Genomic DNA, 144,179 nt, shown 5'->3' on the forward strand with positions numbered 1-144,179 from the left:
AGCAAGGTATTAACTCACCGATACGAACAAATAATTAACTATATACGATCCAATAAAAGTCTGCAGATGAAATAGAAGTTTCTACAGGAGCTGAAAGAGCAAGAAGGATTATCGGCTCCAAACATTAAATCATATTACAATGCTAGCTGCTCACCATGGATTTCAGAATGAATCACCTCTTCTTATGGCTTGGTTACACCTACAGGAGATTTTCTTAATGCTCTGCAGAGGTATCTCTGCACTGACAAAGACAGTGTAAACAATGTATTGTGGGTAGTATTATTCTTTTATTTCTTTGAATTACTTTTTAATGTATTTAATTAAGAGCTAGTTTGGTGTATTGGTTAAAGGCACTAGGTTAGAAACAAAGAAATTATGAATTCCTTAGACACACTGACAATCTTAGGAAGCATGCAAGAGCAAACCACTTCTGAAATCTTGCTAAGAAAATTGCAAGAAGTTAAGAGCCACGTTTAGGCAGCTGAAAGGTGACTTGAAGCCATCCTCCTCAAAAACAAACCTCCTCTAAAAAAAACCAAACCCAACAATCACCTGTAAGTGTTAAATAATAATAATAAAAAACAAAGCATCAGTATCAAAATAGGGAATCCATCACTGGACCCACCACTTTTCTTCTACCCCTGGTCCCTGAAGACCTAGTATTGCTTCTTCCCAACATTGGAAAGTCCAAAATGGTAGAAAAGGGGAAAATATGGCTAGGGATACGGTAGGAAGACCCACGGATCTTAAGCTCTTCTGGTTTCCCAACATGGTTCTAAACTCTTGTACAATTTAGAGTAAACTTTGAAATAAAAGTGATTTAAAGTTAAAATGGACAATACACACTTTGGATTTCTTTCTGCTACTATTTCTGGTTTACTTTATTTAATAATTATTTATTTATTTATTTATTTATTTATTTATTTATTTATTTATTTATTTATTTATTTATTTGATTTATATACCACCCTTCTCCCGAAGGACTCAGGGCGGTGTACAGGGCAATAAATATCAAAAATACAAGATACAAAAGTTAAAAAAAAAAAATATGCCCGATGCAATAAATTAATTAAAATAAATATTAAAACCCCAAACCCATCAGACCAGGCTGGCTTGTTTGAATAAATAAGTTTTTATATCACGGCGGAAGGAGCGAAGGTCGAGAGCCATCCGGAGCTCAACCGGTAAGCGGTTCCAAAGGTCTGGCGTGCCCACAGAGAACGCCCTCCCCCTGGGGGTCACCAGTCGAAATTCTCTGACAAGTGGCACCCTGAGGAGGCCATAATGATGATGATGATGATGATGATGATGATGATGATGATGATGATGATGATAATAATAATAATAATAATAATAATAATAATAATAATAATAATGATGATGATGATGATGATGATGATGATGATGATGATGTTGGAAGGGACCTTGGAGGTCTTCTAGTCCAACCCACTCCTCAGGCAGGAAACCCTATACCATTTCAGACAAATGGCTGTCCAATCTCTTCTTAAAAACTTCCAGTGTTGGAGCATTCACCACTTCTGGAGGCAGGTTGTTCCACTGGTTAGTTGTTCTAACTCTCAGGAAGTTTCTCCTTAGTTCTAGGTTGCTTCTCTCCTTGACTAGTTTCCATCCGTTGCTTCTTGTGCTGCTTTCAGGTGCTTTGGAGAATAGCTTGACTCCCTCTTCTTTGTGGCAGCCCCTGAGATATTGGAACACTGCTATCATGTCACCCCTCACCCTTCTCTTCATTAAACTACACATACCCAATTCCAGCAACTGTTCCCTATATGTTTTAGCCTCCAGTCCCCTAATCATCTTTGTTGCTCTTCTCTGTACTCTTTCTAGAATCTCAACATCTTTTTTACATTGTGGTGAACAAATTTTATTAGTAAATAAAATTTATTTTCTCATAACAGCTAAATAATGAATGGGTAGCCATATACACTGACTATCTAAATAAAGGAATAAAGGTGTCTTGTTCTCTGAATTTTTAGAGATGATTGCAAAACACGAGCAATGTGGTACGTTGACTTTTTTCTTCTTTTTTAAATAAGAGAAGGAAGGAAGGAAGGAAGGAAGGAAGGAAGGAAGGAAGGAAGGAAGGAAGGAAGGAAGGAAGGCCAACAGAAACCAACACTATGGTAAATGGTAAGGAATTGGAATTATTCTTGCTGCCACATTTGTTTACATTTTAAAAATTGCAAGTGAATGAATCTAGGTGTGTAGACTGAAAAATCATAGCTACAAAATTGCCCAATATAGAAAGGATATTATGCACATACCGAGAGATATGTGCACATGTACAATTTTTTCATAGATGCCTTTAATACAGCAGGAGAAGAATTAAGGAGGGTTACATTTTAAAAAATAAGATTTAGGTTTCATCTGTGGAATAATATTGTTATCCTCTGTTATTTATTTTTGTTACCTTTCTGATTTCAGGAATAATTATCATTGTTTTAATTGGCCAATGATGATTAAGGAAAGGGTGCTGCAGAAAATTTTCAGCAAACATAACTGACTGTAAACAAGAAAGAATGTCAGAGCATTACAAAAATAAACACTCTTACACTTCAGCAAATTCACATTGCCATCTATTAAATATTCAAGATTGATTCATTGATTTTCCATCAACAGCTGAGCAAGCTTTGGCAGAATCCTCTGTGAAATGGATGCTGCAAGCAAAAATATATTTTTATTCATTTTACTCTTTGCTCCTGGGACCAAACTAGAAAGAGATTCACATTTTTTTCCTATATCATCTGTTTTTCTCGAGAGACCCTCCTTGAAATCTGAACAAAGTAATGCAGGTTGACTGCCACATTAGGGATTAGCGAGGGAGCAGGATCAACATATCCAGCAGTTCTAATGATTTATATCAGATTCTCCCAAACCCATCCCTGTTACTATTTTTTTTTTCAGTGAAAAATATTCACTTCAGTTTGCTTCTTCAGTATTTGTTTCAGATCACAAAATCCTCACAACAAAATTCTGTTTGGGCAGAACAAAGAGGCCCAAAGACCTGGTTAAGGAGACCTGGCACAGGAAAATTTTTGACATTGACTATTGGATCCAGAAAGGAGGACAAAAATATTCAGACAGTGGGGACACACAAAGTTATTACAGATAGTACTCAACTTACAACAGTTCATTTAGTGACCATTCAAAGTTATAGTGCCACTGGAAAAAGTGACTTAAGACTATTTTTCACACTTAGACCATTGCAACATCCCTATGATCATGTGATCAAAATTCAGACAATTGGCAACTGATTCATATTTATGACAGTTGCAGTGTCCCTGAGTCCTGTGTTCCTCTTTTGCGATCTTCTGACAAGCAAAATCAATAGGGAAGCCAGATTTTACAACCATGTGGCTAACTTAAGAGCTGTAAAATGGGGCAAAATTCACTTAACCAATATTTCACTTAGCAACAGAAACTTTGGGCTCAGTTGTGGTCGTACATTGAGGACTACCTGTATTGACATGTAGAGCTTAATTAAGGTCACCAGAGCTTTTTATTCTTTTCAGCTCAATGGAATGTTGGAAAGGCATTATAAAAAATGGGCTTGGGACTTTGAATGAAACTGTCGAGCCCCTTGGGCTCGACATTCTCACCGGGTGAGGGTTCCAGTCGCCGCCCACGGTCCGCAGCCACAGCCGCAGCCGCGCCTAACAGCTGATCCGCGGCTGAAGGAAGCCCCGGGTGCCCACACTGGAGCCGCAACGTCTCGCTCAGCTGCTCGGCGGCTGACAAGGGTTTCGGGCGTCAACGCCGAGGGCGCGCCTGCTTGCACAGCAGATCGGCGGCCGGCTCAACCAGCTGTTCAGCGGCCGTTGGGAATCCCGGGCGCCCGCGCTAGGCCTGTATCGCAGCCGCGCCTAACAGCTGATCCGCGGCCGACGGAGGCCCCGGGCACCTACGCTGGAGCCGCAACATCTTACTCAGCTGCTCGGCGGCTGATGAAGGTTCCGGGCGCCAACTCCGAGGCCGCGTCTGCTCGCACAGCTGATCGGCGGCCGGCAGCGCAGGGCAAAGGACCTGCCCCTGCTCGGACGGTTGTTGAGTGGCCGACAGCGGGTCTCGTCACACATGGGGGGGTTACGCCAGCCTTAACAACGGGTGTGACACGAAACACAGGGTTGGTGGACAGGAGAAAGAAACAGATTGGTATCAAATTTGGTTTAACAAAAGGAATATAAGGTTTGAAAATTGTGCCGGGGGGGGGGCGGAATCCCAAAAAATGTCCTCTCAGTCAGTGGTGGGATTCAAATATGTGAACAATCAGTTCTCTGTGTGGATGCTGGTTCCGAAAGTCTGTTCTGGGCCTGGGCAACAAAAAATTAGTTACCGGTTCTGCTGAAGTGGTGCGAACTGGCTGAATCCCACCACTGCTCTCAATGCATCTTTGTGTTAGATAGTTTTGGGCAAATGTTTGAAATGTTGTGGCCGCCTTCATTGTACGCCATCCCTTCTTTCTCCTGTTCACATGATCAGAGCAAAGCTAATATTAAGAGGTTGAAAAGAAGTCCAGAAGCCTTGATTTGCAGACTTCCTTCCTCTGCCTCATTTGGGAGTAAATATAATATCATAAATTTTGGAACATATGAACAAAATCACATTTACTTTCTCCAATGTGGTAATCTATGTTATCCTTTGCTGTAGGAATGCATGCAATTTCCCACCCTTTCTTTGCTTTTAATTTCCTTGTTGTAGCTTTGTCTCTTGAACTTCCTTCCTCTGTGACTTAGTACAACATATATCCCCTATCTTCTGAGGTTTTGCTGGAGGCAGTGAAAATGGATGCAATCTCATCTCAGTTTCAGCTGGCTGATCAAAGGAATAAATTCAGGGGGGTGGGTGTCATCTAACTGGAACTACAGAGTCTGCTGTGCTGTGATTGTGCTTTACAACCTCTATAGCTGCAAGGCTTTGAACCAAGAAAGTGCTCAGAACAATATACTGAATGGGAAAGCAGAAGAGGCTCCATTTGGCTTCTCTAGCTTTAGGTAACAAGGTGTTATTTGTCTGCTGCTTGAAATGGACATCCATTCAAAGGCTAGCAGTGGATATTTTACTTGGCTAGTTGTGCCTTCCAAAATAATTTCTTATAGCTGATATAAATATATATGTAAAATCTTTACTGTTAAATGAAGCTGATGCACCACTTTTTAAAACACCTATGATGGTCTTAACTAAGATGTGATGTGTGAAGAAAATATACGTGATTTATTTAAAACTAGATCGGGATTTGCTTGAAGTCCATCTGTAATATATATTCAGTGGGTGATGGGTTTATTCTCTATAATTAGATCACTAACTTGATAAAGTTCTCTGTCTCTGTCTTATATATAATACCTGCAGTGAGAGTATTACGTGCTCAAAAGTAGAAAGCTTTGACCTTACCCACAAGGCATGGCTGATGAAGATGATGGAACTTGCAAAGATGACTAAAGTAACTCTGTGGTTAGAAAAATAAACCCATATCTATATTTATGACTGATTGTAGACCTTTTATAGACTTTTTGCACGAAAGAAACTTATCATTTGTAGTTTTGATGATTTAAAAAAAGCTAGATAATAGAAAAAAGAGGTTATTTTTGTAATCATAGAGTTAATATTTGAACTTGATATATATTTGCTGCAGAAAAAAAAATCAGGAGCTTCTTTTTTTTCTTTTCGATTCTCTTTCTGCGATTTTTCTTCTTTCTTTCAGTCTTTATTGGTCTGTGTTGTTTTTTTAATATTCTTTGTAAAAGAACAACCAAAAAAAGATTCCCTCTTACACTCTTATGAAAGCGAAAGTTGGATCTTGGAGAAGCAGGAACATTAACATTTATTTTTAACTTCAGTATTGAAGAAACCTCTTGAGAAGACCATGAAAAACCAAGGAAACAAACAAATGAATCATCCCAAAACAGAAAAAAAAATGAAACCTGAGTTCTCACTTGAAAAGTTACCAGGGTTAACTTATTCTACTCTGAACACATAACGCAAATACCTGGTTCTCTGGGAAAAAAAATCTAATTCTGGCAAAGGTGGAAGGAAAGGAAAGAGGACAACCAGTAGTAAGCTGGATGTACTGTTACAGCTGTAATTAAGAGAGCTGCAGAAACAGGTTAGCAACAAATCATCATAGAGAAAATCTATGTAGTTGCTAAGAATTGATACCAACTTGAAGGCACAATATCAGTCCATAAATTCAGTTTAGAGTCCCAAATATGTTCCCATATGTCTCACAACAGTTTTTAAGAGTACCAGGATTATCCATTTAGGCATAGAATATTCATATAGCCCATATAAGGCATACAGAAAAAGTCGGGATAGTAGGTGTGACATGATTGAAATTCTATGTCTTTTTTATATGCAGAAAATAAGTTTCAATGGGAAGGACATTGGAAGTGTCACCCCCAAAGGTGGTTTTTCAAAAGGCAACTGGACTTCCTTTGTTTTTCCTTGAAGACATTTCTCTTCTCATCCAAGAAGCTTCTTCAGTTCTGAAGAACTGATCTGAAAAAGCTGCTTAGAACTGAAGAAGCTTCTTGGATGAGAAGAGAAATGTTTTCAAGGAAAAACAAAGAAAATCCAGTTGCCTTTTGAAAAAACACCTTCATAACAACCCTGACCTGGATGATTGAAAATTTCCAAAGACAGTGTCACTTACCATAAAGTCTTATTCCTTCCTTTGTTCTGGTAGGGGCTTATACGAGGACAATTTGGAAATAAACCTCCATTTGGTTATCAATGACAGACACTCGCAGACACAGAACTTTTATTATACACATCAGAAAACTACAACATTACATTACTTTTCGACATAATCACCATTCAAATTGAGGCACTTGTGATAACATCTTACAAGGTTGAAATTCCTTAGTAGTAGTTGCTTGATGCCAAATCTGGGCTATGGGTGTGTGTGTGTGATCAAAAACATCCCAATGGAACTGCTTCAAAAGTTCTTGGTTGCATCTAGCAGTGTACGGGCGAGCATTATTGTGAACCAACACCACACTGGAAGTGGTGCCATAGAAAATCCTGCCAAATTTGAAGATGCCAAAGGAGTACTGCTAGTGAAGTTCATGGAGTGTGGTTCAACCATCAATTCTGAAGTCGTCTGTGAAATGTTATGAAAACTCAGATGAGCCATCCATAACAAGCATTGGGGCCTGCTGACTTCTGGTGTGGTGTTGGTTCACGATAATGTTTGCCCACACACCACTAGACCACATCCAAGAATTTTTGAAGCAGTTTCATTGGGATGTTTTTGATCACCCCTGCCCCATAGCCCGGTGCCGAGCGACTACTACTAAGCAATTTCAAACCTTATAAGTGCCTCAATTTGAATGGTGATTATGTCAAAAAGTAATGTAATGTTGTAGTTTTCTAATGAGTATAATAAAAGTTCTGTATCCACAAGTGTTTGTCATTGATAACCAAATGGAGGTTTATTTCCAAATTTCCACACAATGGCATGGCTCTTATCAAAGAAGAGTCAAATGCCAGCTTAGCTGATATCCATTGTGTATTTTTGACTTTATAATTGTATTCAAGTCTAATTTGAAAGCCAACAGAATAATAATTCAGGCCTCGGATTCTTAAACGTTTAACAAATGTTCAACATTTTTGTTTGTTTGTATGTATTAGACCAAGTACTATCTCTCTCTCTCTCTCTCTCAATATATATATATGCTTGTTGATGGTCGGCAGTTTGGTGGGTTGAATCCCGAGTGCCGCATAACAGTGAGCGCTTGTTACTTGTCCCAGCTTCTGCCAACCTAGCAGTTTGAAAGCACGTAAAAAATGCAAGTAGAAAAATAGGGACCACTACTGTGGGAAGGTAACAGTGTTCCATGTGCCTTTGGCGTCTAGTCATGCCGGCCACATGACCATGGAGACGTCCTCGGAAAAGAGCTGGCTCTTCGGCTTTGAAACAGAGATGAGCACCGGCCACTAGAGTTGGAAACTACTAGCACGCATGTGTGGGGGAACCTTTACCTTTACACACACACACACACACACACACACACACACACACACAAACACACACAAACACACACACACACATATATATACACACACACCCTATCATTCCTTGCATTCTATTATACCAATTAGTGGACAATGATATGGGGAATGTCAGATGAACTTGGTGACTATAAGTGAAACTCTTTATAGCACTGAATTTCTTTTTAATCTGTTTTAGCTAATCATGAAGAAATGAAAATATAGATAATGTTTGGTGGCATTATTACCCATTGAAATTACATTCCATTAATTGCATTTGTGAAAATTATACAGACTTTTAAATGAATCCAGCAATGGAATATTTTCTATATCTTCTTCAAAATAATAATAATAATAATAATAATAATAATAATAATAATAATAATAATAATAATAATAATAATAATAATAATAATAATAATAATAATAATTCAATTTCTGTTGTTAGCAGCCAGTCTTACTATTGTAGAACACTGGGAAACAAAACCACTATTTTCATTGGATGAGTGATATTTTAAACTTTGTGAAATATCATTAGCAAAAAAGAAAAAAACCCCTCAGTAATACACACATTATTTTAAAATCCCATAATGAAGACAGTCAAATTTGGACATCTTTTATTAATTATATTAATGTGAGTTTTTTTTCCTGATTAATAGTCCCCATCAGCACAAATGTCATTTTGGATAAATATCTTAACTGTTGTTAATTAATCTTCTGTATTCTTCTTAATTATGTATGGATTAAGAATGGAGTAATCTCAACACAAAAGCATTAATTACCGGTACCTATTTTCTTTTCTATTTTTTTTAGTTTATTTTTATAATTTGGAGTTTTAATTTGTTTCTGGATAGATATGCATATATGCATGTTTATTTACATTTGTGGGTGTGATGAAAAAACCCCCCAGAATTCCTTAATCTTGGTGTCATGGTTCCGATAGATGAGACCAGTAAAAGCAGAACTCCAAGGCAATTGGCTTCCTTAAAGAACATATTTATTGTCTACAAAGTTTTGGCACTTTGTGAAACCAAGTCTGGAGTTCCCTCCCGAGCATTACAATGTTACAAAGTTGAACTTCCCACCCCAGCACTTTGTCATTATCCATGTTCCCCAATAGAATACTTTGGTGGACTTTCTAACAGAAGGCTCAGCCTGCCAAAAGTCAGGCAGCAATGACCTTGGTTCCCATGGGCCAATTTATTGTTTAGTCTAACCTTAAAACCACTCATTCCTCCCCTCCCAGTACTGTGGCAACCAAAAACAAAGCAAAAATGGCTTCAGCCAGGTCGTTGCATTGTTGACACTTGGCATATCTGGCTTAGTCCTGCTTATTAAAACACTAAGAAATATGCTGTACTCTACAGTATATTTTCTGTAGTTTCCTCATTTTATTACTAATCTTATATTTGTGTTGCAAAGTTTAATGCCAAATGATCATAGCTCATGATCATAGCAAGGATCATAGAATTTGAAATTTGTTTGAATTTTTATAGCCCATATGTGATAGTATTCACCTGGTTCCTGTGTTGCAGGAACTGCAGTTTATGGGATTATTTCTCCTAAAGAAGTAAAAACACTCTTTTTCCACACAAGTTCCCTCTAGCTATTCTCAAAAGTCATATAGCATATGATTGTGTATATGTGTGTGTGGGTTTCAAGGATGGGCATCAAATGTCATGCTGCTTCATAAGTACTTTAATTATTTGTTGTATTTATTAAATCTATTCCCCCCCCAAAAAATAAAAAAATAAAAAAAAAACCAAAAACCCTACCTGGAATGTTTGGCTGGGAAAGAGTGTTTGGCCCAAAATCACTCAATGAGCTACCATTATAGGCAGCAGCTTAGGTTTCCTTGTTTCTCCAAACACCTTAATAATAATATTACATTCTTTTTTCCTCGTGCAATCTAGACCAGTGTTTCTTTGTTGTTGTTGTTAGTTGCGAAGTCGTGTCCGACCCATCGCGACCCTATGGACAACGTTCCTCCAGGCCTTCCTGTCCTCTACCATCTTCTGGAGTCCATTTAGGTTCACGCCTACTGCTTCAGTGACTCCATCCAGCCACCTCATTCTCTGTTGTCCCCTTCTTCTCTTGCCCTCAATCTTTCCCAGCATTAGTCTCTTCTCCAGTGAGTCCTTCCTTCTCATTAGGTGGCCAAAGTATTGGAGTTTTAGCTTCAGGATCTGGCCTTCTAAAGAGCAGTCAGGGTTGATCTCCTCTAGGACTGACCGGTTTGATCGCCTTGCAGTCCAAGGGACTCACAGGAATCTTCTCCAGCACCATAGTTCAAAGGCTTCAATTCTTTGGCGCTCAGCCTTTCTTATGGTCCAACTTTCACTGTCATACATTGCAACTGGGAAGACCATAGCCTTGACTATACGCACTTTTGTTGACAGGGTGATGTCTCTGCTTTTTAGTGTGCTGTCTAGATTTGCCATGGCTTTCCTCCCAAGGAGCAAGCGTCTTTTAATCTCTTGGCTACAGTCCCCATCTGCAGTGATCTTGGAGCCCAGGAAAATAAAATCTGTCACTACCTCCATTTCTTCCCCATCTATTTTCCAGGAATTGAGAGGGCCAGATGCCATGATCTTGGTTTTCTTAATGTTTAGTCTCAACCCAAGTTTTGCACTCTCCTTCTTCACTCGCAACAAGAGGCTCTTTAGTTCCTCTTCACTTTCTGCCATTAGAGTGGTATCATCTGCATATCTTAGGTTGTTGATGTTTCTTCCGGCAATCTTAATTCCAACTTTTGATTCATCTAGCCCTCCCTTTCTCATGATGTGCTCTGCATATAAGTTAAATAGGCAAGGCGACAGTATACAGCCTTGCCGGACTCCTTTCCCAATTTTGAACCAATCAGTGTTTCTTAGCCTTGGCAAGTTGAAGATGTATGGATTTCAATTCCCAGAATTCCTTATCCAGTCAACTTGGCTGGGGAATTCGGGGAGTTGAAGTCTGTACAACTTAAAATGGCCAAGGTTGAGACACACTGAACTAGACAGTATATTTAGTCTTTCCTTCTTCATTTTTTCCACACAATAATAACCCTGCGTATTAGAGTGTACTAAGTCACCTTCTGAATTTCCATAACTGAAAGTAAATTTAAACCTGGATCCCTTCAAACCTAAGACCAGCACTTTAAATTACTTTTTCCACACTGAGTTTCTTAAAGTTTGAATTTTAAAGGTTAGATTTATGGATACAAAATTTTGTTAGCCTCTTTTGGAGGCTGCCTCATCCCACCTTCCTCTTAAAGAGCATCAGAAAGCTTCATAGAGCCACCTGTTTAGTCTGTAAAAAAATAAAATGGACATTGTTTTAACATACTTTATCTCCATGCAAATAAGTCTTTCCTTGAATTTTTCAGTCCTTGCTTTCCCACAAATTGTTATTTTGGAGGAAACAATCACATACACACACATAGACATGCATCTCAATGTAAGTAAATAATTTTCCATTGTGTGCTGAAGTGCATCATTATTGCATACAGAAGAAACTGTGCAGGCTGCATCTGCTTTCTCCAATAGAGCATTCCTGAAATCTCTGATTAGATAAGAATCAGCTGCACTCCATTGTCTCAGCAAATGGAAAATAAAGTCATGCTAATGCCTCTTATTTAGTGTCTGTTTATTTATTCTTGAATAACGGAGTTGGGTGACAAACAGTTATGTGCAAAATATACAATCTCTTGAAACTAACATTGCTTAAATTAACTGTTACTGGACACCTGCTGCCTCTTATAGCTGTTTGCATAATAACTTGTCAAATATGTGCAGGCATGCTGTGGGTTTAAGACTGTTCCCACTGTGCAAGGGCAAATATAATCCAAATCCACTTGTGAGAGATTAATCAGAAATGCCCTCCCTGACATTATTTTTAAATGATTTTCTTCCACTTATGGAAAATTTGTCAGGTCCATTTTGAATTTCCAAATAGGAAGATACATTGGAAATTTCTGACTAGGATCCACTGTGTTAGAATACACAATTTATTTCACTTGGTACCTCAGTTTTTATACCATATTCTGAATCCCTTGGTCCAGCTAAGTCAGTCTTCTTGCTAATCCCTTCCTGGGGAGATTCCTATTGCTATGTTGCCCCACCATGTAGATCAGATGAGGAATAAATTCCACAGGAAGTCTAAGACTAATTTTATTGAGAACAGTCATAACAACAAAGTCTTACAAGTCTGAATGTGCTGTGCTTTCTTATGCCCGTGTGAATTAGGGAGGTGTCTGAATCACTACTTTCTGCTTCTTTTAGACTTAAAATATGTTTTTTTGGAGTTGTGGATGCTCCAACACTGGAAGTTTTTAAAAAGATGCTGGACAACCATTTGTCTGAGATGGTAGGTGTTGGAATATATGTTGGAATGTATTTTGTGTTGCAACAACTCCAGAAGTATTCACCAGTAAGGGCAGTGTTCGTAGGTTTGCTAGGTATAATCTGTGAGATACACTCTATGATCTTTTTGTTCTGAGGAGAGTTTCCTGTGATAGTTAAAACACTTGACTGTACACTTTATTTCATCTGTAGGGCTACAGGGCTATATACAAACATAATTTTTAATGGTAGGGTTTCCTGCCTGAGCAGGGGTTTGGACTAGAAGACCTCCAGTTATTCTGTTATTTTGTTTTTCCCTTCATTGTTTGGCATCAAATCAGACCCATCCCCATCGAGGGTATCTTTCTTACTCTGCAGATATGAAGATGCCTTGTGTGCTCCCAAATTCTGCTTGATCCAGAGGAGCCATGGGAGATATTGACTATTTCACAATAACTTTCATTCTCCTTCTACACATGTATGGCATTCTGAAATAGGATTTTCTCAACTCCTGAATATGAACAGCTATTTAAAATAATATAATGCTTCTTATGCAGTACTTACGTGAAAAAGTATATAAAAAGAATGTGGGAGCACACTTACAATCACATTCTAACAATACCGTTTTTCCCCACCCCGATATCCATTTGTTTCCATAATATTTCATTTATATTCCACCTTTATTATTTTTATTAATAACTCTAGATAGCAAACATACCTAATACTCTTTTCTCATCCTATTTTCTCCACAGCAACAACCCTGTGAGGTGAGTTGACTGAAAGAGAGTGATTGGCTCAAAGTCATTCAGCTGGTTTTCATGCCTAAGGTGGGACTAGAACTCATAGTCTTCTGGTTTCTAGACTGGTGACTTAACCATTAGACCAAACTGGCCCTCCTAATACTGGATAAGTATTAGTCTGGCAGGGGAGGAAATTGACTTATAGGCCCTGAAATAGCTTCCCCAATTGATGTAACTGGCTCACAAAACTTCTGTTTGCTTTCTAGATCTTTCCATTAATTTTACCCAATTTTCCACCAATATTTTAAAGAAAAGAAGCTGAAGAAAATGTGACTTAGTATGCTTAATGTCTGTTCTGAGTAAGTTGTAGAAAGCATTATTAAAAATAAAATTATCAGAACACAGGTCTTGCTACAGAAGAATCAGTTGAATTTATGCCAATGTTTTTAAGGTTCTTTGAACATGTCAACAACAATATGAATTAAAGTAGTGTAGGAGACATTATTCATTTAGATTTGTGGCAGATTTTTGACATTGCCTCTCACCAAACGTAGATCAACCTTAGCATTTATGTAGAACTGACATTCTGGGTTGCAAAAATTCAGACAGGAAGAAAAATCTGGAACAGTGACTATAAGATCCTAGATGGGGAATTGTGATAGTTGAAGTCTATATACCTTAAAGTTGCCGAAGTTGAGACACATTGTTTCATAGTGTAGGAAGACAGCACTCCCCTCAGAGAAAGAAATATTTTGGGGAATATTAAAAAAGCAGAATATATTTCCCAAAGGAATAATAGAAAATCTTAGGAAGAAACCAACCCCCCCCCCAAAAAAAAAATATCTCTGCCCCAGCCAGAAACTCAGCAGACCAGGTCTGTAGAAATTCAGTTTTGATAATTCTTTCAGAAAGACTGGAGCCATGAAGCTTGGAGCTGATGGGATTAAAAAGATAAAGATCCCTAGAACCAGCAACCCCTCACACATCCAACATAGGTCATAGCCATCAGCCACAGCCCCAGGGAAGCAGGAGATGACCTTTAGGATTAACCCACCACCATCAGAATACTAAAAGGTCACACTGAACCTCAGGTCAAAGTTCATGCCACAGGAACAACTCCAAACACAAAAGCCCAAGAAGGTATAAAAAACCACCACTCCCAGTACCATTTGGTCAGCCATCCCAGAAACATGCTGCTGTCATTGAAGTTTCTAGCAACTCAATAAACAAGAACCTTCTTTCTAAAGCGCTCTCCATTTTGTTTATTCCTGGCTTGGACTGGACCCTGATGAAGATTTTTCTTTCAACAAGAGGAAGCAAAGGTAATTCTTTTCTACTGATGTCTCATAGTTGTCTGGCAGCCATATATAGTAGCTTTCATATATGGGCTAAAAAGAGAGGTCCTCTTATGGATTAGCAGCCTGATTAAAGGACAGAAAACACAGAAGGATCACATTGTCAACACAGAAGGAATAGAAACTTTAGGATTCTCAATGATTTGTGAAGGGTAGGCACTTTTAAACTTGTTCACAAATTATTTGGAATTAAGGGTGCACAGTCAGGTGTCAAGTTTGCTAAGAACATTTGAGACTGCAAAGAATTTTTAAAAAATGTCTCTCAAAATGAGACGAGTAGCATATGCAGTTCAGTGTACACAGTGGTGTTTTTTTTTTTGAAAAAAAAAGGTGCCGGAACTCACACACTTCATACAACCCGCCTTGTCTACCCTACAAGGTTCCCTCCAAAAAAGGTGCTGGAACTCCGTTCTGGGCATTCTATGGCAAAAAAAATCCCTGAGTGTACATATATGGAAACAGGTACTCATTCAAACAACTACCATAAAAAAACTGCATATTGGTAGAGTCTGAATATAATCTCTATATGTTGCTACTCTGAAAGAACCAAATCCCAGGCTGAGGATCAATAAGAAAGGAATCAGCATTCCCTATTGCAACCATAGTACTTTTATGCAAAATTATGTTGTGGCCATTGTTAGAATACTACATAGTTCTACAGATTTGGTCATTTCATTTGCTTTGCAGAGTAGGGAACATGAATAAAAGGATTTCCAAAATGATAAAATAGCTGGAGCAACCATCTTGGAGAACATTAGAACCTCTGGCTTTGTTTCATTTTGTTTTTAATTATAGAAAACAATTAAATGCATGTGTGCAGATAAAGTTGTGCAAAGGTAAGCGGGGTGTGGAGAAAATACTAGAATAAGGATCATTCAGTAAATGTTAATGGTAGACACTTCAGGGCAGACAAAAGTCAATGCTTCCTCATGCATTGCCTTGCTAGACCTGTAGAATTCAAAGTACAGGATGTAACCATTAACTTAGATGTCTTTAAAGAATTGGATAGTGGGAATATAGCTTTTGTCAGCTGTGCATCAGAAATTATTGTCTGCAAACAAGGCAGTATGCTGGCCAACATAAAGAGGACATAACTGTGTTCTCACCTTCTTTGGTTTTCTTGGGACTGAGAGGGATTTCCGATCCAATCCGTCATGGCTCTTAGTACTTTGGCTATTTTTATTGCTAATACTCTTGACATTAAAATAGCTGAATCTGGTTCTCTATTCGGTGGTGTTTCAAAATTAGTCTGAGATTTAATCTGCGTTTGTGTCTATCTAATTTTTGAACAACGTTGCCTTTGAACAATGGCTGCTAGCCATTCTTTCAGCAGATTGTGAATAAGTGCTTTGAAATCTCTTCAAGCTGAACACCTGAGTACAGCCTTGCCTGTTTAAAAGAATAAGAACCTTGTACTGAAGATGGTGAACAAAGTGTTGTCTTGGCTTCATCTATTTCCCAACCTGAATAGGTTTGTTAGCCGTGTTCCTTGCTTCAACTGCAGTAAGCTTGCAGAGTAGGACAAGAACTTGTTCCAAAAAGAGAGGCCTTGTTGCTAATCTGTGTGAAGACAGCAATACTGGAGGTTATGTTTATTCAGGCAGCAACCCTGCCAATTACAGATGTGCATATCTGCTAAACTTGAAGCAAACAAGCTTGTTTTTCTAAACACTTTCCCATCAAGTTCCCGTCAGGTTCCCTATGCAATTCATAATCAGATATGTTTACTGACAAGCTGTATTATATTTGCAGGTTATTTTGATGCTTAAGATATGCCCTTGATTTTAGTTCCTGGGTCAGGTGTAGACTAGTGAATTATGACACTGTTCATTAAAATATCAAGGCATGTCTGCAATTCTACAGCCCCTTGAGGCTGGAGAGATGTCCTTGCACCAGTGTCTCTTTTGCCTCCTCCTCCTCTTCCTTCTACTCCTCCTCCTCCTCCTCCTCCTCCTACTACTACTACTACTACTGCTGCTGCTGCTGCTGCTGCTGCTGCTGCTGCTGCTGCTGCTGCTGTTGCTGTTGCTGCTGCTACTAGAAGAGTTGGAAGGGACCTTGGAGGTCTTCTAGTCCAACCCCCTGCTCAGGCAGGAAACCCTACACAATTTCAGACAAATGGTTGTCCAGTCTCTTCTTAAAAACTTCCAGTGTTGGAGTATTCATAATTTCTGGAGTCAGGTTGTTCCATTGATTAATTGTTCTAATTGTCAGGAAATTTCTCCTTATTTCTAGGTTGTTTCTCTCCTTGATGAGTTTCCATCCATTGCTTCTTGTTCTGCCTTCAGGTGCTTTGGAGAATATCTTGACTCCCTCTTCTTTGAAGCAATCACAAAGCTTGTAACTCATTTTCTCACATTTCTCCTTTCAAATATGTCTGAGAGCTATCATATTTGGGCTGCAAAATTTGAAAACCCTTGGATGGCAGTGAAGACAAGCTGTTTGACTCTAATTATTTGCTAATTAGACTGATTAGATTTTTTTGTGTGGTCCAAATGCTAGACTTGCTCCTATTTCTTTTTCTTTTATTAGGTATTCTAGTAATGTTGAAAAAAAATCCCAGACAATACTGCAATAGCAAGGAATGGTGGCATGCTTTTACAAGCCAGTTTTTACTTATTATGGAGTTCACACTCAGTACTATATATAACAAAAGCCATTATGATTCTTTCTTTCCTCAATACTAGTTTTAAACATTGCTGTCTTTATTAATCATCATTACTTTATGGAAACTCTACTTGGGTACTTAAATTCCGAAGGCATGGACAGTTTATGCAAATAGGTTGGTATGACTTGTCTCTGCCTGGTATCTTATAGCTATGATTAGCAAAGACTAAGATCTTTTGTACAACTGCTTTTCTCCTGTACATCATCAGTTGGAAATGAAGCTCTGGGAAATCCTTTCCCAGATTCCAATTATTTTGTGCCCTTTGGCCACAATCATAGCCAGATGTTCTGCACAGAGACCCTTGATTAATAGATTTCCCTGTTTCTGTTTCCCTTCCACCTAAGCCAGGGAAGCCAACACCATTGGCCTTTCCCCTTTGTGAGTGTGTCTGGTTGAAGTGGGTGGAAGATAAAGGGCAACATTTGATAGTTCATCCAATCTCTTAGGCTAGAAGGCAAAACCTAGCAAAGTTTTTGTCATTTGCTCAGTTAAAAGGGGAGGGGGGAAGGGGGGAGCAGACATTCCCTGCTGAACTTGTAAAGCAGTGTTTTGCAATCTTGGGAACTTTAAGATGTGGACTTCAGCTCCCAGAATTCCCCAACCAGTCAATTATGGGAGTTGAAGTCCAAATATCTTAAAGTTCCTAAGTTTGGGAAACAGTGCTGTAAAAGAAAGAAAGGACCAGCATTAACATGGTATCTGAAAAACATGCCCCCCCTCCAAAGATGCAGCCTTTCAGGAAAGCCAACTGAGCAGCCATTTAAGAAATGACTGTCAAAGGTCATGGGAACATGAAGTGGGGAGGATAAGCCTGCCAGAACAGACCCTAGCCAATAGGAAGGGAGACAATTGTGCAAGATGGAATGAATCACAGCAAGCAAATAAGCTGATGCTAATAAAGGGAATAAAACACAATGGGTAGCCAGAAAAAAACAACCAGATGTGGGTTATTATTATTGTTATCACATTTTTATCCTACCTTTATATTTTGGTCATTGAATATTCCTGCTTCCTAGTTTTCCCCGTAACTACAACCTCGTCTTCTGAGTTGGAAATAAAATCATTTACCCCTGTCTCTCCCAAAACTCTAACTGCTGATGTAGTCAAAATGTGAAAATTACATGCACAGGTCTGTCCAGGTTCTTTCTTTCTTTCTTTCTTTCTTTCTTTCTTTCTTTCTTTCTTTCTTTCTTTCTTTCTTTCTTTCTTTCTTTCTTTCTTTCTTTCTTTCTTTCTTTCCCACCCATCTCTGCAAGTTATTCTGTTGACACTTGTACCTATTTATTAGAGGTTTTTTTTCCTGGATTTAAAAGGAAGTCAGCTTACAGACTCAGATGCATTAGAAAAAGTATGAATATAACATGAGGTCATGCAACATACTATTCACATGATAACCATAGTTAGGGATTGAGATTGGAAAATTTGAGAGTTTTTCAACTCTCTTTCCAACTTTTTTTAGGAACTCCCCAACTTTAAAATACAGCCATGGTATAAAGCCAACTCCATGAATCTTTCAAATTTATGGAGATCCAAAATGGGAGATTAAAATCTTCAGAGTTGTCCCAAAGTCTATTTGAAGAAACCTAATTTATATAGTGCTGACTGTTTGTAATTACTGGGAGAAAATAGGGAGGTTCCTGTAAAATCCTAACATACCGAATGAATATAAAAGGCATTAGGACCTTGAATGGGATGGCAGGTCAATTATTTAGCCCAGGAAAAGTACAAAAGGAATAGTGCTAAACAGAAAAACTATCTTGACAGGGGGAAATAAAAACACCAGGAAAGGTGATTACTCCCCCCAGCCTCATCAATAGAAAAGCCCCAAGGCTAAAGTAAAATAAAAGGATGCCAACAATGTGCTCAGATCTTTCCTGAAGTGCAGATAAATTTGATTTTATGCTGTTGCATACCATCTACCTCCAGTTTCCATGGAGTTTTTATGGTGATGAGTCACGATTGCAGCTATTGGCCTTTGTATTACATTCTTATCAGTCTGGCCCTTTAATGAGCTTATTGGTTGTGGTGGGAATTAAAATTCTTAGCCATCACTACTAAAAATGTACACCTTGCATCTTGGTTGGTATCTACATTTGCAAGGGGCATGTAGACAAAAACATGGGTTCAGACAGTAATTTTACAGTTGAGAAAGTCATTTTCCCACTTGCCAATGGGGAAGCACTCTGAAATCATCTTTATCTAGCTTACTACAAAAGCCGTATTTTCATGGTAATCTCATTCATGACCTGGGAATGAGATGAAGGCAAGACTGATACTGTCAGAGGTTAATTCTGCCCTGACTAAGTTCAAGTGGGGACAAGGTCAACTCACATTACAAGTCGGCAAGAAAAAGCAGATAGCTTATAGTGCTGCTGAAAACAGGGACCTTTTGTTGTTGTTGTCAGAAATATATTTTCCAAGCCCAGGTAGTAAGAGGAGCAGAAATGAAGCAGCTTCCTTAAATGAGAGTTTTGAATGCATTCTCAGCCTTTTGTCCTCCCTTGGCCCACGGGCTTTGTATTTATAATTGACAACTTTGCTTTTTTTGTTTTGTTTTGTTTATTCAGCTGGATGATAAACTGAAAATGTTTCCTTTTTCCCTGAACCATAGGCAATGAAAAGCCCTTGCAAACAATTGCTTGAGTGAACCGGATTGTTATTCTCTGTTGATAGGATGTGTTAGAGCCTGAAAAGAGGCCACAAGAAGTGCCAACATCATGTAGCTTTTGTGATTATCTCTGAGCATTTGGGGAGTTTCTATAGCTATATTAGAGAGGCAGGCAACATTCCTTTACATTCTCAAAGCAAGCAAGCAAGCAAGCATTCACCCCCAGATGCCATTTTCATGAACACTGCTGAATAAATAGTTTGGGGAAAGAAGTGATGCTGTATGGGGAAACTGCACAATGATCTGTTGGAATAAGGTGTACAGCTTGAAATGTATTTTTTTTATAAAGCAAGGATTTGGGTCCTTGTGACTTATAAAAAGAATTACCAAAAGTAAGCCTCCCAGTTCATAGAAAAGGTTTGGGAAATATATAACAGCACGAAGGTTCTTTTCAAACATTTCTTTGGGGGTATTTCACATTTGACTATGGGTTTTATTGTGACATTTGTTATAGTTGATTAATTCCATTGCATTCTATTGGCATATTATGCATTGGTTAAGAGCCTGGAGTTCTGCTGAACAATAAATCAATGAATCAGCTCCAACAACATAGAAGGAAGCAAAGTTGGTGTACAGAATTTCTGTTGCTAAACAATAACCTACCCTACACGGTATGTTTCTAAGAGGCATTCAGGATGAGGGCTATGTTTGCAGGCAGAACTTATGTTAAGAAGATTGCACAAGTAATTTAATGTCTTCTATAGTTGTTGAAAAGAAGCTAGACAAAGAACACATAAAATACAAGCAACCAGGAGAATCCAAGTACATTTGTGTACATATGGCTGTTGTATGATATTTGCATGTTTGCTTTTATGCCTTCCAGTCAGTCTTGACCCATAGTGATTGCCTGGATGAGACCTTGCAGTCTTCTTGGCAAGATTGTCAGAAGTGGTTTGCTGTTGCCTTCTTCCAATGGCAAAAGAGTGTGAGACAGTGGCCCAAGGTCATTCAGCTGGCTTCATGCCTAAGGTGGGTCTAGAACTTACAGTCTCCTGGTTTCTAGCCTCGTGCAATAGTAATTGTCTGCTGCAAGGTTATCATAGCTGAATTGCTAAATGGAAAGAGAATAGACATTGAGTGAAGATGATTCTGCTGAAGATGATTGATTAAACATTATATGAAAGGTTCTGTTGTTTGGATCAGGACAATTCCTGAAGGCAATTTTCTCAAATTATGCAACTTTTTCTTCTTTTATTGTTAAACCCAGTCCCATATACCCCAAGTAATATGTAGTGTCCTATTAATATTAAAGGACCCTGTTGAGTTTCAAAGACAGCACTACAGGAATTTAACCTTGGGAAAGATGTGATTGAAGTACCAAAATATTTCAGGAGACTTGATCAAGCAAACATTTATTCCTAAAGTCACTCATTTCTTTGTTTCTAAAGTGACACCAAGTGTCATGATCTTAAACTCTACAGTATGGTAAATGCTTAGGTTCCACAAGGGCAACTATAAGATTTGTGAAAGAAATGTGCTGAAGGTCAGGTATTATATTGTAGCACAAAACAGCAATTGAGCTGCAATGCAGCTCTGCATATAAGATATTGTAAGAAAAATGTGAAATGGGAGAATGATATATTGGAGTTAATGTATTCATACCATTCAGCAGAGATCTTGGAAACTGCAAAGAATTGGAAGAATTTGAAACTAATTTTGCACATCCATCTGCCATGAATCTAGAGGGTAAAGGTCTGAGGAAGGTTCAGGAATTTTTCACAATATATTGCTGAATTAAAAATCTTTTGCAAACTCTCCATGTTGGCACAGGATTAATGTGTGTGACCATATCCCTTCCACATATTCCTTTTGAATGCCTTAAGAGGATTAAGATGAATTCTAATTGATGAAATGGTTTTCATAGTTCAAGGGAGGAAATGATATAAAACCTGTTCTTTAAAATTCAGTATTTGCAAAGTTATTTTTGGGGAAGAGGGGTGGATGGGCGGATAAGGAAAAGAGTTTCCATGAAAATTGGAAAATAAACAAGCTCTGTCTAAATCAGGACAGGCTAACTGAAGGCAACCCAGAGCGGACATCATTCTAGATCTCACATGAAGTCTGAGTAGGATTAATCTAGCAACGTATTTGATTCATTGCTTCAATTTTAAATCATAGCAAATACGCATGCAATATATTTCCCAGTAATGTAAATTAATATTATAGTATATAACATTATAGTAATATAGTATATAATGTTAATATTATATTATATAATGATATATTAATAACTTCAATATTCAATTGTTCTATAGGAATATAAATCTTTTTCCTTAACAAATTTTTAAACAGCTCTAACTATCTCCTAAAAGTTACAAAATGAAGGATGCTTTGAGTATACAAAGTTGCAATATTTTTTTCCCTTTAGAACCACGTACTTGGCAGTAAGGCTGTTAAAATTAGTAGACGTATATCTCAATATAAGTCATCAAAAGAAATGTTAATCTTAGAATTGTTAACTTTAGCATTCAATGAGCTCTTTTTTGTTTTTGTGACCAAGCTTTGGGAGAACCTGAACATTTGTTTGTTCTTCAGAGGTCCCTGGGAATTTCCAAATAAATTTGAAATAGATTTTGGAATTAATTATAAGAATCCTTCCCATGGGAAAATGCTTTTCTTTTGATTTTTTTTATATATAAAAACATGATAAGAAGGGACTTTGAAGGTTGAATACTAGAGGGACTTAGAAAGAACTAAAGATTACAGTTAAAGGAGAAGAACACTTAAAGTTGACTCACATATACAGAATGAAACAAAATATTTTGACATTGGATGTTTTAAACAATATTTTTGAACAATGAATGCAGAAGCTAAGTTTAAAAGCCTGTATAGGTAGACTATGTTTAAAGGAACAAGTTTTACCTGTCAAGATTGAGAATGAACTGAAAGTGGGTTTAAAAATGATACAAGACTGCTATGCAAAAAAGATGCTACCCAGAATATACAAAAGAAATCAGCTGATGTGTTAATAATTAAAAGAGATAAACAAGTAAGAAATCAAGAAAGTTACCTGCATAATTTATTGTATTTATAAAGGAGGCTTGTAAAAATTTGAAAAAAATTATGAGATGGGACAAAGAAAAATAAAAAGAAATCAAGTTGTAGGATATTATTTGAAGAGACTGAACATTAAGATTGTCAAAAGTAAAGAAATAGAAGAATATAAAGTTTATTTAATTGATTAAAATAGATGTGCTGTTAGCTCTGGTAACCCTTTATGTGCTTTTGTTGACCACGACTGAAATCATGAGGCTTTAAGGATTTGTTTTTTAGGTAAGAGAGATGGTATATGGAAAGATAAGAGATGGTATATGGGAAGAAGAAATTGTTTGTGGTATTTTAAGAAAAAGTAATAAGTTACTAAAATTGTTTCTATTTGTTGTAAATAGCTGAAACACTCTCCTATTCCCTCAGTGGAATGTTGGAATTATTTGGGTTTTAATCAGTGGTTTTCTATATTCTGAAGTGTCTTAACAAAAAGTATACGGAGGAGGCTACATTGTGCAAACTGAAGTTATTTTTTTAATTATAATTCACTTTTTTTAAAAAAACCACTAAAATATAATGGAAATTAGAAGGTATTACAGGATTGCATTGTTGATCTGACTCTTGATTTCTCTGCTACACAACCAATCTAAATTCATCTAAAAACAGTGGTGGCCACTGGAGTTTATCTGTTTCCCATTAGCTTTTTATTGAGATATCGAATCTCCCATATTAAATGGCAAATAATTAATGGAAAATCAGCAAACACCACTGCAGACCGAGATAACCCCATTATCTCCCCCATTCTTTTCTAAGAAGAGCATAAAAATAGCGCTTAATTGGTTGTTTGCATTGCATTTAAAAACTTTTCATTAGATAATTTTCCTAAATAAATCTGTAATCAGAAACACATTAGCTAATCGTTAATAATAGATGAGAGGCAGATGGATTGATGCCTGTCACAACTGGAAGTGGTCTGTTGAAAGTGTCTTGAAATAATGCTAAGAGCCTCACTGGGGTAGTTCTATTTGCTGAAACCAAATGGAGGTAGCTTTGGATGGACAGATGAGAGAAGGCTAACAGCTGCCTTTATTGGTGACCATGGCCACTGAGTCATGGTGGCACAGTGGTTAGAATGCAATACTGCCGGGTACTTCTGCTGACTGCCGGCTGACTGCAGTTCGGCAGTTCGAGTCTCACTGGCTCAAGGTTAAATCAGCCTTCCATCCTTCCAAGGTCGGTAAAATGAAGACCGAGTTTGTTGGGGGCTATATGCTGACTGTGTAAACTGCTTAGAGAGGGCTGTAAAGCCATGTGAAGCTATTGCTGTTGTTCTACAGGCTACAAAAAGGTAGTCCTTGACTTACAAGGTGAGCATTTAAAATTATAATGGGACTGAAAAAAAGTGACTTATAACCATTTTTCACACTTGCTACCATTGCAGCATCCCCATGGTCACGTGATCAAAATTCAGACGCTTGGCACGTTTGACCCATATATTTGACAACTGCAATATCTTAGGGTCACATGATCACCTTTTGTGACTTTCTGACAAGCAAAATCAAAGGGGAAACCAAATTCACTTAACAATCACTTTACTAACTTAATAAGTGCAGTGGCTCATTTAACCACAGTGGCAAGAAAGATTGTAAAATGGGGCAAAACTCACTTAACAGATGACTTGCTTAGCAATAGAAATTTTGGGCTCAATTGTGATTGTAAGTTGAGGACAACCTGTAAAACACCACTACCGATTCTGCCGCCTAGGGCAGGGGTGTTCTGAACCAGCCCTCTTCTCCCAACCCCTAATTAAGAGACGAGTCTGGAAAGCGTCCAAGGCTAAAAGGCTTCTGCCAAGGTTTAATTACGCAGATAACAAAACACAAGAGCTTGTCTTCTCAAACGAAAAAGTTGCTTTCAGCAACTAGCCCCTCCCCAAACACTTCTTTTATAGAGAGCTCAGGGCGTGGTCTCCCTGTGCCTCCTCCCGAGGAGTCCCATAGTCTTTCTTTGTTTGTCCCTGCTCGTCTGCCTCCTACGTCGGGCGTCCTTGAACAGGGCCAGCTGTGGGTCATCATCCTCCGCACTCTCGGGCTCACACAGCTGAGAAGAGGTCCCCGGCTGAGGACTCTGCAAAGCCTCCAAATCATCATCAGCCGGTTCGTTTCCCTCCTCCCCCACATCTGAGTCCTCCAATACATCGGACCCGGCTGTTGGACCCACCGGCTGGCCCTGAGTCACAACACTATCCCGCACCGCAGGGCCCTTCCCTCGGGTCTGCCGATCCGGATGCGGTCGGGATGGGAACTGTTCGTGAAAAGCAGTCACCAACGCAGGGGCATGAACGGCGGTCGCGTCTTCCCATGTGAAGTCCTCCGGCCCGTACCCTTTCCACTCGATCAGGTACTGGAAGCGACCTTTCAGCCAGCGGGAATCCCTGATGCTGGCGACCTCGTACTCGGGGGTGCTGCCTCCATCACGAGTTCCTGATGGGGGAGGTTCCGCTTGGCGAAGTGGACAGGCCGGTTGTTCGGGGACCAACAAGGACCGATGGAAGACGGGGTGCACGCGCAGGGAACGTGGCAGAGTTAAACGATAGGCGACCGGGTTGATGACGGCCTCGACTGGGAACGGTCCAAGGTAACGGTGGTCCAGCTTCCTCGCCGGCCGAGTGGATGGTAGGTTCCTGGTGGACAGCCAGACCCGATCCCCCACCGATAGTGGAGGCGTATCCCTTCTCGACCGATCGGCGAACCTCTTGTAGTCGGCCTTGGCCTTCTCCAGCTGCCGTCGCACCAACCGATGGATCGCCTGTAACTCCGCCATGAATTCGTTCGCTGCCGGCTCCGGTGAGTCCACGGGAGAAAGAGGGAAGAACCTGGGGTGATAACCCACGTTGGCCAAGAACGGTGTCATCTGCGTGGAGGTGTGTTGCGAGTTATTAAAGGCAAACTCGGCTATGGCCAAATAGTCCACCCAGTTGTCCTGCTGCAGGTTAACATAGCAGCGCAGATACTGCTCTAAGATGCCGATGACCTTCTCGGTACCCCCGTCGGTCTGAGGATGATGCGCGGACGAGAGGCAAACCTTAATGTCCAACGCCCGCATCAACTCCTGCCAGAAGCGGGCTGTAAACTGGGCCCCCCTATCGGAGACGACCCTGTCGGGAAGGCCGTGCAGCCGGAACACCTGTTGGATGAACATGCGACTAGTGGCGCGAGCTGACGGTAAGCCGCGACAGGGGATGAAGTGCGCCATCTTGGTCAACATGTCCACCACCACAAACACTGTCGTGAAGCCGGAGGATGGGGGTAGATCCGTCAGAAAGTCCATGGACACAGCCCCCCAGGGTCTCTTGGGCGTTGGCAAAGGCTGCAGTAAACCAGGCGGGGCCCCTGTCGCTGACTTGGCCTGCCTGCATGGGACGCAGGAGGTGACATAAGACTGGACATCGTGTCGGACTCGGGGCCACCAGAAAGTACGGGAGACCAGGTTCAGAGTCTTGAACAGGCCAAAATGCCCCGCAGCCGGGTTATCATGACATTGGCTGAGGACGAGTCCCCTGAGTGGCCCTCCTGGAACATAGAGCCGGTCACGATAATACAGGAGTCCATCCGTGACCGACCAAGGCGAATCTGGCCCCACCTCTTCCTTCCGCTGAGCCACCCACGCCTCCTGCTGCTGCGCCTCCCGGATCCGAGCCCGTATATCCACCGGCTCCCGTACCGCAGCAAAAGACTCGACGGGGATCACTGTCCTGGGCGGAAGCTTGTCTTCCACTCGGGTGTACTCGGGCTTCCTGGACAGAGCATCCGCTCTCTGGTTGTGCCCGCTTGGTATATACCGCACCCGAAAGTCAAACCTCGCAAAGAAGAGGGACCACCGGATCTGGCGTTGGTTCAAATTCCGAGCGGTCTGCAGACTTTCCAGATTCTTGTGGTCCGTCCGGACCTCGATTTGATGCCGCGCCCCCTCCAGATGATGCCTCCAAGCCTCGAACGCCGCCTTGATGGCCAGCAGCTCCTTCTCCCAGATGGTATAGTTGCGCTCCGAGGGATTCAATTTCCGAGAGTGATACGCGCAAGGGAAAAGGGTACCGTTGGGCGTCGCTGCCTGGAGTAACACGGCCCCAATGGCAATGTCGGAGGCGTCCGCCTCCACGACAAACGGCCGTTGCGGGTCAGGATGCTTCAAGATGGGCTCCTTCATGAAGGCGTCCTTCAAAGCTTGGAACGCCTGTTGTTCGGGGGCGTTCCACTGGAACCGAGTCTTCTTCTGCAGGAGCCGGGTGAGGGGGGCTGTCAAGGCAGCAAAGCCAGGGATGAATGTCCGATAGTAGTTGGCAAATCCAAGAAGTCGCTGAACATCCTTCACGCGACGCGGGGGTTGCCAACTCTGCAACGACTCAACTTTACTTGGATCCATGGCGATGCCCTCGGGAGAAATGCGGTGGCCCAAGAAATCAATGGTCACCTGGTAGAACTGGCACTTCTCCAACTTGGCAAACAGCCGATGTTTCCGGAGGCGCTGCAGGACCTGACGGAGATGCTGATGATGCGCTTCACGCGACGGGGAGTAAATCAGGATGTCGTCCAGGTAAATCACAACAAACTGGTCCAACAGATCCCGAAAGATGTCGTTCATAAAATGCTGAAACACAGCGGGGGCGTTGGTCAGGCCAAACGGCATCACCGTGTACTCGAAATGTCCATAGCGAGTACCAAACGCTGTCTTCCACTCATCACCCGGCCGAACCCTGACGAGGTTGTAAGCTCCACGCAGGTCCAGTTTCGTGAAGATCTTAGCCTCCCGGAGTCGGTCCAAGAGCTCGGGGATGAGGGGCAGCGGGTAGCGGTTACGCACCGTGATAGCGTTGAGTTTCCGGTAGTCACAGCAAAGCCGTAACTCGCCCGACTTCTTTTTGACGAAGAGCACGGGCGCAGACACTGGCGAGGACGAGGGCCGGATGAATCCACGAGCCAAGTTCTTTGTCAGGAAGTCCCGCAATGCGGCCAACTCGGGCTCCGACATGGAGTACAAACGCCCCACTGGGAGAGGCGCATCAGGGACTAGGTCAATGGAGCAGTCGTAGGGCCTGTGCGGGGGTAATTGGTCCGCCTCTGACTCGCTGAACACGTCAGCAAAGTCGGACAGTACGGGAGGCAAGGAAACCCCTGAGGAACCCTCCACCTGGCCGGCACAGATATGGCGGGTGTGGTCCACGCACTGCAAACTTGGGAAGGTGACCAAGTTCTGAGACCAATAGATCTGTGGATCATGCGCCCGGAGCCACGCCAGTCCCAAGACCACGGGGAAGTGCAGATCCGAAGTGACGTAAAACTGAATGGCCTCCACATGGGTACTGATGGCCATACACACGGGTTGCGTGGCGGCCGTGATAGGCCCGGACAGGAGCACTCGACCATCGATGGTCTCCACAAGCATGGGCGGATCCACCGGACACTGGGGAACAGCCCATTTGGCCACAAAGGCCGAATCCATAAAGTTAGTGGTAGCCCCAGAGTCAATTAAGGCATGGACCGGAATCCCCTCTGGCTTGCCAGGAAGGATCAGTCGTGCCTCCAAAATCAAATGCCGTGGAGGTTCACAGGCACCGTCGGAACGGCGTCGCTCGGCGTGATCGTTGTGGGTCGCCCGATCTTTCACACCGTCTAGATCGGGCTCGGACCGTTTCCCGATAGCAAAGCAGGGGACTTTCTCGGAGCTGGCTTGGTCACTGACGCCCGCTGACGCTTCTTTGGGCAAGAAGCAGCCAAATGTCCAGGGTCCCCACAGTAAAAACACAACCCCTCCGATCGTCGTCTGTCCATTTCCGTCACCGATAGACGGGACCTGGCGGCACCCAGCTCCATTGGCTCCTCCCTCTGGACTGGGGGCTCACGCACAACAGGGGCGGCAGGGGTCTGTGGGGTGGCACGGCGACTCTTACGCTGCTGCAGCCGGGCATCGATCCGCAGACAAAGATGGATCAGCCCATTCAGATCTGAGGGAATGTCCACGCGGGCCAGCTCATCCAACATCTCCTCTGACAAGCCATCCTGAAAGGCATCCACGAGCGCAGCCTCATTCCAGGCGGAATCCTGGCTAAGCAGCCGGAAATCGCTGATATAGGCCTGTAGGGGGCGCTGACCCTGCCTCAAAGCTTTCAGACGTCGGGTGGCGGTCTGCGCCTTAATCGGGTCCTCGTACATGAGGCGCATATGGTCACAAAACCCCCCAAAGTTATCCAACAAAGGGCTAGGCTGTGCCAACAGAGGCGTGCCCCAACGAGCTGCATCTCCCGACAGAAGGCTCAACACGAATCCCACCTTATCACGGTCAGTGGGGAAATCAGCTGCTCTCACGCTGATATAAAGCTGGCATTGTCCCAGGAAGGCAGGAAACAGTTCTGGTTTACCAGCAAACTTATCCGGCATAGCTAACTGACATTTCCTCCTGGGTGGGGGGGCAGCATGTACCTGAGCCTGCAGTTGTGCCACCTGAGTGGCCAGCAAGGTGAGTTGCTGGTTGAGCTGGGCATTCTCGGCAAGAAGCTGCTCCATCGTAGTATTAAGGGGTGGGTGGCTGAAAGCAAACTGTTCTGAACCAGCCCTCTTCTCCCAACCCCTAATTAAGAGACGAGTCTGGAAAGCGTCCAAGGCTAAAAGGCTTCTGCCAAGGTTTAATTACGCAGATAACAAAACACAAGAGCTTGTCTTCTCAAACGAAAAAGTTGCTTTCAGCAACTAGCCCCTCCCCAAACACTTCTTTTATAGAGAGCTCAGGGCGTGGTCTCCCTGTGCCTCCTCCCGAGGAGTCCCATAGTCTTTCTTTGTTTGTCCCTGCTCGTCTGCCTCCTACGTCGGGCGTCCTTGAACAGGGCCAGCTGTGGGTCATCATCCTCCGCACTCTCGGGCTCACACAGCTGAGAAGAGGTCCCCGGCTGAGGACTCTGCAAAGCCTCCAAATCATCATCAGCCGGTTCGTTTCCCTCCTCCCCCACATCTGAGTCCTCCGATACATCGGACCCGGCTGTCGGACCCACCGGCTGGCCCTGAGTCACAACAAGGGGTAGGCAACCTTGGTTCTTTTATGGCTCGTGGACTTTAACTCCCAGAATTCCTGAGCCAGTCATGCTGGCTCAGGAATTCTGGGAGTTGAAGTCCACGAGTTATAAAAAAGCCAAGGTTGCCTACCCCTGGCCTAGGGCTAATGGGATTTTGAGTTCAGCATCTTCAGGTCTTGTGAAAGACTGTGGAAAGAAAGAGAGATGAGAGATGAGGAATTTGGTTTTTATGAGAAAAGGTGAGGAATTTGGTTTTTATGAGAAAAGGAAAGTCTAGATGCGGAGAGAATTGGGAACAAAAATGTTGCAAAAAGACTGTGCCTTAATTAACCCATGAAAAGGATAGCTGGGAATTTCCCCTTATGGTTTCCAAGGTTTTGGTTTTCACTCAGACTAGTATTAAAGTTATCTTCACAAAATCCATGTGATTCTTTGTTAGCTTGCTGGCTACATGGGACTTGACAGCAATCTTGAAAAGTGTGATAACTTCTCAACAGGCATTATTGTGAGTGAACTAAGGCACAGTTTCTTTCAAACACTTTTTTTTCCAAATCTGAGCATCCAGACTGAGCTGTTTCCTCATACAAACTCATCATCCCTCTGCGCATTGCCCATCCCTTTTTGAGTGCTATAATTTGAGGAAGCTAGAATTAAAGCTTCCACAAAAAAATCACAACATTTACTGAATGTCTCCAAACCAAATTTCTATCATTCCACACAGCTCTGTCTCATGCCGCTACTGTTTTCGGTCCCCGAATGGAATGCACTTGTTTTAAACCAGTTCAAGATTTATCACCTTGCTGCTCAACAGAAGCAGACCACCACAGGAATCGACAGATGATTAATGAGAGAACACCCAAATTGGCACATGACCAATACCATGACTCCCCTAGTCCATGATGCTACTTCATATTATGCCTATTAGTTCAGGTTTTTTCTCTTTATAAATAGAACAATTTTCCCTCTCAACTTAAAAGAAAACCAAGAAGGCATCGGGGCATTTTGGCAAATGGCCAATAGAAGACGATCAGTTGAACATCAGACTTCAGCTGCAGAGGCTCTTCAGAAACTCACAAAGCTTTGACCACATACACACTGGAATGTACATTGAAATTGTTATTGCCTTATCTGTTCTCTGTGTGTGGGAGGTTGTAAATTTCAGGGTATTCCCTTCCTGCCTTTGTCTTTGCAAGCACTCTTTCTGACACTTGGCTTAATAAAAAAGTTTTACAAATATAGGCATGCACACATACATTTCTAATAATTCTCTCTGTTAAATCTGTGAAGAGCATCTGCCCTACTCCTTCCTCAGGTTAGATTCCAGGAATATACACAGGTGGCTTCTGATAACCAGAAGGACCAAGAAGAATGGGTCAGTGGTGGGACTGAAATATGTGAACAACCGATTCTCTGTGTGGATGCCACTTCCGGAAGTTTATTCTGGGCCTGGGCAACAAAAAATTAACTACTGGTTCTGCCGAAGTGGTGCGAACCGGCTGAATCCCACCACTGGAATGGGTGAAGGTGAGACATTGGGAGCCTTCTAACCAAAGCTCTAGCATTGTTTATTGGACCCGTGCCCCTCCTGGCTGGTTTTTGCGGCCCGGGAGGAGACACGAGGCTGGTTCCAGGCAGTAATAACTGCTTCCTTGAAGGAGGGCGTCTTCCCTGCCGCCTTGAAGGAGGCGGTGGTGAGACCCCTCCTCAAGAAGCCTGCCCTGGACCCGGCTGTTTTAAACAACCATTGTCTGGTCTCCAACCTTCGCTTCCTGGCGAAGGTTGTTGAGAGTGTGGTGGCGCATCAGCTTCCTCTGTTCCTGGAGGAAACTGATTATCTGGACCCGTACCAATCGGGCTTCAGGCCCGGGCACAGCACGGAGACGGCATTGGTCACGCTGGTGAATGATCTGTGGCGGGCTCGGGACAGGGGTTGTTCTTCTGTCCTAGTCCTATTAGATCTCTCAGCGGCTTTTGATACCATCGACCATGGTATCCTACTGCGGCGTCTCAGGGGGTTGGGAGTGGGAGGCACCGTTTTACGGTGGTTCTCCTCCTATCTCCTGGGCCGCTCGCAGTTGGTGTTGACAGGAGGGCAGAGATCTGCCCCGAGGCCTCTCGTTTGTGGAGTTCCTCAGGGGTCGGTTCTCTCGCCCCTCCTGTTCAACATCTATATGAAGCCGCTGGGCGAGATCATTCATGGTTTTGGGGTGGGGTATCATCAGTACGCTGATGATACCCAACTTTTCTTCTCCACCCCGAACCAACCCAGTGATGCCCTCACTGTGATGTCCCGTTGCCTGGAGGCGGTCCGGGTTTGGATGGGGAGAAACAGGCTTTGTCTCAATCCTGCCAAGACTGAGTGGCTGTGCATACCGGCATCTCGGGTTGACCAAGTTATTCCATCGTTAACAATGGGGGGTGAGGTGTTACCCCCCGTTGATAGGGCTCGCAACTTGGGCATCCTCCTGGATTCACGGCTCAGTTTTGATGATCATATAGGAGCCGTGACCAGGGGGGCTTTTGCCCAGGTTCACCTGGTGCGCCAGTTGCGACCCTATCTGGACCGAGATGCCCTACGCACAGTCACTCATGCGCTCGTGACCTCCCGTTTAGACTACTGCAATGCTCTCTACATGGGGCTGCCCTTGAGGACCACTCGGAGGCTTCAACTGGTACAAAATGCAGCTGCGCGAGTTGTGATGGGAGTTTCCCGTTACTCCCATGTAACACCTCTGCTCTGCGAGCTGCATTGGCTTCCGGTTGCCCTCCGGGTGAGATTCAAGGTGCTGGTGATGACCTATAAAGCCCTATATGGCTTGGGTCCAGGATATTTGAGGGAACACCTGCTGCCGGCATCAAGCTCCCTTCGTCCTGTGCGCTCCCACAGGGAGGGTCTTCTCAGGGTGCCACCGGTCAAAGAATGCCGGCGGATGACACCCAGGGGGAGGGCCTTCTCTGTGGGGGCGCCTGCCCTCTGGAACCAGCTGCCTGTGGAGCTTAGGACTGCCCCCGACCTTCGATCATTCCGCCGAGACCTGAAGACCTGGCTCTTCGAGCTTTCCGGCTCAGGCTGAGTTTTAATTGGGTTTTAACTGGGGTTTTACATGTTGCAGGGACTTAGTTTAATCTTTTTTAAATTGGTCTTAATTTTTGTATTAATGTTTTAAAAATTATACCCTGTAAACCGCCCTGAGTCCTTCGGGAAAGGGCGGTATATAAATTCAATAAATTCAATTCAATTCAATTTGCTCAGTGGCTCCAGTTCTGTTTCAGCACCTCAGCATTGCAGGCCATTAAAATCCTACTGAGAAATGGTCATTTGGGAACATTTCAAATGCTACCTGCGAAGGACTCCATAAAGCTACCTGAAGCACTGTTTTACTAGGTATATAGTTCTGAACTCCTGGAAGGAAGGATGAAATTAAAATCAATGAGAAATAGAAGAAATGTAGTCAGTAAGGCTGTGTTGTGTTTTGGAAATAATTCACAACAGGAACTGCAAAGCATAATTGGGGATAAACACACAACCCTGTCTGCTGCTCTTTAACAGAACAAATTTTTTCCCAGGTTCATATGCCCTGCAAAAGATGTGTCTACATTAAAGAGCTGCAGATAGGGAGTCCAATTTATGGAACTGGAGGCACTGCACCGTTCTTGAGGCAATTTCCTTTGCTACCTAAACTCCAGCAGTGCCACTTTTTCCTGTCCCATAATCAGTTGTTACAGATATTTGCCACTCCTCAAAGGACACACACACATTTATTTGTTTTGCAAATTAAATAGTCATTGACCTTACCTTAATAAAATGGCTCTGAGCATCCAGTAGGGATAAAAATAAAAATGTACCTATAAAATCTTTTCAAAAGGTAAAAAGATGCCAGGAAAAAAGGATCAAGTCTTTCACCAACACAACAAAAACTATAACTCAGGTTCCACTTGGATCCTGGCCATAAAGCTTAGTTAGACGAGCTAGGCTTATAAGGCCTTTTAAAATTGGCAACCCAGTCAGGGTCTTGTGAACCTTAAGGAGGAAGCTATGCCACCAAGCAGACATTTAAACTGAGAAGCCATTTTCCTTCCTCTATTCCCTGCAAGTTAATCCAGTTGCCTATGAAATATATTGTGAGCCAGGAACTCACCTTTACAGGCCAATAAACTTTTCTGACATTCAAAGTTGAAAAATAGTTTTTAAAAATAAGAAATAGCTATGGCCAACCATCAGAAACAATCATATCACACCAATATCACACCAAAATGTTTCATTTTCAAATCATTTTTGCCTATGAAATGTTCAGGGTGATGGCAATGCAAACATTTGCACTTATCCTTGTAAAAGCAAGAAAGAGGAAAGAGAAGAAGAGAATGACCAGCAGCAAGAAACAGTAGATGGACTAAGTTACAGTAGTGAGGAATGTACTATTGAAAGAGCTGAAGGACCAAGTTAGAGACAGAGAAAATTATGTGGTCACCAAGTCAACAAAGACTTGATGACACATCATAAATCAATAATCAATTTAGTTCATAAATATAGCGCCTGAAAAATAAGGAAAAGAGAGAGGTTGGGGCTGTTCTGAATATCTGATAATGTCCACTTAAATTCTTGATTAGATTAATGATAGCTAGTGTAGAATATAAAAGTGATAGCAAAGCTCGGGAAATATTGGGCTGCCTAGTGATTACACTGCTGGATTGGGACACAGGAAAAACACCTTTTTTGATGATTCATTAGGAGCTCAGAGCAAATGGCTGTATTTTGGCGGGAGGGGGCTATTTCCATTTGTAATAAAAAAAAATAACCTAAAATATAGGGTTGCTGTGAATGCAACCATAATATAATTGGCTGGATAAAGTTGTATATTGGTTTAGGTTCTGGTACCATCCGTATACAAATGATACCTAATTATACATCTCAGTTCTTGGTCAACTCAGTGTTGCCATCAAGGCCCTTTCTGTAAGTATTGGAGTCTGGAAACAAAAGAGCAGACTCAGGCACAATCCTGACAAGACTGGGTGGCTGCAGATATTTTGAGCCCCAGTATCTTGGAATCTTCCATCTTGAATGGAGCTGCATTTCCCATTCAATGCTTAAAAAGAAGGCTTTCCCACAGGTACATCTAGAATATCAGTTGTACCTTTTACTGAAGGCAGTCACTTATCTCAATCACCTCACGAATGAATTACTGTAACATGCTCTATATGGCGCTACTCTTGAAGACCACTTAAAAGTCTCAGCTGGCCCAAATGCAGTGGCATGGGCAGTAGTGGTTGCCTCATGTGACCCCCGCTGTTCTGCAAGCTATACTGACTGGGTGCAGAGTATGCTTCAAAGTGCTGGTTATCACTTATAAAGCTCTTCATGGCATAGGGCCTGGTTATTGAGGCACTGCCTATCTCCAGTGGTTTCTGCTTATCTGGTAAGATCAGGCAGAGCAAATATGCTTGAGCCCCATTGATTAAGTACTGTCATCTAGCAGGAACTGGGAACTTATTTTTTATGTTTAGAGAGGTTTTAGCAAGCTGTTGTGTCAGTAAACAAAATTGGGATTTTGGGAAGCAAATAATGATTTTATGCCCAAGTTAATCACTAGACTGTTGTTTCTGAGCTTTAGAATGGAAGCAGGCAGATAACAGAAGATAGCTAAGATAGATGGATCATAATTAACAATTCAGTTCTATAGCTGGATAAAATTGGAGATATTATTTTGTTTTGTTTATGAGTCAAGTTCTTCTCACATACAAAGAAATTACATTTTCTTATAAAATCAGCCAAAGGCTGAATACCAGAACCGATTTAAGTCATTATTTAAATCATTATCTATGAAATCTCAGTTTAATCCTTTAAATATTTGATTTATTCACTAGCCAGGAAGATTCTGTAATCATAATTTCTAGTAAAAATACATTTAGCTTACTTGATATAACCTGAATATATATTAAAATTATAACATGAATACACTTTCTGTCAAAATCAGAGGATAAGAGAACATCCCAAAAAGCGAGATGGAAGATAATTCAGAACAGTCCAAAAAAAAAAAGTGCCTCTTAACGGTACATAATTAACCTGTTCAATAGACATCTGGTCCTAACCCCAATGATGCCAAAATGAATTTGCATTTCATAATGCAAATTATTGATAACAACAGATTTGCAATTAAAATTGAATTATCAAGAAATATATTATGACTCGATTAAAGCTGATTCATAAAAAAATGAGTTTATTGGAGTCCCCAAACAATGTATTTGAAAGAGTTAACCTCACATTTCCTTTGATAGAGATGTAAAAGAATATGATCTGTTCTTGTGTATTATGATCTGGTCATACAGTATGAACTGATCTTGTAAAATAAAATAAAAGCAGGCAGGCAGACAGAATGAGAGAGAAAGATAGACCATTTTTAAGTAGGTGCCTAAAAGGTAAAATAATTGTTTAATCAGATTTTCCCCTAAATTTTAATTAAAAATGGAACGATGATCAGATTACAAATCAAGCAGGTACATACTAGCAAAGTCATTAAGAGCTGTACCTACTCTAGATCAATGAAGTGCAGTGGATGCTGTGGGGGACTGCTAGATTTTAAGTTGCACCCATAGTTTGCTTATTCTAATTAGATTAGTTCAATAAATAATAAAAATATATTATTATTACAATAAAGAAAATAAAAGTATTTTACAAATTAAAAGACACATTTAAAGACATTGTTTTTATTAAATAGAAATGGGTAACTTCAAGCAAGTCAAGCACAAGAAACCTAAAATAATAGCTAGGTCGTAAATTCAGTCTTTATCTGTGTCTTTCTCATTATTTATGATTTGGGGGCTAAGATTTCCAGCTTTTTTATTTCCGAAATTGTTTCTAATTTTGAATAATTTTTTTCAAAAAAGGGGAAAATATGCCCGTAGACATAGCCATTGGTATTAAATTGCTGTTTCAGTTATCTCTAAAGCCAGATGGGTAAGTGAAGTACATTAGCTCGCTGATATGACTTTCTTTGAAATAGTAGCAGGAAACATATATTTCTTCATGGAATCATCCTTGGCTCCAAAATTTATAATAGTTTGTGGGTGATGGATGATTTCTGGGTACTTGTGCCAACTCATCTTCTTCAGTAGTTAAGGACAGACCTAAGAACTAATACAGAGAACATAAGCAAGAACGTGAACTGGAGACAATGCATGTTTCATTTCTTTTTTTAGTGCTTATGTGCTATTATTGCCAAGGACTTTTTTCAAGTTTCCACTGAAGTTCCTTTCAAACTTCAAAGGCAATAAAACCGTTATTACTTAGCACAGAAAGCCACAGAAATCTAAGAGTTTAGCCATCAAGGGTTTAGCCTATGTTGGGCAATTTTGCCTGAACACTCTATCTACTTTTTATGATTTGGTTCATGTATTACCAACAGAAGGAGCATTTTGATATAATACACAAACAACCCATCCATATGTTCCATTAGACATCTTATTAGAGAGTTAATTTGTTTTCTCTCTTCAAAATTGTTACTGAAAAATTATTTTGCTGTGACTATAATGTTAGTGTTTGTTTTTGGAATATCAATGTATTTTCCTAGGAGATACAATAATGAGTATGTTCTTGCAACTTTTTCATGACAATGTTATATTCAATGCATTTGAAAATATTTTACATTTAGAGCCTTTACTTCTCTCCATTGTAAATGATTAGCAGTGTACATTCATGATGTAGCTGTAGTTTAAGTTGGAAACTGCCTTTTTTTGATACACACATATAAAAGAATCATTGTGGCCATTAGAATAAGAATTTCCTTCCTTCCTTCCTTCCTTCCTTCCTTCCTTCCTTCCTTCCTTCCTTCCTTCCTTCCTTCCTTCCTTCCTTCCTTCCTTCCTTCCTTCCTTCCTTCCTTCCTTCCCACACCTCTCACTTTCTTCTTTATACATTTCATTCCAATGGTTTCATGCCACATGTGTTCCATTGGCTGAACTGTATTCCAGTTGAAACAATTAAATCATGTCAATGAAGTAGAAAAGAATAGAGATGGAAGGGACCTTGGAGGTCTTCTAGTCCAGCCCCCTGCTTAAGCAGGAGAACCTATACCATCTCAGACAAATGACTGTCTAGCCTCTTCTTCAAAATCTCCAGTGATGGAGCGCCCACAATTTATGGAAGTAAGCTGTTCCACTGGTTAATTGTCCTCACTGTCAGAAAGTTTCTCCTTAATTCCAGGTTGCTTCTCTCTTTGTTCAGTTTCCATTGTTTCTTGTCCTGTCCTCTGATGTTTGGTGAATAATGTGACCCCCCTCTTCTTTGTGGCAGCCCCTCAAGTACTGGAACATTGCTATCATGTCTCCCCTATTTCTTCTTTTCTTTAGACTAGCCAGACCCAAGTCCTGCAGCCGTTCTTCATATGTTTTAGTCTCCAGGCCTTTGATCATCTTAGTTGGTCTTCTCTGATTTTTTTTCCCTAAACTCTCAACATCTTTTTTATGATATGGTGACCAATATTGGCTGCAGTATTCAGGGTGTGGTTTTATAAAGCGGTACTTTATACTTTGCATGATCTTGATTCAATGCCTCTGTTTATACAACCCAGGATTGTATTAGCTTGTTTGGTGGCTGCTGGCTCATGGTCAAGTGATCATCCACTAGGACTCCAAGGTCCCTGTCACAGTTACTGTTTTTAAGCCAGGCCTCACCCAGTCTGTACTTGTACCGTTGATGTTTCCTGCCTAAATGTAAAACTTTGCTTTTCTCCACATTGAAACTATTGTTCAAGTTTGTCAAGAACTTTTTGGATCCTGATTTTGTCTTCTGGGGTGTTGTCTACTCTTGCCAGTTTGGTGTCATCTGCAAATTTGATGAATTCCCCTTCAATTCCCTCATCTAAGTCATTTATGAAGATATTGAAGATTACTGGGCCTAAGACAGAACCTCGTGGTACCCCGCTGCTTACTTCTCTCCGTGTGGATGTAGTGCCATTCAGGACTACTGGTTGAGTACGGTTTGTCAGACAGCTACAGATCTATCTGGTGGTGATACTGTCTATTCCACCTTTTTCTAGCTTACCAAGGATTAGGTTGTGGTCTACTTTATCAAATGCCTTACTGAAGTCTAAGTATGCTACGTCCACAGTATGTCACTGGTCTCTTAGCTTAGACACTTTATCGAAGAATAAAATAAGATTGGTTTGGCATGATCTGTTCTGGACAAACCCATGCTGGCTACTAGTTATAATTTTGTTTGCTTCGTTCACAGATCTGTTTTTTGATTATCTTTTCCAGGAACTTTCCACATATTGATGTTAGACTGATTGGTCTGTAGTTTCCCCTTTCTTGAAGATGGGAACCACATCAGCCCCTTTCCAATCCTCAGGTATTTCCCCAATGCTCCAGGATTTTTGAAAGATATGGTGCAATGGTTCTAACATCTGCCAGCTCCTTCTGAACTCTGGGATGTAATCTGTTGGGTCCCGGTGATTTATATTCATCAAGGTCAAATAGGTATTCTCTTACCATTTTCTTCTTATTTTAATTTTTGTTTCTACTTTGTCTTTTGAAGTGGTATTTTTAGTATGTTGGGCTATAGTTTCTTTTTGTGTGAAGACTGATGCAAAATATGAGTTAAGCAGTTCTCCTTTCTCCCTGTTGCCTGTTATTTCCTTGCCATCTTTTCTCTTTAGTGGACCTACAGTTTCCTTGACTTTTTTTCTTGTTGTTAATATATTGGAAGAAACGTTTTTTATGATTCTTGATTTCTGTTGCAAATCTTTGTTCGTTCTGAGCCATTGCTTTCCTGACTTCATCTTTGCATGCTCTGGCTATCTGCTGATTATTGGCCTTAGTTATGTGCCCTTCTTTCCATTTTTTTGTATTTGTCCTTTTTGTCTTTCAGTTTGTCAGACAGATCTTTGTGCAGCCATGCTGGTTTCTTCTTGAATTTCTTTTTTTTCTTTTTCAGTGGTGTTCTGTTGGTCTGGGCTTTTATGATCCCATTTTTCAGAGTTTCCCATGTTTCTTGGGTTGTTTTCCCCTTTAGGATTTTCATCCATAGGATCTTTCCTAGGTTCTCTCTGAGTTTGTTAAAGTCAGCTCTTTTGAAGTTTAAGACACTGGTTGAATTATTTTCTGTTGCTAGCGTTTGCATTATATTACATTCCAGTATGACATGGTCAATTTCGCCCAAGGTTTCGATAACTCCCTTTATCACTTCTTCTCTATTAGTTAGAATTAAGTCCAGTATGGCTTTATGTCTGCTTCCCTCATCCACTTTTTGGATGTCAAAGTTGTTAGCTAGGTTGGTTAGGAATCTGTTTTTATCTCCTGCTCGCTGCTGAGTTTGTCTTTCAGTTGATATCTGGATAGTTGAAGTCTCCCATTACTATTGTGGTATGCTTCTTACATTAATTTGTTAACTGGTTGGCAAAGAGTTCATCTATTTCTTCTGATTGGTTGGGTGGTCTGTAATATACACCTATGGCAATTTATATTGACCCATATGCCTTCTGGAGAGATTTTATCTTTGATCATGTGTGTTTCTATAGATATGTTGTGTTCTCTTACATATAGTGCAACTCCTCTTTTTGTAGACCTGTTTCTTTTGAACAATTTGTATCCATCCATCAGTCCATTCCATTTATGGGTTTTATCCCTCCAGGTTTCTGTAATACCAACTATGTCATACCCTCCCTCGTGTACTATTGCTTCTAGTTCACCCTGTTTTGAGCTTTGAACATTTGTATAAGCATTTAAAGCTTTTATGCCTGTTCATGGGTATGTTTTCTGCATCTCCTGAATGTTATTTGAATTTTTCTTTTTTCTCATCTCTGCCCATCTCATTGTTTGATTTGTTTTCTTGGGATTTATGATTGGTTTTAGGTTCTAGAGCAGGGGTGTCAAACTCAATTTCATTGAGGGCCACATCAGCATTGTGGTTGCCCTCAGGGGCCTGGGTGGGTGTGACCTGGGTGGGTGTAGCCAACTGGGTGGGCGTGGCTAAAATGCTTATGGCCTACTGGGTGGGCATGGCCAGCTCTACATCGTTCACATCAAGGGTGCCTATGGGGGCCTGGGCAGCAGTGGGACAGATCTGAGGGTCTCTGGCAGAAGGAGGGTCTCTGGGCCAGGGCCAAGGCAGTGGGGGCCATTCCCTCACTGTTTCCAGGATGGCTTCGCGGGCCGCATGAAACCGCTTCACGGGCCAGATCTGGCTCCCAGGCCTTGTGTTTGACATGTCTGTTCTAGAGATTCTGAGGATTGGTCACCTTCCACCCTCAATTTTAGTTTAAAGCCCTCCTGATGAGTTGGACCAGTCTTTTTCCAAGTACATTTTCCCTGTTTTCGTGAGGTACAGCCCATCCCTTGCCAAGAGTCCTTCATGAAGGAAATGCAGCCCATGATCCAGGTCTGTGGTATAAACCACTGAGAAAAAAATAGATTGCCACTTAAAAAAAACACAATGTTTCTTCCCCTCCTCAATTACTTCCTGCTGTAATTCAGTAGTTTGTACAAATTATCTTGATGAAGGTGGGAAGTTACTTGATCTTGTAGCTATAGAATATATACAATACTATGCCATGAAGTGGCTGGAAATAATGTTTATCACATACTTGAGAAATGATTACTGAGGAACTAATGTGTCACTGAAGATGGGGGAGATGCCTATGCTTTCATGCTGAGTCCAGATAAACCAAGTTAGCGTACCTGTTGCTTATACAATTTACTGTCTCTATGCACTGATAAAAAAATGGAATAGTTAACTATTTACCTGATTTTGCTTAACTAAGTTAGACTATTGTCAACTGTTATAGATAGGCCAGCTTAAACTCGGAGGACTCTGCGACACTCAACAGCCTGCTCTGGGTGAGTGCCAAGACAGCTTTGGGAGGCAGCAAGCAATAAAGTACCTGAAGGTGATTCTGCCAGCAGTCTTCTGGAGCAGCTGTTCATGCAGTCAGGTGATGAGGAAACCATCCCAGTAACTGTTTATATTTTCATTTTACCTGAGTTATAAAACAGCTTATAATTCCCCTTCCCCTATTTCTGCTCTGAAAGGTAGCATGCATTTGATTCTCTCTTTCCTCAAGACCATCAGATCTCCTGGGTAGAAAACTTTGGTGCTTATTTAAAGCACAGATGGTAGCTTTACAAGAGGCTGTTTTGTGTTGAATATATTAAGGAGATAATCAAAACATCCTGCAAACAGCAAGATGCTGAACAAAATCAATTGGAAATGAAAAAAAGACCTTCCTGGGCTCATGTGGAATATTATAGAGTAGCACAAATCAAAAGGCCAGGCTGCAAATTCTTTGAAGGAATTTATATGATATAGTTAGGTTTATTGCTCAGTGTGATTAAAGGGCTTCTGACTTCTGGTAAGTATGGCAAACTGAAGCTGTCCCTGAAGAAATAGAGACAGCATTATAGCTGAAATCACCACCTGGATATGGGATCTGAGCTGGCTAAATCTCTTCTGACAAAGGAGAGATTGAGAAGTAGCCCACACATATTCAGTATAATGTCTGCTCACAAGAAGATAGCAGAAGCCAACTTTTTGCAATCTGCTTGTCAGTCAAGTGGGCTTTAAAGACAACAGGGTTGGTCAAACTTTATTTCTTAATCACTTTGGAATTAATGTATTATCTTTTAAATATTGGGGACTTTGGGAAGAGCAAGTTTCATGGTATTCACTGGGTAAATTTCTTTGAATTCTTTATGAAAAAAGTTTTAAATATGAGTTTAAATATTTTTTTTAAAAAAATCAGAATTAACCTAAAAAGCACATATGAATAATAAATCAGAAGAGATTCTTGGAAAATCTTTCTATGTTAGATTTACAAAGGGATTTGTTAATGTTGTCAGAAATTTTAAGGGAAGAGACAAAGAGAAAATGAAAAGAAAACAAACGTTTAGACACTGCTTGAAGGAACTAAAGACCAAGATTGTTGGAAGCAAGGTAAAGGAATATAAATTTGATTTATCTGATCAAGGTTAAAATAGATAGGTGTAATTTCTCCCTTGGATGAATCCCCAGATTCTTTCTCAGAGATCAGTTTAAGAGAGGATGAGATCAGTCCTGGCATGTCAGGAACTAAGTTAATTAATGGCTCTGAACAGCTGCCTGAAAGAGAATTGGAGGAGGCTTCAGCTAGAGAAAGCCTGCAGGGGCAGACAGCCAGTGAAGAGGAGGAGGAAACTGCCTTCTGCACCTGAAATGAGAGCACGCAGGGCAGAGAAAAGGCAGGAGCAATGAAGGTCAGCCAGACTACTTGAGAGGAAAAGGCCCCGCCTGTCTTGATGGGCTACACCGGAAAGCCAGCTATTTATAACAGCAGGCAGAGGGAGGCATTGCTGGGAACAATGTGTTGGTTTGCTGTTTGTTTGTTTGTTTGTTTCATTGATTGTCATGCTTCCTGCTTCACCATGTTTGGAATTGTGCCTTGGAGACTGAACTTTTCTTGCCAAGTGAGCTTTCATGTGCGTATTTAATTTTTGCCTGGTGGATTTAAGTTTGTTTGGTTGAACTATTTCTTTCAGCACCTTTCACTTGTTTTATGGACTATTGACCCATTGCTTTGTGGACTAATCTTGGCTTGTTTGTGGCTGGACCTATTTGGGACAGTTCTGAATCTTGATAAAGGGAATTGCTGGGGAACATTAATAAACTCACTAAACCACAGTTATGTGTGGTGTGAGTGGGGCAGCACAATAGGTTGCTATTTTTTGACATTTTAATGGATTTTATTTTTGACCAGTAATATTTTTTTCTGATGATGATGGCTTAGGTTTTTGTTTATAGATTGGAATTAAATGAGAAAGAGTTCATTTACTATATATGACATTTATCTGTTTATGTTATAAGTGGTCTTTACAATAGAAATTGTTTGTCAAGTAAGAGTTTATAGTTCAATGTATTCCATCATCTTATATAATAACATATTTATTTAGTTATATTTATATACCGTCCTATTCCCTGAGGACTCAGGGCGGTTTACAGGGAATTAAAAATCCAAAATACAAAAATTAAGAACCAAATTAAAAAATATTAAATTAACCCTGTAGTCAGTTAAAAAGAACCCCAAATTAAAAATTCCTCCTCAGTCTTTACATGCTTCTCATGTAAAGAAATAGGAAAGCATTTCCCCAAGTATAGCTCTGAAAGTCAGTAAAAGTTTACATTCATAGTTCAAACAGGCCAGATATGCCACTCAGAAGTTCCTTCTTTGCAGCTGAATTTTTCACAGGCAGTAGCTGTCAAGGTCAAAGAAATTTTATTTGAAGTCTGGGCTGGGCTGTTATTGTTTTAGGCAATAACAAATTGTAATACCATACTTTGCCACAAGGTGTCACCGATGCCATTTAAAGCTTTTTAAGTCCAAAGTTTTTATGATAGTTTTTCAAGTCTTATTTCTTTTTTTAAAGATAAAAACAAATGTCTCCAGTAAGAATAGGGACACTTTTAGTCCCCATGTTTCAAAACATATACATCCAATTAAATTAAAACTGTTCTTATAGTTGATCTGTTTCCCCTGGGTAGTTAGTCACCACTTTTCTTAGAGGGTGGGGCAGAAATTCCCTTCCCTCTCTCCTCACAAGGGGAAAAATACTTTGGGCAGATTTTACAGGAAAAAATAAAGTATTAAAGAGAGGATCACCCAGTTTCATCCATGTTGCTTTAAGGGTGCTTGGTGGTGATTTTGACTTTGGCTGTCAGTAGCTTAGTGACAAGCCGTATTGCTATGGCCAGTCTTTCCCCCACTGGTTTGGAGGGCTTCCCTGGGTCAAACAGAAGAGCCACCACCCTCCTGCGATCAAGCAGGGGTACCTCCTTGCTCGTCGCCCCTACAGGGTGACTTTTGACCCTTTCCAGGGTTCCCCAGCGGAACAAATTTGGACACGAAAGACAGAGCTTGTCTTCCAGTGTCCACGGCGCCACAATGGCAAACCAGAAGTCATCTGTTTATGTTTAAAATAGTTCTATTGATATGTCTTGTAACTTTTATTGGATTTTTTACTAACTAGAGTAGAAAGGTGAGATCTGTGGGATTTATTGTATGATAGACAATGAGATATAAATGTAAAAGGAAGGATTCAAGTGGGCTTATTTGATCATGTTTATAATAGATAAGTTATTATTTCTGGTTGCCCTTAATGATTTTTTTTCTGATTAGGATGGATGAAAAGATTTTAAAAGTTTGTTTATAGAGAATGAGGTGAAATATGTAATGAAGAGACTGTGTGTTGTATTTTAAGAGATGATGATAAGTTGCTAAAGCTGTTTATACTTGCTGGGACAAAGGAGGAAATTAATTTCTTTTCTTTCTTTATAACTTCTTCTTTGTATGTTTTCTTTTTTGTTTTCTTATTGTATACTTTGCAATAGTTTTATCATCTATAACAGAGGTCCCCAACCTTTTGGGCACCAGGGACCGGTTCTGTGGAGAGAGGTTTTTCCGCGGACTGGAGGGTGCGTGGTTTTATGTGCTGCCTGGATCTCACAGATGGGGCTTTGCTTGTTTGTGCAGACTGGTTGCTGGCATGCCGTTTCCCAGTACTGGTCCACAGACCAGGGGTTGAGGATCCCTGATCTATAATGTAATCTTTAATATAGTTATTATCATTTCCCTGTTCTTTTATTGCTTAACATAGACTCAGAGATAATAACATAATTATCTCTTTCTCTTCTCCTTCCCCACGGTTACTTTCTTCCTTCTCTCTTCATTGTCTTTCAAACAAGCATCTGGGGTCCATAGCCATCAAGTCCTGCCAACCTCACTTGGAAGGTGCTTAATTTTTGATTACTTGCTTCCCTCTCTTAAGCGATGTCATATCTCCCTTCCATTTATGTTTGTTTGCTTATTGCTTCAGCTTGCAGGGCATTTCATTTGGAAGACTCTGAGTGGTTTACAAATAATAGCATGAAATTAAAGCATAACTCAATAACATAAACAACAATAAAGCCCTAATGTGTCACCATTTGGGCAATGGAATCTTCAAATATCTCCAAATGCTTCTCTGAAGAGTCGTGTTTGCTCAACTCTTTAAAAATATAATAGTCTTAACCATTTCTCTTGAAAGCCTTTGTAGGGAATTCTTTTCATCTGTCTCTAGTCCTGGAGCAGTCTGTGATGTTCTCTTGCTGCTCTTGTGCATTCTGCTCATCTGTTTTCAGCTCCCTTCTCTGACTTGCAGCAGCTGTCATATTCTCAACTCTGCATAACAAAATGACTGCCTCCCTTCTTCTCCTTCCAGGTCCCTTCCATTTTGCACGTTAGCTTTCCTGGCTCTTTTAATGCTGGTAGTCTGTTGAATTGCTTATCGCAGCTTCTTAGCTTCTGTCTCATACACTCATACATATACTCAGATACATACACACACTCATACACTTAGTACACATCCCAAAGGCAATCTCCTTGCCTTGTTGCATTGCTTTAACCTCTCCTTCTTCAGAATGTCTTTTGACCCTTTAAATGCTTAACTTCCTCAAGTTTCCTTACTTCTGGTCTTCTTCTGTTTTTCCTCTTCAGCCTCTTCTCCAATGTATAGATGAATCTCTCCTTCCCCTGAATCAACTAAGACTCCTTTTCAATGCCTGTAGTGTCACCTCTCACCTTCTAGCACTTCTGATTGGAGGTGACTACTGGTGATTAATGACCTTAGTGAGAAAGAGGTAGAGACTTACAAAGGGGCTCCAGGGCTCTTGTAAATGTACAAAAGGCATGGAAAATATATATGAAATGCTTCCATGTTTTATGGATAAAAAAAAAATCAAAGACCAGGAATGGTACTGATAATTATTAGGTTTGCTGGTGAGTACCCAGAGAGAATTTAGCTTCCATTTTCTGTTCCACTGTTGACCTGATATGGTGCTGGGTCCGGTAGAACAATTTGACAAGATTTGTCTGTCCTTCTCAAACTGGGCAACTTCTGGATGGATGTGTCAACTTCAGCTCCCAGAATAGGATGGCTGAGGAACTCTGAGAGTTCAAGTACATATGTTAGGTAGATGTCCAAACTGGCAATGTTTGGTTTAGAAATTCAGAAATTCAGTCTATGGTGATGTCGGGCCTCGGGAGCCCGACACTCGAGGGGGGGTCCCTCTACCTCCCCAGCACTCCCCGCCTGCTGCCCGCTGGACCTGCCTGCCTCCCCGGCGGGCTGCGAGGCTCCCGAGACCGTGCCGGACGGGACCGGCTCTGTAGCGGCCCGGGAGACTCCGGGGGCCGCGCCGCCGCTCCAATCGTCCTCCTCCACCGCCGCGCAACAGCTGACTTTGCCTGGCGGCGCGTCGGCGGCTCGGAAGGCTCGGGAGGCCGCGCCGCCGCCCCGGACGTCTTCTCCCCCCGCCGCACAACAGTTGACTTTGCCGGGCGGCGCGTTGGCGGCTCGGAAGGCTCGGGAGGCCGCGCCGTCGCTTCGGTCGTCCTCCTCCCCCGCCGCACAACAGCTGACTTTGCCTGGCGGCGCGTCGGCGGCCCGGAAGGCTCGGGAGGCCACGCCGCCGCCCCGGACGTCTTCTTCCGCACAGCTGACCGGCGGAGGCTCGGGCCCACTCACGGCGGCCTGGGAGGGTTCAGGGCTTACGGCTGATAGCAGGACCGCCGTTTCGGGAGCTATGAATGACCACGGGCGGTTTCGGAGTTGGGCACGGCAGGGAGGTGGTGAGGGGGTGGAGCACGGTGGCGGCCACGCACGGGAGGAGGCTTACCTGGTTGGGCGATGGGCAAAGGGGCTTGTGGGGGAGGGGTGGGGAAGTTATAGAGAATGGGAGGGCGTGGGCGTGTTTGGGTGGAGTATGGGTGGGGGTTTTGGGTGTGTATATAATAGCGTTGGCTGCAGATAGCGGCCAACGCTGGCTTTGTTTCTTGTTGCGGCTGTTGCCTTGAAGAATAAAGTTCTTGCAGATCGCAGCGGATGTCTCTCGTTCCTGTGTTCGGCACTCTGCCCTGCTTGCTGCAGGACGAGTTTTGACAGGTGAACTGTGATGTTCCAGATGAAAGTGATGTCCACTCTTTCCCACATTGTTGAACACAAGAGATTCCATAGTGGTTTTATAATATTGCCTTTTCTGCCTTTTTTTTTTGAGCATTGCTACTCTTTCATTTAGGCTATGCCCATCTCATGTAATGCTTCCAACAGAGTGGTGAGAAAGTTGATTTCAGACTGGTCTTCCATGAGTAGATGTTACCTCTTTTATCTTCACAATTGATTTAAATATCAATAGCATTGTGTTTCATGATAAAGATGGGCTCCAAGGTATTTCTTACTGTGCCTGGCCCAGATCCATCTGTTCAAAAAGACTGGTTGCAGTGAAAAAGCAATTCATCTCTTTCTCCAAATCTTTGGTAAGCCATGAATAATATATGAAAAGAAACTGAACTGTCCTTGACCAAGCTTTTTGTGTGCAAAGGAAAAGTGCTGTATTTAGCTCTCATTTTATATATGATTGCACAATGTTTCTAAAGTTCCAAAATTGCTAGGATATCTAAATGGTTTTATTTATGCAGAAAGAGGACAAAAAAGTCCTTTAAGTGTATTAGAGATAACACATATTTTTAAATATCATAATTGCTTCTCTGTGCTTTTCAGTGAACACTTACATGATAGTGGAAAACTTTGCAAATTTTATATCCAGAATAGAATAGAATAGAATAGAATAGAATAGAATAGAATAGAATAGAATAGAATAGAATAGAATAGAATAGAATAGAATAGAATAGAATAGAATAGAATAGAATAGAATAGAATAGAATAGAATAGAATCTGGAAGGGACCTTGGAGGTCTTCTAGTCCAGCCCCCCGCTCAAGCAGGAAAACCTATACCATCTCAGACAGGTGAATGTCTAATTTCTTCTTAAAAATCTCCAGTGAGGGAGTAAGCTGTTCCACTGGTTGATTGTCCTCACTATCAGGAAGTTTCATCTTAATTCCAGGTTGCTTCTCTCTTTGGTCAGTTTCCAACCATTGTTTCTTGCCCTGCTCTCTGTTGCTTTGGAGAATAGTTTGATGCCCTCTTCTTTGTGGTAGCCCCTCAAATACTGGAACACTGCTATCATGTCTCCCTGTTTCTTCTTTTCTTTAGACTAGCCAAACCCAAGTCCTGCAGCCGTACTTCATATGTTTTAGTCTCCAGGCCTTTGATCATCTTAGTTGCTCTTCTCTGATTTTTTTCCAAACTCTCAACAACTTTTTTGTGATATGGTGACCAAAATTGGCTGCAATATTCCAAGTGTGGTCTTACTAGGGTTTTATAAAGCAGTACTAATACTTCATGTGATCTTGATTCTATGCCTCTGTTTATACAACCCAGGATTGTATTAGCTTTTTTGTTTGCTGCTGCACACTGCTGGCTCATAATTAAGTGATTATTCCTCTCTTAATATATCCCAAGAACTCTGGAAGCAGGGAGATTTGTGGGAAGGAATGCTTCTCTCTCTTCTACCCCAGAATCTGTTGGCATCCCTGAAAAACCTCTGTAATGGTTAAGTTTTCTGAATACTTTAAGATGGCATCATGGAAGAAAGCTCTTGGAAAATTAATTCTGTTATCAAGTGATTCCATCTGAGAGGCTTTTGTACCAGTATCGATTACTGCAGATTTTCTTTCATGAACTTCCTTGTGTTTCGAGATGAACGATTTATCTTTCCATACCAAACAACACTTTGAATGTTGCAACTTTTTGCACTGTATTTATTGATGTATTATTTGATTAATACATCAAACATACCTCTATGTTTATTTCTCTCTGTAGAGTGCTCTTCTCACCAAGATAACTGTCTCACTTAGCATGCTGCTTATAATGATTGCATTCCTTTTTCAATGTTTGCCTGTGACTTTCATAGCTATTAATTCCTTTATATTAAACTATGTATTTTTTGCCTGTCTACTAATATCTCAACTTCTGGTTAATTTCAGTGTGTATCATTTATTTTGCAGAAGACTATTTTGAAGAATTTAAGCTGAATTACTTCATGATTTGTTTGATTGTTACATTTTAAAGTTCTCAGAGTTCTCAAACACATACGGCTTTTTCAAGCCAGGAGACTGTGAGTTCTAGTTTCACTTTAGGCATGAAAGCCAGCTGGGCCAGTCAATCTCCCCCAGGCCAACTAACTTCACAGGGTGACTTTTATGGGGAAAATAGGAAGAAGAAGAAGCATTAGATATGCTCACCCCCTTGAGTTAGTTATAAAAATAGTAAAGGTGAGATGTAAATAATTGAAAAGTACAATTTTTTTTAAAAAAAATAAATGTTAAAAAAGCAAGAATCTTCAATTACAGGAAGATAATTGACATTTTTTTATGTGATTTCATCTTTTAATTAAGAAAACCTTTGCTATTTTAGCTTCTCCAATCTAGCATTAATTTATCACATATCTTGGATAGTAGTTATTTTAGATATATGTATTCAGATTGGTTTATGCTGTTACTCTTAAAGTACTTCCACATTATCACTGCTTTCAACCCCCAAACTACTGAACAATTTAAAATGACTCACAAATGATCTACACTGTATCAAACTCAGAAATGTTCAGAATCTCATTTGGGAATCATGCTACATTGGTTAGAACAGAGGTCCCCAACCTTTTGGGCACCAGGGACCAGTTCCGTGGAGAGAGGTTTTTCCATGGACTGAAGGGGGCGTGGTTTTGTGTGCTGCCTGCATCCCACAATTGGGGCTTTGTTTTTTTGTGCGGACCAATTGCTGGCATGCCATGGCCCAGTACTGGTCCACAGACCAGAGGTTGGGGACCCCTGGGTCAGAAGATCTGTGAAGAAATTGCCATGGGTGCTCTTAAGGTAGGAGTGGGAACTCACCATGGCACTATCTCTTGGCCTTCTACAGTGTAACATGGTGCTGGTAGAGAAAGTGGTAGAGAAGAAGTATTCAGGATCAGGCAGTGCTCTGCCACCAAGCTCTAGAAAGCTCCAGAGCAACATACTAAATTCCAGATTTTGCCATTTCTGTGAACCTGCAACTTGAAGTTAAATCAACTTAGCTGCCTGATAGCAAGAGTGGTGTGAGATCCAAATATGGGGTCAGCATCAAAGGCCTGTACTGAAGCCCAAGACTTTTTAAAGCTACTGACTGTAACCTGTCTTAGGAAAGTTTCTTCTGAAAGGTAGCATTTGATATCTGAATTACATCAGTATATTGATATGTACACACACACACACACACACGTGAGAGACAGACAGTTATTCATTTTCATTCTTAATTATGGCTCAAGTATATGGTGCCTTTAGGTCAGATTGACTGATGGTGCCACCTTCCACTAATTTTAAAAAATGGCATTTCATGAGTCAGAATGAGGAAAAGCACTAGGACTTTCTAAGCTTTGGTACCCCAAATTGATGCTACTTGCACTTAGCTAAAGCCAGCTTTGGCCACATCACTGTGTTAATATCCTTATTTTTCTTAGTTCAGTTAGTATTAGACTATAGCAGGCCCAGGCAAATTTGTTCAGCTGTTTATTTAATTTTTTTGTTCAATTTATTTTTCCCTTTAACACCTCTCACCTTCTGAAAAATGGATCCTGGTCCCTATCTTTGGAGCGCATCTCTTGACATACTGCACAAAGCCTGTATCGGTATTTGAAGGTGTGCACTGCTATACAAACATATACAACTGGGGTGTTCTTTGTTACATTTTCCACCTCAGTGCCAGACCACAGGGCTTCAAATTCTGAAGTATGGGTCTCTGCAGATTGTCAAAGAATCAAAAACTTAGAGAAAGCTCTATAGAAAGCACCAAGCTGAGAAAGTTTGGAATATTGTAAAGGTATTTGTGTTTTTGTTAAACCTGATGGGAAAAAATAATGGTGTTCCGTCTCCTTTGAAAAAGAAACATTAAGTGAAATTTCCATGAGTAACAAAGAATCTTGTGATACAATAAAACATAAAACTTTTATTACTGCATTTTAATAATAGATCAGGCATGTGATCAGGTGAAGGGGTGAAGTGCGTGTCCTGTTTTTGTTGTGCAACCAGTTTTTGTGGTGCTCTTGAATTTCTCTAGTTTCCCCACACTTCTCGTCAATCCCAAGGGAAGATGTATGAAAGAATTCTGCTTTTTCAACTCAGGAAACAGGCAGACAGGAAGCTGCAGAGCAATGGAGGGTTGTGGAGGGGAAAAAACAAAACCAAAAGGGAAGTTGCACCCAGTTTTACCCTTAAGATACAAATAGAAACATCACAAAGACAATCTTGAAAGAAGAAAAAAAAGACTTCTACGTGAAAAAAAGCTAGAATGACAAATGACACCGTAGTATTAATAATAACATTTGGTTTTTTCCTCAAAGTTAAGACATTTGGATTATAGCCGGATGCCACATTGAAAAGCATGCATGTATGTAATTTAACTCAGATTTTTTTTAAAAAATGCAGTGACTATAACAATAACAATGACAACAATAAAGCAATGATCCTCAACTGATGAAATTTTGCTATATTAGATCCCATTCTGGGATAGCCTCCTGGCAAATATTAACTTGTCTTCAAAACTGGCACAGATTTCTCTCGATTTGGTTGCTGCCGTGATCAATCAGGCTGCGAGTACAATGCCCGAGAAAGAAAAGAAAGACATCTCATATTCAGTTGTTATCTGAACTTTCGGTCCTCTAGGGAGTGAGGCAGCCTATTTCTGCTACCTATCAACTTACTCAATATGAGTTTTCGTGTAAAAAAACATCAGTGGCACCAGACCCTCAACAACAAATCAAACAATGGAAAATAAATCTGACAACATATGTAAATGCATAGGCTTTTTCACTGCATAAATACAGACTGTGAAATGATGTGGGTGAACAAAGGCACATAGAATGCTAATAAAATAGATTCTAAAAATAAAACCAAAATAAAGGATGAAGCTTTAGTCCCGAAGCCTCTCTAAGTTATAGGAGAAAAGGTCAGAAGAATTTGATTTCCCATTTCTAAACTTCTCAAGTTTGCATCACATTTTATTGTCAGTATTTTTTTTATTTGCTGTCAAAATCCTTGCCTTTGCCATTTTGTACAAACTGAAGAGGGATTTCTGAATGTTATAGATCCATCAGTCAATCCACAGACCTTAGGGTCTTCAGAAGGAGTGATTTAAATTAGTTTAGAGGGTTGAGAGGGTCAAAATACAGATGGATTTCCAAATCATTGCCTTAGATCAGTATTGAGATACTAATATATATTACTTTTTTAAAACTTTATTTTTGCTTTTTAGTTTTGCTACAGTTCCTGCTCAAGTGTTCAGACTTAACTTAAATGAGTACCCACCAGGCCACATGATTTGAGGCATTGCTTAACACACACCTGATTAGAGAATCCTCAGTCAGATTCAATGGGTCAAACAGAATTTTCCCAGTGCTTTCAAAAGGTATCTACTGATTTTACTCGTTAATTATTATGGTGCCATTATATGGCTTAATTCATCAAAAAATGAGGCATCTGAAATATAATTACAAGCATAATGTTGGCAAGTGAATGCATAGTGAACACGAGGAAAACAATTAGCATCTATCTAAAAGGTACAGTTGTGTGTAAATCTTTTCAGCTTCATTACTTAAAATGGTGCAATAAGCAATGTCCTTGATATGTGTGTGTGTGTGTGTGTGTGTGTGTGTGTGTGTGTGTGTGTGTGTGTACCAGGCTCAAGGTTGACTCAGCCTTCCATCCTTCTGAGGTAGGTAAAATGAGGACCCAGATTGTTGGGGGCAATAAGCTGACTTTGTAAAAATGCTGCTGGGGGGGGGACGAAAGCCCTAATAAGCAGGCATATACATAGAATGAAGGCTATTGCTAAGCACATTGATTTATGCTTCTTAGATTGTAAGCCGCCCTGAGTCTTCGGAGAAGGGTGGGATATAAATGGGATTTATATATATATATATATATATATGTTTTCTGAGGTTTTCGCGGGTGTTTGTATGTGGATCTTTGGTTATTCGGGTTTTTCCCCACGTAGAACTAAAGGTGTAGGCGCAACGTTTCGACGGAATCCCATCCGTCATCATCAGGCTGGTGGCTTTAGCTTCCTTCTTCTGGGAGAAGCATGTGGCTGTTTGTTCCTCTTTTTTAAACTGCCAGAGGGGGTGTGTTCTGTGGGTGGAGGTGTGCTCTGATTGGGTGGGGGACCAAGTGTGTTCTGATTGGGTGGGAGTGTGTTTTGAATGGTGGGTGTGTTCTGATTGGGTGGGGGTGTGTTCTGAGTGGATGGGCTGGTCTCAGCTGCCAGCCCCAGACCTGAGCTGGTGAGTTGTGCTGCTTTTGTTCGGCTTCGTGTTTGTGGTGGTGCCATGTTTTTATAGTGGGTGTCAGTTTGCTTATTGTGTGGTTTGGAGGGGTTTAAAGTGACTGATGTTGCAGCTGTAGTTAGGTTTCTGTTTTGTGGTTGTGCCTCGTTATCATTGTGGGTTCGGATTTGCTTTTTGAATGGTTGTGTGGTGGTGATGTCATGTGATGTTATCATGAGTTTGGGTCTGGTATCATTCTTGATGGTTGGGCCTCGTCTGTCAATCAAGGCGGGTTTCCAAATGGCTGGTAAGCGAGAGGTATCATCTCGTTTGTTCATGCTGTGGGGGCGTTTTTCTATCTCAATGGCTTCTCTGATTATTCTGTTGTTAAAATGTTCAATTTTGGCGATAGTTTTGGTTTTTTTAAAATCAATTTCATGTCCCGTGGCTTCAAAGTGTTGGACCAGGTATGAAGTTTGTTCTCCCTTTCTGAGTGAGTTTTTGTGCTCTTCAATGCATACACTTATTCTTCTGTTGGTCTGTCCGATGTATGTGGTGGGGCAGGTGGGGCATGGGATTTCGTATACTCCTTGGTTTTCTAACCCAATTATGTCCTTGGGGTTTCTTAGGATGGTGGATATATATATAGAACAGCTTGAAAGGATTGCTGTTTTCCATGGGAGAAAGAGAGGTTGCAATCCCTGGAAGTGTATTTGAATAACCATATATATGATTGCAAAGAGAGAATTGGATATAGATGGGGAGCAGCAGGAATATCAAGACAAATTCACAAATGATTCAGTTGGGAGAGGGAGTTAGGGCATCCCATGCCTAACAAATAGCCCAAAGAGTTAGATTCAGTAAGGCATTCAACAAAGTAGACCACAACCTACTTCTTGGTAAGCTAGAAAAAAGTGGGATAGACAGCCTCACCACCAGATGGATTTGTAACTGGCTGACAAACTGTACTCAACAAGTAATCCTTAATGGTACTACATCTACACGGAGGTAAGTAAGCAGTGGGGTACCACAAGGTTCTGTCTTAGGCCCCATACTCTTTAATATCTTCATAAATGACTTAGATGAGGGACTAGAAGGGGAATTTACCAAATTCACAGATGATACTAAGCTGACATGAACAGCCAACACACTAGATGATAAGCTCAAGATCTAGATGGATCTATACAGACTTAAACACTGGGTCCTATCTGAAAAAATGAAATTCAGTGTAGAGAAAAATAAAGTCTTACAGTTAGGCAAGAAAAACCAAAAGTACATGTACAGATTAGGTGAAATCTGGCTTAATAGCAATAAATATGAGAGGGATCTTGAGACCTAGTGGACAATCAACTAAATATGAGCCAGCAGTGTGCTGCAGCAGCCATAAAAGCCAATGCAATCCTAAATTGCATTAATAGAGGGATTAAATCAAGATCATGTGAGGTATTACTATAAAGCAGGGATGTCAAACTGCCAGCCTGCAGGCCGAATGCATCATCTGGAAGCCGCACCCACCCCATTGCCAGCAATGGCAAAATAGTCCCGATACATCTTGCGACGTCACGTGACGTCGTGAGTTTGACATGTCTGTAATAATGTCTTAGTAAGGCCACACCTAGAATACTGCATCCAGTTTTGGTCAAAGATGTTGAGACTCTAGAAAAAGTGCAGAGAAGAGCAACAAAGATGATTAGGGGCCTGGAGGCTAAAACATGAAGAACAGTTGGAAGAACTGGGCATGCCTAGTCTAATGAAGAGAAGGATCAGGAGTGATATGATAGCAGTGTTCCCATATTTGAGAGGCTGACACAGAGAGGAGGGAGACAACCTATTTTCCAAAGCACCCAAAGGCCAGACAAGGAACAATGGATGAAAACTGATGAAGAAGAGATTCAACCTAGAAATAAGACATTTTCTGATGGTGAGAACAATAAACAACGGAACAACTTGCATTCAGAAGTTGTGGGTGCTTCATCACTGGAGGCTTTCAAGAAGAGACTGGATAGCCACTTGTCAGAAATGGTATAGAATCTCCTGCTTGAGCAGGGGCTTGGACTAGATGACCTACAACAGACATGTCAAACTCGCGACGTCATGTGACATCGTGCAATGTATCGGGACAGTTTTGCCGTTGCCAGCAAAGGGGTGGGTGAGGCTTTCAGATGACACATCCGGCCCACAGGAAAGGAGTTTGACACCCCTGACCTACAAGGTCCCTTCCACCTCCCTAAATTTATTCTGTAATCAAAAACAGATGAGGTCTTGCACAAAATTAAGTTGATTCCATCCATAACCATACTATTATGTACCAAAACTGTTATTGCTTGACACCCAGCCAATTGCTCTATTTTGCTTATTTAGTCCATAATTTGCAGAAGTACAATGATGAACAGCTCTTACCATTCATTATTCCACATGAGGTAGCTGGGCATTATTTGTACTACAGTGCCTGGAGAGCCATACAGTCTCTATCTATGATTCTATATCTGATCTAAAGATGATCTGTAAATATTATTAAAAACCCCAATAATTTACAAAGCACCAAACTCTAGCTGAGAAGCAGCAAAACCAGTACTGTCTTCCAAATTCTGACATGACTATACCAACAAAGCCACACATGTTCTTTTAGCTCTAACTTGTCTTACTTTAAAGGTCTTCAGATTACTGTCATCAGGGCTAAGATTTATGTCCTGCATGATCCTATTATCTTTCCAGATGTCTGCCTGTTGACTTACTGATCTTTCTACCATCTTAGTTTCCCTGGTCCACATTCATCCTTTTTACCCTTCATTGGAAGTCAGAATCCAATGGCAGGATCTTATGATCTACGAATCCAATGGCAGGATCTTATGATCTACTAATCACAGGGGGAAGTAGGGTATATCTGAATACTTAAAAGATTTATTCTCTGTACTTCCTTCATCTCCCTTTTCTTTGTCTAAGAGACTGCTAATCTCAGGTCATTTCTTTCTGCCTTTCCCCCAGGCAGAACATATGTTCTCTGAGTGTCCTGGTAGGGTGTAGTTAACTAGCTACAGTACCATCCCTAGCTAGCTTCACAGAAAAAGGAAATAAACTGCTAGCACTTCCTGTCCCTTCCCCCTCTTTTTAGTACATGTCATTTGTATATGTCTGGCTTTGGGGGAGAAAAAGTCATTACTCTGGTTTCTGTTCAGTAAAATACGCTATTCTATTCTGTGAATTATGAAGCAAAAGGGATAGTAATTTGTCAACATTTTTGCAATTAGGTACTATTTACTATGGTTTTATTTATGTCTGATGTTTTGTGGTGGTTGCAGCAGGGTGAGGGAGACAGCAGAGAATTAATCCTTGCAGTTAGATTCTTTGTGGATCCTGGATATTCTTCCAGGGTTACTTACAGGCAACCTTAGATGAAATGAGCGGGGGTGACAGTGAAGCTTGCATGAGTTCTGTCTATTTGCCCTTTTTCTTTGGCAGGACAGAACTGGATTATTTATTGTGCATAATAGGCATAGTGAGTAGGTCTACAAATGTCCCAAGGAAAATACTTTAAACCCTACCAAAATCTCAAATGACTGAAAAAAACCACCCCAATTAATTTGATTTATTTAACAGCCTTCCTGATGTTGCATCAGTTTTATTTTTTATTTTTTTATTTTAATCCCATTTATATCCTGCCCTTCTCCGAAGACTCAGGGTGGCTTACAATTTAAGCACAAACCAATGTGCTTAGCAATAGCCTTCATTCTATGTATATGCCTGCTTATTAGGGCTTTCGGCCCCCCGCCAAGCGGCATTATTACAAAGTCAGCTTATTGCCCCCAACAATCTGGGTCCTCATTTTACCTACCTCGGAAGGATGGAAGGCTGAGTCAACCTTGAGCCTGGTGGGATGCGAACCTGCACTAATTGCAGGCAGCTGGTGTTACTTAAGGAGGCATTAGCCCACTGCTCCACCAAGGTTACATTTTCTCTTTTTCCATGATAAAAATAATGCCAAATGTATTGCAGTAGTAATCAAGATACATAGCCCTTTCCAAATCCAAGTAGCTCAGAAAGAAATACAGGGACTGCATTACAAATGTTACTTCGAAATCCCTAATAGTTGAGGATCAAAGAGCACTCCCAGACTGTAAATCTTTCTAAAGATGGCATTGATTATTTCCCTCAATTGTGGAACCAATGTTGCTGATAATGTTGCCAATTTAATCAGCTGTAAAGGGTAATGGCAAAGAAGTGGTAGCTCTCATCCTGCCCATTATCTTGAGACCTACATGCTAAAAAGAATTCAACATAACGGGACAGGCAGCTCCTGAAATTACAATGATCATGATCAGCCCCAACTCCAGAGTCCAAGCTGATATGGATTTGATCAACTTTGTCTGCAAAGAATGTTGCAATTTGCTTACAACATGCCATTAACTATTTTGGTTCCCCTCCTTCCAATGTCTTGATGAAATAGATGCCACACAGCATGGAAAAAGAATGCTAGTCTTCTGCACAAATACAGTGGAGAAGAAAAAGTAAAGACTTTTGACTACCTCCACTTCTGCAAAATGACAGTTCAGATTCGGTCTTCAGCTGCCTCACTCTGTACTTACATTCCCACTGATATCCCATCCATTTCATCACCTTCAGTTTATAGTAAACTAAGGAGCTGGTATGGCTGTAGAAGAAGGCATAAGGCATAGTGTCAACTTCCTTGGCTATCTCTGTATTACACAGATCAAACATTACCCAAGGACCTTCAGAACTCTGTCAGATTCCTCAGGTGCGTGGTTTGAACCACTGTAAATGTTCCAAATGGTTTACACCAGCTTTTAATCTACATGGACCAAGAAATGATCTGTCTGTGACAAACAGATAAGTCATGTGGATTCCTCCACCTTCAAAGCACCAGTTTCACCTGAACAAAACCAAATCCAATTAATTCTGCATGAATGTGCAAGGAGCAGCTCCAGGCCTTCATTTTCCTACAGGTGTTGGATTTGGTTTTGTTGGTGCAGAACCCTCACTGGAAGGTGGATATCAAGTAACTCCTATTCAAGGTTTTGAATATATACATACACATACACATGCATATAGCAGAAGTACAGTTTGCTCTGGGGGTTTCCTAGGATGCCACTTATAGCTAGCCTTTTTTTTTCTTTCAATCCTCCTCTTGCCTTCTGTGTCCTTTATTTTTAGACTGTAGACCTGAAGGCAGAATCTTGTTTGCATTATTCTTTCAGTGCTCTGCCAAATTTCAAGTTGAAGAACATGGCAGAAAGATTTATAAATGAATGAGCAAATAAATACAAAAGATGTCAGTAGCTTCCTTCTATTATTCCTGGGTACCGTGTAGGGAAAGATGATTCAAAGGTGAAAACTGCCTGCCCTAGCCATGGGAAATCATGAATATGAAATGAATAATAATAATAAAAAATAGATTTCCATTTGGTTGTAGTCCCAGTTTTGTGCGACACAATTTCTAGGTGACAAAGGAGAAATAGGAGTGTTGCTCTGATTTAAAAGCAAAGTATAGGCTTTAACCCTTATGTTGAAGGTGGGAGGGAGGGTTGCAGTAATTCTGTGTAATTCACAGATGTCTCATGGACAATCCTGCAGGTGGAGTAATTGTCAGATTAATGCCAAACAGTGGGACATTTATTACTTCAGGACACCAATGGGGATGAAAAACCTGAGCCTCAATTGCCCTAGTCTGCTTGAGTGTTTGTTTATTTATTAGCAAATCTTTTCCAAGAGTTTTTAAAAAAGATCAGTTCTTTTCTGAGCAAAGATTTTGTCATATCTCAGAGGAAGCCATAATCTTTCAAAGGGCATTATTCATGTAATAATGAATATATTATATATATTATTACTGTGAGAAACATCTTTTAATAAACAAGATTATTTTCATTAATGGAATACAATAAGAATAGAGACTCCACAATCACAGTATCTTTCTTCATAACTATTCAAACTGAAGTATAACAACTTTCCCACAGTGGATCATATCCACTTGCCTGGTTCTTGTTTACCATATAACTTTGTTTCTTTATGTGGGTGTGTATGTGGGTGTTTAGGAGCCAGACAGAATGTATATACTTCTGTACTCTTCATAGCAATATATTCATAAAGCAAAAATGTCTCTTCTACATCAGCAGCCATCTTCCTACCCTCATCCAAACAGCTGTGGTATTATGGCAACTTGAGAAATGGTGTGGGGTCCTTAGAAGCAAGGTTTTCTTTGTGTATCAGCATAAAGGAGAGGAAGAATCCATTTAAATTAATCACCAAGGGCAGACAAAATTAAAATTCATGTTTCAACGTTGCTCAGTGAAAGAAAGGGGATCTGCCTTTATGTTTGCATGAATGTTTGCTGTTTAGAAAAAGATTACAAGGGTGACATTGCTTGCAAACATGCATGCCTCATTTTACATATAAGTTATTCCCATGTATTCTGCATCCTTTTGTTGCCACTAATTAGATATACTGAGAACACAAGTTGTATTTTTTATGACTTGGGAAACATGAGTAGTTGTCTTAAAGCTGTGTGGAATTAACCAATCACTTCTAGAGAGCAAGTTCATGCATGGTATTGACTGCCAGACATATAAAACAGCTTTGCTAGGTTTTTTTACCTCCATCTCAAAAATTTGTCCTATAGGGTGGTGCACGCATGGAAATACAGCCTTCATCCATTCAGATGTGGATGATCCTGTTAAAGGAAATAATGTCGTCATCATGTGCACTCAGCACTTCTAATTAGTAATATATATAGAGAGAATTGGACCCATTAATTTGTATCCTCTTTGACAGCCGATATTCAGCCCAGGGAGGGGGCCAGCACCAGAGGCTATTACCAACTTTTTAAGTTGGTGTCCTATTTGTTAATTCGACTTGAATTTGATGGAGCTTATTCAGTTATCTTTATTTAACTTGCTAAAATATTTCCAAGTAAAGAGAATGGCAGCCATCTCAGGAGAAGCATTTTAATAAACATTGTGTACATATTGCTCTGATGGGTCTAGGACAACTCACTATGGCCAACTTGCTGCAGCCAACTTACCATGGCTGACTCACCACAACCAATTCTCCATGGGACAATTCAACATTGCATTAGCAATTTCATTCAGTTACTTTTATTATTGGTGACAATGTTTTCATCAAAAATATTGTAAATCTTGTATTTATGGATTGGATTTCTTTATTTTGTTATTATTCGCCATGGTTCCATTGAAATTAATTTAACCTTTATATTTGTTGAATTGTCCTGCAGTGAGTTGTCCCATGGTGAGTTGTCCCATTCTGTGCTCTGATTATGTCTTCTGTACAGAGGATGCTATTGTGGCTTTGCAAGAATGATTGCAGTGTAGATTGTTTATCCTCAGACAAATTAATGAATGAGCAGCAGGTTACGTACCATTCTGTAGGGAGCTCAAGGTATTATATAGAGAACTCTCTTCCATTTTTCTCTCATAGCAACAAATCTGTGAGGTACATTGAGCTGAAAAACAGTGGCTGACTCAGATTCATCCAGGAGGAGCATAACTGAGAGGTGAACTTGAATTTTCATGTCCCAAGTCCTAGTCTGGAACCTCACTGCTACGGAGGTTCTCTTAGCAAACAAATATTGGAGGATAGCAACAGCACTGAGACTTATATGCCCACCCTATAGTGCTTTATAGCACTCTCTGGGTGGTTTACAATGCCAGCATATTGTCCCCAACATTCTGGCTCCTCATTTTACTGACATCAGAAGGATGGAAGGCTGAATCAACCTTGAGCCAGTCAGATCAAACTCCTAGTTGTGGGCAAAGCTAAACTGCAATACCTGCATTCTAACCACTGCACTACCCTCAGGCTCAGACAGAGCTATGTGCATTACAGGGTTGCCCTATGCTTTTAAACTTGCCCACATATGGGATATAGACTGTTGGATGTTGGATCTATGTAGAGATTCTATAGGTAGCAATAAACATTATTATGGGGAGATAGAAAATGCTATTGCTAGTAATGTCATTTCCTATGACATACCGTATTTTCCGGCGTATAAAACGACTTTTTAACCCATGAAAATCTTCTCAAAAGTTGGGGGGTCGTCTTATACACCGGGTCGTCTTATACACCGAAAAAAAAAACAAATCAGTCGAGCGTCCCCGTTCTTGCAAAACCGGGCCGCCCCACGCAACCGAGCTATCTCCGGCGCGGCTCCGGGACACGGCTGGGCGGGAGCGTCGGGCGGCTCTCCCCATGCGAAGGCGACGCTGCCCATCGGCTCTTGTCCGTCGCAGAGGAGGCGAAGGCTCAACTGGCCCCGCCGGCCCTCCCGCTGCTCCCGTGCTTCTGCCGGCCCCCGAGGCGCACCATTTCCTGGGTGGCAGGCAGCGCCGGAGGGCAGCCGCCACCCCGCCATGGCCGGCGCCCCTCCTGCTTCCCCCCCCAGGCCTTGAACTTCTCCCATTCGGTGCAGGGCGGGGCAGCTCCGCCCGCAGCCTCTTTTTCATGTGCCGCTTCCCTCTCACCGTCGGCCAAGGCGCGCTCGGCCCGGGCTCCCGGTCCCTCTTCCCGGCCGGCTTCCCGCCCTGCCCCTCATGGAGCTGGACTGGGCGTGCAGCCTCTCGGTGTGGCTGCTTTTCTTGGGCAGCCTGGCGGTGCGGCTCCTGCGCTCGGACCTGTTGCTGAGCCGGCGGCTGCTGCTGCGCGTGGGGCTGCTGGATGTCCTGCAGGCGCTGGGCCATCCTGCCGCTGCCTGAGGGGAGGGCCTCGCGCCCGCCGGACTCACCTGTCACCAGCACCGCTCTCCCTCCTGCGGGGATGCGCTTCCGCCGGGCGGTGATGGCCAAGACGAGCCAGCAGGCAGCCGCTGTGAGCGCGGCGCTGAGGGGCAGCGGCAGGACGGCCCAGCATCTGCAGGACGGCCAGCAGCCCCATGCGCAGCAGCAGCCGCCGGCTCAGCAACAGGTCCGAGCGCAGGAGCCGCACCACCAGGCTGCCCAGAAAACGCAGCCACACCAAGAGGCTGCACGCCCAGTCCAGCTCCATGAGGGGCAGGGCGGGAAGCCGGCCGGGAAGAGGGACCAGAAGCCCGGGCCGAGCACGCCTCGGCCGACGGTGAGAGGGAAGCGGCACATGAAAAAGAGGCTGCGGGCGGAGCTGCCCCGCCCTGTGCCGAATGGGAGAAGTTCAAGGCCTGGGGGGGAAGCAGGAGGGGTGCTGGCCGTGGCGGGGTGGTGGCTGCCCTCCGGCGCTGCCTGCCGCCCGGGAAACGCTGCACCTCGGGGGCTGGCAGAAGCGCGGGAGCAGCGGGAGGGCCGGCAGGGCCAGTCGGGCCTTCGCCTCCTCTGCGATGGACAGGGAGGGCAGGGCATGTAAGTATTTTCCGGTGAATAAGACAAAAAACCTTGAAAAACTTCTTAAAAGTAGGGGGTCGTCTTATACGCCGGGTCGTCTTATACGCCAGAAAATACGGTATCCTTCAAACATTCTGACATCTCTGTGATTGGCTAAACTTCCCTACCAAAAAAAATAAATCCATGGGAGGAGTTTCTTTGCCATATCATTCTTGATTATTTCATTGAGACTTGGCAAACCAAGAAATTCAGGGACCATTGGATAGATGACTGTATAATGAAGGAAAAAATATTCATAGATACTGGTTGTCACATATCTCAACAGGTACAAAAAACACTAATCTCTAAAATATATTTGCTTTCATCAAAATGAATGACTGCCAATAGGAGCGAAAGTGCAATTCCTTCCTTCCTTTGCCTTTTTTGCCATTCATACTGGAGAAAGATTAAAGAGTTCTTTCTTCACCTGGGAAGAAGTAACTGAGATGAGTCCTACGGGAAAGGGCGGTATATAAATTCAATAAAATTCAAAATTCAAATGTGTGAGAGTATTGAACCTCTAGCCTCCAATTACTGCTTTTTTATCTTCATTATCAACAATTCTTTTCATAAAATTTAGCAACAAATGGAAACCCTTAAATCCAGTCTTCTGTTGCATTCTGTCATCTGTCTCTGTGTGTTTGAGTGTGTGTGTGAAACATATGCCATTTATTAAGGGTTTCAGAAGAATTGTTTATCAGCACTTCAGAAACAGATGGTACTCTTTATGCATGCATTCATGAGGGCAGTTATCATGCTGTAGCAGCATGAATGACAGTGGAATTTGGGAGAGATTGGCAAATTATGCTTTGAATTCTTTTCCAGAACTGACAAGTTCATTTGTCGGAAGCGGAGTTTAACAAATCAAACCTACAAACAAAAGCAACCTTTTCAATATGATAAGGAATGGCTTCCTTGCTTACTTCATTCTCAGGCCTCCCCATGGCTAATCCTAGCATTTTGGGATCTATGCTACAGCACTTACCACTGAGAACATAATAACCAGAGCAGAAAATATATCAGCAGGAGAAGCTGCTGAGAAATTCCAACTGCTGCTATTCCCTGCACTGCTTCTGATGTTTTAATTGACATACTGTTATTTGCAATAAGGTTTTTTTTGCTATTGATTTAAACCTATTTTTATTATGATATTAAGTGAAAGATAAAAAGGACAAGTATAGAAAGTGGAAAGAGGGGCACATAACTAAGTCAGAATATCAGCAAATAGCCCGTGCCTGCAAAGATGAAGTGAGGGAAGCTAAGGATCAAAATGAACTAAGGCTTGTGACCAAACTCAAAAATAACAAAAAAAGCTTCTTCCAACATGTAAAAAACAAGAAAAAAGTGAAGGAAATGAATGGTCCATTAGTGGGTGAAAGTGGCAAGAAGGTGACAAGCAACAGGGAGAAAGCAGAACTATTTAACTCGTTTTTTGCATCTGTCTTTACACAAAGGGAAAAAACAGTCCAACCTACCAAAACCAGTGCCATAAAAAACAGAATAGAAACGCAAGTTAAGATAGGCAAGAAAATGGTAAGTGAGCACCTGTCCAGCCTAGACGAGTTCAAATCACCAGGCCCAGATGGATTACACCCCAAGGTTCTCAAGGAACTGGCAGACGTGATCTCAGAACCACTGAACTATATTTTTCAAAGATCCTGGACCACTGGGGAACTACCAGACGACTGGAAGAGAGCTGATGTAGTTCCCATCTTCAAAAAAGGGGAAAAAACAGATCCAGGAAACTACAGACCTATTAGCCTGACCTCAATACCTGGGAAGATTCTGGAAAAGATAATCAAACAATGAATCAGCAAGCACCCAGAGGCAAACAAAGCCATTACTAAAAGCCAACATGGGTTTGTCTAGAACAGATCATGCCAGACAAACCTTATTGCATTCTTTGACCAAGTGACAAAATTAGTGGATCAGAGGAATGTTGTGGATATAATTTACTTGGACTTCAGTAAGGCATTTGATAAAGTAGATTACAACCTACTACTTGATAAGATAGAAAAATGTGGGTTAGACAGCATCACCACCAGATGGATTCATAGCTGGCTGACCAGCCGTACTCAGGATGTGGTCCTCAATGGAACCGCATCTACATGGAGGCAAGTGTGTAGTGGGGTACCCAGGGCTGTGTTCTGGGCCCAGTGCTCTTCAACATCTTCATCAATGATTTGGATGAGGGGATAGATGGGGAACTCATCAAATTTGCAGATGACACCAAGCTGGCAGGAATAGCCAATACTCCAGAAGATAGGCTTAAGATACAGGAGGATCTGGACAGACTTCAACACTGGGCGCTATCTAACAAAATGAAATTCAATGGTGAAAAAAGTAAGGTTCTACATTTAGGCAAGAAAAACCAAATGTACAGGTATAGTATAGGAGGTACCTTGCTCAATAGTAGTCACTGTGAGAGGGATCTCGGAGTCCTTAGTGGACAATCACTTAAATATGAGCCAGCAGTGTGCTGCAGCTGCCAAAAAAGCCAACACAGTGCTAGGCTGCATTAACAAAGGGATAGAATCAAGATCATGTGAAGTATTAATACCACTTTACAATGCCTTGGTAAGGCCACACTTGGGATACTGCAGGGGCTGCCACAAAGAAGAGGGAGTCAAGCTATTCTCCAAAGCACCCAAAGGCAGGACAAGAAGCAATGGATGGAAACTAATCAAGAGAAGAGAACCTAGAACTAAGGAGAAACTTCCTGACAGAACAATTAACCAGTGGAACAACCTGCCTCCAGAAGCTGTGAATGCTCCAACACTGGAAGTTTTTAAGAAGAGACTGGACAGCCATTTGTCCAAAATGGTATAGGGTTTCCTGCCTGAGCAGGGGGTTGGACTAGATGACCTCCAAGGTCCCTTCCAACTTTTATTATTATTATTATTATTATTATTATTATTATTATTATTATTATTATTATTATTATTATTATTATTATTATTATTATTATTATTATTATTATTATGTCATTGCCACATGAGGTGAGGAGGGCCTCTCCAAAGAGAGATAGCTTTAACAAAACCAGCTGCAGCAAAACAGAACAGGATTGTATACTGATCTGGAACATAAAGCTATTAGAGGCCATTTCTAGGATCAGAGGCTTCATGCTTCTAAAGACTACTGATTGGGGAGTATGATTAGGAGGGCATTAATGTTCCTGTGTCTTGCTTCTGATCTTTTTGAAGAGTCTTTAGGAAGTAGGCTGATGGACTAAATGGGTCTTATATGTCCATTCCATTTATCTGTCCACTTTGGACCAAATGTATTTTTTTTAAAAAAAAAATCCAGATGACATTTTTTACCAGAGTAGACCCAGAACCGAAACAGGGCTTACAACAGGGCTTCATTAAAAAAAATACTATTTCTGCTAAGAACTTTAATTACAATAGTAGAAACTAATATAAACTAAACCTTAGAGCAGGGATGTCAAACTCACAATGTCATGTGACGTGTCGTGACCTATTGCAACTTTTTTTCCATTACTGGCAATGGGGTGGGCACGGTTTCACATGACACATCTGGCCTGCGGGCTGGCAGTTTGACACCCCTGTCTTAGAGTAAGAAAAGTGGATGGAAAAAAAGAATAACAAGTGAAGGAAGGAGACTTCATACCTTCATCCCCACAAACATAAACAAGTTTAACCACTCTTCAACTCCTATAAGATTAAAGAGATGTCTCTTCATGCTGTATCCATCTTCCATAACTTTACTTAGTGTCACAAACATATGAAATGGATTTTACACACAAACCCTGCTCTTTCTCTCGCTATGCCTTGTTTTGCTGGGATCCCAGCCATTCTACCAGGTGCTATCCTGCCCATTGCCCAGTCTTCCCTCTGTTGGCCACTCACTGCCAACCAATCTGCTTCCATATGCACCTCCTGCAAACATACATATCTTACAGCTCTTCACTGCTGTAGAGAGATAAATCCTGTTTCCCTCCTTATGCTCAATTTCCTTTTGTGTAAACATCCATTTATTAAATTTATAGGTGTTGATGTTATGTTGTTCCATTACAGCGCCCACAATCCCTCACTATTGCTATGGCTCCTAAGTCTCCTGGGAGATGTTCACATGGCATAAGTTACCCAGCCCAACACAAACTCTCCTTTATTTGTCAGTATTTAATACCATTTGTCTTGGAGATGAGATTATCATTATAGTATCTTCTGCTGGACATAGCAGGCTACACCATTGTAGGTTGAGTAGATCAGAAATGACTAATATTAAGGGTGCACTTATTTTTCTCTCTCCAACAAAACATTCTCTCTTTATAACTCCTTCCATAGAGACACAACATTTAACATTTGCAACACAGCCTGGTGGATTGAGAATATAACCCAGCCTGATGTTTCTGCATATCAACATAGAGCTGAATACACTAATCTTAGATAGCAGGGTGTTGGAATGGCCTGGTTGACTATTGGAAATGAATAGAGTTAGAAAACAGAGTGAAAGTGCCTGCAATGATGTAAATCAAATCCAGATTCGGCAATCAAAGATGATAGAATTAAAGTGTTGGCTGTCGTTTTGCTCTAATGTGAGTGACAGGATGGCATTTAAGGTATGTCCCTCTCTCTGCTTTTGGCAGCCTTATGGCATTCATAATGCCCTGATGAAATTACAGATGTACATAATGTGATAAATACCATGAAGCAGCTTTGAATAGTGATTCATGGTTGTCTCCTGCGAAGAAACATAAAGAGAGTGATTTCAGAAGCAGTCTTGGGGAAACAAGGCAGGATGTCTGCCAGAATTTCAAAGTCAGGGAACAAATAATGCTTCAGATAATTCCGATTTCATGCCAAGCAGTTCCTTCCAATTGAAGCAGGGAAGGGGTTATTTAATGCTTTAATATCTCTGAATTGCATTCTGCCAATTAGGTGCCACCATTTATTTATACTATTTCTCACCCAACACCTCCAATACAATTAACTATTTAAAAATCTCCTTAGAGATTTTAAAAATCAAGAAACATGGCTTTAATTCCTGCTGAGCATTATAAATCATTCCATGAAAGCAGCTGAAATAATGAAGGAAATGGGTGGAGCAATTTATAAAGTGCACTCTCTCTGTTGTTTTCTGCTGGCCGACAATTATAACAGGAAGAAAATGGGTTGGTTTTTTCCCCGATTTCTAACCAAGGCTTTGCTGCAGGACTTTTCAAAAGCTTCACACATAGAAGCAATTGCCTTGCCCCTTGGCCTGCAGGCAAATGGTTCAGGTTGTTCCTTGCCTCAGGAAAATTTTGGATGCTGATTAAATCAAACCTTAACCATTAAATAAATATAGTTACCTAATAGTAATCTTTTATACAACTCACTGCAGCCAACTTGCTGTGGTCAACTCATCACGGGACAACACACCATGGCCAACTCACTATGGGACAAGAGTTACACTAACATTGAAGAAATAGTGGAATAGAATAACTAAAGAAGTGATGTCAAAGGAGGGACAAAATGAAATGTGAATGACCACAATTAAAATAAAGTTTTAATTATTTTAAATAATTAAATGGAATTGATGAATTGTCCTTCAGTGAGTTGTCCTTAGTGAGTTGTCCCATGGCGAACTGGCCGTGGTGAGTTGGTCACAGCAAGTAGTCCCATTCCGCGATGAGGACCTACTAGCTAACTTTTCTTGTCTCGTAATAAAATATTTTTTTGTCTCTTGGGTGTTCCTTCAGACAAATCCCAATTGGAAAATGTAGATAGGGATTTTCTGATTTGCACATAACCATGACACTAACATAAACTGATAATATTGTCTGCCTTGGTCTAATGACAGTACTTTCATCCCGTATCCATAGATGAGTCAACTTTAAGTCATTTGTGGCTGTATCAGGGTTACAGCAGCTGTTGCCCTTTGCAGCTGCGGTAATGCATGTGAGCTACCTAATGCTTTATTGCTCCTTTGTTTGGTCAGAAGTCAAGTAACTAACAGCATTGGAGACAAAATCCATAAGAACAAGTTAGATGGCAATTCACTCACCTGATGTGGTTGGGCCAGATCAAGATAGCAAGACCCTGATTTCAGGAAAGTATCTTTCATGCTAGTCTGGGATTGGAACAGAATCTTAGAAACCCTCAGAGGAATTTCTCGCTGAATGCATTCATTATAGTAGTATCTAATTAAATTATTTCCAAGGTTTTTCCCCAGGTTTCTCACCACCTGAGTTGCATCCCTGTTTATGATGCAAGCTTCAAATTGATTTCATCTTGTCTATTGTTTACATCTCTTTTTTCTTTTTTTTCCTGTTGTGTTGCCTGCATAAATTCTCCTCTGAACCAGCCTTTCTGGGTTAAACATCTGCTTCTACTTTTAGTGCCATTTCTCAGTTGCTGTTCCAGAGCGATAGAATAGAGTCCATTGGAGTCGGGTGGCCAATACATTTAAATAATTAGCCTCCCCTCGGACTTAAAGCTCACACTATGCTACGTTCCAGCAGCTGCTTAAGATGGGCCTTTTCTGCAGACTGAATTGCTGCCATTTTTAAATTTCGCTTTAGCAGCTGGGTTTCACTTGGGTTTTGTACTTCAGGTGTGTTATTTGCTCTTGTTATCATTTTCTACCGATTACATTTTTATGTGTTGCCTGCATAAATTCTCCTCTGAACCAGCCTTTCTGGGTTAAACATCTGCTTCTACTTTTAGTGCCATTTCTCAGTTGCTGTTCCAGAGCGATAGAATAGAGTCCATTGGAGTCGGGTGGCCAATACATTTAAATAATTAGCCTCCCCTCGGACTTAAAGCTCACACTATGCTACGTTCCAGCAGCTGCTTAAGATGGGCCTTTTCTGCAGACTGAATTGCTGCCATTTTTAAATTTCGCTTTAGCAGCTGGGTTTCACTTGGGTTTTGTACTTCAGGTGTGTTATTTGCTCTTGTTATCATTTTCTACCGATTACATTTTTGATTTTGACAATGCTTACTGCAGATGTTTTAACTGGTTGCACATTTTTACTGGATTGCTATAAAATGTCATGATTCTTTATTGATTTGACCATGCACAAATAGAGTAAATAACTAGTGCTCATGCTGATAATACTTTCTATACAGGTTAGCACTTTATCTCAGCAGTGGGAAGAAAGATTGCTGGGTAGGTGGATAGCAGACATTTCATTCTAGGCTGTATTTAGCCCTTAATTCTAATTTTCTCCAAACATGAGACATTTTCAAAGCTGCATGATATAAATATTCAACACCCTGTAAAACCAAGTATTTTCAAATGATCGTGTTAGCCATTTATATAGTAGTCAATTATAATTGTTGGTTATATGGGAGGAAAATATTTACAAGGGAACTTAAAAACAACTTTAGAAAGAGTTACTATTGACTTTAACATCTTTGTTTTCTGTCTTTTGAAGTAAAAGGAAAAAAAACATTTTTTCAACCAAAAGGTGGGAAAATGTCAGGCTTCTGTTCCCAGAAATTGCAAAGTTTTATTCTGAGTGACAGGCTCACAAGGTGACAAGGTAGGTAAGATCACTTCATCCTCTAGGTGCCTGAGACCATATTTAAGTATTTTCCTTATTAAAATAATTCCCTGCAAGTAAAAAAAGTAAATACATCAGAGATTAGTATTGCCCAGTTTTTTCCCTTTGCTTTCTATTTGCAGGAAATTCAAGTTTAGAAAAATCTACATGAATTTGATCATTGCCTGCTATTCACAGTATTAGCTTCTATTTTACCCCCTTAAATGACATGGAACCTATTTAGTTACTTTGGATTAAAACAAAGCAACATAAAAGAATAATAGGAAATAATCACAGATCTCTACGATTCAGTTAACAAAGCTCTTTTAATCTCTGATTATTTGAAGGTTTAAAAATGTTTGGCCATATTGAAATAAAATCCAATATGTATAATTTTTTCCCAACATTCATTTTCGCTGCACTAGGAATCTTGAGCCTCTGATACCAGATTTTTTTTTCTTTAGTTCACTGAAAGTGAACATTTGGAAAACAATCCACTGCAACAAAAATCCAGCCAGATTGCTTTCTTTATGCACATTAGTCCTAAACTTGTACCTAAACATTCAATTATGATATTCCCTCAGGTTGGAAACATCTGGACCAGAAATGCCCTCGGCACTGGGTTGCATATCTTTCTCCTACATCGAGCAGCTGCAGAATAATAGAAGTGCTTAACCACCAGGGGATTTCTTACCTTCTTAAAAACCAATTAAGTACCGGTATCTTCTGTTGAGACTCACAGCCCTCAAACATGTCAGTTCACTATGACAGGAGGAGGAAATGAAGATAAACTGAAGCTCAGAAATATATGACCCACATGGCTCAAATGACTTGAAACCAAGGATTCACTGTAGAGCTCAACCCAATCATATTTCAAATGACGTACTTTTTAACCAAGCAGGGCACAAATTCTGTAAAGAAAAATAGAACCTTTGGCTTCCAGATGGAACCAGATTAATGGATAGGGAAACCGCGGCTAACCTGTTTTATTAGGCTGGCCATGTTTCTTGCTTTATAGAAGATATCTGAAGGACTGAAAAAGGACAATCCATATCAACCAGCCCTCCAACTGAAGGTCGTCCAGTCCTGCCCCAGTTTCAAGGCAAAGAATGAGTTACTCAAACTGTCTCTTAGCATCTCCCAGAATAGGTATGAACTTTACCATTAGGTATGGATTTTACCAAGGGACGCGGTGGCTCAGTGGGTTAGGACGCTGAACTTGTCGATCAGAAGGTCAGCAGTTTGGCGGGTCGAATCCCGAGTGCCATGTAACAGAGTGAGCGCCTGTTACTCGTCCCAGCTTCTGCCAACCTAGCAGTTCGAAAGCACGTAAAAATGCAAGTAGAAAAATAGGGACCACTACGGTGGGAAGGTAACAGTGTTCCGTGCGCCTTTGGCGTCTAGTCATGCCGGCCACATGACCATGGAGACGTCCTCGGACAAGCGCTTGAAACGGAGATGAGCACTGGCCCCTAGAGTCGGAAACGACTAGCACGCATGTGCGGGGGAACCTTTACTTTATGGATTTTACCAATAGGTATACCTTTTATCAATACCATTTTATTTGGAAATGGGGCTTCATACCCACTTGATACACTCCCCAGTTATTCTCCAGGCACCATTTCACCCTCTATATTCCATCTTCTCCTACTTATATCCCACCATTATTAATTTTTTTTAATAAACAACTCAAGGCGATGAACTTAACTAATATTCTTTCCTCCTCTTATATTATGCTTTTTCAGATTTTGCAACTGTGCTGTAATGAAGAGCTAGTTTTTCTGGTCTAATGGTAAAAATGCTTTTAAAACCGCATCATGCATTTTCCATGTTTGCCCCCCCCCTTACTATTTCTTTGGCTTCAGCTTGTGGAAAAAGGAACTTGGAATATTTTGGCTTTTTCAAAGGCATTTTTAATGTGCATCATTGCTAAGTATGCAGCTGTGAATCATTGTAAGATTGTTTTTTTTTAAAAACATCATGCATAGATGCACCTCAAGGTAAGCAATTTGAAATGGCAATCTTGTCACTTTTTTCACAACAGTGTAGGTGGTTTGACGCGTTTGCACCTTTCTCCCACTTAAAATATATGAATATATCACTGAATCAGAGTGGGAAAAGGCCGTCTTGTATGAAAGTTGAGATGGATTTTGATGGCAAAAAAACACCCGATTAAGCGGATTGTCTTGGACACATTTAGGCAGGGTTCAACCCTTCATGTGGGACTGAGATGGCATTGACTGCTGTAATCAATTACCTTTATCAGGATCTAGATAGGTAAGTGTGCCTCTCATGGTGTTTTCTGCGCTGTTCAACACTATCGACTATGCTATCTTCCTGGATTGCCTACACAGATGGAGACTGGAGGCACTGTTTCACCCTTTCTCAGTAGAGTTTCAACCGGTGTGAGAAGTTAGCTTGCTGGCATCTATCTTGTTGAGTACTACCGGGGTCAACCCTTTGTCTTCTATTCCTCCAAATAGCAACAACATCTGCTACCCAACTCTCAGCAACTCTATACAAAGCTGCTGGGAGAAGTCATCCAAAATTTGGAGTGTGGTATATAGTTGTTATCCAATCTAAAACACTACTGCTGACTGTATGGGAGATTCTTGAATATCCTATCCTGAACTGAAGCAAGACTTGCTTCCACTTTGGAATTCTTTCTTGTACTTAAGTGTTATTTCTGGATGGGTAGGCATCTATCCAGGAACAGGCTCACAATTTGAGGGCACTTCTGGACTCATAGCTCTGCTTGAGTAGTACATAGAAGCCATTATTAAAGATATTTGTGACCTTATCTGGTGCAAGAAGTCTTTGCCCCATGCCCTTATTACCACCCTGCTGGACTACTACTGTATACGAGGTTATCTTTAAAGATTAGTCCAAAATATTGTGCCTTCTGTGCTAGTTTTTAATGTTAAGAGTATGTTGCACTTAGGCTGTAGTTCCTACAAGTGATTTCAGTTGGTTTGCAAGTACATTTAAAATATGATTTTGACCTTCAAAATAAAATAAAATCCTTCATGTCTTGGTATGTGGATACCTGCAGGATCCAACCAGAATTGGCTCAACCCATTGATGAGGCTTTAAACACTGCGTGTTCCAGAGAATGTTCTACTTATATTACTTATATTGGCCCTTTAACTTTTTTTATCAATTATTAGGTTTTTTAAATTCCTATTTTTAGCCTGTGTTATTTCAAGGTTTATCACAGATCTTTTTATTTTTTATTTTTTTTATTTTAATTCCATTTATATCCCGCCCTTCTCCGAAGACTCAGGGCGGCTTACAAGCTTAACAGTAAGTTAGTTTAAAGTTTTCCATATCGTATCACGTAAGGCACTGAGAATCATTGGATTGTGTCAGGATAAAAAGTGAAAAAAAATTGTGTCAGGATAAAAAGTGAATAAATAATTAGACATGTAGTGAGTACTGCACTATCTAAAATTAATACTTACTTACCAATTGCATTTGGAAAAAGATATGTCTGCACCGCAACACTTAATCCCGGAACACCTTTCCCATTATAGTGAGATGTACTATATTTCTATTTAAATTAGAATTATTTATTAATATATATCTATACATTAGAAATATAGTCCTCTCTATGTAACTATTTTAAAAATAAAACAAGTGATAAAGAAAATGATGTGCAAGTAAAGTTCTTGAACCAATCGCATGGAGAATTTGAACCATGTTTTGCCAAATGCCAAAAAACGGGAAAAAAATTTCTGTGATTTTCCTGTTTGGCTAATAAGTAAATGTGATTATTATATAGGAGTAATTCAATTCATGTGTTTTGATATTTCTTGTGTGTTTAATATCCCATAGAGGTTAGTGTTTTGTTGTATAATCCTGAAAATAAGGAGTGAGAAAGATTCCTTTCCCAAGCTACTGTTCACCATGAATGGAAACAGTGGCACACAAAAGTTTTTGAAAACATTTCTGAAAGAAACCAATGGAAATTAAATTATTTACCTATATTTTAATATTCCAAAAAGAGAGACAGGAGAGAGAGAGAGAGTGAAGCCATTTGAACCTTTTTCTTTGGTTAAAGCAGAGGTAGGCTAACTAAGGCACCTTTTAGCAGACCTGGAATTCCTTGAATTGTCCTGTTATAAATTTGATGACACAATCATTAAAATTGCCAAGGTAGATAGATTCTCATTATATTAAGGCAGAAAACACAATAAAAACATTGTACAAGCTCTATAATAAGCTTAATTTTTCTTTAAGAGTAGCTGCTAGGAAAAACAAAGAAAGAAACCAAAATCAGGAGAGAAGTAAAATAATAACTCTGGAAAAGGACAGCTTCCCAAAGTGAATACCATTTTTTCCTATTTTCCATCTCTGTTTATTCACTATGGTACTTAATTACTCTTGCCACTCCCAGGAATTAAATATGATTCCAATCACCAGAAAGATGCAGACCCTGGGTCAGAGTTGTCAACAAAACAGCAATGTGTCATAAATGAGGAGGCTGTGATAAAAAAATAATGTTGGACAGTGAAAAATCATACCACATTCAGAAACTGTTTTTCCTATGGTTATGTGTAAGCCTAGAAATAAGATGGGAGATCATTATGAAATCCCAACATGGGATTAGGTCAGGAAGATTAAAACAGACCTCAGAAGGAGGAGGAATAGTAGTTACCAGGAAAGTTACTATATGGATATGACCTTGATATTAGCAGGAATTGAGCTTGTTGTATGGTTTTATCTCTATAGCCAAAGCAATACTGTAGCTCACAAGAGTTCTGTATGTACATCTAAACTCCATCCATACTTCAGTGTGATCCCAAATCTGCTACCACCTGACTCACTGAATTCAAATGAACTTGAAGAGAAGCATCTAAGGCAGGGGTGTCAAACTGCCGGCCCGCAGGCCAGAGCGTCACAGAGAAACCGCGCCCATGCCATTTTCAGCAATGGGAAAAAGTTCTGATATGTCGCACAATGTCACGTGACGTCGCAAGTTTGACATGCCTGATCTAAGGTACGTGACAGTTTCCTGGTCACACAGCATATTTCTCCACCTGCAACAAACAATTCTGAAGATAATAATTTAGTACATGATTTTTAAAATGAGACTAGGAAGGTCCATCATATAAAAATTTGATCTTTTTCTCAGAATGGGGGGGGGGGCGGATTGGCCTGCCAAAGTAATTCCTACAGCAGTCAGTCTGGACTGGACTGGACTTGATGGGTTAACAGAGGCAAAATATAGAAAGAAATTTAATGAAATGCACAATTCCGTCCAGAGACGGTCCCAACTCCAGAGTTGTTTTGCTAATTTATGATTCTCCTGTACTCTTTAAGAACAACAGTAAGGAGGCCATCAGTAAATTGAAAGATAAAAGCTCTCTTTTCTTATAATTTGAGCAGTGAAGAAAAAAACAACACTGAACTATTATTACTGCAATTGTACTATTGTTCCTACAAAAACTACACTGCTAATCCCCTCTAGTATAACCACAGCTCCAGCAAAAACATAATCATGGGGAAATTGTCAGAAAGCTAACAATGACTAGTACGTTACATTAGTCACAGAAATTGGGCACAATTTAAATTCAGACTGTTGGGGGAAGGGGAGAGAAATATTTTGGGTAAGACTAAGACTAATCAAGCACTTTTATTTTCCTGGATCTCATTCTATTTTCAGGCAAAGTTGAAGAAAAGGCTCCCCTATGTGAACTTAAATGATTGGTTATGCATGTGCTTCTAAAATTCTCTTTTCCACAGCTCACCCTCAGTTGAGGTAGAACAACCTCAATGAATTTAAACTGCCCATGTTTAAATACTGAGATCACTCTCAGCATTAAGCAGGTAATACCGATGGAGGTAGAGAGCTCTACTATTTAAAATAAAAGTACAAAATAATTGATATGGCATTAAAGGTTAAGAAGTCAATAAACCCATCTCTTAGATATGTTCACTGCAAGAAATATCCAGAAATGACACTTTCATTTTTAAAACTTTTCTGTCTTTTCCTGTGAGAATCGGGTAGCTAGGTTATTGTTGTTGTTTTTTTAAAAAAAAACATAACAAAGCAGAAGCAACTTCAGAGCATTCTTAAAAAAAAGATCAAGCAAATAAGCATATTCACATTGATAAGCTTTTGCAGGTTAAGGAAAACCAAGATACACGAATCATGGCCAATATTCTTGGGCCACCTTCCTTTTTTTATGCTTGTTTTTTTTTCTCTCCTGCTGCTGTAAATTCACTTCAAGATATTATATCAACAGAGATGAATCAGTATATATATCTATCAAGGGGCTTTCCATCAACCCAGATATTTTTGCCAAATGTCAGGATTTGACATTTGATGCTTTTATCTGCTATCAGTTAAATCATCCATCCTGAGACTTCTTTCTGTTCATCTGATATTGAACCAAGCGGTGTGGTTAATCAAATAAACAGCTATAGATCTGGCATCCAGTCCTTGCTGTTGTTATACAGCAATATTTCAATTAGTCGCCTTGTTCTCTTTTGTGTAATCTCCATATCCTGCTGCCTTTTTTAAAAAATGCATTGACCCTTGTGAAGGAGAGAAAAACAAAGGGTGTCTCAAGGGTGCTGCTTTTGCTTTCAGATGAAATATTCTTTTCGGTTCTCATCCATGGCATCTTGAAGGGTAGGGTCATTTTTCAGAGCAGCATCTGCACTTTCGGCAAATTCAGTTCCCTTTGCTTCATTGGTATGGTAGGTACCCTTGTGCCGGTACATGTACCTCAGCATCACCACCAAGAGGCAAATCAAGACTAAAACCACGGCTGCAATAACACCTACAGGGAAGGAGAAACATTTGAATTTTTTTTTCCATTAATAATTCCAAGTATGCTAAGAACACCCCCTCCCACACACATACACAAACACATTGGCCCCGGATTTGATTTATTCCACATGGATGCTTTCTGTTAAGACTTTCAAAGAAAGATAACAACCCCACATCAACAAAGGGCCCTGACATTGTAATGATAAGGATAGGCTGAGAGAAAGAGGACTTGTAAAGGAAAAAAAAACAAAAAAAAAACAAGGGAGCACACAGATGCCCTGGTTTTTATTCTTGTTAACTTATAGTTGATCCTTATTTGGGAAAACATGTTGATATTTTCTAACTGTCTTATCCAAGACATCAAATGAGGACCAGCTTGAGGAAGGCTACAGTATAAAACAGCTTTAAAAAAAAGTCTAAATGAGAACTGGCTATAGATTTGTGTAAGGTTTATATAATCCAATGCAAGTTCCAACTACTTAGTTGTTTGAACAAATCCAAGCATTGTCTAGTCAAAATTTAGACTCATTTCAAGAAATAAATTCATAAATTGTTAAAGCTGATCAAGTTTTAATTGAGAGTAAACCCAGTTCAACTTGAAGAACATGAGCAGGAGGCCCTCGTGAATTTTGCTGCTGATACAGTGGGCATTTGATACAATTTTATTTCTTCACCATTCTTGCCAATGGCTCATTTCGTAACTCTGACTAAATACATGGCAGCTTATGGAGTGAATCAGAGGATCGTAAAAAAATCCTGGTGGGAAATCAGAGGCTGGTTGAGAACTTAAGAAACACTAAGCGAAATAAGGCATGTTACAAAAGGCAAAGATGGTCTTCCTCCTCAGATGTTGCTCAGCAACCAAGTTCTTTTATCTCTGCCTACCCAACTAGTCTGCATACAAATTGATCTAGCACTTTTTCTTTGGTTCACTGATTGTGATGTACTCCCAGATGTGGGCAGTTCAATTTTTAAAACAGGCGTAGTATCAGGCTAGAAATAATAGGCCTGTGCAAAGTGGTCATGTTTCTTCTTCACAAGGTACAGCAATTATGCAATGTGCTTCATCGCTTAACACTATGTTGTTTCAAAATCTCTTCTGGCATATTCAACCCACAGAAGCAATGTGAATCTAAGCACCATGGCAGCTTCACTTCATTTTTTAGAAGCAGGAGACACATTGCTTTGCAGTGTGCTTTGAAGTGTGCTTTACTCAAAGCATCTCTGGAGGAAACACGCTTTCAAGGGGTTGCACAGCCCAAATGTTGGGTTCTAAAACAATCTTTCTCCTGAGATCTCAAAGCAAGCTCACAATAATTAACATTAGAACCTCTGTTAAGTTATTGAAGTTATTATTTTATATATTAAAATAATGTGATTCAATTCACATAGAATTCATCATTTTTCTTAAGGTTTACAGTGGACTCCCCAAGCACAATAAGCTGTAATGCTCTTTAGATACTGCACAGGAATGTAGAACAATTCAGTATTTTCCTAGTAACTTGTAAAATGATGAAATTAATATTTTGGAGGATAGGCCAAAAGGGAAATACAGGTAGTCCTCAACCTATGACCACAAACGAGCCCAGAATTTGTTGCTAAATGAGAAAATTGTTAAGTGAGTTTTGCCCACTTTATGACTTTTTTTTGCTACATTTGTTAAGTCAATCACTGCAGTTGTGAAATTAGTAACATAGCTGTTAACTGAATCTGTCTTCCCCATTGGCTTTGCTTGTCAGAAGGTAACAAAAGAGGATCCCCAGGACACTGCAACCATTATAAAAATGAACTAGTTGTCAAGCATCCGAATGTAAATTGTGACCATGGGGATGCTGCAACAGTCATAAGTGTGAAAAATGGTCATAAATCACCTTTTTCAATGCTGTTGTAAATTCAAATGGCCACTAAATGAACTGTTGTAAGTTGAAGACTACCTGTACATAGAACTACATGAAATTGAACTACTCTAGGTAAATTAATTGCTGCAAACAACAAGCATAAAAATCAGCAGATGCATTTGAAACAAAAAAGAATCAAACCATTCACGTTGACACATCAAATACTCCTTTTGGGAGTAATTTGAGCAATCAACTTCAGTTATCATGACAAGGTGCTAATGGGATTAGAACTCAACTGTTGCAAGATATTTCTGCCTTGGCAGTTTTCATCAGGGAACCATTTTTTTTTACAAACAGTTGATCATCCTTGTCTCCTATGACTTGTGGGGAGAAGGAAGTAGCTGGAGGAAGAAGAAGAGGAGGCTTAACATTATAAAGCTTTGGGATAATAATATCTGGGGTCCTGTAAAACAAAAAAAAAAACAGACCAGAAATTGACTGATGCATCCCATTTTACCAAATCGGCAATAGCAGGAGAGCTTGTCAAAGAATTGGTAGAAGCTTTAAGGATAGGGGAAGACTGGAAGAAACGATTACATGCTACTTTTCTGATCATCAGATGACTCAGCCAAACAATTTAATTATTTATCTCCAATTCCAATTCCAATTCTCTTAAAAATAGTTCATGTCTGCCCCAAAGTAATCTGCACAGGACCATATAGCTGTAGAAATAATATATAATTATTTATGCCACGTTTGATTTGATTTCCTAGTTTATTGTGGTATAGATCATCATCATCATCATCATTGTAAAAGTTGGAAGGGAACTTGGAGGTCATCTAGTCCAACCCCCTGCTCAGGCAGGAAACCCTATACCATTTCAGACAAATGGCTGTCCAGTCTCTTCTTAAAAACTTCCAGTGTTGGAGCATTCACAGCTTCTGTCAGGAAATTTCTCCTTAGTTCTAGGTTGCTTCTCTGTTTGGTTAGTTTCCATCCATTGCTTCTTGTCCTGCTTTCAGGTGCTTTGGAGAATAGCTTGACTCAGTCTTCTTTGTGGCAGCCCCTGAGATATTGGAACACTGCTATCATGTCCCCCCTCGCCCTTCTCTTCGTTAAACTAGACCTGGCTCATGAATTCTGAGAGTTGAGGTCCACCAGTCATAAAAGAGCCAAGGTTGCCTACCCCTCAACTAGACATACCCAAGATAAATATCCTTTAAGATATTGCTGCTAGCACCTCAACATAAATAAGCTAGAAGTTTATATATTATGACACCATTGCCTCTCTCGTTTCTCTTCCATGGCAGCATAGCTATGAGAGATGTGGTGCATGTTGTATTCCAGGGGTGTCAAACTCGCTGCATCACATGATGTGTCGCGACGTATTGTGACTTTTTCCCCCTTGCCGGAGCTGGGGTGGGCGCGGCTTCTGTGTGACACATCCAGCCCATGGGCCAGCAGTTTGACACCCCTGTTGTATTCTGTCTCCTGATTGTTGAGAGGAAAAGCTGACTGTGACAAAAATATTTTTAACAATTTCACTACTAAAGAGGCACATTGGAAAGATTCCTTCTGCCTAATAACAGGATGAATATGTATATGTTGGAAGGGATTATCAGAGATGCATTTTTCTTTTGTTTTAGATATACTGTAATTTCCTTTTTCTTCTTTTTTTCTATATTCAACTTTATTTATCTTTCTTCTTTATTCCTTCCTTCATTTCCTTGGTTTTACAGCTCTTATATCCCTTTTATGGAAGTAGCTAATCAACTCTTTAGTCATATTCTAACCAAACAACAAAATACTCTTCTATTAACAGTTCTCTCTCTTTTTCAAGATTATTATATAAGGTACAAATATAAACAGGTTTCTTGTATCTTTTTCAAAATGCTTGGATTTCCACTATTTTAGGATTAAAGAACAAGGAAACTTTTCTGTCCTCTATTTTATTTGCTTTTTCTTCTTTAATTTCCCTGAAGCTTCATTACCACTGATGATATCTTCAGAATACGCCGGAGAGCCAGAAAACAACCAGAAGACAAATCACTTCCTTTTCTCAAAGAACCATTTCCAGAAAAAAGCTAATCAACTCTAGAGTGGCTGGATTAGTACCTTTCAGGGGAGGGGAACGAAACACTGGACGCTTGGGGGCAGGGTGGCAATAGCGCCGGCAGGACGCTTGGGGTGGCGGGGCAATGCTAGCGCTGGCAGGATGCTTGCCACTAGCGCGAGTGTGGGGTGTGTGAGTGCATGCCCGTGTGCACTGGCCATCCCTTCACACGGCTCAGTGGGACGTGGCCCACAGGTTGGGGACCCCTGCTCTAGGCCATCTTACCTTTTTTAAAAAAAAACAAAACCTTTTTTTTCCAGCCAATTGTTTGTCTACATTGTCTTGCCCTTCTTTTATTAGCTCTGCTTTTCAGCTGCCCCATCTACAAGCATTTTTTTTTTGTAAAATCAGCAGTCTTAATTTATTTTACACTACTGGCTGTTTTTTTTCCAGCTGCCTTGTCTTGATTAAATGCCTTTTTCACATAACCTGTGTTTCTTAGTAAGCTTCAGAGATGCAATTATCAAAATCTTTTCCCAATCTCTTTGTTGGTGTGTTCATTCTCCTGGTGAGGGCAGAAGCTCATAATGTTCCATCCCAAAATAAACAGTATGAATTGATGATCTATTACAGCTACCTTCAAAAACCTTTTGGTTATATTGACAAGATGTCCATCATGTGATCACCTTCATCCTTACTGGGACTCTTCAGACACTGGTAGCCAAAATGTTATTCTATATGGTGCCTCCTGGTTGTGAAAGTAACAGAAAATAGCACACAGGATATATATACTGTGTAAAAATAAATATCCTGTGGAAGTAATATAAAGCCCCATACACGGAGCATGGCAATACCTGTATCACTCTTGAGAGCTTAAGGGAAGAAGAACTGTATTTAGCATTCTGATTATGCTTCCAACAATGTTCTCTCTCTTGTTCATTCCATTACTTTCATCAAGTAATTTCAAAGGATCTTTTGTTTCCTAATACTCTTTATGGGGATAAAGAGATAGATAGATAAAGAGATAGATAGATAGATAGATAGATAGATAGATAGATAGATAGATAGATAGATAGATAGACAGGATTTCTAAAACATTCAATTTTTCAAGGGGATAGTTTGGCAATATTTTGGAATATAAAATGTCTCACAGTGCCTTAGATGAGCTTCCATACTACAGCGGCATTTCTCAATTTGTTCTGTAGTAGTCGGAAGCCTGAATTATTGCTCCTCTCCTTTTTCATGTCTTCATGAATTTAACTATACATTGGGAAATTTTAAGTGTTCATATAGATGTTAATGGAAAACTAGAGAATATATACTTCACCTCCATACCTGTTTTCTGCTTTATGTGGAGGTTCCCAATATGTACAAGGAGATAGTTTTGTGGAACAAGTTATCTATTTTACTCTTTTTCCCGTATAATATGGGGATGGTATCAGGGTTTGTTGATAAGGTTATAGACAGGGTGGTGCCAGTGAGTTCATCCCCCACTCCACTGATAGAACTACATAGCAACACATTATTAATTTTTCTTAGGGGGAAAAACCCCTTCATTCAGTGGAGTATACTTGTTGTTTTGGTCAAAGATGGAAAGTCTTGTTTCACTTCTTCCAAAAAACTATTTGATGAAATACAGTCTTTGTTCGAGTAATATTGTATTCTTACCTCCAATGACTGCAATATCTGTGCTTGTTGGAGAGCTTCCAATATTTGCACCTAGAAATAAAATACACAAAATTTAATTAGACAGGAGATTTCAGGTAATAAATAATCACAGCTACTCTACACAGACTAGAGCAAGGATTTCTTTTACCCCTTCCTTTCAGGTTTTTCCTGTGAACCTAAGAATGTGAAGGATTGGAATGGCAAAGAGCAGGATTTATTTATTAAAAAAAACATTGAAGTTGTACAATATTATACCATATGAAACGCCATATTTAAGCAGTCAGTCTTCACCCCAAGAAAACATTTATTAAACAATCACTTTGCAGGTCAAGAAGACTCCTAGAAAATATTACAAAACTTTGCAGGAAAAAGTTATGGGTGCAATTGTGTCTGAAAAGAAAGACAATATAAGAGAGACAGCATTTCAATATCAAGATTCTCATAACTTTAGTTTTTGACATTTTGAGCCTCCTAAATAATTTGAGGGGGCGGGGGCTGAAACACATGGTGGGGAAATGGTATATGGCCCTTAGTCTCCGGGTTGTTGACCTGTATTCTATACACTAAATGAAAGAAGGCACTTTTTTATTTATTATTAACTTATCTAAGAAATAAAAAGGCACGCTCCACCCACTAAATTCTTGAAGGCATTTTTAACAGCAATCTAACCTGCTAGCTTTATTTCTCCTATAATGACATGCATGACAAGAATTCTAAGTACAGAGAATAGAGATGGCTTCCACAATAAACAATTCCTGAAGGGCTCTGAGGACTGGCAAGAAGGAAGTGGCAAAGAAAGCAGGGTTGAATGGGAGTTCATTCTGCCTGCCCCTATGCATACTTCTAGGCACTTGGAGTGAGGGTGAACTTCTGAATTGGGTGTATAATAAGGAGAACTCTTCAGACCTTTCCTTCACCACAGCTTTCCAATTCCCTAATCAAGTGTTATTAGCAGAGCACTCAAACTTGTGAGCCCCTCATTTTGAAATGAAACAGTCCAACTGCAGATATGCCATCTTCAATTGAACAATCCTCCCTCAATTGATTGTGGAAAAGCAATGAAGAAGATGCATATCTGTGTCATTTGATGTAAGCAGCTGCAGAGGGCTCTGCTTCTTCTTTGTCTTCCTTTTACACCAGTGGACCATTTGCCTCTCAGAACCCCAATTATACTCTCTACCGGATTATAATAATGCCAGAATAGATAATTTCACAATTTTCAAAGCATATGAAAAATCCAACTATGGCCTTTTAAGAATCTGTGATAAGAAATTCATTTGAGTTATTAGTGCCTAAAAAAAATAAAGCATGAAATCTCAACCTTAATTATAGTTTTCACAAGAAAGGGGAAACCCAAACTAATAAAAAAGCAAAAGCCTTTGCAGCAAAGGAGGGGAGAAAATTTCAGACAATCCCCCTTTTCTTTTGTATCTTACACAGTAATAGGATACTTAATGCATTTTCTTTCTGCTGAGATAGCCACAATTAAAATTCCTTTACTTGAGGAAAACGGTATTTGAAAAATGGGATCACTGCCCATTTTTGGCAGTTGCAACCAGAACTACAGATAGATACATTTTGATGAAAGCTTCTTGAATCCCGTGCAACAGGGGCAAGCAATCTGCTAGGGCGAGGCTTCTTACTGGCCTGCTCACAAAAGACCATCATTGAGGGTGGGTCACTGTTCTAAAAGGGATGTCATAGTGAGCGTGGCCAGTCACAAAACACCCATTTATTAGCAAGCTAACTTTCTGGAGAGATTGATATTGACACTGGAGAGGAGGGGAAAAAGCAAACCAAGGTATTAAACCTTAGATTTTGTGGGGATTCTGTCTCAATAGAAAGTCAGTTTTGGTCTAACGGTTAAGGTGCTGGCCTAGAAACCAGGAGACTGTGAGTTCTAGTCCCACCTTAGGCCTGAAAGCTGGCTGGGTAACTTTGGGCCTGTCACTCCCTCTCAACCCAACACATCTCACTGGGTTGTTGTTGGGGGGGGGGACGGAAATGAGGCAGGAGTATTTAGCTATGTTCACTGCCTTGAGTTATTTATAAAAATGATAAAGACAGGATATAAACAAATACATTAAATAAATAAAGCAGCTATTTCTTCTGAAGTTGTTGATGTCCCTTTTAAAAAAAAATATTTATTTTTCACATTTCTGAACTGGTCACCTTCCTCAAATAAGGACTCTTTTCCTCCTATTAAGCTGTTCTCCCTGATTAACATGGGAAGCAGTTGCCTAAAGGACTAAATCTAACAAGTGGAAACGACAGATGCAGTTTTCTGCTAAAAGTTAGAAGCTTGTCATGAGCTATTAGAAAATAGAATAGACTAAATTAAGGAATGATGGTTTCTCCTATTGGACAGCTAAATTGGCTGGTTTATGACAAAAGAAAAGGAGTTCAGGGAGACGATTTTTCTGAGAATTATAGCAGAAAACTTCCTTCTTATATAACATGGGTGCATGTAAAAACATGCATGGCCTATCAATTATGCTTTACATTTAGTACCAGGACAGAAAGTATGTTTACCAATTACTGACTTGTTTTGTGTAGCAAACTGCCAGCTTTTGATCCAACCCATTGATCGCTTAGATTTTGAATTCTGGCAACACAACTACCTTAACAATAACAGCTGCCCAATCTATACAATACCTAGGAAGAAAAATAGAAGGGTGGAAAGCAAAACAAAACACCCCTGTGTCTTAAAGTAAATATAGCATGTCTGTATTTGGAAAATATAAGCTTAAGTGATGAAATACATTTCTTACACTGTTGCAATCTGCTTTCTCTTTTGTATGCTTCTGTTCTTTCAACACCTGAGCTTCATTAGAAAACACTAATTTAATTCTATTGTAAAGTTTTAATTCTCAAACTCACACCAGAGAGACTACCAAAGACCTCTTTACCCTGTTAGATTCCAGGAGTGTAGCAAAGATGTTTTAAGTGAAGAGATAAAAACATACTTTACAAACATAATGACCATGAGATATTTGGTTTGTGATGCTAGAAGACACAATTGGCTGCACTCAATGGCAAACTCAGATTGGACTTTGCATCTTGTGTGAAATGACCCAAGGGAAATTTATTTAGAGGAGAAAGCCTGCAAGCCCTCTATTCATTTACATAATATTTCCACCCAATGTTACAGTTATTTGTTGAAACTGCCTGTTAAGCTTGGTAGGTTAACTCTTCACCTGTTTAAATACTTGTTCCGAACTTGATTCCCACATTAATAATTGGAGCAACACCAGCAACTTCACAATTCACCTAGAAGAACCCATTGTCATATGGATGCTGAAACTAATACTTACAATAATTATTGCTTAACAATGGTTTGAATTACCAATGGCCGAGGGGGGAGGGGGAGACACACTTACAGTCTAAATTTGAACTTAACAACTATTACACTATCCCCATAGTTAAGATTGCAAAGCAGATACTTGGCAACCAGTTTGCATCATGCCAAAGTCATGATTTGCAACATTTTTTTTGCTTGTTTCTGGTAAAAAAAATGCTATTGGGGAAGTTGGATTCAGACCTGCAACTGTGTGACTTGAATCATGTCTGACGTAAAAATGGTTGTTATAATCAGGACTGGTCACCTGTTGATTGCAATTGGGTCCCTATTGTGGCTGTAAGTTGAGGACTACCTGTACTGTTCTTTAAAAATATATGTATTTATCTGTCAGTTGGGATAGTAGACAGAACACTATGGTGTTCATATGTATGTCAAATACTAGGAACAATTATAATTATTACAAGTATTACGATAATGAGAAGTTTGGAGGAGGCAACTGAACCACACCAATAATTTAGGCGATTTTAAAGTTATTTTCTTAAAAAGATGAAATTAAAAGGGATGAGGAAAAACACTGTGAAGCATCCTAGCTGCCCTATAATCAAAACATTAACGGCTTGGTATTCATCATTTAGATTAGATCTCAAATTGCATTCAGATGCAAATATTTAATTGCATTTGTACCAAGTAAAATTATAGATCCTGGATATCTATAGACTGTTTCTCCACAAAAGCAACACAGTTAAACTGTGAGAAGTTTGATGAATTAAATTCATTATGTTAATGCTCTCCCTATAATCTAAGCAACTCACCTTTGGCATTAAAATACTTTGAAATTGCCTGGGTTTATTCTTGCTGCCTGCAATACAACAATGAGTTTGTCTAAAAATAAAAGAGGAGGTTAATTAACCTAGGGATTAACAGTTTTCTTAATGCATTCTAAAACCAAAGGGAAAAAAACAGTATTTGCTTTCTGCAATGGCACTCTTATCCATGCAGTACCATTACTTACTGATCCAGGCGAGAGGATGTGCTTTGGTACATAGTTCAGGAGCACAGATGCTCTTTTGTTAGATGACAATAGGCAAAAATATTGAAGTCAGGAAAACAACAGCAAAACAGTAGTTTCTTGTTTATATCTCATACTTATAGATGCCAGCTCTGATGAAATCTAGTGGCTTTCAATATTCTTCCTTGTTTGATTGGCCTTTGGATGCTATAAAGCAGGGGTCTTCAAAGCTGGCCCTTTTATAACTTGTGGACTTCAACTCCCAGAATTCCTCAGTCAGCGTGTCTGGCTGAGGAATTCTGGAGTTGAAGTCCACAAGTCATAAAAGGGCCAAGTTTGAAGACCCTTGCTATAAAGCATCATGAGCAGGTCCAAGTATATTCTTCCACTGGCATCCAAGTGAAGCGTTCAAATCCACGATTTGGAAGACACTGTGTAAACGGCTACGTTCAAAGGCAATTCTCACTACGAACCCCTTCTTTGAGATGTTGCAAATTCTAAATCAAATCAGCAAGGTGATGCTAGATAAATGGGAAAAAGTTGTTTTGGATAAAATGAGAGCAGCAACAGGAGACACTGGTAGGTATGAGGAAAGAGAGGAGATAAAAGCTAGAGGGAAAGTTATTCCTTAAAAAAAAACAGGAAAAGACTTGTGATATATTGCCAAAGGCTTCTTTCTGACTGTTATTTTCCACTAAATAATATTGATGCATGCAGTAATAAAGCATTTTCTGGAAAACTGGAAATATGGGCTGCATTTTTAATGCACTTGCAATATTTGACCTCTAACCCCTTCCTTACCTTTTTTTTTCTTTTAATTTCATTTCTAGACATATTCTGATGACTTAGTAAAACTTGTCAGGCAAAAATGTCAATTGTCCCTTTGACTGCAATCCACTTAATTGCTTTGATATCACATCATACTTTCTATATCCTTGAACTATGCAACAGAATGCAAAGAGGAATTTTGGATATCTTGCTTTTGTTTTATTTTCTCCTCTTTCAAAATGTCATATTTCAGCATACCATGGATTTTCAAATGATGCCTTTTGGTGCCAACCACGTGGCTTTAGCTGTCTGTTGGCGTTCAGAGAAAGGGATTTATGTGACATAAACAGAAAATGTGCTGTAATGCAAAATGGGCACACTCACATGTCCGTTCACTTTATTCAGCTAAAGTGTAGGATCGACTTATCTCCAGCAGCATAAAAAAATGGAGATTCTCTCTCTGGGTACAATAAGATCTCTCTGATGGTGGCTTTTAGGGGTGTTTTTTTCCCCAGGAGTCATTCTGCCTAATGCTCCAAAATGAACACCTTTTCTGGAGGCTGCAGTTACCAAAAGCAGACCCTGCTACTATCCTACACATCCGAGAATACAAAAGCAAAACTTGATAAAATTATAACTAGTTGATTAAAGAAAGGGGGAGAAATACTTAAACATGCAGATTGAGAATTATAGCAGACAGCTGCAAAACTATCCAATTGAATGAAAATCTATTTGCAATTACCATGTTTCCTTAACAGTATTTTGGTGCATCTAAACATCGAAACCACAGCAGTTATTAACTTCTTCCAACTATCTTGGACATTAACCATTTTACCAGATTCATTTGGAGCATTCTCTTACATCTGTTCCTATTCTGTTACTGCTGCTTGGTACCCTTCTCATGTTAAGATTCCCCGATTGCTATGAGTCTTTTCTCTTATCTGATCCACTTCTAATTCAAGTCATTACAAATTATGAATTATAAGTATCATTTTGCATCCTATTGCAACCACCCTACTGTCTTGTTGAGAAAATGTTGAGCCAACCTTAGTTGGAACTCTTTAACTCATTGGGGACTATATTTAGTAAGACACATAGAAGTGGATAGAACCAAGCCCAAATAATGTACCGTACATTGAAAGAAATGATTGATTTCCAAAACAAATAGTAAAATGTGTTAGTGTGGTTATATGCTCCCTTGGAAAGCCTGCATATCTGAGCCATCTGTTTCTATGATGGGGGAAAGGATGCTTTTCTTTCTTTTGAACAGTATCAATCATCCAGTTAGGAAAAAGTGGTGTAGATACTTGCTTTATTATCCCTACTCCTAATCAGTGGAATAGAAGACACAAAGAGATGATGTTTCTCAGGCTTCATCTCCCACAAGTACGTAAATCATGGCTTCTTAGGAATGATTAGCAAATCACCAATGATACTTTATGATAGCAAAATGATTACTAGAAAACTAAGTATAGAGCAGTAATGTAGAAAGAACTGGAAAATATTAAAAATCATAATGGGGAGAATGCCATTGGATTGGTCACCACAACCATATACACACACACAAATGGATACAAACACAATATGATATTCTAAAATTGGCACTGCTTGTAGTACTCCTTAATTCAAACATATTTGGGGAATGGTACCACATCCTTCTCGACTTACTATCTAATACCATAAAAATACTTAGGGAAGTTTTAAATGTTTTGCTTAATCCTATGGGATAATTTGCATCTTGAAAACAAAACCTTACAATCCAGAGGTTTGCAGGTTTACATCTCCTGAAAAATGTTGCACTGAATAGGAAGTACTTTATCTTTCTGTAGTCTCCCTGTCCTTTGAAGATAGTTATAAACAAAAACACCCTTATTTATCTTAAAAGAAAACAGCAAGGCTGTATCTTCATTCCAGGCTTCTGGAAGAATAGATTGTGCTCTCCTAGCCTCTCTATCTCCTATATCTGCTTAAACTGAAATTGTATGGTGTGTTTCCCATAGTGAAGCAGATTTTCTTTGCAAAGATATCTAGAAGTGTGAGTGCGATATGACAGGATCTTTTGTTACTGTGGGAAAAAAACCCCAGCTGATCCTCAAACTCATTCCCCCCTCAAATAAAATTAAAACAACTACAGATAAGAAATGTGTATATTACTCATCCTGTTGAGTACCTGCCTCATGGATGAAATAGAGCTTAGCCTTGGAAGGTAGTTATCCTGAATTACTATTGGTCTCTCTTCCAAGAATTCCTCTAGCATCAAGGAGACTTGCAACCAGTCACCCATATATTGTTTGTAAGCAGTGCTTTTTTTGTAAAAGAAAAAGGTGCCGGAACTCACACATCATATAACCCGCCTTGCCTAACCTACAAGGTTCCATCCAAAAAAGGTGCCGGAACTCCGTTCTGAGCGTTCTATGAGAAAAAAAGCCCTGTTTGTAAGTAAGTAACTACCTGGATATAGATGAAAACACTGAAACCTGCAGAAATGAAAATCACTGAGGTCTATCTTATTGCTGAAAGGTTGTGCGTTTATCTTGCCACAAAGATCATTTTGTCAAACTAAAACAGTGAAAGCCAGTTCAGTAGGAAGAGATAAGTTTCAAATGAGCCAGGCCACGGGTGGGGTGTTGATGGATAGAAACGGATCTTCAAAGCTGCATTACTTCTGGAAAATTCTAGAAGGGTTCAGCAAATCCTGAATGTCTGCCTCCTATTGTTTTCCTTACGCTATTACAGATCTCTCTTACATTTTTGCTGTTCACTAACCACAATTCAAAAATGAAACCAAATTCATCTCAGGCTAATCTTTTTCACATTACCGCTAAAATATGCCAGCCTTTTATGCACATTATATTGTACGGCTATTGGGGAAGACAATGCAAGTTCTATTGAGTTTCAATTTGAGATATGAATTTGCAGTACTTGACAATTCACAATGGTCACTGAATTTAATTAGTGTTGTTGGATCATAAATTGGTTTTTTTCTGGATTATGCTACTATTGTACCAAGCTCATGGCATTAACAAGCAAATATTCTTGCTGCCTTTTCTAGAGTTAGGGAAAGTTGTTCACCAATCATTTTCACAGTCTGTTATATGATTTTCTTATTTGGAGCATAATATTGAATGCCTTTGGCATGGTATATTTTATTTCAGGGTATATTCTCTCTGTGTGTGTTTATTGCTTTAAAGCAGAAAATGAAATAAAACAACAGTTATGAACTATGTTTTAAAAACTAATCTATGCTTCTGCTTTTTTTAGAACAGGTTTTTTAAACCATACTTATCTCCATTTAAAAGTACAATGGTATCAGTTCTCAATGTTTTATTAGAATTAATATATCATTAATTTAGAGTTTAACAATCCATTATTTCTGGACTAAGTTAATGATGGGCTCACACGTGCCTATAAACAGAAGCTCATATGTACCTATACAAAGGATAAATAGTATATATTAATTTCATTGTTTTTAAAGTTAATGTTTTAATTATTAGAATAAAAATGACTCTTGACTTGGAAATAATCATCATCATGACTACTTGCCTCTTGAAAATGCCTGTTTAGATAGACTCCTAGGGTTCTGTTTTGTAAATATTCAGAACTCAGTTCATCCTTAAAAGTTCTGGAACTGAGCAATACTGGAAAAATATTGGGCAAATTTCAAGGTGTTACATACAGATCATATCTTATATTTGATAAATTTTTGATTTTTGTTAAATAGACAGATAAAGTACATTGCCTGATTTTCTTTTCCAGATTTTTTTTTCATACTTGGTTCTGACATTGGTTAAAGGTAAAGGTTTCCCTTGTCCAGTTAAAACCAACTCTAGGAGGTGGTGCTCAACTCCATTTCTTAGCTGAAGTAGCCAGAGTAGTCCAAAAACCCTTTCATGATCATGTGACCAGCACGAATGTACACCTAGGTCAGAGGTAGGCAACCTTGGCTCTTTTATGATTCGTGGACTTCAACTCCCAGAATTCCTGAGCCAGCTAGGAATTCTGGGAGTTGAAGTCCACGAGTCATAAAAGAGCCAAAGTTGCCTACCCCTGACCTAGATGCACAGAACACCTTCCTACTGAAATGGTACCTATTTGTCTACCTGCATTTGCATGCTTTTGAACTACTTGGTAGGCAGGAGCTTGGGCAAGTAGCGAGGACTCACCCTTTTGCGTGGCGCTCAGCTCTCGAACGCAGGCTATCAACTTCCCAGTGACCAGTTCAGCTTTTTTAACCATAGTTTGAATACTATCAGGGATTGTATGGACAAATGCCTACTATTTTGACATTTCTCACAATAGGTTGTAGCTCTTAAGATCACTTTTTAAATCGTGTTTATCTACCTAATCTCTTTTCCATCTCACATCACATGTTTTCAACATATGCTCAGAATGCATGAGTTTCTATTCTCTATTCCAGGGAACAAAGAATTTATATTTGATTCTGGACTGATAACTGATTCTTCTTACATTCCACGCTAAACACATTTGAAAGTATGGGTCTTTTTTTTCTTCTCATTCTTTCTGTATCTTCAGCTTTTTATAGCTGAAGACCATTATTTTTTATTCTTTTTATCTTTATCATAAAAGTATGATTCATTATCTTCTCTCAATAATGTCATTGCTATCTTGCCTAGATTAACTTTCTTTACCACACCAGTGCCCTATCCATATCTATTTACTCTCGAGCTCCATGCCACAAATTATTAATAATTTTTATTTCGTCAGTTTTAAGTTCAATAATCATGCAGGTTGAGATTATGTTTGCCTTCTTAATATTTAAACCTTTTTTGTAATGTGGGAGGTCAGCCCCCCTTCCCCAGAGAAGGAAATATTAAAAGGGCAGAAAAATATATTTCCTCAAAGGATCTTAAAGAGGAAGAAAAGCATGCCCAGTTTTCTTAATAGCCCCAAGACTCCCTTCCCCAAGCAGAAACCAGCTCTGTAGAAATGCAGATGATAATCTTGTCAGAAAGACTGCAATCAGGAAGCTGGGATTAGGAAGAAAGATCACTGGAATCAACACCAAAAATCTAAGAGTCATCAGCCACAGCCACAGGGAAGCAGGATATGACCCTTGGCACATAATAGGATTAACCCACCACCATCGGAATACCAGAAAGGCACACTCAGACTCAGGTCAAAGTTCATGCCACAGGAAAAACTCCAAACAAAAGGCTCCAGAGCATATAAAAACCCACTCCCTACATGTGCTCACTCTTTTTTCTTTCCGAGCCATCTTTCTGTCTGGCTCTCCTCTTCAATAAACTGCAACCTTCTTTCTAAGGCAGTCGCCATGTTGTTTATTCCCGGCTTGGATTGAACCATGATGAAGACTTTTCCTTCAACAGTAACCTATTTTTTCTTTCATAATAAACTCTTTAAATCCTCTTTATTTCCAGCTAATAAAAGTTTCATCTACATATCTCAAAGTATTAATATTTTGAACTCAGATTTTGATTCTACTTTCATCTCTTATAAATCCTGCCATTCTTATAAGTCAAACAGATAAAATGATAACATACATCCTGGTTTAACTCCCTTTCCTCTTCAAAATTCCTTGGTTTCTGAATATTCTTACAGTTCTTACAGAAATGTTTTGTTTATCACAAAGAATAATAATCAGCATAGTGATTAGCCTTAAAATATTCACACATTCACACATCAGCTATACCTTGCTACAGTTAATAAACAAAGGTTAGCTTCCTTCTTAAATATTCATACTCTGTCCGTTATCTCTCTTAAATTAGCCATTTGAACCCTGCGTTCTTCTGCCTTTCCTGAAACCTTCCTGCATCATGTCGGGATCTATTCTTCCTTGAAAGTTCTTAAAGAAAACTTGCTTGCACGAAGAATTTGTGCAGTGATTCTGTAATTTGTGCCTTGTCTTATGTCTCTATTTTCTATGCAGGTTTCTGCTGATATATAGTTGCATCTTCAGCTGCATCTTTAAACAGTTCAATGCACCTGCTGCACTATTTCCTATTTCACACATGACTTATTGCTTGTTGTCCATTATTTTCTAATGCACCCAACTCCAGATTACATTTTGTATATAGAGGTTTTTGTGATACTATAATCTGATTTTAGTACAATATTTTCCTCTTCCTTTTACTTCAAATACCTCTAACACATGACTCTTCCATGTTTATTCTTATATATATTATAGCTGTAAATTCTTCTGCGATCCCTCTGAGAATCTTAAAAAGAGCTTTCAAATTCCTTTTCCTATTATTTTCTCTATTTGTTGGCATTCATGATTAAGATTCCTCCGAGACTTTCTTGCTTGATGTTTTGATGGCACAATTGTAAATTGCAGCCTCCCAATTCTGTCCTATTTTATGGCATGGAACCCTGATATATGCACCAAGACTTCCCTGCTGATAAGGAACAATGTCATGAACAACTCAGATCCAGTACTGTCATTGGAGTATAATCAATCATCAACTTGTCTACCCAGCAAAGCTGGGATAAGGTGAGAGATAGGAACATTAAACATTCTAATGGAGGCCTTTCAAGGATCTTTCAGACCTGTTGCCTTCTGAACTAAATCTAATGTCACCATCTTAGGTTTCTGTACACCTCATCTGACCAGGTTCCTGGGGTGGTTTTAAGGGATTCTCTCATTCTTATTACCACTATTTACCCTCAAGGCTTCAAACCACTTGAAAAATGGTTTGGGGGAAGAAGGGGAAAATTACTGGGGGGAAAGTTTGCTTTTGGCAAACTTCCTGTCCAAATCTTCTCCCTTAATCCATTAAACCCCCAAAAAACTAGAAAACAGGCCAGAAAAATTGGCCAGGGTATATTTGTGTTTGTTGCAATACAAGCCAGTGGTGGTGCCAGTCCAGTTAAAGTAACCTATCTAAGGTATGGTCTTCTGCTTGACCCTTATGTCCTCATGCTGATAATGAGAGAAGCTGTGTTGTCACAGTAAACCAATGTTTGGTCAATACTGTGTATTAGATTCTGTTACTTTGCTGAAATGCAGATGTTGGAAAATATTATCCACTTAAAGTAGACGTATTTATTGAGACACTCCTAAGGCCTCTCCTTGTCCTAATTTAACAGTGGCTTGTTAAAGTTAATTTTTTTTGTGGAGGAGCTCTGGTGGAATTAATAATCAGCATGATCTTTAATTACAGGACATGTACAGCAGATGCACTCTGGTGATAGCAACAATTACCCATCTGACAAAAATAGTCATGTCACGCTTCAGACAGGCAAGCTACTTCACCTTTACATATACCGATTGGCCACCTCCAGGCAAATGTCAGGATATGTAAGTCACAGCATTGGTCTGTGCATTGGTTTTTTTTTAAAGGGGGGAGGACAAGGGCAGAATGTGCTTAGTGCACGCTACCTCATTGATTTAAGAGAAGGCTTTGCTGAAAAGCAATACCCGTTAAGACACATGTGGAATTCATAATTTCATCCACTCAGTTTCGGCCTAGGGGTTGGGTAGCAGAGATCCTGCAAGCACAACATAAGGATTGAATCCTTGTCTGGGTAATGCTGTTAAGAGCACAAGATAGAAAACACTGCCCTTCTCTTTCTAGAAAGGCTAAGCCTCCAAGAAAAGAGGAGAAATGTTCCCCTCAGGCTATTTCTCATTTAAACCATTCTCACATATCCTCTCTCTGTCGGATCTTAGATGGTTCCTTTGCTGAAGCCTCATCTATCATGCTTTTATTCAGACAGGAAGCATACCAAGCAAGCATTCATTCAAGATCATTATAAGCCCTTGGGTCAATCACAAGTCTGTGACCAGAAGAATCAGATGCTTTTGAAGCCTTAAGGCTTGATTTGATTCTAATTAGTATAATAGTTCGCTACAATCATCCTTGTGTCATACCCTGGACCCCCATCTTGCCCCCCCCTCAAAAAGGATGAAAAGATTAAGAAGATGTCACGGAAGAAAAAAAAATGCAGTGGGTGGGGAAAAGCAATATACAGAACCAAAGAAAAAGTTGCACATGCTAATTTAGCATATAAATGCAGTTTTAATTTATTAGTATAATTTAAAATAGAAGTGCCATAGGTATGAATGCCATAAAAACTATGACTGACCTGTGTTCTTGTTCAGTTTGGCATGTGGCTCTAAACTGTTGATGAACAATGTTAGATTTTTGCTATTTTCTTCTTATATCTGTTTATCTTTACCTGGATATGGACTAGACCAGGGGTAGGCAACCTTGGCTCTTTTTTGACTCATGGGCTTCAACTCTCAGAATTCTTGAGCCAGCTTGGCTGGCTCAGGAATTCTGGGAGTTGAAGTCCATGAGTCATAAAAGAGCCGAGGTTGTCTACCCCTGGACTAGACAGAGGGCAACTTTAAAAAAAGGATTTAGGATACCCAGGAACCCTAGATGAAGCTGCAGAGGGAAGTGGGCAAGAGTCTTGTGCTGTAGATTGAATTAGGAACCATTAGTTGCTATAAAATAGAACTACGAATTTTCCTTAACAGGTATAATATAATTTCTTGCCAATCAATTTTTCGTTAGACTAAAAATTTAGGAGCTCTTTTTCTTATATATTCTTAAACAATTATTTAAGGATTAGAAGATCCTGAAATCAAATTCAGATGGTTAAGATAAGAAGGAATGTTGAACTAAAAGCTCTTGGAATAAAACAGTAAAGATATTTGGAGGGAGAACAATGTGACAACTTGAGGCTTCTTCTCTCCAGTATTACACAAGGGGGAGATATATATCACTCTATAGCAGACATGTCAAACTTGTGACGTCACGTGACCTCGCACTACGTATGGGAGCTTTTTCTCCATTGCCGGCAATGGGGTGGGCGCGGTTTCCTGATGACGCGTCTGGCCCGCGGGCCGGCAGTTTGACACCTCTGCTCTATAGTATTTATAGTTTTATACTATAGCATGTCCCCTTTCCGGTAACCATTCTCCCCTCTACATTCAGATGTAGTTTGTTTCTAATTATGGATCCACCACTTAATCTAGTCCTGAAATTAAATTCTAGGAACTACAATAAGAAGCCATTATTGCACTACAATATGGAACCAGTATTCATTCATACACATATTGATAATCATTTACAAGTTTATTCATTGTCATGCTCTATATTTACACACAAGCCTTTGTCTACTCTTATACCATTTGGATTTATTGGGACTATGATTTTTGGAGAATGACTACTAACTATATGGTCATATAATGGTCTGGACATACACAGTTTCAATATGCCCAGTGCACACCAGATTGATTTAATTTGCTGTGCATTGTGATTCATAAAACATCTGGCAAGTACAGGTGAAACTCGAAAAATTAGAATATCGTGCAAAAGTTCATTTATTTCAGTAATGCAACTTAAAAGGGGAAACTAATATATGAGATAGACTCATTACATGCAAAGCAAGATAGTTCAAGCCGTGATTTGTCATAATTGTGATGATTATGGATTACAGCTCATGAAAACCCCAAATCCACAATCTCAGAAAATTAGAATATTGTGAAAAGGTGCAATATTCTAGGCTCAAAGTGTCCCACTCTAATCTGCTAATTAAGCCATAACACCTGCAAAGGGTTCCTGAGCCTTTAAATGGTCTCTCAGTCTGGTTCAGTAGGAATCACAATCATGGGGAAGACTGCTGACCTGACAGTTGTGCAGAAAACCATCATTGACACCCTCCATAAGGAGGGAAAGCCTCAAAAGGTAATTACAAAAGAAGTTGGATGTTCCCAAAATGCTGTATCAAAGCACATTAATAGAAAGTTATGTGGAAGGGAAAAGTGTGGAAGAAAAAGGTGCACAAGCAGCAGGGATGACCGCAGTCTGGAGAGGATTGTCAGGAAAAGGCCATTCAAAAGTGTTGGGGACTTTCACAAGGAGTGGACTGAGGCTGGAGTCAGTGCATCAAGAGCCACCACACACAGACGGATCCTGGACTTGGGCTTCAAATGTCATATCCCTCTTGTCAAGCCGCTCCTGAACAACATCAGAAGCGTCTTACCTGGGCTAAAGAAAAACAGACCTGGTCTGTTGCTCAGTGGTCCAAAGTCCTCTTTTCTGATGAGAGCAACTTTTGCATCTCATTTGGAAACCAAGGACCCAGAGTCTGGAGGAAGAATGGAGAGGCACACACTGCAAGATTCTTGAAGTCCAGTGAGAAGTTTCCACAGTCTGTGTTAATTTGGGGATCCATGTCATCTGCTGGTGTTGGTCCACTGTGCTTCATTAAGTCCAGGGTCAATGCAGCCATCTACCAGGAGATTTTGGAGCACTTCATGCTTCCTTCCGCAGACGAGCTTTATGGGGATGCTGAGTTCCTTTTCCAGCAGAACTTGGCACCTGCCCACACTGCCAAAAGCACCAAAACCTGGTTCAATGACTGTGGGATTACTGTGCTTGATTGGCAAGCAAACTCACCTGACCTGAACCCCATAGAGAATCTATGGGGCATTGCCAAGAGAAAGATGAGAGGCCGCTATTGAAGCATCCTGGTCTTCCATAACACCTCAGCAGTGCCACAGGCTGATAGCTTCCATGCCATGCCGCATTGAGGCAGTAATTGCTGCAAAAGGGGCCCAAATCAAGTACTGAGTACATATGCATGCTTATACTTTTCAGAGGTCCGATATTGTTCTATGTACACTCCTTGTTTTATTGATTGCATGTAACATACTAATTTTCTGAGATTGTGGATTTGTGGTTTTCATGAGCTGAAAGCCATAATCATCACAATTATGACAAATCACGGCTTGAACTATCTTGCTTTGCATGTAATGAGTCTATCTCATATATTAGTTTCCCCTTTTAAGTTGCGTTACTGAAATAAATGAACTTTTGCACGATATTCTAATTTTCCGAGCTTCACCTGTACACATCTAATATTAAAGCAGTACAGTGCTAGGATTTCATGAAATGTGTTTGCCTGACAAGTTTCTTCATTAGTAATTTAACTATGCTTTACTCAATTAACCCATTTTCTAGGTACACAGAATACACCAAATGATAAATAATCACAGAAGGTAAGTTCACACAACATACTAGGTTTAAATATAGTGGCTATTTTATGGCTCAATATGCTATGAGAATTCAAGTCAATTAACTTTGCATAAAATGAAGGACCATGACATGTTTTTACAATCTAGCTGAACAATAAAATGATGTTTAAAGCCAATTACCAATCAGTGAAAGGCCTAAGTAATAAGAAAGTTGTGTCTCATGCTAAAAATAGTCATTTCTTTGGGCCCTGTTTTACAACTTACTAATCTAATTTGATTTCATGGACTTATACGCACATTGGAACATGGTTATCATTTGGACTATTTATTTTTCTAATGTTTTGCAGTTTAGTTTTCCCAAAAATAAAAAAGCACAAAAAGAGAAAGGTGTATACACAAAATTACATATTTAGAGATATTATTTTCCTTAATTGTAATGAAGCATGAATATGGCTTTAATGGATTTAAGCCTGAATCATGGCTATCTATAGTTATGGTCTTTGGTTTCCAATGGGGAATATGATTGGGTAATCAAATATCTACCTCTTTTTAATGTGTACCATATGCACTACATAAACTTTAAAAGAGCTTTACAGATAGGTCATGCCTACCATTTTACAGATAGTTCTGGCATGAATACTTGTAAAACTAGTTATAACTCTCATCTGTCTCTTAGAAGCTATTTTTCTTATCTTAAAATGGCCAAGGGCAGCTTGAAGAAGGCCTCCAAAGCTGAAGACCAACTTTTATTTAATAAAAGATAGGAATCTATGTGTCTACTGCCCAAGTTCCTAGCTTTCCAATCTTTAAGCTGAATCAACAGCACTCTGATCTATGCAACTTAAAATATAGTTTCTACTCTCTATGTTTTTCAATTATTTTATCTTGTGGAGATGCTTCACTCTGCAACTAATCCAACTGAATCCAACTGGACATGACACTTCACCTCATGGTACTGATGTGACCCATTTTGGGAATTGCCTTAATCAGCATCCATGATTCAGGAAGAGTGGATTCATCACAGTAGTTATTCTTACAGTCTCATTTTTAAATGGGGTAGTCACCGAATTGCAATGCCAGGCTTATTTTAGTTAGCATCAGAACTAAAACTTGGTGGAGGCAAAACTTTGATAAGTAGACTTTGTTGTGAGGAAAAAAATAATGAAATACTAAAAGAGAATTCCAGTGACTGTTATGAATCAAGTGCAAGCCCCATTTATATTGAAATCAAGGTTCAAATCCCTGCATGTTTTTCTCCTGCCCATGAGGTGACTTTCTTCTGTGGGTGGGACAGATTTTCTATCTATCCATTGTTTTAGTAATGTTCTAGTCTGGTTTCAGTCTGTTTACTCTTGACCTAGCCTGAACTAGCTTTCACATCCAATTTTCAAAAGCAGGACATTGCTTTGCAACATGCTTTGAAGAGGAACTCAGTGAAAAAGAGCAGCCCTTTGAACAATTGTGTAGCTTTAATATCTTGTATACCTGATTCTACTGCTATTTTGTCCTAGCCATGTTTCCAATAGGTTTTCAGTAAAGGTTTCCATTCTTCTATTATCATCTCTTGCTGTATATCCAGCTACATGAATAGAAGTACAAGTAGTCCTCACAACCTCAATGGGGACCAGTGACCATTGCTAAGCAATGCAGCCATAAAGTAAAACGTAACATGACCACACTGACTTACAATATCAGTTCCAGCTGCAGTCATTAAGTGCAACATCATATGACCATGACATGCAACTTCCTGTCAGCTTCCCCATTCACTTTCCTTGTCAGAAGCTCTCTGTGAAGGACCATAAATGGCAGTCATGAGTATGGGACCTGCAACCACTGTAAAGCACCCAAACTGTGGTCATGTGACATGTGGAGGTTGTGACAGCTGCAACTTTGCGGATCTGTCTTAAATATCCTTTTTTAGTGTCATCTTAACTTCTAATGGTGGTTACTAAGCAAGCACTACCTGTGGAGGAATTCAAATTGGAAAGACAGAGAACTTAAGGAAGGATAAAGATTGGTGAGTCTTCAAAAAGGACATTAGGAGGAGATGTGTAAATCATATCTGAGAAGGAGTCCCTTTGGCATTATGAGAAATACAATAGCTTCTCATGATGAACTAATGCAGGAAATCCTGAGGATAATCCACATTGCTGAAGAGGAATTCCTGATTTTTTTCCCCAGAATAGAAGAAATAGAAGAATAGAATAGAATAGAATAGAATTTCTTTATTAAGTGCTGTCCATAGTGCACACTACACACAAGAACCACAAATAAACACATACAAAACATACAGTAAAACAATTCAGTGCAATAAAGCTCATTGGAAAAATATCACAATACAAATTCCACTAAGGTTTACAATACCCCTTTGCCATCAATTAACAGAATTCTCCAGACCTAGAAACAGACAATTTAGTTGAGAACCAAGCATCATCAATACTTAATTTTGAAATGGAAATAGCTATTCTCCAACGTCAGCAACAAAATTAGCAATTGTTGCCCTTTCTGCTTTTTTACAGGGAAAAGTAAAATTAGTCAGGCCAACTAGATTATCTGAGAGATTATTCCTAATCAACCTTGGCAACACTGACTTCTGACTGAAAGTATTTGAGAATATTTAGGTATCCATAAAAACAAAAGAAACCTGGAGAGCACAGTGAAGCTGCAATTAAAATCAACTTAGGGTTGTTCCTGCAGGTCATGTTAATGCACATTCCACAGATCTTTCAGCCAGCAGAAAAGTAAGCTTGTGTAATTTTCACTGCCCTGGATGCCAAACTTTAATCTGCCTCAGTAACAAGAAGAAGGCTCCTTACAACTTTAATGAGGAATATTTTAACGGAGGTGATTGGTGGATTTTCTTGGCTTTGCTTCTCCTACTATTTAGTAGAGGTAATCCTAGACTAACAACCATCATTGAGCCCGAACTTTATGTTGCTAAGTGAGACAGTTGATAATTGAATTTTGCCCCATTTTATGACCTTTCCTTAACACCGTTGTTAAGTGAAACAGTGCAGCTGTTAATAACGTTGCGGTTAAGTGAATCTGGCTTCCCCACTGACTTTGTTTGCCAGAAGGTCACAAAAGGTGATCACGTGATTCTGGGACACTCCAATCGTCATAAATATGAATCAGTTGCCAAGCACGCAAGTTTTAATCACATGACCATGGAGATGCCGCAATAGTCATAAGCATGAAAAACAATCATGTCACTTTTTTCAATGCAATTTTAACTTCAAATGGTCAATAAATGAACTGCTGTAAGTCGAGGACTACCTATATCTCCTATTATCTAGTAGGTAATACGGAAAACTTACCACTTTTTTTAAACTAATGTGAGGTAGATATAGACAAGTGTGGGGATGGCACCTTCAACAATCTTATCTGAATGACCAGGTCACCAGTATGAAGATCTTGCACCCTATTTCATGTTAACGCTTTAGTTTAGTTGAGACAGATTCATGGCCTGACCTACATGTAGCTCAGCTGAAGGCCACTGAAACAAGAGGAACCATGGATGAAGTGGGAGAGAGCTCTCTTAATGCACTATGTTAGCCTCCTCCTTTTTTCAACCTACATCGTTCAGTCCTACCAACCTGTTAGCTGAGCTATTTTTGTAGATGGGTTTACTGATCTTCCAGAAAACCAGTATAACTGTGTTCATAATTAATCCAAAGACATGTCACAGGCATAGTAGGAAGCTTATGAAGAATTATCAGGGCATTCTCTTTTAACTCATCCCATACTCTTCTCTTATGCTTGTGACTGGTCATTCAGGCTAGAAGGCAAAACCAGCTGAACTGGTACCCCAAAAGAAGAAATTCAAAGATGTTACATTTTATCAGCAACAAATTTAAGGGACAGAATAGAAGCAGGAGTACTCTGAGATGCAAACTATTCCCATCCCTACCCCTAAAGACCCCTCACACCCAAACTAAGAAAAACGGTTCAAAATTACCCTGGAAAATGAGGAATCAAAAAAAGTGCCTTAGCCATGACCTTCCTTAGCCATGAATGGAACACATGATTTTCCTCTAAGTATTATTTTAATCAGTGACTGAAAAGCTTTTGATTCTGATTCTCTGATGGTCCTTGTGACTTGTGTCCACTGGAAATTGCCATTAGTTTTTCTTTAATCCTTGACTGAGAGACAGAGGCACAATCAATTGGGCAGGAATAAATCTGGATCCGAGTTGCCACAACATGACAGAATTAATTTGCATTAATCATGGAACAATTTTTAGACACTCTATTTGTTGTTCTGTTATTAGCAGGCAGCATTATGTTTCCTCAATATCTTCACAACATTTTAAAGTTGAGGTTACCAAAGCAAAGAAGCTTTACTAAAGTAAAGCCTCAAGAGAAATAATAGAGACATTTTTACTTTTGTTTTGTTTGTTTTTTTGGCCACACTAAGTGGCTATGGAGAAGAGTGTTTCCACAGAAGTAATTTTCTTCTGAAAATCAGGGATGTGCTGTCATCCAGAATATACCTGTTCCAAAAATAGATCTTTATTCTTGTCACCTTCTTCACAAAGACAGACTTCTGCCTAAAGGCCTTCAAGAATTCCCAAAGAACTACAACATTTCTGCATTAGCTGAAAGACCTGAGGTTTTAGAACGTGGGTGGCTTTTGAAAGGATTGTACACCTATTTACCGTATATACTTGAGTATAAGCCGACTCGAGTATAAGCCGAGACCCCCAATTTCACCCCCCAAAACTGGAAAAAGTTATTGACTCGAGTATAAGCCGATCCGCCGTTCTGCAAGCCTGAATACACAGGAATACCCTGTGTGGCCGCGGCTCGTCGGCAGGTCTCCGTTCCTCCTGCCGACCTTTGGGGAGGTTTGGGCGCCTCCCCAAACCTCCCCAAACCTCGGCAGGTCTCCGTTCCTCCTGCCGACCTTTGGGGAGGTTTGGGCGCCTCCCCAAACCTCCCCAAACCTCGGCAGGTCTCCGTTCCTCCTGCCGACCTTTGGGGAGGTTTGGGCGCCTCCCCAAACCTCCCCAAACCTCGGCAAGTCTCCGTTCCTCCTGCCGACCTTTGGGGAGGTTTGGGCGCCTCCCCAAACCTCGGCAGGTCTCCGTTCCTCCGCGCAGACCTGCCGACCTTTGGGGAGGTTTGGGCGCCTCCCCAAACGTCCCCAAACCTCGGCAGGTCTCCGTTCCTGTTTGGGGAGGTTTGGGCGCCTCCCCAAACCTCCCCAAACCTCGGCAGGTCTCCGTTCCTCCGCGCAGACCTGCCGACGTTTGGGGAGGTTTGGGCGCCTCCCCAAACCTCCCCAAACCTCGGCAGGTCTCCGTTCCTGTTTGGGGAGGTTTGGGCGCCTCCCCAAACCTCCCCAAACCTCGGCAGGTCTCCGTTCCTCCGCGCAGACCTGCCGACCTTTGGGGAGGTTTGGGCGCCTCCCCAAACGTCCCCAAACCTCGGCAGGTCTCCGTTCCTGTTTGGGGAGGTTTGGGCGCCTCCCCAAACCTCCCCAAACCTCGGCAGGTCTCCGTTCCTCCGCGCAGACCTGCCGACCTTTGGGGAGGTTTGGGCGCCTCCCCAAACGTCCCCAAACCTCGGCAGGTCTCCGTTCCTGTTTGGGGAGGTTTGGGCGCCTCCCCAAACCTCCCCAAACCTCGGCAGGTCTCCGTTCCTCCGCGCAGACCTGCCGACCTTTGGGGAGGTTTGGGCGCCTCCCCAAACCTCCCCAAACCTCGGCAGGTCTCCGTTCCTGTTTGGGGAGGTTTGGGCGCCTCCCCAAACCTCCCCAAACCTCGGCAGGTCTCCGTTCCTCCGCGCAGACCTGCCGACCTTTGGGGAGGTTTGGGCGCCTCCCCAAACGTCCCCAAACCTCGGCAGGTCTCCGTTCCTGTTTGGGGAGGTTTGGGCGCCTCCCCAAACCTCCCCAAACCTCGGCAGGTCTCCGTTCCTCCGCGCAGACCTGCCGACCTTTGGGGAGGTTTGGGCGCCTCCCCAAACGTCCCCAAACCTCGGCAGGTCTCCGTTCCTGTTTGGGGAGGTTTGGGCGCCTCCCCAAACCTCCCCAAACCTCGGCAGGTCTCCGTTCCTCCGCGCAGACCTGCCGACCTTTGGGGAGGTTTGGGCGCCTCCCCAAACGTCCCCAAACCTCGGCAGGTCTCCGTTCCTGTTTGGGGAGGTTTGGGCGCCTCCCCAAACCTCCCCAAACCTCGGCAGGTCTCCGTTCCTCCGCGCAGACCTGCCGACCTTTGGGGAGGTTTGGGCGCCTCCCCAAACGTCCCCAAACCTCGGCAGGTCTCCGTTCCTGTTTGGGGAGGTTTGGGCGCCTCCCCAAACCTCCCCAAACCTCGGCAGGTCTCCGTTCCTCCGCGCAGACCTGCCGACCTTTGGGGAGGTTTGGGCGCCTCCCCAAACCTCCCCAAACCTCGGCAGGTCTCCGTTCCTGTTTGGGGAGGTTTGGGCGCCTCCCCAAACCTCCCCAAACCTCGGCAGGTCTCCGTTCCTCCGCGCAGACCTGCCGACGTTTGGGGAGGTTTGGGGAGGCGCCCAAACCTCCCCAAAGGTCGGCAGGAAGAACGGAGACCTGCCGAGGTTTGGGGAGGTTTGGGGAGGCGCCCAAACCTCCCCAAACAGGAACGGAGACCTGCCGAGGTTTGGGGACGTTTGGGGAGGCGCCCAAACCTCCCCAAAGGTCGGCAGGTCTGCGCGGAGGAACGGAGACCTGCCGAGGTTTGGGGAGGCGCCCAAACCTCCCCAAACAGGAACGGAGACCTGCCGAGGTTTGGGGAGGTTTGGGGAGGCGCCCAAACCTCCCCAAAGGTCGGCAGGTCTGCGCGGAGGAACGGAGACCTGCCGAGGTTTGGGGACGTTTGGGGAGGCGCCCAAACCTCCCCAAACAGGAACGGAGACCTGCCGAGGTTTGGGGACGTTTGGGGAGGCGCCCAAACCTCCCCAAAGGTCGGCAGGTCTGCGCGGAGGAACGGAGACCTGCCGAGGTTTGGGGAGGTTTGGGGAGGCGCCCAAACCTCCCCAAACAGGAACGGAGACCTGCCGAGGTTTGGGGACGTTTGGGGAGGCGCCCAAACCTCCCCAAAGGTCGGCAGGTCTGCGCGGAGGAACGGAGACCTGCCGAGGTTTGGGGAGGCACCCAAACCTCCCCAAAGGTCGGCAGGTCTGCGCGGAGGAACGGAGACCTGCCGAGGTTTGGGGAGGTTTGGGGAGGCGCCCAAACCTCCCCAAACAGGAACGGAGACCTGCCGAGGTTTGGGGACGTTTGGGGAGGCGCCCAAACCTCCCCAAAGGTCGGCAGGTCTGCGCGGAGGAACGGAGACCTGCCGAGGTTTGGGGAGGCGCCCAAACCTCCCCAAACAGGAACGGAGACCTGCCGAGGTTTGGGGAGGCGCCCAAACCTCCCCAAAGGTCGGCAGGAGGAACGGAGACCTGCCGAGGTTTGGGGAGGCGCCCAAACCTCCCCAAAGGTCGGCAGGAGGAACGGAGACCTGGGGAGGTTTGGGGAGGCGCCCAAACCTCCCCAAAGGTCGGCAGGAGGAACGGAGACCTGCCGAGGTTTGGGGAGGCGCCCAAACCTCCCCAAAGGTCGGCAGGAGGAACGGAGACCTGCCGAGGTTTGGGGAGGCGCCCAAACCTCCCCAAAGGTCGGCAGGAGGAACGGAGACCTGCCGAGGTTTGGGGAGGCGCCCAAACCTCCCCAAAGGTCGGCAGGAGGAACGGAGACCTGCCGACGTTTGGGGAGGTTTGGGGAGGCGCCCAAACCTCCCCAAAGGTCGGCAGGAGGAACGGAGACCTGCCGAGGTTTGGGGAGGCGCCCAAACCTCCCCAAACGTCGGCAAGTCTCCGTTCCTCCGCGCCCTGCCTGCCTGCTTCTTTCCGCTGCGGAAAGAAGCAGGCAGGCAAGGCGCGGAGTTTGGGGAGGTGCGCGCGCACCTCCCCAAACCTCCCCAAACTTCGGCAGGTCTCGGACGGCGGTGGCTTGGGAGAGGTGCGGGCGATCCCGGAAGCACCAAAGCCTCGGCCGCGCACAAGTCCTCGGTAAGTTTTTTTTGTTGACTGGAGTATAAGCCGAAGTGGAATTTTTCAGCCCAAAAAGTGGGCTGAAAAATTCGGCTTATACTCAAGTATATACGGTAGTTGTTGTTTCCCAGCCAAGAAAAATGAAAAGCAATCATCCAGGATAGTAAAGCATAAGTGACTGCACATATTTATGTGTTGTGGGACTCAGCTGAACATTCATCCCCCCCACAAGCAGGAAAAAAGAACCACCACTGGATGATGTGGAAATTGAAGACTCATGTGGTATTAGAGGAAATTATGTAATTCCTATCTCTCTCTGCTATCTGATTTTTGACACTCAGGAATCTCTACAATTACTGGCCTCAAAGCAGAATAGGAAGTAGGCTGTTTTTCAGGACAGATGGCTTTGTTTTAATTTGTACTCCACTCAGCTGCTATACCTCAGGACAGTTTCTACTACAAGCTGGTTTCTACTGCAAGTAGTTATGCTGGCTGCAGTGTAGAAGTGTTATTCATTGTCTAGTTCAGGAGTCTGCAACCTTGACAACTTTAAGACTTGTGGACTTCAGCTCCCAGAATTCCTCAGCCAGCTGGGGAATTCTGGGAGCTGAAGTCCACAAGTCTTAAAGTTGTCAAGGTTGCAGACCCCTGGTCTAGTTCCTACTCAAGAGAATGCAGAGAAAAGCTCCAGTTGAGGTGCCTGTCATCACTTACAATTCAGGAAGTGACTCCACCAAGACAATTTGAAAAAAATTAAAGAATGATAAATTCTGATGATTTTGTGAGGACAAGAGATTTTATTTTATTATGTTAGTTTAGTGTCCTACAATGGAAATGTAGGTAGTCCTCGACTTACAGCAGTTCATTTAGTGACTATTTGAAGTTACAACCCACTGAAAAAAGTGACTTATGACCATTTTTCACACTTACATCCTTTGCAGCCTCCCCATGATCGCTTGATCAAAATTCTGAAGCTTGGCAACTGGCTCATATTTATGACGGTTGCAGTGTCCTGGGATCATGTGATCATCTTTTACAACTTTCTGACAAACAAAGTCAATGGGGAAGCCAGATTCACTTAACAGCTGTGGCAGGAAAGATCATAAAATGGGACAAAACTTATCTAACTCACTTAGCAACAGAAATTTTGGGCTCAACTGTAGTTGTATGTTGAGGACCTGTAAGGGGAAAAATGTCATATCTAGCACCTGCAAAAGTAGGAGTCAGAGATCATAAATATCTACAGCAAATATGTTTGGAGAAAGCAAGTAACTTTTGCACAGATTGAGAAAAACCCAAACTAACAAACAAGGAAACCCTCACTTCAGGGTTGAATTAAGTTGAAAAGGAAAGATTTATGCCTTCCTTCCCAGTGGCAATACTTTCCTTAATTTTCTTATTGTTTACTGTACTTCTAGAACACCTTGGAAGAAAAGGAAGCAGTTTTAAAAAGTGCATACAATGTTCAAAGTGAAACTGTGAGATTTAGTGGAATAAGACCGGAGATATGGAGAGAAAGCTCCACAAATCTCAAGCTAAAGTTTGAATGTTTAATGCGTTCTACTCTATTTTTCCCTCCAGACAGATCCCAATGCTGTAGAACAGTAATGACCCTGTCTTACTATGGATGGCTTAACCACGAATTATCTTTAAAAAGAAAATGACACAACTCCAGGGACCTTTTGTGTCCCTTAAAAGCCTCAAATGCACACCCAGAAACTTCTAAATGTTGTTGCTAAGCGATACATTTTTAAAAATGAGAATTCCAAGAAATCAAGTTAAATATTTACTAAAAGGTAATCACTTTAGCTATAAGTGATGTGCAGTGCTTTGGATTTGGGTTTGAAAAGGGCTTCAAAGCATGTAGGACATGAATGTAGCATCTGGCTGCAACTTTTTAAAGTGGTAGTGTCTGCTCTTGGGATCATTTGGGAACAGCATAGGCCAGCTGTGCAATTCTGGGAAAAGAATGCAGACAAGATGTTAGACTCACACTTCTGGGTGCCTTGAGGAAACCATCTTTCCCAAATGGTTTCTGAAGCACAGCTCCATTAATTATATGTAATTTTAATTATAAGAGTGCTAAGTTGATGAACCAGATCTCTTCACTGGCTTTCAAAAATATACATTTTAAACCAAGTTTGACTTCAATATCCACGGTTTAACCCTGGCTTTTATTTTATTATCATCAGCCACTGGGAATTGTTAGCTTTTAGCAGTGTACAAGTGAAATGAATATGACTATGAATGCTATGTGAGAGGACCTTTGAAGATGCCTTGGATGCTTCAGAGTTCAGACTGTCAGTGGATAGGTCCCAGTTACAGGTAGTCCTTGACTTATGACCACAATTTGGACAAGAATTTCTGCTAAACAAGGCGATTGTTAATTGTATCCTAATTTACAACCCTTTTTGCCATGGTTGTTAACCAAATCACTGCAGTTAAGTGAATCATGTGGTCATTAGGTGAATCCAGCTTCTCCCACCGACTTTATTGGGAGCTGGGTGGGAAGGTCACAAATGGCAGTCACAAGACCTTGGAGTGCTACAACCATTATAAATATATGCTAGGTTCAAATTTTGATCATGCGATTATGGGGATGCTGTGATGGTCATAATACAAGGACCAGTTGTATGTCCTTTTGTAATATTGCTAAATGAATTCGAGGCTGAATTTGGAAGACTACCTGTACTGCAGAATAATGCCTATTTTATGGATCCTACAACTGTTGTCATTAGGCTTTTGGGCCCAATGCAACACGCTTATGAGGTAAAAGAATAACCACAGTGATCACCATGTTCATAAGGATTCTACCTATCCTGTCATAGGCAGAGACAAATGAAATAGACAGATCCCACCTCTCCAAGAAGCAGAGGGGATACAAACTAGAAGTCAGACCTTCTCAGGTTGACTTTGCCCACAAAGGTATGGTTTTTTATATGTTCATTCCACCTTTTTATGAATAACTCAAGACAGCAAGCATAGCCAATATTCCTATTTTTCATACAACTTTACCCCTTTGCTCCTGGCCTTCAGGAAATTGTTTTCTTTTTAGCCAAGCTTTTGACAGCTTTAGCATCTACTGAGGATGGAAGATGGTTGTCTGATTTTATGGTCATTTAATTTCTTTTGTTGCTAATTGTGTCTGAGTAGATTGCTTTTTGTGATTCTTCTATGCAGTATAATTCCCAATGAACTTTCATGGATCCAGCAGCACTTTTAATTATGATTATGATCTATGTATTATATCTGCTCATTTATTCCTTCATAAAAATATTATTTGCTTGCTTTTCTATAACATATTAAAAGCTTGAATAAAGCTTGGTGTAATTCCATGCTTTTCACTGTTCCATTTTAGAGTTCGAAAATCACTTTCAATTATGTTACAAAATTAAAATACACTGTTTATACTTCTGATGGTCTCTTCTTGGAGGTACTTCTTTCTCCCCAACTTCAGTTGAAAGAAGAAGGGGCAATTTCAAAGTTGCTGAAAATTGAGGGATTTGGTCTCCTGAAACCAGCCTGCAGCACATCATTCAAAGACCAAAAGTAAACCTATAAAAATTGCATATTCCTATTTCAAAATCTTACAGAATCCCAGACTCTCAAGGATGAAGGTATATCTCTGGAAAATCTTTGAAAATGTAAGTGAATTGCAGGGAAAAACCCTTTGGCATTATTTGGAAGTTAGGAGAACATTATCTGTTGGAGAACCTTCAAGCCAACTTTGTTAAAGGTGAGCCGTTGAGACTGGGGAGCCAGAAGAGTGGCTGCAGACTTTAAAACAGTTTCAAGAGCTGAACCAGTCTTGATTCCTCAGATTTTGTAGGAATAATAATAAAATATTTAAAAAATGTCCCTTAAGTCTGGAGACAGCATGGACATAACCATTTACATTTTTGCGGAACTATGAGAAGATACTTTCTCCAGATTTTTTTTAAAATATTCCAATGTAAAGCAAAGCTCTGGAATTTCCTAACAATCTTCCATTAAAGTACTAACAGTTCAAATCCTGCTTGGCCATTTCAAGGACCTTTTATTCCTAGCCAATGTTGTCATTTCTCATAACTATAGTTCAACAATTCATGTAGACCAAAATTGGTGTATATTAGTATAATAAAGCTTTGCCTTCTGAAGCATATATTATAAGTACTTTCATAAACTGGAGATAGCATGATTTAAGAAGGAGTGTGTGTGTGTGTGTGTGTGTGTGTGTTTTCTGAGGTTTTCGCGGGTGTTTGTATGTAGATCTTTGGTCATTCGGGTTTTTCCCCACGTAGAATTGGAGGTATCAGGGCAACGTTTCGATGAAATCTCATCCATCATCCACAGGCTGGTGGCTTCAGAAGAACGTTCTTCTCCCAGAAGAATGAAGCTGAAGTCACCAGCCTGAGGATGACGGATGAGATTTTGTCGAAACGTTGCCCTGATACCTCCAATTCTACATGGGAAAAAACCCGAATGACCAAAGATCTACACACAAACACAAACACACACACACACACACTCATTCTGGCATAAACTGTATAACTAGAAATAGGCAATTAATTATTCTCAGCTAAAAATTAAGAGCAGCCTCTTAATATTCTATGGTTTCCTCAGTGACTTGGACAGTCATATACACAAGTTGGAAGAACTATCTACATTTGAAGCCAGGAGAGAATAAGTCAGTTAGAAAGAAAATAAGGGTCTTGGATTTTCAATGTGTACTATCCCATACAAGAGCAGTGAACTGAATGTCATTTATGATATCAATATATATTGTACGTCTTCAACCAGGATGGGCAACTTACAGCCCTTTGAATGAATGTAACTTTGGAAAGACTGAATCGCCAAATTTCAGTTTTCTCCCATTGTGGATGAATGCTGGAGTTGAAACTAAGCCAATGCAAATTAAACAATAAAAACTAAAATCCCCAGTTCCCCCAAATAGGGGAAAAAGAAAAAAAAGAGAATTTCCCTCCCTTGCATTTTTATTATTTCTTTATACTGCTCAATAAGACATGCTCCCAACTACTTTGCATCATTAACCCAGCCCTCTTTCCAAAGGAAGTGTGTACTCTAGCAAAAACCAATAGTACTCACTCATGTTGTGATATCCCAGTAGAACTTTAGTGTGTAATATAATTTCATCTATTTCTGTTTCAAGAAAATATCTAGAGTATAAGCATCTATTAAAAGTGTATGTACTTTCAATTTCATGCGTAGAAATATTAAATAAACATTAGCAATAACAAAAAGGTTTCCCATATCAAGTTACTATGACACACTAAGCATATTTCCTATCTTTTTATCCAAAGGGGCCCCTAAAGGTGGTCAGTTTAAAATAATATAAATAAAAATTAATTAAAACGTAACTAAAAACAAAGTTAAATAATACATAAAAAATAAAAGATACTTAAAACATTTTTAGGGCTCAAGGGATGGAGGACAAGGAATGAGTCTCTCTCTAAGTAAGCTTAACATGAAAAAGAAATGGAAAATGATGTTTATGGTAGAAAGCCACTTTTCAGCAGTAATGGCATTTTTTTTATAAAAGTTTTCAGCAGAATTTGTCATTTTAATTTGGAGAGATCCCTGTGGCGAAACATATGTTGCAGAACAAATTATATGAGAGGCTGCCCTACTTTAGAGATTTTGCAAAGTCAATTGGCTTATCTGGATGTCCATGTACCTTCATTCAGCAAACAAGCAGTCATTGTTTCAGAAATGGATTTAATGACAGTAATTATGGCAATGTCTTGGGATAGCTTATTAATATGGATTTCTCATATTGTTTCCTGCTGGTTTTATATGCCAGGTGGTTGGCACTAGAGATGATCTGAGTTGGGGGTGGAAATAAATCATTCTCCAACGCTGCTTCTGTTGCTCTTACCACCCTCACAGAGTCCTAATCTACAAGAAAGCTTTTGTTATTCCTTCACCAGATAATACTGTACATTTGCCTGAATTTTAAAAATTATACTGATGGTCATCTAAATTAGATGACGTGTTTCTGTTCTTCTTTGGGGAAAAGTCCCATTCATCAAATCATAGCCAATTGGTGTCCAACCATTCATATTTGTTCTATGTTAATCAGAATAATTGCATTCCAATTATGCAAGTGAAAATGTGTTATGTACTCTCTCTTCTTTGGCTCTATAATATCTTCAGAAAAGAGACACTTTGACTTAGGGAAATAGGTTTCTATGGAAATCTCTCTCAATGAAGCTACAAGTGCTGTGCACCAACAACCAATTTTCTTTCCCATTGTATGTTTGAAAAGTCAAAAGCTTAAAAGGCAGCTTGGTACATATCACAGATTTGAAACAGCCTCACTAGCTTGTTAAAACTCCCATTGGCAAATCATAAATGCATTTGCGTTGATCTTTATTTGATTTGCAGAGGTGAGAACTAGGACATTTCACTCAAGTTAACTATAGAAGTAGTCTTCATTTGGGACTCATTTAGTAACCATACATAGTCACAGGCCATGATGAAAAAGTAACTTTATGACCAATCTTCCCATGTACAACCACCTCAGGTCTGTAAACCAAAGAAAAACTGAAGTAAGATCATAAGTCATGATTTCACTTACCGTAGCAACCGCCTCGCTTAATAATCCAATTGCCAGACCCAACTGTGGTTGCTAAACAAGGACTACCTCTATACAGTAAGCTTGTTTAGAAAGCCTTTAGAAGACAGATTCTTCTATCTGTTAATATTTATTCAAAAAATGAATAGTTGTGGATCCTGGATCACAGTACTATCCAACATTTTATCTGGGTTGTATGACAAAATGACTTGAAATTATTTGCTGTTTTAAGGTAACCTTTTATACATATGAATGCTACGCATTCAATAACTGGCCTAATTGAAAGTCTAGCTGAGAACATTCTATCTTTTAATTTAATCACATATAGTTAAAATGAAAAATTCATGATATTTCTATATATATGGCACTGCCTAATCACAATGAAACATCTGAGTTTAATAACACTGCATGTTTTGTTTGTTATAAAACACCCACATTCATATTCCACTGTTATCAACAATGGTTTGTATTTCTCTGCTCTTTTGAGAATGAGAATATAGCACTGCAGAGGCAAGATAACAAGCTGCAGGATTTGGTCCCCACAGCCAGAAAGTTTCCAAACAACAGCACTGCATCAGCTTTCTTTCTCTTCTTTCTTTCTTTCTTTCTTTCTTTCTTTCTTTCTTTCTTTCTTTCTCTCTCTTTCTTTCTTTCTCTTTCCTTCCTTCCTTCCTTCCTTCCTTCCTTCCTTCCTTCCTTCCTTCCTTCCTTCCTTCCTTCCTTCCTATAAAAACATCCAATGAAACAGCTTGTTTTCTCCATTGGAGAAATGGTGGCAGGCAAGAAGGCAGATGTTGTTTCCACAAGATCAAGCTAATTGTTCATTTTTCAAGGAGGAAAAATAATCAGGGAGGGAGAAGATATTTCTTCCTTTCCTTCCTTTTATGAAAGGAAGCAAATGGAATCTAGACTTCTCCTGTTTATCATGAGACAGGCTGCAATTATTATTTTTCTCCCTTTGTTTTTAAATAATGGGAAGTTAGGGGGAGACAGCAGGATATCATTCAAAAAACTTCTCATAATGATTGCCTCCAACACAGTATCATCACTAAACGGTGTTCATAACATCCCTCATTTTTACCAGATGAAGGGCAGCAAGAAGTATGGTTTCCTATGTGTGCAACTCTCTACGGGCTTTTGGATAGGCCAGAGGTAAGCAACCTCGGCTCTTTTATGACTCATGGACTTCAACTCCCAGAATTCCTGAGTCAGCATAGCTGACATAGACCTATAATCCCATCCAGCAAGGCAATTCTTAATGATCTCTCATATATTTCTCAAATATGTCTGTATTGTCTTTGGCTTCAAAATGTTTTTTTTTTAAAAAGCAATTCACAACAGAACACTTGCTGATTTAAACTTTTGTTTGCATCCTGTTGCGAGGTGGGAGCTATCACACTACTAGGACCAAACTGTGAGGCAAGAGGTCCTTCCAAAGAACATAATTTTATCAGCAGTAATTTTGTATATTTGTGCTTTAAAAAAGAACTAATCAATAGCTAAACACATATTAAAACCCACTGGAACAAAATGTCTTAAAGGACTTTCTTTTGGGGACAGCCAACTTATGAAAAACATAAAAATGTAACTTGATTGCCTCCAGGTCATCATTTTTATTCGGTCTTTATTTTTTCCCTTAATGCAAGATGAGACACAAAATCTCTCATAGACATTAAAAAATGGACACAAGCAGAGAAATGTTTTTCCAATATGCTTTCCACAATAGCAGAGCATCAATTTTGTGTTAGATACAGTCCTTCAGTTATGGTGAAATTTCTGACAGTAAACCAAATGAATGTATGTGACCCTCTTTGATTATAAGGACTACAGGTAGTCCTCGACTTATGACAATTGAGCTCAGAGTTTATGTTGCTAAGTGAGATATTTGTTAAGTGAGTTTTGTCCCTTTTATGACTTTTCTTGCTACATTTGTCAAATGAATCACTGTACTTGTTAAATTAGTACCACGGCTGTTAAGTGAATCTGGCTTCCTCACTGACTTCATTTGTCAGAAGGTAGCAAAAGACAATCACATGACCCTAGGCCAGGGATTTTCAACTTTTTTACCCACTGTACCACTTTTAGGATATGGCAACATCCGAGTACCACCAGACGCCTAGCAAGGTGTTAAAAACTTGATGACCAAAAAAAAAGGAAAAACAGTGATGAAGTATAGGTAGTCCTCGACTTACAACAGTTTGCTTAGTGACTGTTCGAAGTTACAGTGGCACTGAAAAAGTGTCCCCCAAGCCACAGCTGAGCAAGACACCTGCCTCCCTGCCCGGCGGAGCTCTTCCTCCTGTCCGAGGTTTTCATTGTTGTGAGCATTTCTGTTGAGGATTGGCAGCGGGGGTGGAGTGAGGGGGGGTTGTTTGGTTTTTATTCCCCATCTGCTGGGTGGTTGCAGCAGGTTTTGGTCACTTCACATGATCCTGGGACACTGTGACCATCATAAATATGAATCAGTCAGAATGTAAATCACAAGATCCTGGGGATGCTGTAACATTCCAGCTGATCGGCGCTTCTTCTGGGCTCAGAAGCACCAGGATCAGTGCCGAGCTCCAGCTGGAGCCTGGCGCTGATCTTGGCACTTCCGCTGAGCCCTGACAGCCCTGCAGCTCCAGCCGTCTCTTGTTCAGGCTTGTGCGGTGCTGCCACCAGTTCAGCTCATTCCCCTCCCCCGCTACCACTTTTCTAGGATGGTTGCGTACCACCTGCCAGGTGCCAATGTACCACAGGTGGTATCCGTACCACTGTTTGAAAAGCCCTGCCCTAGGACACTGCAACCGTCATAAACATGAACTTGTTGTCAAGCATCTGAATGCAAATCACGTGAACACAAGGGTGCTGCAATGGTCACAAGTGTGAAAAATGGTCATAAGTCACTTTTTTCAGTGCTGTTGTAATTTTGAACCGTCACTAAATGAACTGTTGTAAGTCAAAGACTACTATCTGTATGCTGTGGTGAATGTTACCTTCTTAGTGCAAATGGACTGGATTTTAGATAATGTTGGATTAGATGACCTCCTGTGCTTTTGTGTGCTTACAGTTTTATGATGCACCTAATCATATTGATGCTGGAGTAATTATTCCAAAGACAAAGAGAAATCATGGCATCAGTACATGGCCTGGCCTGGCAAAAGCTTTTTATTTTATATATTGGAATAGATAGACAGATTTGCCTAATAATCTATGGGAGGGACCCTTTACATATTTTCTCCTATCAGTGGCACATTTTTGCATTGAAGCCAAGAGCCTGACCCTCCCAATATTCTGTATTTAGTATGACAGCAAAAGAATGTAAGTTCCACAGCAGGTGGAGAAGGCAACGTAGGAGGATTAAAGGGATGCATCTTGACACTTTAGATACTGAAGCTTATATCAGAGCTGGGGAGAAGAGAAACCAGTATTTTGAAAGGGCCCATATCTCCTAGTGAAATGAGGTTTTGGGGGGTCAAAGCAGTATCATAACTCCAAGGTTCCTCCCCCTTCTTCTTAAGAATTGTTCAAGCCATCAGAAAACCTGAAAAAGAACCTTTTTGACCTTTTGAGCCCCCAATTACGGTTATAATGTGGGTAACATGACCAGACTTAATTTTATAACTTTTTGGTGGCAGTTGTTAAGCGAGCACAGCACTTGTAAAGTAAATGTGGCTACCAATAAGTGAACCCATTTTTTGCTATGGAGCATTTTTTTGCCCATAGCACATAGCACATTTGCTATATTGCAAGTAAATACCAGTTTTTAGCAAAAATGCCATAAATTGTGGTCATGTGACCAGAGGGCACTGCCAATGGCTGAGCGTCCAAAATTTGATGGCAGGCAGTGGGGGTGGGTGGGGGAGGAAGCAGATGTTGGATCATCAAAACAGGAGTCTTAAATAACTTTTTCAGGATCCAGCAAGCACTATGTAACTGGCCTTAAGTCAAGAACTACCTGCAATTCCAATTCTCTTCTGGAGCAATTTGTTCTTTAGGAATTGGGGAAGGCAAATGGCAGTTCCCTTGCTGTAGCTGCATAACACTCCTCTGTAAGCGTCTACTGCTAGGCCTATTCTGTACTCAAAGTTCAGGAAGTCCGCATAAATTAGGAAAACTTGGTGGAGAGGAAGCAAGGCAGGTTGGCTTGGATCTCTTCAAACCTGGAGCTGACACATCTGCTTCAAGGGTAGAGAAAAGCTATGCCTGAGGGGTGATATCAGCTGATATACCCTGTCAAGCAGAGCTGCAAGCATTGAAATTCAGGTGTTAAGGGGGATGCTGCTGCCTTCTTACATTAAAACAGAGGTGTCAAACTGCTGGCCCATGGGCCAGGTGCCTCATAGCAAAACAAGCCCACCCCATTGCCGGCAATGGCAAAAAAAGTCACGCTACGTCGTGACACTTCATGTGATGTTGCCAGTTTAACACCCCTGCATTAAAAGGAAGCCTGTGTATTTCCTTTTTTCTCAATCAATCCAAACTCCTACGGAATTTATTTTGCACATAATACAATGTTTTGATAGCTACATTGACAATTATTGAAAATGTGCAATCCAATTTATTTTGGATTCCAATAAATGTGCAATCCAATTTATTTTGGATTCCAATCAGCTATAATGAAACACTGCAAAATAAGAGGAAATCCAATAGAGGTCACTGGATCATTGGTCTCTCCTAAGCACTGGTGATTCTGTAGCTCTGCTACCATGGAAGTCCCATGTAACAAAGTAAACTTCTTTCCCCCCAAACAAGTAAAATCTCTGTTTTCAGCAGAAGTGAACCAATTGCTTTCTCTCATGGGCTACATTCATTTAGAAAGATGGAGCTTAAGTGAGCAGTGGATGGCTTCAACACCAAAGTGTACAAAGTGTACATCTTGTCTCAGACACCTCTTAAATCCTCCATTTCCCGTTTCTTTTTTTTGTATCTGTATCCTTTCCTCCCCCTTTTTTTTACATCCAAGAGTTCTAGAAATGGGACAGGTTGGTGCCATTGCTTATATGCAAATAGATTTAGGAATTAATCCAAGGGTGCTTGTGTACCCATAGGATCGCAGAGTGGCAATTATTTGCACTTTACTTTAATAAGTCGAAGTGGTGCGCTTGCAAATATTTATCAGAGGAGGAAAGGCAGCAAAATATCTTACATCCTTTCCCTTGAAACTCCACGTAACAATCTGAAAACAAGTTTACGCATTTCCACTGAAGCAGGATAGGGCCTCTACGCCATCATTTGGCAATCTGATAATTTTGGATGAAGTCTAAACTTAATAAACGACATTTAGTTTATGTTAATATGTCTGCTCTCATAGACCTTCACCGTCTGTGCCCTGAACACGTGACAGGAACGAGAGATACCGACGCTCTGCACTGCGATGGACTTAGTATTTTGTTTTTTCTGTTGGTTTTAAAGTGGGAGGCAGGGCCTAATTTTGGTGTAAGGTAGTTCTGTATAAGCCACATTGCCTGGTATTATGGGTAAAAATACTAACGGTATTGAACGTTATGAAAGTAGTTCCCGACAAGTCCCCATCCTTCTCTAACTTGCAATATGATCTCGGCCTAACTTCTCAGTTCTCAGGGTCGGGTTGAGGATCAAGTGTTGGACTGGTATTTCACCCGCACATGAGTCTCCCAGGGCTAACTCGGTTCCTGCTTTAACTTTTCACCAAAGCACATAACATTCTGGAAACAGGAAACACGCCCACCCACTTTCCCCTTCAATCTGCTGTCATTCAGCGACTGTACACCAGTTCTGAGGAAGGTTTAGAAAACAAAAATGCATTGTGGCTAAATATAGACCGACAGTTTGGGGCTTGGCTCTCATGTTACCGAGAGACAGTTCCCTGTCTGTATTTGAGCCAGGTGGTAACACCTCAAAGAGGGCACAGAGAAAGAAGCAAAATGCAGTTAAACAACTGCATTTTCTCTAGCTTTGGTGAAAAAGGAAATCAACCCCCTTAATCGCTCTTCTCCGCTCCCTTTTCAATTACACTTTCAGCTACACCGTTGGGGGGAAAAAAAGCTTGATCTTTGTAAACGAGCGTTGTAGTTAGATTCCTGCCTTGTCCCAGGCACACGTGCACAAATTTCGTGGTTTTTTTTTCACACCCACCAACATTCGCAAATGCAGGCAAGAGAGGAATAAAGTTTTTAGAAAGTTTTTGGAGAGAGAAAGAGAGCAAGACAGCGATTCCCCCCCCTCCTTTTTTAAACACACAAAGCGTTAAGAGTTGTACGTTTGTCATTTTGCACAAGGAGGGGGTTTGAGTACTCACGCGGAGCAGATGCTGTTGTACTGTTATGGAAATTCATCCTGTAAGCATTCAGAAATGCTCCCCCTTTGTTTTTTTGCACTGACTGTGCTTTCCTATCCACGTCCAAAGATGAATGAAGCAAAGCTGCAGCAAAGACTGGGGAAGCAAACAGGAGAAAGCCCTGCTTGTTCAGATGCTTCCAGCATGGTTCTTGACCATTTACCACTGGAAAGGAAACAGCACATTCAGCTCGCTTGAAAAGGGGAGGGGCCTTGCTTTTTAGATAAGCACCAACTTCTTTTTTTTTACATGCAGTCTTTCTCTTCTGTCAATATCTACTGTGGGACGTTTCCACCGTTAGCAAGGGATACGAAGAAGTTTCCTTGTTCTTTTGCCTCTGCCTCAACAAGTTCTGCAGGGTTTGTAGTCTTTCTAAAACTTTTTAAAAAATTACGAGAGAAGGAGTAGAAAAACCTTAAAAAAACGGAGCACAAAATGAGAAGTCCCTTATTTTAATTTCTAGCTTGTAAAATCTTGAGATGACCTTGAATTCATTTAAAATGTTATTTACTCTCCGTAGTAAATCAATAATAATAATACACAGAATGCTTCCCCCTACAAGATTGTTTTCAAGATTTTAGACAATCCTCACTTTCAACCCATAGTATTAGGTATATATGCTGCCTTGAGTTACTTGCAGTAAGGTGGGTTAAAAATCTAATAAATTGTGTAGATAATTATCATGAACAATGACCATAAAGAAGATCAAGTCCCTCTGAAGATAGTTCTGTAAGGTTTAAAAATGTTTGTTATCATGAGTAAATTTTTGTGTTCATGTTTTTAGCAACTTATTTTGAATACATTGCTTTGCCCTGATACTGGAAACACTATCAGAGATCCTTTTGTTTTCTTCTGTTTGTTCTTGGTTCTCTATCAGTAATTCTGGTAGTTGATAATGTTGGGTCATGTCCTTCTCTTTCTCTAGCATTTAGGAAGGCATAATTTCCTGTCAGGAATATTATTGTAATTCATTTATCCATTCCATTTTTAATGCATCCTTTCTTTTCACAGTCCATGATTTCAAAAAAGTATACACAAATCTTCTCATCCATTTTATTTTTATAAATGCCTTGTGAGATTAGATAGGTCAGAGGCTGCATTACAAACACCTCCTAAAATGATAAAAGAATGTGGGCAATCTCCACATTTCTCTGGAGTTAGGATTGGGCAAGAAATAAATACATAATTTACTTTTAATAATTATACTTTAATCTCAGGAAGTCTCAGCCTTTACAGATCAAGTGAGGAGCAAAGCCCACAGAGAATTTTCATAGTCACTTTACTTATGCAAACCTAAATAGGTTTTAAAACTAACTGCAAACACCCTACAAGTTGCTTTGCAAGCCCCCTTCTTCCTGGTGTGCCAACCCATAGTTTACAAACCTCTGTGTTAGGCTGCTAGATAGTTACTGAGATGTGCTGCACAAAAGCCTAATGGGAGACTTAAGACTTCCAGTTTAAAGCAGATTTAAGGTTGCCCGCAACTGCCTTTAGCTGTCACTACATACCTACACTGCAAAGGTTGATGGGTAAGCAGAGGTTGCATCAGGCTGCAGATGGGCTGATGCTCACCCCTCCTGAATTTCAATTGTGCATTAGTGTGCTCCCTGCATGCTGATTGGTTCCAACCTCCTGCTGGGAGGCGGGTAAGGCAAGGTAAATTCAAGCGGTAAACATTAAATTCACTGTATAAAAAGAATGTCTATGCATCCATCCCTGAACACATGTTTTCCATGCAGTGCAGTGCAGTGCAGCAGATGTTAACTCTAGCCTTAAAGATGACACTCAAAACCACTGTACCAGTTCTCTTAATCATAATATAAAAGTTCAAGCCCCCACCTACAACTGATGCCTGATTGAAATATTTCAGGATGTCTAAATTACATGATGAGACAAAGTGCTTTTTCCATTTTTTGTTTCTTTTGAAATCTGCAAACTGAAAGTGGGAAAGAAGGTATAACAACACAGTGTCAAAGAAGCTACCAAATTGTTTAAGAATGTTCTTCAGAGTGCACTTTTTATGCATGTTTTGAACAAGAATAGTTTTGATGTAGCATATTGGCCTTTTTCCTCACTTTCTTACCCAGTTTCAAAGAGGACACTATAGTAAAGAGATGTAGGGATGCGGTGGCTTAGTGGGTTAAGACGCTGAGCTTGTCGATCAGAAGGTCGGCAGTTTGGCAGGTCGAATCCCGAGTGCCGCGTAACAGAGTGAGCGCCTGTTACTCGTCCCAGCTTCTGCCAACCTAGCAGTTCGAAAGCACGTAAAAATGCAAGTAGAATAGGGACCACTACGGTGGGAAGGTAACTGCGTTCCGTGCGCCTTTGGCATCTAGTCATGCCGGCCATATGACCACAGAGACGTCCTCGGACAAGCGCTGGCTCTTCAGCTTTGAAACGGAGATGAGCAACGGCCCCTAGAGTCGGAAACGACTAGCACGCATGTGCGGGGGAACCTTTACCTTTACCTTTATAGTAAAGAGATTCATACTCAATTCCTTTAGCCTAGGCTAGGGTGTGTTATCCAAACATTTCATTACTCAAAAATATTTCTGAAAACCAGAACATCAGGCAATACATTACCATAATAGAATTAGCTCACTTAACAGAATAACGGAAGGAACCCTGGAGGTCTTCTAGTCCAACCCCCTGGTCAAACAGGAGGCCTCATAGCCATTCTGCTGATTAATTGTTCTCACTGTCAGGAAATTTCTTCTTAATTCTAGGTTGGTTCTTTCCTTGGTAAGTTTCCATCCTTTACTTCTTGTCCTGCATTCAGGCACTTTGGAAACTAAGTTGATCCCTCTTCTCTGTGACAGCCCTTCAAATATTGGAAAACTGCTATCATGTCTTCTTCTCTTTATTAGACAAGACACACCCAATTCCTGCAACCATTCATTGTATGATTTAGCTTCCAGCCCCTGCAATGATCTGTGCTGCTCTTCTCTTAACCCTTTCTAGAGTCTCAGTATCTTTTTTGTATCATGGTGACCTAAACTGGTTGCAGTATTCCAAGTGTGGCTTTACCATATCATTGTGAGAATACCAACTGAGAGTCCTACCTGTACGGGTTCATTGGCTAAGGAAGAGATGGCTCTGGTGGGCCTCGGTATTGTATCTCCCCCCCCTCCCCCCCTGCACTACAATTTTCAGAAATGAGTTAAAATGATTTTATTTCATTGGGCTTTGGGCCCAAGCTGATTAGAGTTGCCATGATGTGTTTCTTCCCATGACTCCACCTTCTCCTCCACCCCATAGGAAGCTTTACTGTATTCATTGTTTTGATAGGGTTGTTGTTATTTTCTTGTTTTCCAGCCAGAATCTGGGTAAAGTGGAACAGCTTAAAAAGGCTGCAAACAAATAAATAAACGCTAATCTCACAACAATGCTTGGATGCAGTGCAGCCTGATAGCGCAAACACTCTGAGAGTGGGCATTGTTGGAAAGTAAGCACAACTCACTGCATAAATAGTGCCCAAAAAGATAACATTGAAAGAGCTTCTAGAGTCATCTAGTGCCAATTGGCATTTCCATGCAGGCTTTGCAGTGCAGAGAGCTGCTACAGCCTCCTTGGTGATAGAAGGCTGGCTGGCCTCTTGTTGAAATGATTCTAGCAAAAGGAAGACATTGACTCCTTTCACATTGCCGATACGGTAGTTCTTGTTTCTGAAATGTTTCCATAATGTTTAACCCAAATCTAGTTTCCATAATGAGGGGATCTTGGTGGTCTCTGAGTTTGGTTGTTTTCTTGCAGACATTTCATTACAAAAACTAGGTAACATTTATCAGTGCTAGTCCCAATGAAACATTTGCAAGAAAACAACCCAAGTTCAGAGAGCATCAAGCACCCCTCATTTCAACCCTGAGCTATGAATGTTCTCCTTTAATTGCCGTAACATTGGAAGAATCCATGGGCTCAGACAGTGTAGCATACCAAAGAGTATTCTGCAGGATTTTGTTGGAGAATCTTCCCAAGGGAGAGAATGAATTGCAGTCTGCATACATCAGTGTAAAAAAAAAAGTTTGAGGTCACTAGCCTAGGACATAAATGTGTCCATCTCACCCATGATTCTAAAACTGAGGAAAAAAATACAAAGTGGTAAGAGGCCAATAGGTCTATATAGTCTATTACATATGCATAGATGGGAGGAATGGAATGGAACTGCTTGGGTAACCATTTGAACTGAAGTACTGGTCATGATGTTGAAAATAACAAAATATTTAGCTAGGACCCTCAACACTACTCTCCTTCATATTACTTTTATAACATTCAGAGAAGTGTAGATTTTGACACACAACTTTATTCCAGTTTGCGTATAACTGAATAATAGACTTTGCGGTCCTTGAGATATGGCTGAATTATCTCTGCTGTGAACAGGGATCATGATGTGTTACAAAGCTCAGTTTACTGGATTCCAGGTGAAACTCAGAAACCCAGCCTAAATATCAGGACTAAATTGTTTACCTATTATTTATTTGTTTGTTTATTTAACTTGTTTGCTACCCGGCTTGTCTAGAAGCAACTGTGGGCGGCTTACAAACATTAAAAGCTGATAAAACATTGAACAATAAAAAGTCACAAACATTAAGTTACGATTTAAAAAATTGGGAGGAAGGGAGCAAGGTGCTCGTGGTAGAAGGTGGGGTCTTATCTTAATCCATCAGCCACTAATACTGGGGGTGACACATATTTGGGGCCATAGATGGCCAAGGCAACAGTGCACATTTTCAGATGGAGATGCAAAGAATACCTAGGTAAGCCATGTGAGTAAATGGAGAAACCTTCTTTTACTAGTGCAAATGAAAGAAGCAAGCAATATTCTACTCATTTTCTTTAAGGGAAACGACAGGTAGGTAGGAGTGAAGCCTACTTCCTGCCATAAATCTGTGATGTAATTGTGTCTTTGTTGTTTGTGTTGAGAGTGTGATTCCGCTTCCTTTGCAAATGAATGAAGATAGAATATTTCATTCACTTGTGGAGAAGAAAAATTGCAAATGGGACAAAATACCGTATGTTGCTATTCCAAACTTTTGTCAAAAGATGATAAGCTATCAACTCTTTCATTAGGTACAGATACAGTTGTCCCTCTAATCATTTTAAAGTATCAAGAATCTCCTTTATTTATCATTAAAAAGATTCATCAAGAATCTCCCCAGCACTCAAAGATCTTTAATTGTTACAAAGAAGATTAGAAGAGGCATATTCACAGTGTCACTTCACCTAGACTACACCAGGAAGAGGGTTGAGAACTGGGAACAAAGCAAAGCCTAATTTTCCTCTTTTCTTTTTGCAACTGCCCTGAGGGTAGGCAAGAAATGGACAATAAGGAAACAAGAAAAGGACTGTGTCATGCCCTTTAATTATTAGATTCTTGTGTGAATTTTTCCGGTTAGAAGCTGTGGGCAGTAAAATAGAGATGACTAAAACGGTTATCAAACAACTCCTGCCTAAAGAGTAGTCTTTTGTAGTCTTCCCAGGAGACTACAAAATGGCAAAGATTATTTATGGGGAAGGAATTTGTAAATGACCATCAGCTAGACTATTCATCAAATTTCCCAATAAATAAGCGTGAAGGTGTTTCCATAATTTGGTGGAACTGCTTATGTGCAGTATACTCTAGTCAGTCTGAGGAAAAGGTTTATGGAAATCATGGTCTTGGCATAGCTAAAATTATTCCAGCTATTAAGTGTTTTTTACATATTCAGATGACTAAACTGAGATTGAACTAATTGAAAAAGAATGAACAACCATGACTTGTCTATTTTTCATTCATGAAATTGTTGGAAGAAAAGTCGTCATCATGGTTCCATCCAAGCCGGGGATAAACAACATGGAGACTGCTTTAGGAAGAAGGTTACAATTTATTGCAGAGGAAAGCCAGACAGAAAGATGGATCCAGCAGAAAAGGAAGGGGCACATGTGGACTCTGGACTCTTTTGTTTGGAGTTGCTTCCTGTTCCTGTGGGATGCTATTTCCTGTGTCACGTATTCTGTCCTGAGTCTAGGAGTTCCTTTCTGGTATTCTCAATGGTTGTGGGTCAATCCATCCTATTATGTACTGTCTTAGAGTTTGGGTGGGGTATGTAGATTTTAGGTGTCTTTGTCTTCCTAAGCTTCTAGCCTCCAATCTTCTTGATGGCTTACATGTCTATAGAACTGGTTTTCTGCTTGCGGGGAGGAGACCTGAGACTATTAAGAAAACTGGGCATGCTTTCCTGGTTCTACAATATCTTTTTAGGAAATATATTTTTCTGCCCTTTTAATATTTCCTTCTCTGGGGAGCTGACTTCCCTCAATATGTAATTTTGAAACTATAGCAGGATGTCTTGTGATACCTTGAAACATCTCAACTGACTGCTATCATCTACCTGCCACCGACCTTAGCATGCATGACTGATTTTTAAGGAGACATCTAGAGAACTGCACTGTTTTGAGATCTATAGGAAGAAGGATGATTGCTAACATAAAATGGAACTGCTTTAGCATGCTGATGTCTGACAATTTTTGTAACTTTGTATATTGTAGCTTTAACATGAGCAACATTGGTGTCCTTTTTCAGTCTCTTCAAAGTCCCCCCACCCATCCGCAGACCTATATCTTTTGATTGCAGTTTGAGTAAAAGGTTAGCAGGGCGGTTTCTAATAATAAAGTGCATACCGATCATTCTTTGTCCAGAGGCAGAGGCACATACAAGTTGTATCAGATTGGCTTCCATTCAAGACATGGTAACTTTGGAGAAGCCCGAGAACAAAAAATTTTGCACTGTGCGCAGAGTGTTTATAACCACTGCCTAAAACAAATCAGCCTCCCAGCGGCATCAAGTTAATATTCATAATAGTCAACCCAAGGCCTCTCTTGACGTGGATGTTTAGAGGACATTAATTCTGAGAACTTCCTGTTTTTCATCTGGTGTACGATGAAGAGCTGCTGACTCCACTTGTCAATGAAAGCCCTGCTAAAACATTGAGCACATTGTTTATGACTTTAGTACAGGGTTGTGCAACCTTTTGGGGCCAGGGGAGGCATGCCAAGAGCTACAATTCCAAAATGTCAGTGGAGCCAGGACAAAAACAAAATGGAATGGAAATGTCAGTAAAATAAATAAATTACATATATTCAGTAGGATTCACACCATGTGCTTTAACATTTCCCCCCCATCTCTCAACCTGTCAGTGTACGTCTCTTGGGGAGATGCAGATAAAGTCCAGCGTAGGAGTGAAGAAACTTTTATTTCTTACAATAAATCCACTTTTCCCAAAGTTTCGTTGTATAGATTTCATTATCCATTTGTGTTCATTGTGGTGTTTGGATTATTTGGCGGGGTGTGTGTGTGGGAATTAAAAGAATTAAAGGAGTGTGTGATGGGAAAACATTTAAGAAGCCCTGCAATACAGGAAGATTTCTTTGAGTTGAGCTTGATGTTTTATATGAATACATCTATGTCAATTTTTGGAATAATTCACAAGTAGTAGTTTCCTGTTACTTTTTACCAGTTTAATTTGCAGCCCTTGGACTTACTATGGCTCTCCCAACGAAATATTAACCAGGTCTAATCTATTTAACTTTCTTTCAAGATCCAGTGAGACAGGCAGGATGCTGCAACCTGCTGTGACTCTTTTTTTTTTTACTTTATGAATCAGCAGCATTTGGGAAGAGATGAGGGGGTAGTTTTTAGCAGGCAGGGTTGAGACTGTGCACACATTGTCTAGCCGGAGCACGAGAAGAGGAGATACCAATGTGACCACAGGACTTCACATACTAACTTGGCTCTTTTGCTAGAGTGACTTGTGCCAGATTTTTGAGGTTAGCAAGAAGAGAAAAGCTCCTCCAAAGCATATTCAACATTCTTGCCAAAGTTTAAAGCACTGTCCTTGGATCCTGAAGGTGCCAAAGATGTTTTTTTTTTCAGGAGACAAAATGTCTTTTGAAGACATTTTGCTTCTCATCCAAGAAGCTTCTTCAGCTCTGACTAGGTAGTGGGGAGTGGATGGATTTATATTGCTTGCAGACAGATGGTCATTTGCATTTCTTGAGTTGTTGAAACCATTTTGGAGGTTTGCCTGTGTCCTCAGGGTCACCTGAGAAGTGCACATGTGTTTTTTTGTGTGTGTGTAGCCTTTTTGGCTGCAGGATGTTTTCTGCCCTGTGTCCCTTGGCTGTTGAAAACAGGCACAGGCTATTGGGAATGACTAAGAATCTCCATAGACATCCTGAAGGTGAAATAGTCTGTCAGAATCCATTTATATCATATTCATAAATGTATGTTTAAAACATTATTCCATGGATTCTGCCATCTCCCGAAGAGAAGAGAATGGATGTGTATTGAACCGGTATTAGGCATTTCAAAGGAAAGGAGAAGCCTTTTGAACTGGGGAAACAAAAGGGGGGGCTAGCATCTGGCTTGTGTCACGGAAGAGAGCAATAAACATAAAAGGTCCTAAGTTCCTTCTTCCCACGAGAGGGATAATACGAGATAAAGGATGGGGGACTGACCAAATGGGGCTAAGGGGGGTTAAACCGGGAACTCTATATAAGGGTTTAGTTCGTGGAATAATATTAAGTCCTGTCTCATTTCCTACAACCAAGCATGTCATAGTAAAGATTCTTTTTGGAATAAATTTGACTCCAAGAATTTTGTGGGTCCTGACGTAGTCAAAAATAAAGGGGAAAAAAGCAATTGGCCCATAAAGTGAAATTCTTATGGTTATGTTTTTTTTAAAATGGTCCTCTGTTTTTTTTAATTGCCTTTCTATCGTTCACAGCTAGGATGTGGTAAAGTTATTTAAAATTTAGCAATTCTGTATCATGCATAGCATAGGAATGTACAATGCAAAACGCTGGTCTGATTCACACAAATCCTCTGTGTCTATAAGATATCCCTCTACAATACTTAGATTAGGTCTCCCCTGCTTTTTCAGAACAGTTAGAGGAGGACCAAAGGTTGTCTTGTTTTCAGTAGATCTGCCACCCAATTGCTTTACATGACGAGGTTGAACTCTTTTCAGAATTGGGAAGTGTCTGCCAGAAATATGATCCTTAGATTATAACTAAAGGTAACTGGAAGGCAAGGAAAGATGTGGGCTTTTCATTGTTCCAACTGTTAGATTAGGATTCATAAATAAGAGATTGTAAAGATTGTTCCCTGATGGAATCTGGGCCGCCCTTCCTCTGATATCATGCAGATTGAAGTAAACAAATGGGGGAAGGAGGTATTGCTGTTGCAGATGTTTTTTTTAAAATCTTGACTCTCTTGGACAAGTTGTCTGGAATTTATGACACACACTGGCCCTCTCATGCAATCTTTCCTTTGGCCTCCTTCAGAAAAGAGCCACCCTATCCTTCCTTCCCTCTGCCCAAAGTGAGTTAAATGGAAAATAAGTTGAAAAACAACAGAAAACTTGGATAAGATGTTTCTCCTCATGTAGGTCAGAGATCAGGGGAAAATATTAAGTGCAGTGCACAAAGGAGAAATCAAAGATCAGAACTACATGTTTGTAAGATCCTTTTTAAGACTAAAAGCTCCACAGGCAAAATATCCATTTGAATGATCCATCTCCTATAGGCACTTTCTCACTGTATTCATTGGCAAGGCATTTTTTCCTCAATTGCTTTTGTCCACTTAAGTCAACAAGCCAGTTAACTTCAAACACTGGAATGACTCAGAGGTTCAGCCCCCCTCCAGGATCTGAAATAACTATCTCTTCTTTTGCCTCCTGCTTGCTATCTAAAAAGCACACTGATGTTGGTTGAGAGGAATCTTACTGGCACGTAGCCCTTGTGGATGGGATGAGAATTCAAGTTGGCATATCATAACATTAAACTCCCTCCGCCATTTTGAAGAAAACCCATTAGACTGTGCAACAGCTTCTGAAAGGAAGGAAGACTCATTATAGTAAGCATTACATGGGATGAAATATAATGGAAAAATTTTCTTCCTCTGCTTGGGGTTACATGAGGGCCTCTGGCATTGAGCTGGCCTCTATTGGAAACCAGATGCTGAATTCAGTTCAATTGATTTTGATGTGATATAGCAGTACGTGTGTGTGTGTGTGTGTGTGTGTGTGTGTGTGTGTGTGTGTGTGTATTTTTAGATTTGCAGCTGTTATACAGTAACTGGCCTTGTTGGCCATTTCAATTTTCATATCCTGCAGCCTATGTAGAAGTGAACATCTCATTAAAGGGACTGGACAAGGACAACAATTAAATTAATTAAATTAAATTACCCTAATAGCTTATATATTAGTGATAATGAGGTAATATTGCACTAATAAGGAGGACTGGGGAAGGTTTATCATTCTCCCTCATCTGCCTTGTCAGAAACATGCAAAAAGCTGTTAATTCTTCTAGCAATCCTTTTCAGTGCTACCTGCTTTTGCTAGTAATACCTGTGGTGGATTATCTATTAACTCTTTTTGTATGTAGTCTTTTGTCCTATAAGTTTTAATTTATAGAAATTGTTCAAAGTAGGGCCACTTTGTTTTCCTTGGTCAAACAGTGAGGTGATAAATCTGTTCCATATGGAATGAGTCTTGATGACAACCTTACCCTTATCATGGAGTTACAGTGCAATCCCACTGAAGTTTATTTTTGGACACCAGAGAACTATAGTGTCGTCTTGTGTGATGGCGATAACCATCTTCCATGAATTTATTTTATTAAAATCAGCCAGATAATCCAGTCACATGATCTTATCCCTGAAAGCTTCCCTGTTCTTGTTTGAAATTTCAGGAGAGATTCTTCACAAAATAAGAACTTTTAGAAGTTTTAGATCAGCCAAAATTGACTAGATATGTCAACCGCCTGGATGCCTTGACTGAAAATATACTCGGTTAACAACAACACTTTTTTAGTCACAGGACTATCATTACTGGCGATAAAATAATATAACTAAGTTGACAGCAAAGAGATGCAGTCCAGACTCATTAACCCCAGAAATCACAAAGGCCTTATAGTACAGATTAACAGATTATCTACTAATATGCATATTGTAGCACTAATCATCTTATTAGGCCACTCAGAAGTGCACTGATTTAAAGAGAGAGGGCACATATCCTGTGAAATGATTTAATTAGCTGACCTAGCCAAGATACTTGTATCTGATATGAAGGGAAACATTTGTATAATAATAAACTTGATAAATCTTCCTTAAAGAAGGAGGTGTACTTCAAATATATAAGACTTTATGAAGGAAGGTTAAAATTCCTCAATATAAAATTGGGCCAGGCTAGGCCAAACTATATTTTTTCTTATTGATTTATTGATATCCCACCTTTATTATTTTTATAAATAACTCAAGGCAGTGAACACACACAATAGTCCATCCTCCTCCTATTTTCTCCAGAATAACAACCCTGTGAAGAGGGTTGTGCTGAGAGGGAGTGACTGGCGCAAAGTCATCCAGCTGACTTTCGTATACACCTATTATTGTTACATTTTATTTTTTCTCTAAAATAGTCTTTCCTCTCTGGTATTATTGGACTGCCTCTAATTCCCAACTAAGCTACTGGCTGGGAATTTAATGTTCTAAGGAGTTCATAATTCTACCTTTCCCATTTTTATTCTGCAAAAAACCTTTGTGGTGGGTTAAGTTGAGAAATGGGGAGTAGGTTTTAATATAATTCAGAAAGTTCCATGGTTTAAAGAGAAATGTGCACTTCAGGTTTTTAATCCTCTTTGAAACATTAAACATTGCATTAATTATTATTACAATATTTTCTCAAATAATTTGCTTGCCTTACTGATAAACAAATAGAGATATTCTAGTTATAGAAGAGAAATAAATCAATAATCAGTTAAGGTTAAGATAGAAGAATTTATTGTTTGGTTAAGTTCTTAAATGATACCAAGATTCCCTGAAAATAAGCCTTATCTCAAAATAAGCCCTATTGTGATTTCTAAGTGTGTTCCCAATATAAGCCCTACCCCAAAAATAAGCCCCAGTTTTGGGATCAGGCGCACATGGAAAAATCAAGCTAGGGCAGGGGTGGAGGGGATGGAGCTACCCCACGTGCCTTGTGATCGCTTACCTTAGGACCGCTGTAATCAGGCCTCCCATGCCCTGACACCTGCCGCACTGTTGCCTGAGTTCTTCTGTAGCTGCTTGTGGACACATACCACATGATGTATCAGCTGCAAAGTGGGGCTGATCCTTGTGCTTGAGCCCTGGAAGCACCAGCGCCAGGCCGCCACCTCCCTCCCAGCCTCCTCACTGGCCGGGAAGCCATCAACCCACCGGGAGCCCATCGGTGGAGGTCGGGGCCGGCCATATGGAGTTGCCAGCTGATTGATGCATACGGCCAGCCCCAACCTCTGCTGACGGGCTCCAGTCCACGGAGAACTCCCGGTGGGTCGACACGGCAAGGTTGGTGCATGGGTGTGACGTGGGGGGGAGGAAGGCAACGCCGCGTACCACCAGCCCGGTGCTCACGTACCACCGGTGAAAAGCCCTGATGTGTATTACTGGCCATCCAACCAATCAGAAGAAATAGATGAACTCTTTGCCAACCAGTTTATTTATTTATTTATTTATTTATTTATTTATTTATTTATTTATTTTATTTAATTTGTATACCGCCCTTCTCCCGAAGGACTCAGGGCGGTGTACAGGGCAATAAATACCAACAATACAAAATACAAAAGTTAAAAACAAATTAAACAATTATGCCCGAATACAATAAATTAATTAAAACAGGAGCGCAGGTCGGGAGCCATCCGGAGCTCAACCGGTAAACGGTTCCAAAGGTCTGGCGCGCCCACAGAGAACGCCCTCCTCGGGGCCATCAATCGGCATTCTCTGACTGGTGGCACCCTGAGGAGGCCCTCTCTGTGGGAGCGCACTGGGCGGAGGGAAGTTGACGCCGGCCGCAGGTGCTCCCTTAGGTACTCCGGACCCATGCCATGTAGGACTTTATAGGTCATCACCAGCACCTTGAATCTCACCCGGAAGGCAACTGGAAGCCAATGCAGCTCACGGAGCAAAGGTGTAACATGGGAGTATCGGGAGACCCCCAACACAACTCGCGCGGCTGCATTCTGCACCAGTTGGAGCCTCCGAGTGGTCCTCAAGGGCAGCCCCATGTAGAGAGTTAACAAATGTATGTAGGAAGCATACCACATTAGTAATGGGAGACTTCAACTATCCAGATATCAACTGGGAAACAAACTCTGCAGCAAGTGGGAGATCAAACAGATTCCTAACCAACCTAGCTGACAACTTTGTCATCCAAAAGGTGGAGGAGGGAACTAGACATAAAGCCATACTGGACTTAATTCTAACTAATAGAGAAGAAGTGATAGAGGGAGTTGAAGTTGCCAGAACCTTGAAGAAGTGATAGAGGAAGTTGAAGTTGCCAGAACCTTTAATCAATCTTTGACAAAGTGATTAAACTAATAGACCAACAAAATCCTGTCAATGTAGTATACTCTTACCTCAGTAAGGCATTTGATAAAGTAGACCACAACCTACTCCTTGGTAAGCTAAACAAAGCTGTAATAGACAAAATCACCACCAGATAGATCTGCAGCTGGCTGGCAAACTGTACTCAAAGAGTAGTCTTCAATGGCACTACATCCACATGGAGAGAAGTAAGCAGTGGGGTACCACAAGGTTCTGTCTTAGGCCCAATATTCTTCAATATCTTCATAAATGACTTAGATGAGGGAATTGAAGGGGAATTCATCAAATTTGTAGATGACACCAACTGGTAGGAGTAGCCAACACAGAATCAGGATTCAAAAAGATCTTGATAAACTTGAACAATTGGCCCTGTCCAACAAAATGAGTTTCAATGTGGAGAAGCAAAGTTTTACATTTAGGCAGGAAAAAATCAAAAGTACAAGTACCCTTCTGAGATTCGAACCTGGGCTGATTGCACATTAGGCAGTTGTTTTCACCTCTAGGCCACAGGCTCTCTCTCGCTTTGTTAGCTTAGAAGCAAGGGGGATATGTGTCAAATGCTTGTTAACTATTTTTAGATTACCTTGCTAGGCCCCAAACATGGGACAAATCTTTATTTCCTGTTTCAGCCTAACTGAAGGCCATCGACAGGCAGTATGTATATATATATATAAAAAGAGAGAGAGAGAAGGAGGGAGGGAGATATCAGATCTGCAATTGTCGTTGCAATGTTATGATTTGAAAGGGCAGATAGATTGGGGTGGAAGATCGTTATGCATGTCAGGGTGCTGTTCATCAAAGCAGCACAACTTCTGGAAATGACATACTCCTTGTCCAAATGCTCTCCATATTTGGCAATTGAGGTAAAACTGATAAGTCAAACTGATGTGGTGTGAGGCTGGGGTACAGGAGTTCCACCAAATGACAAATCTAAGAATAAAATGAAAATGATTATCTATCCTATAATAATAATAATTGAGTTGGAAGAGACCTTGGAGGTCTTCTAGTCCAACCTCCTGTTCAGGCAGGAAACCCTATACCAAAAGTCCCCAACATTTTGGGCACCAGATCTGATTCCAAGAAAAGATGTAACTATTCTAATGACTTAATAGACAGGGAGTATATTCTATATCAGGGCTTTTCAACCAGTGGTACAGGTATCACCTGTGGTACATTGGAACCTGGCAGGTGCAGGGGAGGGGAATGAGCTGAACCGGTGGCAGCACCGCACAAGCCTGAGCGAGAGATGGCTGGAGCTGCAGGACTGTCAGGGCTGAGTGGAAGCACCAGGATCAATACTTCTTCAGGGCTGTCAGGGCTCAGTGGAAGTGCCAGGATCAGCGCCAGGTTCCAGCTGGAGCTTGGTGCTGATCCTGGTGCTTTTGCTGAGCCTAAAAGAAGCGCTGATCAGCTGGAATGTTGCAGCATCTCCAGGGTCTTGTGATTTACATCCAGATACTTGGCAATTGATTCATATTTATGGGGGTCACACTGTCCCAGAATCATGTGAAGTGACCAAAACCTGCTGCAACCACCCAGCAGAGGGAGGGGGAATAAAAACCAAACATCCCACCCCACCCCCACTGCCAATCCTCAACAGAAATGCTCACAAAAATGAAAACAGGAGGAAGAGCGCTGCCGGGCAGGCAGGCAGGTGTCTTGCTTGGCTATGGCTTGGGGGGCACTTTTTTCAGTGCCATTGTAACTTCGAACAGTCATTACGCGAACTGTTGTAAGTCGAGGACTACCTGTACTTCATCAGTTTTTCCCCTTTTTTTTGGTCATCAAGTTTTTGACACTTTGCTAGGCGACTGGTGGTACTTGGATGTTGAAGTAATTGAAGATGGCGGACGTGCTGGGCTGAGCTCCGTAAGCTCCAGCTGTTGGGCGTCCCTTAGGAGCCCCTCAGGGGTCCTCTCAGGCCCTCTGGGCAGGGGATTTGGATTGTTAAGACTACAAGGCAGATAATGAGGTAGACAGTGAGGTTTTTACTTCCCTGTTCGCTCCCGTCTGCGAGTTGGCTGTTTCCATCTGCTTTCATCTGCTCGCTATGCTTGGCTTTCTCGACCTGCCTGTTTCTGCTGCACCGGCGTCTCTGGGTTGTTCCCGGGACATTGTGGCCGGTAACGACGGCGTTCTCCGCTGCTTTGGACCGCCGTGGGCCGCTGGAACAGCGACGTTGTCTTCGAACAGCTCTTGGCCGTTTTCGGCGGCGTCCTCGGAACATCTTCATGATGGAGGAGACGCCTGCGGGCCATTTTGGCAGCGGCGGCAGCGGCGGTGGCATTTTCATACTGCTCGGCCTGCCTCGAGCCGCTTTTGGTGGCTGCGGCGTCTTCGGGCCGTTCCGGCGGCGGAGAAGACGACCGCTGGTTATCTCGCTGGTAAGGATGTCTTCTGTGTCGTTTTCGGGCCGCTGCCGGCGGCGGAGGCGGCGACAGCGTCCTCGGGCTGCTTTGGGCGGCGGAGAGGACGACCGCGGCGACGGCGGCAGTGTTTTTCGCTTCGTTCCGGGCCGCTTGCGGCGATGGCGGTGACGCCGTTTTCAAGGTCCGCTGGCCCGTGGGCGGCGGAGAGGACGACTATGGCGATGGCGGCAGTGTTTTTTGCTTCGTTCCGGGCCGCTTGCGGTGATGGTGGCGACGGCGTTTTCAAGGCCCGCTGGTCCGTTTCACCGGCAGCGACGGCGTCTATGGCAATGGCGGCAGCGACATGGCGGCGGCTGGCGTCTTTGCTCGATCAGCGGTGATCGTAGCAGTTCGGACGGACTACCAACTTATCAACTTTCTATCTGCCTCCTTTCTCCCCTTTGGACTGGGATGGACCTGGGCACAAGCCACAGTGGGAGAGTGGCTTACTCTACATCGGCAGCCCCATAGAGGTGGGAGCTCTATGGGACATGCCCACCCAGGGTGTATATTTTGGACCACCCCCGGGAGTAGATTCGCGACCCGTCGTGAGAGGACGGGTTGTGGTCTGCTCCTGGGAGCACCCAACCGAGTGGCAGTAAGTTGGTTGATGGTCCAAATGTTCACTCCCTACCCTTCGATCCTCCTATTGGACTTTTCAATCACGGGACTGCCTTCCCTGGACTTTTTCGGACCTCATGTATCGATATTCCAGCACGGACTTGTTCGCCCTCAGGGGTGCCCCCCTCTCCTGGGTGCGTCCCACCTTCTTTGCCACTCCCAGTCTCGATGAAGGGCCCAATTATTGGGACCCTGAGAGATGGCCGGGCAAGGGCAGGGGCCTTCAATATAAATTTAATAGGAGGCCCCTGGTTAACTTTTTAGTGAAATTTTTTATGGGGTTAGGGAGAGGGGTGGGAGTGGGTGGTGGCTGTTTGACCATGGGGGGTGGTCATACAACCGTGGTCCAGACCAGGCCGGGATCTGATCGCGTAGGGAGAGAGCGGGGTGCGGTTACATCCGGGGCTCGGGAGCGGGTCGTGGGACTACCGATTCCCACGACATTGGGGAATGGCAGCAGGCGCATGGACAGAGGGCCGTATCGTCACCGGGAGGGCCGTCACCGCTATTTACAAGCGGTGAGGCGCTCCGACCCTCTGTTTCTTCCCCGAGGTTCCGGGAGCGAGGATGTGCAGCCTCCTGAGCTCCGGCTGGTGTATCTTAATGCCAGGTCCGTGATTAATAAAGCTCCCCTTGTGCGGGATTTGGTTGAGGGTGAGCATGCGGACCTGGCTTGCATCACGGAGACCTGGTTGGGTCCAGAGGGTGGGATCCCTTTGGTTGATCTCTGTCCACCAGGTTTCCGAGTGCTACACCGGCCTCGGGCTGAAGGTAGGGGCGGGGGAGTGGCGGTAGCTATTAGGGAGACCTTATGTCCGCGGGAGACCACCGTTCCTCAGATAGTCGGGTGTGAGTCTCTCTTTTTGAGGTTTGGTTCGGGGGCGCAGTTGGGCTTGCTGCTGGTGTACGTTTCGCCTAGTCGCACAGCGGCAGCCCTGCCTGAGCTACTCGATGTCCTCTCTGGGTTGGTGATTGAGTTCCCCAAACTTATAGTTTTGGGTGACTTCAATCTACCATCCCTGGGAGGGTCATCTGAGTTAGCTCGGGAGTTCATGGCTTCCATGACAGCCATGGACCTGACGCAGGTAATTTCTGAACCAACTCATGAGGGAGGCCACACCCTTGACCTGGTTTTCTTATCTGGATGATGGTTTGATGATCTTGGTGGGGGCTCTCCATTTATTATGCCCCTGTCATGGACCGATCATTACCTCCTGCGGCTGGTCTTCCGTCTTGCCACCCCCCGCCGTGGGGACGCGGAACCAACTAGATGGTACCGCCCCAGGCGCTTAATGGACCCTGATGGGTTCCAGGCAGCGCTGGGGTCCCCACCTGCCTCCGTTGCTCACAACTCGGCGGATGCCTTAGTGGAAGCCTGGGAAAGGGCAGCCACTGAGGCACTTGACCGAGTTGTACCCTTGCGGCCCCTGACCCGGTGCAGATCCCAACGAGCTCCATGGTTCTCCGCGGAGCTCCGGGAGATGAAGCGTCGGAAACGGGGCCTAGAGAGCTGTTGGAGGTCCAGCTGATCCGAATCCGACCGATTGCGACTAAGAACCTATATTAGGTCTTATCTCGCAGCGATGAGGGCGGCGAGGTGTAATTACTTCTCTGCCCTCATCGCGTCCGCAGATAATCGCCCGGCTACCCTGTTTAGGGTGACTCGCTCCCTCCATAATCAGGAGGTGAGGGAGGATCCCTTGCAGGGTCGTGCCGAAGAGTTTGGTCAACATCTGTCGGATAAAATCGCTCGGATTCGGACCGGTTTGGACTCCAACTGGGCAGAGTCCGACGATCAGGACACGGGCGGTCTTGTCAATGTTATCTGGGAGGAGTTTGATTCTGTGACCCCTGAGGAAGTGGACAGGATTATGGGGAGGTTGAGCTCCACCACATGTTTATTGGACCCGTGCCCTTCTTGGCTGGCTTATGCAGCTAGGGAGAGGACACAAGGCTGGTTCCAGGCAGTTATATCTGCTTCTTTGAGTGAGGGTAATTTCCCCACCGTCTTGAAGGAGGCGGTGGTGAGACCTCTCCTCAAGAAGCCTGCCTTGGACCCAGCTGTGTTAAACAACTTTCGTCCTGTCTCCAACCTTCGCTTTCTTGCGAAGGTTGTTGAGAGTGTGGTGGCGCATCAGCTCCCTCTGGTTCTGGATGAAGCGGATTATCTAGACCCGTCCCAATCGGGCTTCAGGCCCGGGTACAGCACGGAGACGACATTGGTCGCTCTGGTGAATGATCTCTGGAGGGCTCGGGACAGAGGACATTCCTCTGTCCTAGTCCTATTAGACCTCTTGGTGGCTTTCGATACCATCGACCATGGTATCCTGCTGCGGCGTCTCAGGGGATTGGGAGTGGGAGGCACAGTTCTTCAGTGGTTCTCCTCCTATCTCCTGGGATGCTCGCAGTCGGTGTTGGCAGGGGGGCAGAGGTCGACCCCAAGGGCTCTCGTTTGTGGAGTTTCTCAGGGATCGGTCCTCTCGCCTCTCCTGTTTAACATCTACATGAAACCGCTGGGTGAGATCATTCGTGGTTTTGGAGTTGGGTATCATCAATACGCTGATGATACCCAACTTTTTATTTCGACCCCAAACCACCCCAGTGATGCCCTCGCTGTGATGTCCCGTTGCCTGGAGGCGGTTCGGGTCTGGATGGGGAGGAACAGACTTCAGCTCAACCCTGACAAGACTGAGTGGCTGTACATTCCGGCATCCCGGGACATTCAAAATGTTCCATCTCTTTCTATGGGGGGTGAGTTTTTACCCCCCGTGGACAGGGCTCGCAACTTGGGAGTCCTCCTAGATTCACGGCTTACTCTACAAGACCACATAGTAGCCGTGACTAGGGGGGCCTTCGCTCAGGTTCGCCTGGTGCATCAGTTGCGGCCCTATCTGGACCGGGATGCCCTGTGTATGGTCACTCATGCGCTCGTGACCTCTCGTCTGGACTACTGCAATGCTCTTTACATGGGGCTTCCCTTGAAGACCACTCGGAGGCTCCAACTGGTACAGAATGCGGCCGCGAGAGTTGTCTTGGGAGTTTCCCGGTACTCCCATGTTACACCTTTGCTCCGCGAGCTGCATTGGCTACCAGTTGTCTTCCGGGTGAGGTTCAAGGTCTTGGTGATGGTTTTTAAGTCCTTACATGGCATGGGTCCGGAATACCTCGGGGACCACCTGCTGCCGGCATCGACTCCCCTCCGCCCTGTGCGTTCCCACAGAGAGGGCCTCCTCAGGGTGCCTCCGGTCAGAGAATGTCGGCTGGTGGCCCCCAGGGGGAGGGCCTTCTCTGTGGGCGCCCCGGCTTTATGGAACCAACTGCCGGTTGAGCTCCGGATGGCACCGGATCTTCGCTCCTTCCGGCGCGGGATAAAGACCCATCTATTCGAACAAGCTGGCCTGGCCTGATGGGGGAATGTTAGGGTTTTAATGGGTTTTATATTCTGATTGTTTTAATTGGGCAATTATTTAATCCTTTTTTTAACTTTTGTATTTCTATTTATATGCCCTGTTCACCGCCCTGAGTCCTTAGGGAGAAGGGCGGTATAAAAATTCAATAAATAATAATAATAATAATAATCCTAAAAGTGGTGAAAAGGTTGAAAAGCCCTGTTCTATATTCTCTGAAGCACCTAGTTGTCTTTGAGTCTCTAACAGTGCATGTAGAGATGGAGGTCAAGGTTAAGGGGCTGTGTGCAGCAAACTGCCATGCCTCAGTATTTTGTTTACCTCATGTCTATGAGCTCACCCCAATTAGCAGCACCAAGGACTGCCAGGAACCATCAAGATATGTGAGACTCTACCCTGGCTGGGATGTTCAAAAAGATGGACAAGGGAATACACCAATAACCATGCTGTTGCTGTGTGCTCTTTGCTGTATAAAAGTAATAAACTCTGCATAGGCAGAGAGACATTTTGGACACCCTGCGATGACTGGTTTCTGAATCCCACAAGTGTACAGTCCTAATGTGACCTCTGCAACAAAGTGGGCTATGATACAGTTACAAGTAGTACTCAACTTACAACAGTTCATTTAGTGACCATTGAAAAAAGTGACTTGACTGTTTTTCACACTTACAATCCCCATGGTCACATGATCAAAATACAACCACTTGGCAACTGGCTCATATTTATGACAATTACGGTGTCCCAGGGTCATGTGATCAACTCTTGTGACCTTCTGATGAGCAAAGTCATGGCTTCCATGATGGCCATGGACCTGATGCAAGTAATTCAGGGCCCGGCTCATGGGGGGGGGGTCACACACTCGATTTTGTTTTTCTATCTGGACGGTAGTTAGATGATCTGGGTGGGGGTTCTCCAATTATTATGCCCCTGTCATGGACCGTTCATCATCTCCTGCGGCTGGCCTTCCATTTCGCCACCCCCCGTCGCGGGGCCACAGAACCGACAAGATGGTTCCGCCCCAGGCGCCTAATGGACCCTGAGTGGTTTCAGGTGGCGCTTGGGTCCCCGCCTGCTGCCTTCGCTCACAACCTGGCCGATGCCCTGGTGGAAGCCTGGGAAAGGGCAGCCACGGAGGCACTCGACCGCGTTGTACCCATGCGGCCCCTGACCCGGCGCAGATCCCAGTGGGCTCCATGGTTTTCCGTGGAGCTCCGGGAGATGAAGCGTCGGAGACGGGGCCTAGAGAGCTGTTGGAGATCCAGCTGGTCTGAATCCGACCGATTGCGACTAAGGTCCTCTACGAGGTCTTACCTCACGACGATGAGAGCGGCAAAGTCTAATTACTTTGCTGCCCTCATCGCGTCCGCAGATAATCGTCCGGCCGCCCTGTTCAGGGTGACCTGCTCCCTCTTCAATCAGGAGGTGAGGGAGGAGCCCTTGCAGGGTTGTGCCGAGGAGTTTAGCCAACATCTGGTGGACAAAATCGCTCGGATTCGGGCCGGTATGGACTCCGACTGGGCAGAGTCTGACGGAGGTGACACAAGCAGTCCTGGTGATGTTATCTGGGAAGAGTTCGACCCTGTGACTCCGGAAGATGTGGACAGGATCATGGGGAAGCTGAGCTCCACCACGTGTTTATTGGACCCGTGCCCCTCCTGGCTGGTCTATGCGGCTTGGGAGGGGACACGAGGCTGGCTCCAGGCAGTGATAACTGCTTCTTTCAGTGAGGGTAGCTTTCCTGCTGACTTGAAAGAGGCGGTGGTGAGGCCCCTCCTCAAGAAGCCTGCCCTGGACCCGGCTATTTTGAATAACTATCATCCGGTCTCCAACCTCCGCTTTCTTGCGAAGGTTGTTGAGAGTGTGGTGGCGCATCAGCTCCCTCTGTTCCTGGAGGAAGCTGATTATCTGGACCCGTACCAATCGGGCTTTAGGTCCGGGTACAGCACGGAGACAGCATTGGTCACGCTGGTGAATGATCTCTGGTGGGCTCGGGACAGGGGTTGTTCCTCTGTCCTAGTCCTATTAGACCTCTCAGCGGCTTTCGATACCATCGACCATGGTATCTTACTGCGGCATCTCAGGGGGTTGGGAGTGGGGGGCACTGTTCTCCAGTGGTTCTCCTCCTACCTCCTGGAACGTTCGCAGTCGGTGCTGACAGGAGGGCAAAGGTCGGCCTCAAGGCCTCTCGTTTGTGGAGTTCCTCAGGGGTCGGTTCTCTTGCCTCTTCTGTTCAACATCTATATGAAGCCGCTGGCTGAGATCATTCGTGGTTTTGGAGTGGGGTATCATCAGTACGCTGATGATACCCAGCTTTTCATCTCTACCCCAAACCACCCCAGTGATGCCCTCGATGTGATGTCCCGTTGCCTAGAGGCGGTTCGCGTCTGGATGGGGAGGAACAGGCTTCAGCTCAATCCCGACAAGACTGAGTGGTTGTACATTCCGGCGTCTCAGGAAATTTGGTCCATTCCATCTTTAACCATGGGGGGGTGAGGTGTTACCCCCCGTAGATAGGGCTCGCAACTTGGGTGTCCTCCTGGACTCACAGCTCAGTTTGGAAGACCATGTAGGAGCTGTGACCAGGGGGGCTTTTGCCCAGGTTCGCCTGGTGCGCCAGTTGCGACCCTATCTGGACCGGGATGCCCTGCGTACAGTCACTCATGCGCTCGTGACCTCTCGTATAGACTACTGCAATGCTGTATACATGGGGCTGCCCTTGAGGACCACTCAGAGGCTTCAGCTGGTGCAGAATGCGGCCGCACAAGTTGTGATGGGGGTCTCCCTATACTCCCATGTAACACCTTTTCTCCGCGAGCTGCATTGGCTTCCAGTTACCCTCCGGGTGAGATTCAAGGTGCTGGTGATTACCTATAAAGCCCTAAATGGCATGGGTCCGGATTACTTATGGGAGCACCTGCTGCTGGCGTCATCTTCCCTTCGTCCTGTGCACTCCCACAGAGAGGGCCTCCTCAGGGTGCCGTCGGTCAGAGAGTGTCGGCTTGTGGCCCCCAGGGGGAGAGCATTTTCTGTGGGCGCGCCAGCCCTTTGGAATCAATTACCGGTTGAGCTCCAGATGGCTCCCGACCTTTGCTCTTTCCCAGGACCTCTCCTCTGCCTCCTTTGGAAATAGCTTTGATTTGCAATAGAATCTGTCGGTGGGCCAGCAGGCAGATCTTGCTGCTGGCAGAACAATTTCAAACAGCACCAACGACTTTTAACGGTCTCACCAACAGTTCCAGAACAGCTAAAAACTCACCATACCAGCAAAGATTGTCGGTCGTACATTACTTTAGTTCCACCACATTGCTCAAACTCATTAAAACCTTCCCGATCATGTGGCCTATATCCCTTATATCTTTCCCAAAGCTTTTCACCTTCTAGAGCCAATGCAGCCACAGCTGATCCAGGCACCGCCATCTTAGAACTCCATCTTAGAAATTGTTGATACATGCATGAAAATTCATATGGTTAATGTAGCATGCTTTCTAATGTTGATAATGAAGAAGAGCAACATTGTTTGTGTGTGTGTGCTTTAAATGATCAAACATCAGATGCAGTGTGTGAGGTCCGGTTTCCTTAGATCTGGTAATTTGACCTGCCTAAGAGGCTTTAAACTACTAGCTTCAACAGCCAGTTATCCCCTTAGCAAAGGCTGGAATCGTACTTTGCATTTAAGCATCATTAATTAGCACCTGTACATCGTTGAGCTGCTGCACATATTTCAAATATGATCAGCATTTCAAATGCAGAAATGAGTTTTGAGGGTTGTTAAGGCAGTTCCAATGAGGCCAACAGTATTTATAGAGGCCAACTGAGTAAGGGTCAGTTCAGATATGCAAACTCTTCCCCACATGCTGAAAGTGAATAATTCCCATTATGGAGTAATAGGTTGAATATGTGGCCACTGAAAATATGCAAAACAAGAATGAATTACCTTAGTGCTTTTGATCTGAACACGGGAGGGATAGAATTCACTTCCCTGCCTAAATATCAGAAGCAATCTGTTAGTACGGTTTCAGACTAACAATTCTTATTAAAAGGGACATAAGTTTTTATGAATTACAGTTCCCTTTGTCAGATGCATGGAGTGGCTAAACTGATTTAGGATTTATTTGGGATGAGACAGGAGGAAAAGAAAACCAGATTGGTTATACAGATGTAGGTTAGATTATGTCAATTAATAATTGTAATAAGTGAAAAGCCCATTGTACTTCTTGAAATCTTTTGTGATAGTTTGAAATCT

At 41.5% G+C, this 144,179-nt stretch overlaps 1 protein-coding gene across 2 annotated transcripts; it reads right to left on the minus strand.

Moving 5' to 3' along the window:
* Positions 1-51,665: 51,665 nt before the first annotated feature.
* Positions 51,666-120,279, minus strand: GYPC (glycophorin C (Gerbich blood group)). Of its 2 annotated transcripts, XM_081335476.1 has the most exons (8): positions 120,066-120,279; positions 83,185-83,235; positions 74,829-77,635; positions 71,542-71,609; positions 68,023-68,059; positions 60,605-60,681; positions 58,583-58,647; positions 51,666-51,880 (listed from the first exon to the last, which is right to left on the minus strand). In XM_081335476.1, exons 1-3 carry the CDS (start codon positions 120,100-120,102, stop codon positions 77,439-77,441), a joined length of 285 nt encoding a protein of 94 aa, XP_081191602.1. In that variant the 5' UTR covers positions 120,103-120,279; the 3' UTR covers positions 51,666-51,880; positions 58,583-58,647; positions 60,605-60,681; positions 68,023-68,059; positions 71,542-71,609; positions 74,829-77,438. The 2 variants fall into 2 exon arrangements, with proteins under 2 accessions (XP_081191602.1, XP_081191601.1); XM_081335475.1 differs by lacking the exons at positions 51,666-51,880; positions 58,583-58,647; positions 60,605-60,681; ... (2 more) ...; positions 83,185-83,235; positions 120,066-120,279 and adding an exon at positions 79,760-82,079 and having other exon boundaries at positions 74,816-77,635.
* Positions 120,280-144,179: the final 23,900 nt, after the last annotated feature.

Source organism: Vipera berus, assembly GCF_964194415.1.
Source record: "Vipera berus genome assembly, chromosome: 1".
NCBI lineage: Eukaryota > Metazoa > Chordata > Lepidosauria > Squamata > Viperidae > Vipera > Vipera berus.

What these genes read in the sequence shown, in the direction of transcription:
- GYPC (XM_081335475.1), bottom strand. Translation starts at nt 79,970, where the DNA reads ATGCATCAGTCAATTTCTGGTCTGTTTTTTTTTTTGTTTTACAGGACC. An exon ending in GGCAGAAATATCTTGCAACA is followed by an intron (nt 77,636 to 79,759) that starts GTTGAGTTCTAA and finishes CCTTCCCTGTAG; the next exon opens with GTGTTATTGCAGCCGTGGTT.